Source organism: Pezoporus wallicus, unplaced genomic scaffold (assembly GCF_028554395.1).
Source record: "Pezoporus wallicus isolate ANWC-B61680 ecotype Strahan unplaced genomic scaffold, APGP_CSIRO_Pwel_v1 contig_6401, whole genome shotgun sequence".
Taxonomy (NCBI): Eukaryota; Metazoa; Chordata; class Aves; order Psittaciformes; family Psittacidae; genus Pezoporus; species Pezoporus wallicus.
In genome coordinates, this window is record NW_026638608.1 from 2,241,852 (window position 1) to 2,374,207 (window position 132,356).

Below are 132,356 nucleotides of genomic sequence, written 5' to 3' on the forward strand. Positions count from 1 at the left end.
CATTCACTCAAAACTGCTTCCCTGGAGTGTGTAAAAGTCACAGCTCTACATCGTGAGGCCTTCTAACACAAAATGCTCTCCCCCTTATTTTTAGCCTATTTTTATTTATAATTTCTTATTTATAATTTTTATATTTAGCCTATTTTTCACCTGAGTGGGTATGAAGCTCTTATTGTCCATCTGTATCCCCTGCATGATTTCCTGTATCTATCAGGACTTAGGTGCACAGGTGACAGAACAGTTAGAACAGCCCACAGAACTAATAAGATAGGAGGAAATCCTTTGTGTTGTTATTCCAAGCGCATCATCCATCTCTTAAGGCTCCAACCAACCAAATCAAAGCTGTTTAACAGCTTATTTACCAGAATTTCCTGTCCCTACAGGAAAGAAAGCATCAGCCAGGAGGAATCTGTTATCTGAAAGGTATTTTCACAGTATCTATCAGGGATGAAAATGGCCAGACCAGTAGGACTGGGGAGGTAAAGTCCTCTGTTGGAAATTTACTCTCTCACCACTATTGTCTTTTCTGTAATCTAAAACCACAATTGGAAGGGCCAAGTTAATCCAGATCTCAAAGACCCTGCACTGAGACACCATAGAGAATGGTGTGGTGATAAGAAACTTTGAGTTTGACTGAGACCCTCCTCATTCCTTCTCCATTGACTCTGGACACCCTCACAGGACTGCTGCTTTCAGTTGCTGTTTACCTGGGGCTGCCCTGGGACAGGTTCAGAGGAAGACTCCATCTGTCCTGCCCAAGCCATGAGTTTTGAAGGAATAGCCTGACGAAACCAGGAAGTTGGCACTGCTTTGAAATACTACTTTTCCTTCTCACAGCCGCTAAGACTGGGAGAGGGCAACATCGGAAGAAGCACGCTCTACAAGACAGATTAAATCAACTTCATTCCAAGGTTCCTGAACCTCCCAAGTTCACCATGCCCAGGTTCTTCGGTCCTTTTCCAGAAGTCATGAATAAGCAGGTTTGTCAGTAGAAGCAATCTGACTGTTCGGTGTGGGAGGCTGCCCTTACACCATACTCACCAGGCACAAATCCTCTGGGCCACCTGCAGGCTATGCTGCCCTCACTGGAGCACAGCATGTGAAATACCCTTCTCAGGCTGCAGGAGCCGATTACAGTTTGCTCTGAGAATTTGCCCAGAGAGACAAGATTTGTCAAACAGGAAGTAGCTTTTATTTGCTTTGGGTAAACCCAACTCTGCTTTCAGTGGAGTGGTAGAAAAATCCATTATAAGGCACCCTAAGCTCCTTTATCCAAACCTCAGGAGCTTGTCCTAGTAGGAACAGCTCTGAGGAAAAGGGAAGAGCATAATTTGTTCATGCAACTAATTTAATGGTAAAAACCTGTCCTTGTGCTGTTGTCTGATGTGTACTTTTCTTCATAGGGGGAGAGAGCTTCAACTTCAAGCCCTTATCTAAAATACTGGTGGACTGGTCTAAAAACAGTGAGCCAGAAAAGGTAGGCAAGGATTGAATCATGTGGAGGATAAGGCTGGCTTAAAGCAGACAAGATAGGTAGAAAGGATCTGCATTTCCTTCCTGGTGATGGGGGAAGACAACACTGCTCAGGCACTGCAACACTATCTTCCTACAGTTTCAGCCAGTAACAAGATTACCGTCTTTTGTCTTTTAGGAACAATGTTTCTCCCCCCTTAAAACCCCATCTTCCTTGCAAATTCACCATAGGCTGAGAGACTAAAGCAGAACACTAGTTTGAATACTGAGTTTGTTGTTTTCCCACAGCATGGCTAATTCACATCCTATAGCGCTCAGCCTTGGAGGTACCTATAGCTTTCTCCAGGCTAGTAAGGAGATCATTAAGCTGAGAAACACAAACTTTCAGGATAGGTCTTTGCTAGCTACCTGCAATGCAGGTAGCCTCTTCTGATAGCTGCTAACTCTCTGGATTGCATCTTCCCACAAATAGTGTCCAGGGAGTGACAGGGGAAGGTGTCACTCAGCATTAAGAGTGATGCAGATCTGGCTCTTGGAACTTTAGGCTTTCTGTAGCATTTCTCAGCTGAGTAAACTCAGTGTTGTCTTGGAGAACGTGCTAAAGGGAGAAGTGCTCTAAAAGAAGTAAATTTTAATATTGCTGGATCAGCTTAGCAGAAAACCCCTCACTCCTTCATCTCAGCCTCATATACTTGTTGTATATATGCTCATTAACATATAGTCATAAACCATACACAGGAAATTTACTGTAATGTTCATTTACTGTAAGTCATTGCCCTAGTGACTTAAAAGTATATAGCATAATTAGTGGAGGGTCAGGGTAATGTTACTGTTTTATTAGTGATGCTGAAGAGACCCTGACTCCCTCCTACAGGCTCAGCTGCTGAACTGGAGGCAGGGAGAGCTGAGGGAGGTTTAGTTACCTGTCACATTGGCAATGCCAAGTCCTCACTGAAAGTTTTCTTGTTTTAGACCTCCTGGAAACGCTCCCACACCTCAGTCTTCTGGCTCCACTGGCACTCAACCTGCGGCCCCTGTTTCTAACACATCTACATCATGGAAGTTTCAAGGTGATACAGAAGAGGACACAGACAGCGAGTAACCTGGCCCCAGTTCCTCTGCTAAGGAGGCATAAATGTTTCTTCTTATGTGGAAAAGACCTACGTGAATAAACATTCTGTGCAAGTGCTCTGGCTGTGTGTGGAGACTCCGCTATGCCTTGGCAATGGTTCTGCAAAAACTTTGCTTAGCAGACAGCTGTACTATGCTAAATATGGAGTGATTTCTGTGAGCTTTCTTCACCACCAAACAGTGGATACCCATCTCATTGGAAAGTGAGATCTCCATTGAACGAGAGCAGGATGCAAGTAACGCTTCTGAACTTACCTTGCTTGGCTTCTAAATGAAGCCATCTCTCCTCTGACCCATAATAACCAGATCTTGAAATGCATTATGTATCTTACTTCCCTCTACCTTCTGCAGAAACTGGGTGTCTCCGTATCACTCAGATTCTGTGCTTTATTTCCTCCTGCCTGGCATGGATTTGAACCAACAGCAAAGCAAAAAAGAACTCTGCATGACATGTTTGGTTGTGCTTGCTTTGCTACTTGACCTTTCAGCAGCTGACTCTGGCATCCTTATTTCCAATTGCTTGTTATGGTTCTTGTCAAAATATTAATACAGGATATGTTATGTGGAGAGTAGGACTGAGGCATTTGGAAGACCCCAACAATTATTCTCCTTCATAGCCAGGAGGGAATTGGTAGATTTATGCAGAAGGTCAGGTCACAAAGTGTTACAGTCTGAGCAAGATTCTGTCTTTTACCCCATAAATGGTTTAATATGGTTTAAATTACCACCCTAAGGAGTAACAAAAAGTGGTTACTCAGTAGTGAGGGATCTCCTGTTAGGAGTGTGGAAAATTACATCTATTAATAGCTTGAGATTACCTCCTGAGGGAGACCTATTGTACAGATTTAGCTGTATTTTGCCTTTAATTCATCAGCTGTTAGTAATTACATCCTACATTTTGCAATGGAAAAAATGAATCTGAACTGGCTGTTGAGACTATACTTCAATCATAGGAGGGAGAGGAAATTACAATGCAAATAGTATCAATCTTGTAAACAATTTTAATTCACTACTTAAATATTCATTAATTAAATAACATTTTAAAGAAGTGCATTCTGGAAGACACAGCCACACTGAAAGCAGTGCTGGTCAAATTAGCTTAAAGTAACTCCTCTGGCATCTCCCCAGTATGCGAGTTTTTAACAGTTCAGGTAGTAAGCAGTTGAGCTTGTCAACTGCCAGTGGAGAGAAATGCTGACTCCCCTCCTTCCCAAAGATGTCAGCTATAGTCTGTGCTTTTAAATAGTATCTTACAAGAGCAATATTCTCGTTCAGCTTCTACTTTGAACTTTTTTATTTTAATGACAACTGCAGCTCCTTTACCTCCTTTTCTTTGCATGCTCTACAGTTTTCCACTAGTGGTACTGGATCCTTCAGCAGAGCCTGTGGTTTTCCACATCGCCTGCCTGTGCTATAGCCTCAAGTTACCAGGTCAAAATCCCTGTCCCTTGTTCTTCCCTGGGGACAGTTATAAAAAAGGAAGTTTGTTATCAGATACAATAGTGTGATTATCCTGTCCCAGTGATTGAAAAGGCACTGTTTACCATAACAAAAGTAACCTCAAAACCAGAAGTTTTTTCATTATCATCCTCTTTTCCTGGTAAGTGCAGACAGCTTCAATGGAGAAAGCTGGTCAGATTGACATGTGCGGGGCTTGCTGCCCTCTCCTGGTGCTATCAAGGGCCGTATGTTGGATCTCAGCTGCCTCTTACATTGAGGTTTTCCCCTTTTAAGACGATGAGTCCTGCAGGAGAGGAGGGAAAAAGCTGCTTTATAGGCGGAATTGATTCTTTTAAACAGCATTGTTTTGATGAGGATTAGCTGGATCAATTCAACCAGGCAGAGCTTTTGAATTGTCAGTTGCAAAGGCAAGAGTATTGATCACGTTCTCCGAATCTGCAGATGATCCCCTTAAGGTTTCTGATAGAGATAAATGGATTGGAACTCAAAGCTGCTGGGTCTTCTGGCTACTCTTGCTCTATTTTCTGATAACGTTAGCACTTTCTGTTTAAGATCATGAGAAACAGTATCAAGGCCCATCAGCACATCTCAGTCTCAGCATTTGATGGGAAGCCACCTTCTTACCCTGTAAGGTGACTGACCAGGGCAGGTACTCACCTTGTAGGAATAATTTTACTCCTGATGGCTCCTGAAGCTCAGCTTGTTGGGTCAGGCGCAACAATCAAAGGCAGCAGCTCTCCACAGCGGGCATTCAGTTTTAAGGACGCAAAGTGATCTAACCTTGTGGGGCCAATGTTAAGGATTGCAATTGGCAGCTGCTTATCCCGGGCAGCAAGAGCAAACCTGTAACCAGAGTATACCTGCAGGAATACCAGAAGACAAAATTTCCAGCATCTTAGGCAGCAGAACTGCTACAGAAAGGAGTAAGGAAAGTAAAACCAGTTGCTGTTGGCAGTGGGAAAAGGTGCTGTATGTACATGCCGTATTAGGCAGTTGTTCAGGCAGGAAGTCATCCAGGAGTGCACAGAAAAGAAAAGCTCTTAACCTCTGTCAGTGCAGGATTTGCAGTTTCACAGAAACTGAAACTTCACAGTACATTAATGGGAAATGTCCTTGTCTTTCAGTAAATCTCTGCAGCAGTTTTTATTAGTTATCACTGGCACTTAAACGCTTCTACTTTGATGGTTCTCACATGGCTCAGCTTAGGTAGGACAAGAATGAACCTAAGGCATTTCAATCATTCCTGTACAAAGGATTATACGCTTAAGAAGTGCAAGTTCAAGGAATTTGTTTCCAGTATCCTGAAGCCAAGAGAATCAACAATCAGGCAGCCTTGGTTTTACCTTGTTCTGGGAGGTGTTAAGAGTATTTTTTTTAATGTAGTAGAACTTGTTCCTGGAAAGAAAACGCTCTTAGACAAACTCTATTCCAAAAGCTTCCACAGGTTAAACAACAGGGGTTTCTAAACTACCTTACCTTATAGATAAGAGGCTAATGGAAAAAACACATTGTGATACAAAGGACAATCCTGGCAATCCTAAGAAGAAAGCAGAGATATTTCTGCTCTCTTATTGAGCATTTAATTAGGAATTAGAGGACCCAAAATCTGGTATTTCACACAGTGTGCCATGAGGCCCAGAATGCTGCCAAAAGCTAAAAAAACTAAGCACAAAGATATGAGGTGGTGATCTCTGCAGGACTGAACTGTATCAGGCATCTTGGCTTTAGGGACAACTGTGGACCTACAATTTCCTGACGGAGGAGGCACAAGAGAGAGATCTGAATGGAGTTATTTCTAGCAGCATGAAGCAGACTGGCAACAGAGTGACAGGGAAGCCCAAACAGGCCAACTGTGAAGCCAGATCCCAACCAAAGTAAATGTAAAATACAAAGAAGCTCTGGAGAGGCTGTTTGGATCCACAAGCACTAGTCCTAAATTGTGGGAGCAAGGATTGTTGCAGGCAGAGTACCACAGAAACAGGAAATGCAGTGTGTGAGGAAAACCTACTTACCTGCATAGAGGATCCTGCCACCAGCATGGAGTCTGATTCTGCCAGGCGCTGATGCACGAAATTCACTTTCTCTGGGCAAACTGTGTCTCCAAAGAATGTTACGTCGGGCTTCAGGATTCCACCACATTTACAGCAGGCTGGGACTTGGAAATTACACACTTGCTCATCCGTCAGGAAGACATCTCCATCTGGAGCCACACCGAATGCTTCAGCTTTCCAGGTAGGATTCAGAGCCTCAAATTGCTCCTGAAGCTCAGAGCGCAACATCTGGTCTCCACAGGCCAGACAGAAAACCCTGAAATTCAGAGGAAAGTCTTAACAGAGAGTTCCACGTGAGCTGAAGAGCTGGAGTCTGCTATTTTTTCCTTAGAAGGCCTGGAAGGTCTATTGTCATCATCCACATTTATTTACCAAATAGTACAGGTCAAGCAGCTGTCTTTCTACCTCCCATTGTTGCTCTGTAGGAATGCTCTAAAGGAAGCACTTTGAACCCTACTGACACACTCTCTCCCAGTTCAGGACCTGCTTTTGCATCTGGAAACTGTGTGATCACTGCCAGGCTGTGGTGGCCCTTCTCCAGTCCACTCATCCTGTGCGTTTCTAGCACTATCATGCTGCATAGCCCTGGATAATCCTTTTGTCCTCTTCACTAAGAGGACGTTTGTTGTAGCAAGGAAAGGGGAGTTTCTGGCTGATTCAGGCTTCAGGGGAAATGACACAAACAATGCTCTAACAAGACAGAGTAGTGGTCATGTTTCTTAAATAGTGTGCTGAGAACAGCACTGTTCTGTGATCTTTTCCTCCACCCCAGCCAAACACCACCTTTGAGCATCTCATGTTCAGGAACATAGCATTGACGTTGTGCCTCCTTTCTCAGCAGCTAACACAGTCACCCTGAACAAGCGACCGGAGGATCAACCATCATCTACCACCAGACATTACCTGTGTGTGCAGCCGTGCAGCTCTGTCAGGCGCTGGCTCCCGGCCTTGGTGTGAAGGGCATCCACGTTCTGGGTCACCAGCCAGTGCAGCTTCCCCAGCTTCTCCCAGTCTCTTAGGACCAAGTGTGCTATGTTTGGCTGGTAGGAGGAGAACTGGGGCCAGCCCACAAAGTTCCTTGCCCAGTACCGCTGCCGGGCACTGGCACTCCGGATGAACTCAGCATGTTGCATGGGCCGTCTGTCTGTCCTGGCGTAGAGCCCAATGCCTTCAGAGCGGTAATCTGGGATCCCTGATTCAGTTGAGATCCCAGCTCCAGTTATTACAAACAGCCTCTTGGAGTTAGAAACAAAGTGCTGCAGCTTCTCTACTTCTATAGGATCTGGGGGAAGGCAGGTTGGCACGAAAGCCAAGTTTGGAGAGGTTCTGGATGCAGAATGGGGTCTGAAATTATGGAAGCTGATCGTTCTGTGTATTCCAGGCAACTTCCTAGCAGAGAACATATTCACCTAAAAGTCAAGAACAGAACACATGGCAGGTAAAAGAAAGCAAAGCGCATGTCCTTAATTCCATTTTCATGGGATTTTCTGGAAAACTATGCTAAGTATTCTTTGCTTTTTTCTTTTTTTGGTAAAAAACCACAACTTATTTTGGAAATGTTAAATAATTAAAGGCCTAACCTCTGAGGACAGTGTTTGCATGTCCCTTTGACTGAGGGCAACACTGAGGACTACTCAAGGTACAAGGACAAAGTCAGCACCCCTGACTCGCAGGATTCCCAGTCTTGCATCCTGGTGTGAAGAAGAGCTGCCTAAGAGGACTTGTGAAGAGCCCAGAGAGCCCTGAGCATGCAAAGTCTTTCCTAGGTATGTGCAACAGGGCAGAGAAGAAATGGCAGGAAGGCCAAGCACCCAACCCCAGAGGCACTCCCTGGCTGGTTCCTCCCCAGAAGACCCTTGCTCTGCCTTCTTTAACATTCTGCTTGTTCCAGTTCAGTCCTTTGCATGTGTTGTGGGAAGGAAAACAAAAACCAACCTTGAAATACTGCTTTTCAGGACAAAGACCTTGACTGGAGTTACTCCTGGTGCAGAACAGTCCTTGAAGTGGAGCTGCGGGTGATTAAGACACTGTCTAAATGCCTCTGGTACCTCCTGCTTTGTGGGTGCCACCTCCTCAGAGTCAGTGGAAGGTGAGGGAGCTTTGCTTCTCCAGCAGAAACCAGGGACTTTGCTGAGAAAGGAGCATCGCCCAAATGTGCCTGGCAGGTAGGAAAGGAGGGATATCCTGCTTTAAGGGAGGACTGGTGTGCCCTATTGGGGACAGGCAGGATGGCTTTGCTGACAAGTAGCCTGGAATTGTGTGCAAGATCTGTTGTGACAGGAGTGGACTGGTTTGGAGCTTGATTTTGTCTGGTTTTTCTAGCAGTCTGCAGTTTTCCTTTCTCCCTTTCACTCTTTTAAAACTATTTTTCTGGGCTTCTCCATGGTTTTGCATACAAAGTACAAAATGTCTGGAAAGAAACAGTACTGAGAATTGACTGCCTGGTATTTTTCCCTCCCACCATCTCCCTTAGCTGGGGGGCTTGTATGATATCTGGAAGATGGAGGAAGGAGTTTAATTATCAGAGCTATTTAGATGCCTGATAGTCTGGTGCTTAAAGCTAGCGTGGTCATGTGGGACAACTGAGTGCAGATTAATGCCACTCCTGCCCTCCTCATCACAGATTACAGGGAGGACACCTAAGGGACTGGATCTCACTGGGAGCCCTCAGCCAGCTTTAGGTCCCCTTCAGGTGTCACAGGCAGTGGTTTGAAGGAGGGCTCTGTGCAGCTTGTCAGCTCTCAAAGCACGTGGGCAGTTCCATAGGTGCTGCCTACAGGAAAGCTAAGGAAGTGTGGGCTCGATGATCAGGTAGTGAGGTGGATCAAGAACTGGTTGGAAGGAAGAAGACAGAGAGTTGTGGTCAATGGGGCAGAATCTAGCCGGAGGTCTGTGACTAGTGGAGTCTCTCAGGAGTCGGTGCTGGGACCAGTGCTGTTTAATATTTTCATCAACGACCTGGATGACAGAACTGAATGTACCCTCAGCAAGTTCACTGGTGATACTAAACTGGGAGGAGTGGCTGACACACCAGAGGGCTGTGTTGCCATTCAGCGAGACCTGGACAGGCTGGAGAGTTGGGCGGAGAGGAACTTGATGAAATTCAACAAGGGCAAGTGTAGAGTCTTGCATCTGGGGAAGAACAACCCCATGTACCAGTACAGGTTGGGGGATGACCTGCTGGACAGTAGTGAAGGGGAAAGGGACCTGGGGATCCTGGTGGATAGGAGGATGACCATGAGCCAACAATGTGCCCTTGAGGCCAAGAAGGCCAATGGCATCCTAGGGTGCATTAGAAAGAGTGTGGTTAGTAGGTCAAGAGAGGTTCTCCTCCCCCTCTACTCTGCCTTGGTGAGGCCGCATCTGGAATATTGTGTCCAGTTCTGGGCCCCACAGTCCAAGAAGGACAGGGAATTGCTTGAAAGAGTCCAGCGCAGAGCTACAAAGATGATTAAGGGAATGGAACATCTCTCTTATGAGGAGAGGCTGAGGGAGCTGGGACTCTTTAGCTTGGAGAAGAGGAGACTGAGGGGTGACCTCATCAATGTTTACACATATGTAAAGGGTGAGTGTCAGGATGATGGAGCTAGGTGTTTTTCAGTGATGTCCAGTGATAGGACAAGGGGCAATGGGTGTAAACTGGAGCATAGGAGGTTCCACGTGAACATCAGGAAAAATTTCTTTACTGTGAGAGTGACAGATCACTGGAACAGGTTGCCCAGGGGGGTTGTGGAGTCTCCTACGTTGGAGATACTCAAGGCCCGCCTGGATAAGTTCCTGTGTGATATACTCTAGGTTACCCTGCTCTTGCAGGAGGGTTGGACTAGATGATCTTTTGAGGTCCCTTCCAACCCTTAGGATTCTGTGATTCTGTGAAACCTGCAGTGCCTGTGAAGTCTGGGGCAGCTCTGGGAAGTTGGAGGGATTCAAGTGGTGAATTTACTTGTCTAAAAGGCTGCATCAAAGTACATGTGATGAAGTGTGCGTCAGTGCCTGGATGGTTTTTAGACTCCTGCTGTGTCTAAATGGCTTTGCCTCAAGTCCCCAGTTCCCCTCAGTACCAGTTCTGTCAATAAATGGAGCAATATTTAAATACATTTAAAGTCTGGGTGTTCAGCTGTATCATGACACTAAATTGATGCTAGTGGCAAAGAGCAGGTTTGCCTCTGTTACTCTCCTGTTCTCAAATCTTTGTGTCATCATCAGTTGAATTACAGGGAAGATCTGACTTCCTCCATAGTCTGAATTACTTTTTCAATCTAAGCAGTGGATTCCGTTCACAATTATTTTTGCCTTGTTTTGTTGTTTAGCAAGAGTTGTGGTAGGCTCTGAAGAGGTTTAATTTTCCATCTGAGTTAATTAGAAGGGACAAAGTCCCCCCCAAATCCTTTAATTTGTTTTGAGAATACCTTCTGTCATGATGCTCTCGAGGCTGTCAAGGCAGTTTGACAGTATTTCAATTGCTTCAGCTGTTGAAAACTCTCAATTCCTGTCCCTTTCCATCAAAAGATCTCTCAGAAAGAAATGTTGTGAAGGGAATGAAATGGAGACAAAACATGGGTCTGCCCAGAAGAGGAAAATAACAGATGAATTTGAGAGCTGCTGTAAAGTGAGGAAGCAGGGCAGCACAGGAGAGGAAACACAGAGTGCTTCCTGTGAAATGCAAAGCGGCTTTTACAATGAAACTGCTCAGATTATAAAACAACAACTGCTCTCTATAACAAGAAAAACTCTTCCAACGCACCTATCGAGATCTGAGGCTGGCATCCAAGGGGCTCCACAGGCAGAGATCAGACAAGTGCCGGGCAAGAGATAAACATGTTCCTAGCAATGGTACCAGGCCAGAAGTCCATAAGGAACCCCACCTCATCCCAGTCTCTTGTATTGTAATAATGACGGGGGGTGGCCCTGACCCGTGCACGTGTAATGGAATGAATGGAGTGATAGGCGAATAATACCCCAAATCTTACCTTCCCTGACGCCGCCGCGGACACAAAGCGCCGCTCTGCCGGAAGCAGAGAGTTCTGGGAAATGTAGTTCACGAAGAAGTTAAGCCCCAAGCCCAAAGACTACAATTCCCATGCTTCAAATAAGGAAAAAAACCCGAGTTCCTGACACCCCATCGCCAAGCTGAAAGGAAGCCAAGAGCTTTACAGCTGCCACCAAGGAGACAGAGGGATGAGACTGGATTTGATTTGTTACAAATGCGAATGATAGCTTTGATAAAATGCACTGTAGATTTTTGTCCTTGTAAAAAATGCATTTCCTTTTCACTGACACTTTCAGGTCTAAAATGTGGCTAAACAAATAATGGGAGAAAAATCCACCGAGGACAGTTAAGGGCATCTCTCCCTGTGCAGGAATTCCCTGAGATGTCAGTTGTTGGAGGCAATATGAGTTACTGGGCTGGTACATTTGGCCTGTCCTGGTGCCCTCCTGTTGTACTTGGCCTCATGAGAGATGGACCTGTCTGGCAGTTCAATGGTCATCTTAAGCACATTTAGGAGGACAGGAAAAACATTTGGGAGACAGATGTGGAAAAGGCCCATGACAACAAGGATGGACAAGTATTAAAATCTGGTCTTGCAGTTAGTGTGGCCAGACAAAACCGGAGAGGTCAGCGTGGGGCAAGTGACCCCTGCCCAGCTTTCAGAGGAGGCATGGGTGAAAAACGGCAGGGCAGTTGTTCCTCTGGCCTGGCTGGACCTCTCCCAGGGCACAGTCAGGCACCCTGAGCCACTTTGGGATTCAACTCTTTGCCCCCAAAGGGCTTGTGCTGGCTGTGCAGTTCACGATCTCCTTCCCAGGCTCAGTCTATCACCCATCACTGCTCTGCTAGAGGTGGGCAGCTACTGGCTGGGTGAGACAACCCCATGAAACCTGACAGTGGGTGGAAGGGGAACTGGAAGTGTGGGGTGGAGGTAGCACCTCTCCACAGGAATGAGCTGCTGGATCAGTGCAACCCATCTTTGCAGAACCATACCAATTGCTCCTGCCCCTCTGTGCCTCTTTAGCGGGTGGTGGTGGGATTTCTTCCAGTGTTTTCCAGCTGACCCAGTTCCTTCCTAAGTGCACAGGGGTGGCTGCTTGGGATGGCTTCACTTTGTCCTTGTGCGCGTGTTCCACATGGTGCTGTGTACGCACTGGTGGTCCAGGCCAGCACTGACACCACACAGACGGTTTTTAACAGCAGGCCTTCAATAATTGCACTATAAACTGCACAAATTGCTTGGCAAGAAGGGATTTGGGGTCCTTTTCTTCCCAAAGGAATGTTATTCTTCTGAAGATCTGAACAGGAGGAAGTCCAGACTACGGCATGGTGGCATCTGGGTCCTGGATCCTCACCTGCCTCACACACTATGTGCCCTTGCTGATAACCCGACTACTTTTCCAACCCTCTCCCCCCAAATGGCTTGTGCCAGTTGGTTCAAAACGTTGCACGGATATTGAATCCATTTTTCTTTCCTTTTACAGTTAAAGCCCGGAGGACCTGCAGCCTGTGACCCGCAATGTGTAATCCCGCATCCTGCTTGCCCAGTGTCAGCCCCGCGGCACGACCCTCCCCCGGCAGTCCCGTGAGTGTCCGTAACCGTCAGGCTGCCGGTGTCTGCTTTAGGGGTTTAAACGTGCTTCCAAACCGTAGGGCGGTGACATCGACAGCGCCGGAACCCCGGGTCCCACCTCCACGGGGCTGGGGGGGTGGAGCGGTGTGATTTGGCCACTCCCGGCGGGCAGGGCGCCTTCCCCAGCGCTCATTACCATGGTGCCCTCCCGGCAGCCCCTGCGTGCCCCGTGCCGCGGCCATCGGGACCCCCCGGTGGAACCCCCGCCGCCACCGGCACCGGGAGCGCGCTCTGAGGGTGGGGGACGAGCGTTAGCGCGGGGCGCGCGGGGCCGCGGCGGCGCGCTCTGACCACGGCGGCGGGGCGGCGGCGGCGGGGCCCGGGAGGGCGGAGCTGTCCGGTAGCTTTGCGCAGTGGCAGTATCGTAGCCTGTGAGGTTAATCCGAGGCGCGATTATTGCTAGTTGAAAACTTTTCCCAATACCCCGCCATGACGACTTGAAATATAGTCGGCACTGGCAATTTTTGAGGGCCTCTCCGGAGGCTGCTTACACGTGGTTAATGACAGATGCAGCGAAAACGTGGGTAGTGGTGGGATTCCCACGGAACGGTCAGGGCTGGCCAGGGAATACCGGGAGAATGGCTCAGACTGGACAGCAGATGGCGGGTGACGGCTTGGGGCGGGCAGGGCATGCCCAGGGGAACGGTTTGGGCAGGGGATACCCGGGAAACAATTCGGGCCGAGCCGGGAATGCCGGAGGGAGGGCTCGGCATGGGCAGGGGATGCCTGGCAAACGGTTCGGGCAGGGCAGGGATGCCCGGGGGAACGGCTCGGGCAGGGCCGGTGCTGTCCAGGGAAAGGGCTTGGGCAGGGCCGGTGCTGTCCAGGGGAAGGGCTTGGGCAGGGCCGGTGATGCCCAGGGGAACGGCTTGGGCAGCGGATGCCTAGGGCCGCGGTGCGGGGTACCCCGTGGTCGCGCTGCAGCGAGGATCCCCCGCACCGCGGGAAGATGCCCCTGTGACGTACACGTACTTTGCATATCCTTCCCATCAGGCTTCGCGCCCGCCCCTCCATGCACAACGGGGACCGGAGAAAACGGGGCTCTCCGCTACCGGCGGTACGGGAGTCAGCCGTGGGTGGGGACAGTCCCGGGGAGTGTCCTGGGGACGCGCGGAGCGGGCGCGGGCGGACGGCGGAGCTCGCCCCGAGCTCGGAGGCGGCCCCTGAGCGAGGCCCCTCGGCGGCGGGAGTAGGGGTTCAGCTTTGCGCAGTGGCAGTATCGTAGCCAATGAGGTTAATCCGAGGCGCGATTATTGCTAATTGAAAACTTTTCCCAATACCCCGCCATGACGACTTGAAATATAGTCGGCATTGGCAATTTTTGACAGTCTCTACGGAGACTGAACCTTGTTGTAAAAAACAGATAGAAAGCGATAAAAGGAGTAGAGGCATCGCCCAGTATGGGGTCTTATAAGTCTTCGGTAGCTTATTGGGACAGGAAGAGCCGAAGGCTTTTTGTTCTCTTTCGCCTTTCTAGGCCTTTACTCCTTCCAAATCGCGGTTTAATAAATGAAGGGAGCGTTTGCATAAAAACCTGGGTTCTGGCCTTTTTCTTCCCAAGCTACTGAAGGAGCAATCGGGCTGTGGACATGGGACTGGGGTGCTTGCAGAAGGGTTGCTCGTGCTGAGGAGGATGCTTTCTTTTGGAAGGTAGCTTGGGCAGCAATGGGAGGTATTTCCCAAGCAAGTAAATCAGTGGGAGTGAAAGTCTGAGTAGTGCTTGACTGGCTCCAGAAGTGCTCCAAAACCTGTTGAGGATCAGCTTTCAGTGCACAGTACCACAAGCTCCATTTTGTGGGGATTTGTTAATGTGTATCACTTGCTGGAAAAAAATAGAGGCTCCTTATTAAAGAAATCCCAGACCTCTGAAACAAGCAGCTGTGGGTTTGGTGTGAAACCCTATTACATACATAAACCCCATCCGTTTCTAATTTGCAGCTGTTGTCTTTTTAATACCTAAGCAGACCCTGTGAAAGGAGGCTAATGACCAGCTCCCTGGGCTGAAGCTCCGCTGGAGCTGGAAGCAGCTGCCCTCAGTCACTGTAGGAGTTAGATCGAGCTGGTGCTGCTCTGAAGCAGTTTGAATGTATGTGCTATTCAGATGCTGCTGCCCTGCTGCTGGTAAGACCCATAGCCAGGCAGCTGTTTTACACTGGAACTGGGCAGAGTAGAAAATGTAGAAATGAACGTTAATGTTCCTTCTTTATCACGTTTATTTGTCATGTTCAGCTGTGCTGGGGTAGTACACACAACAGTGGCCCAGAGGTGACAGTGAAGCCTCATGGACTGCATTTCATAGGTCACAGACTGGTTTGGATTGGAAGGGAGTTTAAAGCTCATCCACTTCCAGCCTCATGCCACGGGCAGGGACACCTTCCACTAGAGCAGCTTGCTCCAAGCCCCTGTGTCCAACCTGGCCTTGAACACTGCCAGGGATGGGGCAGCCACAGCTTCTCTGGGCACCCTGTGCAAGCACCTCAGCACCCTCACAGGGAACAACTTCCTGTGATGTTAGGATCTTCCTGTGATGAGATTAATGTCTAATTTAAATCTCTCCTCTTCCAGTTAAAAGCCATTCCTCTCATCCTAGCCCTACTTACTCCTGTAGAATCTATCCCCCCATTTGTACTTCATTGCTATCAGTGCTGATAGTGAAGTGCAGCCTCTGGAGGCACCGTGACTACACAGCCTTGTACACCCCATGAGAGGGTCAGAGAGAACAGAACAGTCCCTTAAAATAATACTTTAAACTTTGCTCAGGGACTAGCACAGGGGGTGTTGGGTGAGATCCTTGGCCTTGATGGTGAAAGCCTTTGCTTATAATGGTCTTGTACTTCGAGCTAGGTAAGGCTGTCATTTTCTGAGAAGTCCTGGATTTAGAGTAAAACTTGGAATGAATTTCCCAGAGGACTGTTGATTATTCACAACTTGGCTGGGGCTAGGGAGGGGATATTTCCATGCCCCCCTAGTGATAGTTCTCATTATAGCACATGTTAACACAGGAAATAACGATGTCTGTTGGAGTGTGCTAGCTGGGGAACTGGGTGTGTTTGTGCCTAGAGAGTGAAAATTGAAGCATCAGAGGTTGCAAGCAGCTGACCTCATGTTCTCTGCCTTTATGGGAACGCGATCCCGTAATCTCAGCCCGGCAACAGGACATGTGCTTTTCAGCTCTGAGAGCATTCTCTGACTCAGTGGTCATTTTGTAAGGAAAACTGCTACGAGAGTCATGTTTCCTGCATTCTTGGCTGTTCCCACACTGATAGTTCGCAGCATATCTCTCATCAGATTAGGAATTGAACATTTGGGCTGAGCGACTGTTTTTCCTGCCATGTCAACTTGGCTGTGGCTTGATGGCAAACACTGGCTCTGGTGAGGGTGGAGCTGCTCTGTGGTTTGGGCAAAGCTGAGGCCTTTGCTGCCTTGGAGTGGGGTTTGGTAGTGGTTGGAAAGGGAAAGCCAGTGAGAAGTGGTGGTTCAAGATGCACTATCGCATGATGAATCCAGGAAGGCTGGTACGGTTTTTACACACAGCAAAGGAGAAGTACTTGGTGGCTTTCCTTTATGGTGGTGACAACTCACGGAAAATTCTTCAGGAAGGGTTTCACCTGCCCAAGCTTCCCTGTGGATTGCGTAAATCATGGGGGGTTTGGAAACATCGATCCGTTGGGGCGAAGGGCTCCTCCGGGACAGCCGCACGCCGGCTGACACGGGCACGACCACTTCGCTGCCCTCGGGGGAGCTTTCCTGGTGGAGGCTCCTGCTGCTCCAACTAAGACGATAGTGCTCCCGCCCGGGCACCGGCAGGCTCGGGGCAGAGTGGCTGCTGGCGGCAGCGCAGGCTTTGCCGCGGGGCCGGGGCGAGGGCAGGAGCCGCGGACAGGCCCGGGGGCGGCCCCGGCCTTTCCTCGGGCCCTCTCCCACCGCCGGGGCTGCGCTCCGGCCCTCGGCAGCGCTGCCGGCCCCGCCCGGGACCGCGGGACCGCGTCCCCCAGCCCGGGGCCGGGCTGTCGGGCCCCGCTGCGGCCGACAGGGGGCAGCGCCGGGCGGGCGCGACGCGGCGGGCGCGAGCTCGGGCCGCGGGAGCGCGCGGGGGCGGTCCGGCAAAGTTGCGAGGCGCTGAGGCGGCGGCAGCGGCACCGGGACCGGCGGCACCATGGACGACTTGGGTGAGCTCCGAGCCGTGCGTACCCCCCGCGGCGGGCAGCGTCCCGGGCAGACCCCGCGGCCCGCCCGGCCACGCTGCGCCCCTCAGCGCCGCCGTCCGCTCCGCGCCCTGGGGCTCGGGCCGGGCCTGCCGGCGCCCGGGGACGTGTCCGCTCCCCGCCGAGCGCGCAGGGCCTCCCGGGTCGCCGCGCCGCAGTCCGTCCCCAGGGCCCTCGCCCGGGCTGCCTCGGGGCCACCGCCCCAGCCTGCGGTCCGAGCCGTCGGTGTTTGTCCCGGCCGTGCCCCGCGCCCTTCGGTCCCGGACCGCGGGGGCAGCGTGGAGCGTGGCCGAGTTTCAGGGGACGCCTCCTGCCCTGCCGCTGCCGCAGCCTCTCCAGGCTGTGCCTGGGTGAGACCGGTAACGTCGCGTGGGTACGGAGCGATCCCAGGCAGCCCTCGGGGCGAGCAGCGCCCAGCCCCTGCCCAGCGAGCCGCCGGGCTCAGCGCACATCCTCCTGTCTGCTTCGCCCAGGTGTGCTGAAGCCTGCCAGAACCGTGTAGCGGGGAGGTGTCAGGCAGCTGGGCTCACTGGAAAGATCTAGAGAGTTTGAGTTCCTTTGGTACCGAGCCGGAAAGAGGGTGGATCTGCCAAAATCCCTTGTGCTCTGGGAGACATTAGGGTGGCTGAGTTCCGCTTATGAAACTGATTAAATCAGACACTGGGGAGGGGCCGTGATCCGTTACTTCCATCCTACCTTTAATAGAAACCAGGCGTTCTGTTAAGATATGCTCCAGGCAAATCGCAGTTTTCTCATTGGAACTGGAAGCTCATTGAGGCGCCGGCAAGTTGGTGGTCACACCTTCAGAAAACAGACTTTGAATTGGGCTAATGATAAAATGTACAGGGCAAGGAGTCCATCAGCTACATGGCTTTCTGCTGAGAGGTGCACCGTTCCGAGGGAGCCACACCTCACCCTTTGGCTGCCTGGGTGAAGTAGCTGGTGGTGCAAACAGGATGAACTTCTACTGCAGTTTCTTCTCGCAGTTGTTGTTTCTTTAAGCGGAGGCAGTTCTGTTTACTGCTTCTTATATCCCTGGTTGTCTCTGGGAGATTGGGTGGAAGTTTCTAGCCTGTTCAGGAATGTGTTCTTGTCAGAACAGGATTCCCCCAGCCTGTGTATTGACTTGCTGAGTGGCCCTTCAAGGTGAGCATACAGACAGCATTGTGTAGAGCCAGCTTAGCGTCTCATCTGTAACAACCATGGGAGCTGTGCTGTGCCCACTGTGATCGTTGCATTCCAACTTCCCAGTTGTTCAGTCAAGCAGCCACAGTTTCAACACATTTGTCCTTTCCTCTGTAGGAAGCTTAGAGTTGAGCTGCAAAGAAATTATGAAAAAGACCTAAGTTTGTGTCTGGTTTATTCTTCTGGGCAGTTGAATGTATTGGCAGCACTAAAAGTTGAGGTTGTGATCTGAGTTTTTGTCTCGGCAACTTGATTTCATCAAGTCTCAATTACACCAGGCCTTTCTCAATCTTTGTACAGTCTGTCAGACTTTCAGTCATGATCTGATTATCTCATAGAAAGCAAAAATAAAGGAGTGGGACTCTGACTCTCTCTAAGCTTTTCTTTGGTTTACAGAACCCATGGAGGCACACTGGCTATTTTCCCTCTACAAATCATTGTTAGCCCCCAAATTGCTCACTTATTTTTCTAAAGCCATTCACCATGGGATGCATACACAGGAGAACAATGCTGTGCTGATACAGCTCCCCTGAAACAAGTCAAACCGAAGTGAGAGTTTGTTTTTCTTTCCTCATTATCTATGGGTGGATTATCCGAGTTGTGGATTAACTGTGCCATGGATACAGACGTCTGCGCTAGCTGTGTCCAGAGTCAGGCTGGTCGGGCAGGACTTGTTGGTTCAGGCACAATGCCATGTGGACATAGCTGCACTGCTTCTAGGGCCAGTTTTGCCCCCAAAGTGGTTTAGTGTTGAGCCTGAGCTAATAGGCCTTGCAGGTTAAGAGCTGATGTCAAGTAGAATCAGGTTGGATGTTTCCCCATGGTGCTTCTGAATCTGTGTGGTGCAGAAATGGCTAGTGATTGATGGATCTTGCTGGGCATGAGGGGACACCTCACATAGCCTGTTGGTGTGTCCGTCCTCCCTCTGTTTATCGACAGTCTCCTCCTCTTCGATGCAGTTGGTCAGTGTGTACTTGTGCACTCTGAACTGGAGGTCCAGAATTATCTCAATTTCATGCTGCTTGTGCTGGAGAGGGTATGAAATACATGTGCAAATGGATTTGTGTTGCTTTGGGGATTCCTTTGGAGTTGAAAAATGCCCCTTTGTTCCTTCTCTTTCCCCTCAGTGTTGAAGAAGTGGTGTTACACCACACAGGAAACTGTTGGAGAGCTCTGCAGGCGGTGCTTGTGCACCCCATTGAGCTGGGGGAGCCTCCGTGGCACAGGACACGCAGTGCTGGGTCCATGTATAAACCAGAATAGCACGTTGTGGAAAGGGGGAGGAGATGGTGGGTTGAGCAGCTGACCAGGCTTGTCCAGATTGTCTTCCTCCAACCTCTAAAGAAGCATGTTGTGCGGATGTGCTGGAGTTTGACAGGAAGCTTTGCTCAGTGAGCTTGCTGGTCTGCACTGTTGTAAATTGGCACAGAGGGTAAAACTGTGCTCTAAGGACTGAAAATCCTAACTCGGGGTGTTCCCCCTTTCAGTGTGTTGTTACGTGCTGTGATTCCAGGACACGAGTGACCAACAGCACCTATTTGCTTCAGACAATTTGAGATACTGAGTTAAATGTTGACTTATTCTTGATTCTGTGGTGCTACCTAAGTAGTAAGTGTGACCAGACCCATTAGGACCTGCTGGTTGAGGAGGAAGAAACCCAATTCATGTAGTGTGTCATGTATTTTGTGGTAAGGGGAATAGGAGAAAGGAAACTGTACATTTGCTTTAGTTGGATACTCTTTGGTTTTGACTTTGGATGTGTTTTTACAGCATTTTTCTGAAAGGGATTGTTTGCAAACCCACCAAACAGAAATGCTGTTGCTTTTAGAAGCTTTCTTTTGATGGCTTTGAAATTCTCACTTCTCTACTGCTTGTTTTTTTAATATATAAAATTAATTTATTTAAAAGGCTTCAGATTTTTTTTTTTTCAACAGGATTTTGCAATCAAACACAAACACTGAGCTTGGAAAAGATGCTTTACAAAGAAGTTATTTCTGTTTAATGAGAATGTATTTATGGCAGTGTTTTGGCTGTGTGTGTAAACTAGACTGTGAGCTGCTGATTTTAGATGTGCTTGCTCACTTCTAGAAGGACTTTGCTAACCAAACCTACTGCAGCAATGTGGCTTCAATAGTCTGGGTGCAAAGGTTCAGTAGCACAAGAGGTTTTACTTTAGAAGTTGTTTCCCTCTGGTTTAGGAACTATAACCCACCCTCTCTTCAGGGTTTAATCCTCTCAAGGTTTAAAGGAAGCAGTCTTGCATTGATTTTTCATGGCACTGTGGAGGGGGTGCACGTGTTTCCATCTGTCATCTCTCCTAACATTTGGAAGACTGCTGCGCTCTGCAGGGCTATGCTGTCTGTCCTTGTGAGGAGGATGCTTGCCTGTTTCTGACTTGGTTCCTTCACTTTGGCAGTCCTGTGCAGTGGGTTTTGGTCTTGTTTGTCTGAAAGTTTAGTGTGAAATTGCTCATGGTCACCTATACCCAGGAAATGGTACTGGGGAAAACACTGGTAAAGTAATGTGGTCCCTTGGCTTTCTCCTCGCTCAGGTTTCTGAGTCATTCCTGCTGCTGGGCGAGAGGACTGCAAACAGAACTAATACTCTGCACAATGGGGTTCTGACTTGTTTCAGCTTCTTTGCTGTTGTGACCCCTCATAAAACAGGGACTTCATTGTCCAGAGGAGCTCAGACAGGGAGTCCTCTGCCTGGAGCAGTGTGTGATGCAGAGAGAGGCTGCTTTTCTTGTTGCTCTATTGCCATGGAAAGGCTGGACTCTGTGCTGTCTTTAGCTCCTTTGTCCCTCGCTGGGAGAGGTCAACTTATCCCAAGTGTTCAGCTGCACTCCTCATTAAAATTGATCCTCCGACATCATCTCTACCACTAGAGAAAGAAATAGGTAACCTCTCATACATCATCTTTAACTCTGTCTCTCTACCTGTTCTTTCCCAGGGAATCATGATACTTCAGTTTCTCCAGACTCTATTTTCCCTCATCTCTTTCCCCTTGAAGTGGATTTATTATATGGAACAGGTTGTGAAACTGCAGGAATGACGGATAAAATTCTGACCTCTGGCAGCAGAACAAGCAGTAACAGTGCACTTCTGGTTAGATCAGAGTTGTTCTGCTGATCTACTGCTAACACAGATGTATATAAATTCCTTAGATCTGTGCAGCTAGAGTGGAGAGAAAGCCCATCCATGGTCACAAACCAAATCTGTTTGAATCAGACTAATGTGTTAGTTGTGGTATGCAGGATCTGCTGCAGCTTCAGAGATAGCCAGAACAGATTCCGAATTCAGCTGTGCCGTGCTAGTGGAAAATCAGTGTGAGTGAATAGGATCTCTGCTCCCAGTTTCCTGCTCTGCTCAGGCTGTGCCTCACGCCCTTTGTGTACTGATCTTGTGTGTCCCTTTTTTTGTCTGAGGCGGAAGCTGTTAATGAAGATGCTGTTCTACTCCAGCTGCTTAAAGTGAGATACTGTCTGCGGGAAGCTTCTCTGGGCTACGATAACAAGATAGGGTTTGGGGAATGAGTTTCTTGCTCACTTCAGCCTGTCCTAACTAACTTAGGTTTAATAACAAGCCCTGGAAGTACAGGTTGTTATGAGTGCTGAGCTATAATATTTTAAAATACTTCAGAGGGAGCTGAGGAGACCTTTGGGTCCTGTTCTTGTTTCAGCGTTTGTAAAATCTCGCCTCGCATCTCGTCCAGTTTCAGATGGCAGCCAAAAATGGTGATTCCCAGCTTCCCCCATTTCTTGTGTGCTTGCTGCTTATTTGGTGACTGTCAGGCTCCAGAGTGAATTGGTTCAAATTTCAGACCTTTTGGAAAACCAACCCTTTCTCCCAGACTGAACAAATGGTTTGCCCTTGGATCAGTAAGCTGAACTGTCTCGCCTTGTGGCAACAAAACTAGATCCAGTGCGAGGAGTGGCACAATTCCCTTCCAGTTTAGGCTGAAGTTAAATGGATTGGGGAGAAAGTGGAAGTTGTGTTTTCAAATTGGTTTAACTTGATTTTATCCATAGCCTCAAAAACTTGCCCCAACTGTTGGCATATTGTTTCTCCATCTGCAAAGTAGGGATAATGGCTCCTTACCTGTGAAGTGTGGTTAATGTTTGGTGAGATCTGTGTGTTTCTGAGATGCTTCCAGCTGAATATATCAGAATAGCAACTCTTCCAAGCTTTTCTGGTCTCCATTGCTGGAAAAGCTTACAATGGCAAGTTTGAATTAGATTGAAAAGTTTTTATTCCCTTCTCAGCCCTGTTTAATATTCCTTCTCTGCCTTTCTGATTGCTCATCCTTTCTTCATCCTCTGCTATGACAGGCTGTGAGTAGGGAGAAAAGATTTCCTTTCCCTTCCAAGTTCCCCACAATAGTTCTACTCTAGTCTTTCCCTTTACCACAGAGCGTCATGGAGTCATTCAAAGAATGTAGTGTGCTAAAGATATACCATAAAAACAGGAGGTGGGTGATGACTTTCTCATATCACTCAGCTATTTTTCCCATTTGTGCTTATTCTCATTGCAAATGGCCCCAGAGCAGCAGAAACCAGCTGCCTGCGATGGTCTCCCTTGATTGACTGGTGTTAAAATCCACACTTTGGTATCTGTTTTTCAATCCTGATGAAGCAAAGTGGAAACGGCAACTGGGGTGCTGTGGAGCAAGTGTTGGTGTTTCAGTTACAGGAGCTTGAGTCCCTGAGGTTATGTGTTTGTGCTGTTTAGGAGTCTGGTAAGCTCTTGCTGCTCAAATCAATGCAGCTTTTTCTTTTAGCAGACAGTAATTATTCTGCATTTACATGGGAAATTTATTGAAGCAGTTTGAGCCAACTATAGGCTGAGGATCCAAGAGAACTTATGGCAAGCCACAGGGGGAGGCAGCCTGCATTGTTATTGCTTGGCTCCTTTTTCCCTGTGCTGGACTGTCTGTACATGGTGAACAAGATTAGTTCAAGTTCTTTAAATGATGATGAGGTAGGCATGCCACTTCTCACAGTGTTCTTGTTATGTGCAAACTTGGTCTAGGTGGCTTTGCTGGAGCTAGAGTACGTAGAGTACTCTGCTGAGCTAGAGTACGTCTGGCTGGCAGCACACAGTGGAGTGTAGCTTGAGTTCTTGAGTTTTTCACTCTTTATTGCATGTGTCTAAACCTCTAACATTTTGCAAGTGATGTGAAGAACATAAAAAAACTAAATGGCACTCCAGGGAATAAACTTTCTGAATGACACTTTGCGTGAGGAATTGTGCTTTAAATGGGTCAGCTATAAATCAAACTCTGTGGGGTCTCCAGGAATAAACCAGTCCGATGTTTTTGTCACAAAATGGAGCTGGCAGACAGAATTAATCTGTCTGTCTAGACGCTTGATAACGTCTTGCTTTATTTCTATCACTGAAGAGCAAGGTGAGCACAGAATTTCACTTTGTGCTGGTGGGAAGGTTGTGGTCATTCAATGACTGGGATTTTCTAAAAGCAGAAGAGGGACAATTAAAGCCAGAAGTAGAAAAGGTCATTGGCAAGAGGGCTGTAAATGATTTGCCATGGATTAGGGGCATAATACTCCCATGTTCTGTCCTCCTTCATGGTTCTAAACAAGCTCAAGGTTTCTCTTTGAAGAGGTTCCTTTGGGGCTGGAGACACTAATTTCAGCTGGGTCAGACAGAAGAGCCTAAGGTTAACTCCATGTCACTTGAGCTTACTGGTGCCTCATGAGTAAGGTGATGGCCTGGCTGCTCTCCCTGCTGCTCATCTTGTTTGACCATCAGTTGTGTTTGCTGCTCCCAGTTCCTCACCACCAGCTGCATTGGGACTCTGGGTTTTGGTTGCTGCTGGCAAATTACCCCTTTTGGGCAGAGGTGGCCCACAGGAGTAAGATGCCTACAAGCCGTGTTTCTGGTTTGCAGCTCTCCCTCTTGTTCATTATGGTTTACGAGGGAGACTGTCCTTGGGCTGTGTAGGCCTGGTGAGGCCGCATGATACACAGCTGGAACTATTCTGCCTGGCTGCAAGCAGCTCCAGCAGTTAGACTGGATCCCTGCTGGGGGAGGGAATGAAATGCCATTTCACCAACGTCATGAAATCTCTTATCAGTGGCCAACTCAGTGTTGTGGGTGGGTGAGCAGCGTTGGCCAGAAGAAGCTGCCTTTTATTTCTGCCGTGAAATGTGAGGAGCTCAGCGCTGTCAGTCAGGCTGGGAGCTGTGGAGTTCGGGATGAATGTGTCAGTCAGGTTCTTAGAACCCTAAGCTTGTAGTTTTCGATCTCTCCTGCTGGTGCTTAATCTGAGATTTGCTACTTGACTGTCTTGAGCAGTTCCCTTGGGCAGTGCCTCACAAGCACAGCTGCTCTGGCACGCTGCTCCCTACTTCTTAATTCCTTAAATCCTGTGCCTCCAGCACCTTCTGCCTTGGGATCATGCTTAAAAGCCTTGGCCATGTGAGCTAGGGATAAAATCTGTTTGGTTGTCATTCATTTTTCTGTAGGAGTTGGTTAAGATTTGGTTGTTGTTTGATTCAGTTGTTGGGTGCTACTTTACCATCAAATGCGAGGGAGAAAACTACCTGAAGCAGGTCACACGGTACACCCCTTATGGTGGTGTGAAATTCGGAGGCCTTCAAGGCTGGCTGGATCTGATGGAGTCCCCTGGTGACACTGCTTAGGTCTAAAAAACACTGTACATGGAATGGAATGGCCAGCGCCGTGTGAGGTGTTCAGCGCCGCTTCCTCTCCTCTGGAGCAGTATCCCTCTGGTGTGATCCTGCCTTTGCAGTCGGGAGGCTGTTGGGGAGGAGGATTGAAGGGAAGGGGCTGGGGGTGGTGCAGGGAGGAAGCTTTATGTAATTCTTGGCTGGCTTGTGAGTAATTGTTTTAATGCAATGGAATGCAGTGTATTCAGTGCTTGCTTGGCAGAAACTGCGATTATTTTCTATTTGGGGGGAGTTGGAGTTAGTCTGTTTTCCAGCTGCTTTAAGCAGTCAGGCTTGGGGTTGTGGCAGAGATAGGGATGGAATATCGTTCTCAGCAAGGGGGCAGTTACACTGCTGTGTGTGTGTGGGAAGTTGTCTTTGTACATTCAGTGTGTAAGTGGAAAGCCTGGTCCCTCTGTGTCGCTGTGGGTTGGGAATGCTGGCATGGTTCTGAAGGGGATCAGACGCATTTTGAAGCACCCAGCAGTGCTAGGGCAGTAGTGATGTGAGTAGGTACGTGTCCATCGAGGTACCTGACAGGGAAATGAATCAATTTTCTGCCCTGCTTCAGTGTGTAGCAGGGAGGAACGTGATGAGTTGAGACAAAGAAGTCAACTTAATTTTCAGCACAGCAGAAATGTAGGGGCTGGGAATCTTGACTAGTGCAAAATGCTGTCTCCAGTTATCTCAGATGATTGTTGGCTTTTACTGCAGGACTTGGTGGAGGAGCAACCATGCTGAAAAACCTTTCTGAGAAAGCAATTTGAAGGATTTATTTCATGTACCTATGAAGGGGAAGTTTATTCTCATGCTGCTTCTATTTCAGTGTTGCTGGCATTTCCATTTTTGGTCAGTGCTGGAGGTTGGTTTCTCTTACTCATCTTTACCTCTCAGAAACCTACTTTCTCTTTGGTCTTTGGTTTTTAATTGCAGTTTTCCCTTGTCATGAGCTCTCTTGTGAGTAAAACAGCCTTTGGTTGATAGAATTTTCCCTTGCTTTGTAAGAAAACAACAACTTCTGTGCAGGGCGCTGGGATGAAGAAGCTGTCAAGCGTTTAATTGCTTTAGTAATACTGCTCTTGGTAAAAAGAAATCCTCACTGTTCCTCTTGCTGGTGATGAAATAAGCAGGAGACTTGTGACTAATACTTCTGTGCCGATGCCAGATGATAGGTGGAATGATAGGTCATGTACCTTCTCACAGTAGGAAGAGATTAAACTTCCATGTTCTCCAGCTCTTACTGGCTACGATCTATCCCAGTTCTAAAAATGTTAGTTTTCTGGCTGACTTTAACAATTTCCTTTCTTTCAGTGGGCCTCTATCATGACATTGTGAAACTCTTGAACCACATTCTTCTGCCAGTGCTTAACAGACAAAACAGCAAAGCAGAGCTCTAGAGCTGAAGAGCCACCAGCGATCTCCATCAAATTACCACCCACATCTTCTCCCTAAGTAGACTGGGGACCAGTTCCCTCATTCATTTCTGAAACATTGTGCTCTCTTTGTTCCCAGAAGCTGCTTTTAAAGTAAAAAGCTGCTGCTTTAATCAGATTTTTGACCATGTGCTACTTGCCCCCTTGTACTCTGTTGTCTATAAGAGACATTGCCCACTATCTGTAATTACTTGGGTTATCCTTTAGTAGAACGCTCATCAGATTGAAAGCTTTCTTGTAAAGCTTTCTGCCCGTTATAGTTAGAAGTAGCACTAAGACCCACAGGACTGAAAAATGTTGACTGTTTCGTTGTCATTTCCTCTGTCCTGCCCTGTGAGTTTACATTGTGCTTTTGGCAGCGCCTTGAATAAAGTCAGTTGCTGGTGATGACTTACACTTTTTGGCTTGTAAAGAGTTTGGTGTTGCTTCCAAGTCTGCTCCCACTCTCTGGTGCAGAGGACCCTTGCAGAAATGAAGACTTAAAAATTCACCATTTCCAGAGCACTTTCTTAGTAATTAGGTTTGTAGCAGGCAGTTAAACCATGTACCACGTTGGACAAAAGCTGCTCTTTAAGGAGAGGAAGACAACTTGCCTCAGAGTGGTTGGCAGGTCAAACCAGAGGGTCTTTTTTTAACTTGTCTTTATTTATATCTCAACCTATGCTAATATATGTACACTAACCTTTCATTTGGCATCCCTGGTATCTGGGTGAGATTTGCTGGGACTTCATTTCTTCTTACAGGCACAGGCTTTTAAAACTTGAGATACCTTGGGTTTTAAGGCTGGATTTGCATTTGTTGAATATTCTTTGCATTTATTCTCTTGGGAGATGTGCTTCTTACTTACTGAATGGGAAGTTGCTGGAATTAATGAAAAAATATTCTCTTGAAGGACTAAAATGTCTCAAGTCTGCATTCTGATTTCCTATTTAAAAGCCTTCAGTATAGAAATGGCTCAGGTAGACTGTACAAGATATGGTTTTGATTGCACTGTCCATATGATTGTAGCGTCTCTACTGTCCCTGTTCTTTATGGCTGGAATCCTCCTTTTGCTGGTAGCTGGAGCATTCTACATCTCATGGGCAGGATTTGTGCTTCTAATGCTTTTAATGAATTCAGAATTTATACTAATATTTCTGTCCTTCATTTCATCATCTTTATGTGTGTCTCGGATTCTGTAACTGGCACTTTGCCTGGATGGGTCTGTATTCAGATCTGTTTATGCTGCTTGGATAGGATTTCCACTATTTAAAAGATGCCATTTCCTCCCCCCCCACCCGCCAAGTTTCATGTCTGTTCTTGCATAACCATGTGAATCCTCCCTTCCCTTTATTGGTTATAGGGTCCACATGCTTTCCTGTTTCTGTTACTTTTAAAAAGGCAGATAATTAATTTAGAATGTGCAGGCTCTGACAGTATTTTGTCTCTGCCTGTGTCCAAACCCATTTTTACATCCGTAGATGGGTAGGATCATAGTCATCTTTAGCAATCTTACTACTGACTATGGTTATCTATGGGGCAAAGGTGAGATGCTGGGCTGTCAGAGGTGGGGTTCTGCTGGCAGCTGAGTCAATACAGTGGCTTGCTGCTGCTGAAAGAAGGGGTGGCTTTACTTTCACTTATCCTTACCCCCTTTCCTTCTCCCTCGACTGGCTGTTTGGACATACCCACTCCTTCTTCCTGCTTGCTGTGCTCTTTTCTAACCCAAAAGAAAGCGGGCAAGTGTTTTGGCTGGGTGTATATTCTCTTGAACTGGTTCATAGAGGGGTCTTGTGAGAGCCAGAGCCAGCACAAGTAAAGTGGCAGCAGCACGTGTCTGGAAGAGGGAGTAAAACCTCTCCATTTTTGGCAGTGGTGAACTGTTAACTCCGCTTTCTGCATCTTGTGAAACTGTATCCTTCACGGTGCACACTGTCCAGTGGAGCTCATGTGCTCTTTTCCTGTGTGAATCCTGATGTAATGTCTTCCTTCCCTAGATGAGTTAGAATCAGCAGTTACCAAATTCTCTCCCAGAGGTGAGTGCTCTAAAGCTGTTGTAAGGTGTGCTTTTAGGTGGTCAAACTTACACACTTGTCATTTCCACCTGAGGGCTCTGGAGCACAAGCAAGCGTTGCTGTTGCCCAGAGATTTGGAAACCACTGCTATGTGTTCATGCTGTGTTCTGATTTGCCACTGCTTATGGCACTAAGCTACTGCTTAGAAGCTGCTCAAAAGAATTATCCAGTACTGGGTTAGTGTGTGTTGTAAGCTCAGTGCTGCTTCTGACAATTTTCAGTTCAAGTCAGACCCAACTGCCTATGGTTACGCAAATCTCAACTAAATACAGTCCACCCAGGGCTTAAAAAATGCCCTTTCTACCCTTATTAATGTGAGCATGTAAAGAGTTGCTTTGTAGTAGCTGGGTGCCACACACCTCTGCACTTGGCAGTTTGTCTTCAAGTCCCGTAGCCCAGGGACTGGCCCACAGATGATGGCAGTGGTTTTCCTCTGCTCTCCTCGGAGTCATTGCCATTCCTTGCCTCTCTGTTTTCCAGAAAAGCATGAGGACAGATTGCCCTGTTCAGGTTTCTAGCAAGCATACCTGAAGGAACAGAGCTACTCTGCAGGAGGAGACCTATGACTTTCTTCCCCAGCAGCTCTGTGTGCTGCTAGGGAAGAAGAAGAATAGGTAAAGGGAGTCCTCCCTTTCGTTGTACAAGCAGGCAAACAGACTTCTGGCGAGGTATTAATTATATGGTATAGACCTGATGTACTTGGAGGAAGCAGCACAGGTTTGGAGTGTCATGTGCTGTAGCAAAATTCTAAGGTATGATAAACTTGCCAGCATTGTGATGCTCTTACTGCTGTTTCCATGAGTGTTTGCCTGACTGATCAGCCAGTGGACTAGACTCTCAAACTCTGAGCTTCTGTTTATTCTCTTTAGCAGAGTTGTGGTTTAAAATCTATAGCATCTTACTTCCTGCTGTTTCTGTAGCCATCCTTGGGCTCTCTGCTCTGTTTAATGGAGTTCTCCTTTGTACTAGATTTGTTAGATGTTTGTGAAATGGCATGCTCTGTGTTTTGACCTAGTGAGTAGCTACATGGTGATGTAGCAGGAAGGGTCTGGTTCCTCAGATAGCTGGCTTGGCTGAGCCCCTCTTCCTGTAGGAATAAAGGGAGTTGGTATTTTGACCAGAGGCCTTGGCCCTGGGAAATTGTCCCTGAGGAGTCAGTTCAGTGGCTGCTTGTTTGGTTTCCATGAACATTTTTTGTTGTTGTTTTGGCAGTTTCCAGAAACTTTGAGGGAAGCAGCAGCAAATAAAAATCCTTACAAGATGCGTGAGGAGGGTTAACTTGCTACTTCGTGCATGTAAGGATAAAGAGAGGGTAAAATAATATGGATAAATAGGGGACTGAAAAGGTTAGTGCACTGGCAACTGATTTTTATATATCTGTAATTTTTTTCCATCTAGGATGCTGACTGAAATCAGCCCAGGGCAGTACTGAGATGGAGTAAACTGCTTAGTTGCTTGTTTAAAACATTGACACTCACTCCAAGCTGTGCCTTCCACCAAACTCATCCAGGATCCATTTCTCTCTGGGTCTTGTTCCTGCGTTGCTGTGTTTGAACAGAGCTAATGTCCTTTACTTTTGGCTGAGCCAACTCACCTCTCCCTCCCAGAGACACTTGGGTCAATATTGGCCATTTGCTAATAGCTTTGTCTGGGACTTCCTGGAAACGCCTGAAGATCCATTTGCTGTCAGGCAGAGATCAGGAATAGGTCTTGCACAAAAGGAGCTGTCACTTGACTGAGAGGACCATGGGAGGCGATACTTGCATCCTTGGAGACCAAAGCTGTTTCCAATTTGGCTGTTGACACACAGGGAGAGAATGGAGACTCTCTAATTTGTGCAGACTGTTGTTCCTCGTAATGTTTCACAGGACTAACTATAACTGCCTGTAGGAACACCAGACCGCTTCCAAAAGGAGCGGGTTCTGACTAAAGACTCGGCAGCAGGTGGAGTTCATTCATAGCAGGCTGCGGATCCAGACTGGGAAATTCCAGCTTCAGTATTTTTAGTACAGGCCTGAGAGTCAGGCTTGCTTTCTGTTCTGATAGAACGTGCCTTGCTGTGTTGTGCTGGGCTGCGTATCAGTTCTGCGTTTCTGAACGGTAGGTGGTTTATTTTTGTGCTGTCGAGGGGTGTGAATGTGAGTTTAGGGTAAGGATTCTGATTTGTGATCCTCATTGGAATTCAGGTGCAGTGGCTGTAGCCTTTACTACCTATAGTTGCTGCAGGCCACAGCCTGTTACATCAATATAAAATGGAATACGTGGAGGTTTTGGTTTAGGGTGTGGAGCTGTCGACTGCTATGACTGAAAAACGTGGCTGCAAATGGCTTCCCCTCTGTGGTTAGTGCTGTAACTTGTGGGTGGGACACTCATCTGAGGACAGCAGTACTGCAGTCACGGTGGTCTGAATCACTGGAGGTCAAGAGTTGGGAGTTTTGGCTGGTTGAGTCCCTATGAAGCATTTTACATATCACAAACTTCTCTTGTGCAATCTCCAATTTGTCTGTCCCGCAAACCAGTAAAACCAAACCCAGATCCTGGCTTTGTGCTCTTAAACATTGTACAAGCATTGAGCTTAGCTCAGCCCGCTGCTTTTGCATGCTCTGTGTCACAGGATGTGCTGGAGCTGTGATTTGCAAAGCCTTTACAAACTTCCTGACCCTCCTGGAGACTGTTCATAGAGCACTGGAAGAATGTTTTTGACCAAGCTGATCCATCTTTGGTAATTGTTTCCTGTTGTTCAGGACCTGGTCTGAGAGTGCTGAGAATCCTGATAGGAACCATGGAAGGGATTTTCTGTTTTGGGTTCACACAACTGGGTTGTCTGACTGTGAATCACAATAGGGGGCATTCGAGGCTTGTGTAGCTGGGGATCTGGCATGCTCAGAAGCCTTTGGTAGCTGAGAAGCTGAAAACATTTGTTTAGTAAGCTGGAACATGACCTCAGTTGAAGGCAGCAGGTCTTAGCACAGGGTGTTTTTTCCTGGCATGAGCTGTTTGCTCCTCAGGACTATAAACAGAGGGAAGTGAATATAAGATGTCACTTTTCACTTCAAGTGTGGAGAAAGCCATGCTATAAAAAAGAGGATGCTGTATATGACAGGAAATAACTCTTCCCTCCCCCTCCCCAGCTCTTTCTGGAAATGAGAACTACAGGAAGACACACCTTTGTGAGGGAGAAGGCTTTGAAACCAGAGATGCCACAGTGCTGCTACTAAGTTCAAGTACTCCTCTTGGAGGCCATATGTGAAGTGCACAACAGCCGACTTAACCTGGATTGTATGGCCTTGCCTTGCTCTGTGCTATCCTTAAATCTTCAATACCAGTAAGAACTTGTTCTTCCTGGTGTTTCTGTTGGCAGCTCCTGAAAGCGATAGCCACAGCAGTGGAGTGGACAGCTTGGGTTGATTTGAAAAACCTGAAAAGGCTGTGCTTGGTTTAGCAGCAAACAAAATAAAACCTATTCAAGCTATATTTTCTTTGGATGTGGGTCTGGTAACCTCACTGGTTGCAGTTTATTTAAACTTTATTTCTTCTTTTCTGGAGCAACAGGTACATCCTTCTGAAAGGAGATGGTCCTTAAATCACCAATCACTTCCAGTGTGAGGATGCTCAGCAAACCTATAGCACATTGAGGAATATTTCTTTCTGACCATGTAAGCAGTTACGTGCCTTGTGGGACTTCTGTTATCTCAGTCATCTTATGAACTGTTCTGAGGGAGCAGAAAGAGGATGAAAGCTCTTCTGAGGAAGCTGGAGGAAGGCAGAATGACTGCGCTTGTCTTTGTTGTAGGTGGGAGTTCATGTCTCTGGGCCCATTTGAGCTGGGGTCTGGTTTAGTGTTCAAGAGTTAAGTGGAAAAATTCTAGTCCTCCAGGAAAATCATTTGTGGTTCTTTCACACAGCTTGGACTGTAGGGCAGAGAGATTTGTGTTGTTTCATCCAGGAAACTGTGCTGACTCAGATCTTTAAGGCAGTTGCAGCGTGTCTCAGCCTGTGTGCTGTGTTGATGATCCCATGCCCTATGGGTCTGGTTAAGGTAAGGTTACCTTCCTGCCAACTCGGTGATGTGACCAGTTGAAGGATGTCTCAGCCTGTTGTATCAAAGATGACAAGATGTGGGTCTGAGATGCTCACTCAAGGAATGGTGCTGGGATCCCCAGGGACTGCTGGTGTCAAGCTGCAGACTGCTCAGCTGGTTTCCCACAGTGTCTCTGTGCCCTTGAAAGCCTTGCTGCTGGGTTACACAGGAGCTAGCTGACCCCTCATGGTGCTGGCACTCTGGCACCCGCACCATGCTGATGAACACACCGTTGCTGCGGTTACTGGGCAGGTCTGGGATTCAGTGAAATGCTTGTGTTAATTTGAAAGGAAGCGGTGTGGCCACTTCCAGGAGGGATCCTGTAGTGACCTTCATGGTTTTCCAGCACATGGACAAATAACCCTCTTGCCCCTCCAAGGGATCCAGTGGAAGGTCTGAGCTCACGTGGTGGCATCTGGTGGATTTTGTAGTATTCAGAATTAGCTAATCTTCAAAGTTTTATAGATGGGAGTAGTCTCTATCGAAAGCCTAACTCTTCATCTCAGTGGGACAAATGAGATAGCACCATCATGTGTGGTACATCATGTGTGCAGCCCTACTGATGGAACCATATCACAACTCCAGGGCTGCAAAGCCAAATACAGTGTCAGTGTAGGCTCAGGTGGAGGTGGCTCGTAGTGGTGAGGGATGTCTCCAGAATTCAGGAGCATTTCCGTTTGTGCTACCTGCTGCTTGCTCCTTTTCAGGCTGCAGGTTTTGTGGGCTGCATCTGAGATGTAGATTAGTTGTGGGATTTGGGCAGGAGGATGGCTGGTTTCTTTCAGGTGGCCTGGGCTGGATGGGGCTTTCACAGTTTGTGTCCTGGCCTGAGTTTTGGGGGTAAAAGTACAGTATTTCCTAAAGCAGAAGTTTGATTCACTCACTTCACTTAGACAAGGGCTACATTCTGGCACTGGTCTCTTTAAAACATTTTCTAAAAGCTGCTGAAGTCATAGAGTGGCTGGAGCTGTGCTTCCAAGAAATGTAATGAGTTTATCTAAAAACCCCATGCCAACAGCCCAGCCAACATCTGCTGGGTTAGTGAGCTGAATTGGTTCAGAAAGCATCTGATGGTCAGGGTGAGTTCCAGGGTCTGCATGCTGGGGAAAGGGGGATCCCTTGAGTCCTTCCCTTACGCTGGCAGCATGTGGTGGTGTCAGCTCTGCTGAAACTGCAGCCAGAACACTGAGAGGGTTTGCATTTCACCCCCCAGTGTGCAGTGAGCAGTTATTGATAAGCAGTTGCTGAAACTGCATTGAACAGGCTGTATTTGTGCACTCTTCTACAGCCCTGTGCCTGGGGTGGTACTGGGGCCTGTTAGTTGTGACTGCTTAGTTGGTGACAAGCTCTGGAATCAAGTCTCTGGTTTGGATCTCAGTGCCTGGGACAGGAAGCCACAATGATTGCTGCAGCTGATTGCACAGACCACATCTCACAGTGCAGTGTCTTGTCTTTGTTTAGGTATTTGCTGATAGTGGTCAGAGCTGGATGCAGGGCCGCTGCACTGAGGGAAGCTAACTGGTTTGGCTGGCTGTATTGGAGTTACGGCATAGACAGGATTCATGGTGGCTGCCATCACGTGATTTTGAAAGCAGTTCTGTCTGCCATGGGATGAATTCTTGTTTAGTTAGTCTCTGCAGCCTAGTGTAGCTAGGCATAACAACTATTAGATGGTTGCCTTTGCTGGTAAGCTTTTCTGAAGCACTCAACACAACTTTGTAAATCAGTGCCACAAATGCATAGTCTTGCTTGTTCTAAGGGGCAGTATTGGTTTCAAAGAACAGAGAAGCTTCAAGCGTTTCATGGATACTGTCTTTTGTTGAAGTTGTATGTGGAACCATAGCATGTATTGATACTAGTCTGGATATTTTTTACTGAGCAGTGACACGAGGCATGACTTGCACCAATACCTTGATAATGACAAAGCAGAAGGCTTCAAATGAACATCAGTCACTGGAATACATTAAACCAGTAACTACATGATTTTTGGACCATGTCATCTGAACTTCCTCTAGGCGGGTCTGTGAAGTAAAAATACCAGTGGCTGCTCTGTACTGGGCCTCCAGCAGTGGTTAGGTCTGGCAGATGACTTATCTTTTGTGCCTGGAGTTGTTCTGTATCTTAAACAACAACCTGTCCCTGCTTCACAAGAGAGCTGGGAGCTGTTGTGTGTCCTGCATTCAAACTACCAGATTGGTTACAGTTAGGAGAACTTTTAAATGTCTCCTTCTCAAATGGTTTGGAAAGCAAGTCAAGCTGTTTGATGTGCTTTCCATGTATGTGAACCTGAGAACTTCGGGATTTTAAGAGCATCTAACTGCACTTCAGGTTTTTAAGGTCTTACTTTGAATACACTCTTTGTATTTTATTGCTTTTGTAGTCTCTGGTCTTTTTGCATTGAAAAACATTGATGAGAATATAATGCCTTAAGAGCCTCGTGCTATGTTGTTTTCACCTGGAAGTCAGTGCTGCAGTCACCTGTTGGTTCATGGTTTTGCTGTTCCTGATAATGCTCTTCCATGTTGCTGAGAAAAGTCAAAGCAGCTGCTAAAACAGGGAATTCCTGTCATCAGTGTTGCTCTCTGGGGCTTCCCACCCCTTCCAGACTCCAGCTTAAGGGCAGTGAGAAGCCCTGTAGCAAGGCTCCAACAAGTCTTTTGGATGCAGCTCTGCTAGAGCATTGCAAATGTTTCTTTTGAACGGCTATTTAACAGGATAAATATACCCAAGCTCCCCATTCCTCTGCAGTTACTCACAGTGTAAAAATGCCTTGGCAGGGATTGGGTTACCGCTCCAAGCTGTCTCCCTATATGTGAGCTGGAGTTGTATTTACTCCTGGAGGTGGGGAGAAGACTTACTTGAGCCTAAGGAAGCTTTTAAAGTTTGGATTCATGGATTTTGCAGGGGCTGCTCAGATGAGTCTGCAGGCTCAGGGTTCGGTTCTGGAGACGCAGAACTTTTAGGGGACAGACAAAATCAAGGATTTGAATTCAGCATCTTGCAGGTATTGAGGGAAAAGGACTGGAGAATGATGTGTCATTCTGCAAGTCAGGGGTCTTGCCCTGAATGAGCCATGATTATCATGTAAAATCCATGTCCTCATTTAGACCTGCCCTTACGGCTATCTTGCTTTTTATTTCCCTTTGCTGATCCTCTGGGAATCTTCTGTTAGAGCCAGGAAAACCTGTAGCAGTTCTAGTTATTTGGGTAAACAGAGGTGTGGGGAACAACAGGGGAGGTGCACACTTGTTCTGTGCAGCTGCATCAGAGGGAATACTGTACTTTGTTCTCAGCCATCTCGCACTGATCACCTGTGATCGCACCCATGGTGCTGTGCCTGGGCTGTCACGTGTGGCAGTAGAGATGCTGGGGGAGATGGGACTGTGGTGGAAGGCATTTGACTCTGTGTGGTGGGTGGCTGGATGAAGAATCCTGTCTCCAGTGTCACTCCCTCTCCAGATGTCCCATGCAAGAAGCAGAGCTCCAGGCAATGTGCAGTTTGATGGATGTGCAGATGTGGCTTTGGGCTGTTGAAAAGAAAAGGCTGATATCTGAGGCATTTGAAGTACTGTGCCTCAGTTATGCTTCCATTTCCTCCCCAGCAATACATGAGATGTAGAAACAAATTTGACCCCCATCCTTTAGATCTACTTACTCTGTTGATAATGCTCTGATTTGCTGTGTCAGCATGGCTTAATAGCTCATCCTCAGTTCTTGGGAGAAATGAACTGCATATGGAAATCTGAGGTAGTTTTCTCTCTTTTGGCACTAACGCTGTCGTTGAGCTGACTGGATGTACTGTGTCTCTCTAGCCCTCACACAGGCTAGAGCTGTGCTGGACACTCAGTAGTAGAAGGCTTCTCCTTAACAGAGGAAAGCAAATGTAGATTTCTCTAAATTGCCTTAGTTAAAATCAAAAAATCCTAGACTGCTTGTGAATAGAATAGTGGAAAACTATTTACTGTGTGAGGAGATATGAGCATTAAAAAGCTGCTTGCTGCCAGTTGACAAATGTGTATTTGCTGATGCCTTGTCATGTAGGTTTTTCCAGAATTAGTTCATGATGTGCTCTGCCTCACTGTGCCACCTTAATCCAGGAGCATTTTGGGGATGCACAGAAGGCTCAGGAAGAGGGGAGTGAATAAGGTTTGGAAATGCATGGGAAGATACATGCAAATACCTTTCCTTTTTTAATAACTTCACTCTATTTAAGGGGGCTGAGTGTGGCTCAGATTTATAGACAAGGGGGTTGATGTGTGCATCAGTACAAAGGGGCCCTGTGTTATCCTTTGCTGTGCTGTACCTCGGAACTGTGTTGTGATCCCTGCTGCTCTTTATCAGCCAAACCTTGGATGTGGAAAGCTGAAGAATGTGCCCCTGAGGCTGCACAGGGGTGTTTCTGCTGGAGGACACTGCGTTTGCAGGACAGCGAGTGCTGACATGCAGCGGTGGCAAAGGAGCCTGCGTTGGAGCCCCTGGAATGTGTGAGCTGCTCCTCGGCCTGACAGAGGTGTGGGCTGGGGAGATAGCGCAGGAATGCGCAGTGTGTAACTTGACAGATGATTACTGTCTCCAGTGCAGCTTGAGCTGGTAAATGGGATTTACCCAGAGGTATTGTCCTGCTCTTTCATCTTACTTGGTAAAAGGCATTTTATTTTCTGAGCAGTTCAGTGCATTGGATATCAGCTGCAGAGGTCTTATCCCAAGCTGTCTAAACGACTAGCAGAGCTTTGGCAGATGCTGGGAACTACTTTGAAGCAATGTAGTTGCTATTAAGAGCCACTCATACATATCTAATGTATATGCAAAGCTGGGGAAGGTGGTGTTTGAAGACCAGAATCCCAAGGACCTTATAGTTAACAATGATTTTTGGCAAAAGGAAGGCAAGGGAGAGATGGGCAAACTAATGTACCTGGACCTCCAGATGTCTTGGAGTGCTTTATAGGAGTAAAGGTACCAAATGCGATATCATTCTTTAACTGTCCCTCCTCCACAGGAACATCTGTGTAGAAAAACCACCTGAATGCAAACACAAATGTCCTCCCATGACGGGGAGGATGTGGTTTTAGTGGCATGAATATGATTTCAACTGAGTGTGTGGGTTGGCCAGTGTAGGGAGGAGGACTCTGTCCTTCTGTTCCTCAGTCTCGTCTTTGCATGCAGTTTTATGCTGTGCTTGGCCAAATTGCCTGAGCCCATGGAGTACCCGGGCATGGGTATCGCATGTTGGGATGCACTGTGCTGCAGCCAACAGTGAGTTAGGGTTTTATCAGCTGTGTGACTGCACCAGCATCGTGATGACAAGCAGGAGCACCTGGGTTGGTGGCATTTTAGCAAGTATCCCTCACTCTTCCACACCCCCCTGAGCAGTGTGCTGTTAACAGAGGGGAAAATACACATTTCTATACACAGCCCGTGTCTGTGGGTGGGTTGAGCCCTACTGAGTCTTTGGAAACTGGATTCTACTCCATGCACATGTCTGTGGGTTGTCGATAGCTTCTTATAATGGTGAGAGTGGAAGGAAAAGTGATCCTGTGGAGGAGCAATGGCTTGGAGATCTAGTATAACCCTGTCTCTTTTACTTTATTGCCACAATATAGTTAAATCTATTCTCTAGAGATAAATGAATCTCTGATCTTTTAACCTGGGGAGACTCTGCCTCCTAGAGCTGAGTCTGTAGTATCTTAGGGAGTATTTGGGGCAGCAGTAGAACTTTGATGAGCTCAGTACATGTGCTTGTTTCCAGAGTGCTGAGTGATAGCTCCTGAGATGCTGCAGTTTGCTGGTGGAGGTGCAGCACATGTGGCACCGGCAGAAAACTCCTGTGTGCCTGAAACAGGGGCAGGTTCTCGGCTCCACAGGGATGAACAAGTGAGCTGAAGTTACTGCCAAGTTGGCCATTGCTCCTGGGTTTCATCTGTCTGCCATGGAAGGATGTGGTGGTGCCCTCTGATGGCTGGTGGTTGTAGGAGGATCCAGTCAACTGCTTCCTTTGGGTTGTGGGGGACTAACTGGTTGATTTACACCTCCTGCAGCACTGACCCTCAGAGTCGCCTTGGGGAGGAACGCTTCACTGCCCTATACATCGATTGAACCTTTAATATTTTGATGTATTTAATATTCTATTTAGGGAGCAGTCATTGTAGTGAGCTCAGTACTGCAATGTGAGGTGCAGCGCTGCACAAGGCACAGCATCTTTCATAGAATCATAGAATCCCAGCCTGGTTTGGGTTGGAAGGGATCTTAAAGCTCATCCAGTTCCAGCCCCCTGCCATGGGCAGGGACACCTTCCACTAGGGCAGGTTGCTCCAAGCCCCATCCACCCTGCCCAGGGTTGGGGCATCTTCGTTACAGTTCATCCGGTTACAGCTGTCTGGTCCCTTTTGGAAAGAAAGATAGAGAGCAATACATCTTTTTTCCATTAATAAATCCTCTTTCCTTTCCCCTATCTCTTATTTCACTTTTTCTTCTAATAACATTAAAAAGTTGCACAAATCCTAAATGAATGCACAGTGCTTTGGGACCTCTTGGGATGAGGCGCTGTGTGGAAAACAAAATGTTAATGGCTTTGGTTGGGTTTTGGTCTCTGGATGCAGAACTCCTTAGGGTTGACCTCTGAGGGAGTGATTTTGCAGCCTGTGCCTGTGGGTTGCAGTTGCTTCTGTCTCCAGGGCAAACCCCATGAGGTGGGGTGGGCTGAGCGGGCTCGGTGCCACCACAGCTCTCAGCCTGCCCTCCCCAGGGAAGTTCTGCTGCCCCTGTTGGACCGTTTGAATGGGCACAACTTCCCAGGCCAGCAAAACTTCAGGGAACTGTGCCTGCTGATGGGATTGGAGAACAGTGGCTGGAAGCAGCAACGGGCATGGGCATGGACATCAGTGGGAAAGACTGTCCCTCTGGCATGGCTGTGAGCAGGTGGGGTGTGGAAGGGTGGACCCTGGGTTTGCAGAACCTGGGGGCCAGCAAGCTCAAGGAGAGGTTCTTTGCCACCCATCGAGCGGCGTGTGAGCTCCTGTCCTGCTCCTGGCCGTCCTTGCTCCTCGTGTCCCACCGGGTGGGTTGGTGCCTTCGCGCAGCTGCTTCAGTCTCAGTTGTACAGCTGAAGTGCAGTTAGAGCAACCCAGTGGTTCCTTTTCTCCTCCCTCCACTTCCCATTCCTCATCTCTGCCTTGTTTGCTCAAGTCAGGAAGGGGGAGGGTATGGGGGAAGTTAATCATTAAACAGTGATGTCTTCTCCTTAACTCCTTCATGACCTGGGGGCAGGCTGTTCCTGGTATTTCCAGGCTGCTGCTTGTCTGCAGAGGAGTAAAAGCGAACCATTAAAAGTAGCTGAGCTCCTCTCTTCTGTGCCGTTCCTAAAGGTGTTGGTTTCCTGTCTGATGGTTCATTCAGCCCAGCACCGAGCCGAGGGGATGGAGGGTGGAGGGTGGCAAAGTGGTTTGGGTCCTCTTTGTAGGACTGGAGGAGTCAGCACCCTCATGAGATTTTCACTTCCTGGTGGAGTTTGCTTTGCCTTTGTCATTGGTGGGGAGAAGCAAAAACCACACCTTCTGGGACAGCACTTCTCTTGGAGGTTCTGTGCGTGAAACCTCCAGTCACAGGACCTGCCTGGTCGAAGGAATTGCAGCTCTGCAGCAGTTTCCTTGAGGTATGTGCCTTTCACTCTGGAATCCACCAGCTGTTCTTTTGCTTAAAAAGATAAAGTTCATTTTTCCCCAGCTGCAGAAAACTTGTACCCCTCCGGACAATCTGCTTCTGGGGTATTTTGGCCCCTCTAGGAAGATGCCTGTGGCTTAAATGATTTGGAGCATCTTTTTGACTAAATGAAAGGTGTATAGAGTTAATTTAATACAGTGTTTGATTTGCTAATGGCTGTATTCTGTTCTCTGAGGGCAGGAACTCTTTTTGGTGTGTGTGATGCTTTGGTTTGTGGAAGAGGGTGAATATAGAAGCAGCACCTTCCTCATCTTGCAGTGACACTGTCCTCCATCTGACCCTTTAATATATTTTCTTCAAGGGTTGCTAAGTGCATTGGCTGGTGCGGTCTGCTCTGCTCAGGAAGTGGCTTTGAGTTGGCAGGTGCCCTCTTGGAGATGATGGGCAGCCATTAGGGCAAGCATTAGGTGCTGGTCTGGTGCCATCTGATAACTTGAGCTCCTTGAGACCCTGGAGGAGGATGCTCTGTGATGGCTACGCTCTGGCTGAGCCCTCACACCCTAGATCTGAGTGTGGGTGCTGTGTGCAGGAGGGGAAACACAAATCCTGCTAACTGAGCCTACCTGGAGACAACTGGGAAGGCAGGGAGATCCAGGGGGTTTCCGAGAGCCTCCTCTCCTAATTCTCGTGAAGTTGGGTTACTGTTGTCTGGCTGACTTCCACATCTCCAAAGGGACCTGGCAGCTGTGTCCTGATGCTCTTATAATGAAGAGCACTGATGTCCTGTGTGAACCAGCTCCTCTCTAACAGCCTTGAAGAGGCGTGCAGCAGAGCTTGCTGCCCCAGCAGAAAGCCGGGCACCCGGCCAGCCAGGCTCTCGTTAGAAAGTGAGTGCAGGCTGGAGATTCCCCACCAGGGACTGCAGTGGGCTCTGCAGTGTGGGCTCACAGGACAGGAGGTCCAAGTCAGGGTATGCCTGTGAGTCACCATAGAGAAGTGCAGGGTTGGGAATGGGCAGAGGCCAGTCTGAAGGGAGCAGTCTGGAAAGGTGGGAATGCCTTTTCATGCCCTCCCTCTGAGGGGGGGAGCATTTTTCCCACTTTAAAATCCCTGAGCAGTGCTGTGGCGTGGGTCCCTCTGCCTGGCATGAGTGACAGTGTTTGTAGCTGGTGGAAGTTTTCCTTCTCTTCAGGAATTTGTGAGCAGTCTCCACCCAGCAAGTTGAGAGTTGTTGCCAGGAGAAGCAATGGCGTTTACCTGGCAGCCTCTGGAAGCGCGTTAACTGTTTGTGTGATGTATCCAGAGGGATTTTTGTTAGGAAAACCGAAACACGTGCTCCTGCTGCACTGATGGACTAATTGGAAGGTTCATGCTTCTTCCACTACCTTAGACTCTGGAGAAAACCCCTCCCGAGATCTTGTTTCCTGCAGAAAGCAGTGCCTGCGGCCATGGTAAATGACTCTGATGATGTGGGGCCTGTAATTAGTCTGTGTCAATATCCTGTTGTGAGTAGATCTCTGTGCAGGTTTCTCCAAGGCTGCTGTGCTGCAGGGGCAGGGAAGGTGCAGGTCCCTGTTGTTGGGCAGTTTCACAGTTAAGACAAAACTCCGAGGCTGACACAGGTTTTCTGGCTGCTTTGTTCCCCCTTGGTGTTTTTGTTGTACTGGACGTTGGGTTAATTCATTCAGTCCTGGGCTGAAGGAGTGTTTTCCAGGGCATTTAGCAGATCACCCTAGGTAAAAAGTCTTCCCAAAGACTTTCTGATACAGATATCCTGAATGGGAAGAAAGGAAAACCTCTAGTCCAGGATTTTACCTTATTGTTTTCCCCCTGCAGATGCCTTACTGGCAGACCTGGAATCCACCACCTCCCATATCTCCAAACGGCCAGTGTTTCTAACGGAGGAAACACCTTACTCCTATCCAACTGGAAACCACACGTACCAGGAGATTGCTGTGCCACCTCCCGTGCCTCCGCCACCTTCCAATGAGGCCCTGAATGGCACTGTGATTGACCCCTTAGACCAGTGGCAACCCAACGTGTCCAGATACGTCCACCAGCAAGTAAGTGAATGTGTGTGCATGGGGAGGGTGCCTGCTTGTTTTGTTGGTGCAGTATTTCTCAAGGAAGTAGACGAGGGGAGAGAGTAGCAAGAAGTGAGGATGAGTTTGGCTATGAGCAGGGTGGGAAGATGGGGGGAGGTGTGAAGTTTTAATAGACATAACTATTGAACCCCCTCATCATTGTTCCAGCAAGATGGTGTGATGAGATTAGAGTTAGTCATCTGTCTTGTAGCCTGTGGGAAACAGACTGGGGCTTTCCAGCAGAGATCTGCGGCTCATAGGCAAATCTGCAGCAAGTGGAGAGCAGTTGTTCCTGGCGTAACTCATCTGGTAGAGGCTGGCTTGGCTATAGAGCAGATGTTTTTGTCTGCTCCTGGGCTTTGTTCTGCCATGTCCATGCGTGGGATTGCAGTGTACTAGTGTATGTATTTGCTTTGCATTCTCTGTTTCCAATGCAAATCTCGTTTCCACAGCCTCAGTCCCAGTCTCCTATATACAGCTGTAGTGCCAAAAGCTCCAGTGCCTCTGTTCCTAGAGATGGAGTGAGCTCTCCTTCTCCCCGTGCCAGTGAAGAGGAGCACGTCTACAGGTATCTAGTCCTGTTAAGAGATAAGCCTGATTTGAGCCTGCTGTGGCTTGAGTTGCCTTCTATAAGTGGAAACAAGCAGTACTCCCTGTGTATGTTATGTTGCCTTGTGTGGATTTTGATTATCTCTTTTGTAAGAGGCTCTGTAACTTTCAGACTCACTCTAAACGTTGACCTGGCTCTTTGGTTTCCTCAGCTGCAGAAGAGGTTAAGGGTCTGTCAGACAGAACAGGATCTGGATTGTGTTGTGAAGGATACGCTCCAGAGACAACTGGCAAATCCAACCCCCTGTTAAGCAGCACAAAAGTTCTTTAGGGGAAGGGTGGCCTTGGGGTCAGTTATCCCAGGGAACTTGATTATGTATGGCCTGGCAGGATGTGCAGTGACTTGAATTTTCAAGTAAATTTAAACTTCTTAAACTTTCATCTTAACTAGTGATAGCTAGCTAGCTAGGCAGATAGATAGATAGATAACTATTGCAAATAATTGCAAATGTGGCTGCTCTTACAGTGAGGGGCTGGAGGAGTGCTATATGGTAGGACAGACCTTTCTGCTGACATGGGGATGAGTGAGGAAGAGGCTGTCAGAATTTCATCTCTGATGGCTCTCTACAGTGCACTCTGTCCTGGGTACCTTTTCACACTGTGGAGACTGGTGTTTCTTTGGTGTCGTGGTCTACATGCCTAGCTCTTTCTGCTGGACAAGAAGTTGCTTTCAACCAAAACTAATTCTGGGTAGAGGCAAGAGCTGCCCAATGGAGACAGTAATTGCTATTTTTTCAGATGCCTGCGTGCAATTAGTACAAACTGGAGGTAATTACAGCCTGAAAGTCCTGTACGAGGGTCAGGCATGGCTTGGTTCTGGTGTGCATTATAGCACTGGATGAAGTGTGCCCTCCTCAGACCGCAGCAGAAAGATAGTAGCTGCCCTTACGGAATTCCATAATTGTCACTTGTGTCACAGGTGTCAAAGTCCTAATGCCTGTTACTTACCAACACCCTTACCTGGAAGTGTGCGCAAGATGTTGCCGTTTTGGATTTGGGAAGTACCTTTTTGATAAAATAAGAACCTCTAGAGCATTAAAAGTTATTTCTTCCTTGGTAAGTCTAGGAGAATATAACTTCTCTGCCCTTGATGATGGCAAGGCTGTTATTACAGTGTAATTACTATAAAAACCACTGCATCAGTGCTAAATTTTGCTTTGAAACAGTTTGCAGTTATGTGTGGTAAATGGAATTGCCCATATAGGATAAGCAGTAATTACAGCCAGTGTTTTATACACACTTGTGCACAGGTAAACTTCTTTCAAGGCTTGTATGTTTAACAGAGTAGAAAATAGCTACAAATTACTGTCTTAAAAATTGATCAGAGTTCCACAAATTAAAGGCTTGAGGACTTGAATAGAGACCTTGAATGCTGCAGGAGGCTACCACATAACCTGCTACTTTTGACTTTGTTGATAGCTTGAGGTTTGTTCTTTGCATCTTTCTGCAGTCTCTGCTAGCCCTGCATTCCCTTGCTTCAGGGAGGAGGGTTTTGCTGCCTGGTGTGATGTCAGCAGAAACAAGTCATTTTCCTGTATGCAAGCTAATGGTTCTGCTGCTGTTGTGCGTGTCCTGGATCTGCAGATGGTTAGCTCTTTGGTGCAGCACACAGTCCTAAAATCTGAGGCCCTGTCCATCAATGCTGTTTCTTTGTAACTGACAACTGAAGATGTGGCTGTGTTGTAGTAATTTCACAAAGCACACATCTTGTTTCCTCCAGAGCTAAAGGCATCAGCTTGAAAAGAATACAGTACCTGCGTAAACTTTGTGAACCTGATATAAGTTTCCTTCCATCCTTCTGCTGTATCTTGACATGGAAGTTTTACATTTCCCGTTTGTCTTTAGTTTCCCGAACAAGCAGAAGTCTGCAGAGCCATCTCCCACAATGAACAGCTCCTCTCTGGGCAGCAACCTCTCAGAACTGGACAGACTCCTTCTGGAACTGAATGCTGTTCAACATAATCCCACCAGTGGCTTCCCAGCAGGTAGGGAGTAGCAAGACATTTGGTATGAAGGGATAGTTTGATTCTCAAAATGGTAGCCTGTTTTTTGCTTTCCAACATCTCACTCCAGCTCCTGATCAAAGATTCATTTAGTATGGGTGGGATCTCTTGAGGTCTGTGGTGCAACACCCTGCTCAAAGCAAGGCAAGCTTCAAAATTGGCTCTTAACTGAAGTTTCCGAGTTAGATTAGGTTGCTCAGGCTCTTGTGCTGTTAAGTTCTGACTTGTGCTGTTAAGTTCTGACTCAATGGTGAATGTTCACAAGATACCTGGGCAGTTTGCTGCTCTTGCCTGTGATAAAAATGTATGCATGGCCTCAGGAGTCTGAATGGTTCTTTCCTGCTCACCTTTCTCAGATGAAGCCAACAGAAGCCCATCGCTGCCCAGTGTCACTGGCCCTCACTATGTTGTCCCAGAGAGCAGCAGCTCTGTGGGAGAGAAGGCTGCACCCCCAACAAAAGAAAAGCCAAAGCGAAATGGTGCACGTGGGATTGAAGATGTGCGTCCCAGTGTGGAGAGCCTGCTGGATGAGCTGGAGAGCTCTGTGCCAAGTCCAGTGTGAGTAGTGCTTTGGTGTTTGCTGGCTTGGGTGGGGTGGAGCAGGTTCTTGTGGAATAGTGACTGTGGACTTAGGGGCAGATGCTGCAGGAGAGTGATGGACAGAAAATGGGCTTTGTCTAAAAGGGGTCAGAAACCAAGCAGGTGTATGAGGATGCAGGTGCTTTTTTATCTACTCCTGGATGAAAGAATACATAAGTCATGTTCCAAGAGGTGGGTTGTCCAAACTCAGATTTATAGCTGATCACAAATATCCACCATGTGACAAAATGAATGTTTGGTCATCATCCATTTCTTAATGGATGGGGGGTGTGTGCGCACTCACGTTAGACTTGGCAGAGGCAGGGTCTGTGTGTGCTGTGGAAGCTGGGTCTGGGGGAGGGCTGGCCATGGTGGGCAGTGCTGAGGACACTCCTCATGCTGTGGCACTTTCAGTCTAGGAGTGCTCTCCCAGGCTTAAACACATTCATTTTTTGTTTCCCTCCCCTTGTCAGCCCGGCAATCACTGTGAGCCAGGGCGAGGTGAGCAGCCCCCAGCGGGTCACCAGTCAGCAGCAGACCCGTATATCTGCTTCTTCAGCTACACGAGAACTGGATGAGCTGATGGCATCTCTCTCTGACTTTAAGGTACGCTATCATGACAACTTCAGACTTCATCTTGTTCCTCCCCACCCTCGGACTCCCTTTGTTTGTTAGCCACATTTGCTGACCTTGTTTGGTCTCCGGAATGCCTTCTTTCCCTCCCAAACTTGCTCTGGGAAATTTCCTGTCATGGTATTTGTGTGCTCTGAGTGCTTCTGTAGGTGCTCTCAACTCATAAATTTTCATCATTGGCAGGGTAAGGCAGCTCTGGATTCTGTTTCTCTTTGGCTCTGCAGTTTGTCTGTTTGCCAAAGATAATGAGCTTAGTTACTGCTCAGTACAGGGTGAATTATTTTGCTGTGCTACAACTTAACAAGAGGTAGGGGAGCATGGAACATCAATCTGCTTACTGACAGCGACCAGGCTCTTCTGTTCTCTGGGCTGACCCTCCTCTTCAGAGGGTATTTTTGCCCTGATGCACTTTTCCTAAGGAGGATCTTCCAGGCATGTGGAGCAGGCACTGAAGCCTTTGCAGCAGACAGCTGGAGGCTTCAAAAGTTTCCATCTTAGAACAGTATCTCTTACTCACCTCAAAATGGGATTAAAGTCTGGGCTCCTTGTGGGGGCAGAGAATGGCAAGTGTTGTTCAGAATCTTTCTTGGAAGCCAAACTACTGTGTTGGAAAAGAACTGCTACAGCAGTCACAAGTAGCACGTAAAAACCCCATAATAGGATAAGCTCAGGAGTAACCTGCCCATGATCATCTTGTTACATGATACTTGGATATCTACTTAGCATGTGTACTTGGATAACCTGTTCTGTATTCAATAGGTATGTTACTATTCTTGTACTCAGTGGTTAACTGTGGAGCTTACTTTCATGATACTTCATTTACCCATAATAATAGCAAAATGAGAAATACTTCCTTTTCTTACTTTCTACTTTCAGTTGCTTTGCTTATAGCCTTACTGAATTATCCACTTGAATTTGTTCGGATAGGTGGAGAAATCAAGCATCTAATGTCTCTTCACTGTTATTGTCGGGTTTGCTTTTTGTACGTACACATGCAACTGCTTTCTAATCCTAAGAAAGTGCCTAACTCTGTTTTTCACTTACATGGACAATCCTGCTGATGCTTCATGTTTCTTGTCTGTGCTGAGCTCCACCTCCTCCTGCCATCACTTTAGGTGGGGCAGCCAGATCTGATGTTTCTGAGGAGACGTAGACAGGAAATTCAGTGGCAGCTTTGCTGGTTTCCTCTGTGCCACCGTTCCTGTGAGCTTTTTTGATGTGTGCTGTGGGTTTCATGGACATCGTTACAATACCCTGAGTTTTGACCTAGTGCTTGAGTTCAGAACCCAGCAGTAATTGTGCATGCTCTGTGAGCCTTTGCTGGGCTTGAGTCCAGTGTGCCATTTCTGGCCCGTGTACTTCATTTTGTGAGACCCTAGGAGTTACTGTTTTCTCTAGACTTACTGTAGTGTGTATTTAGTCAACTGCAAATATTGACACCTTCGTGTTGCCTTTTTTCCTCCATACCAGGCCCTAGGGTAGAGCGCAGGATAGCTACAAGAGTCTGGTCAGTCTGGTTGAAAAGCTGCACAGTTGTGAAACTGGAGCAAATTCCCACCCGTGCTGCTGGCATACCCTGCCTTGCTCCTTCTGCATCCTCTGGGAGCCTGAGCACCGTGGCCTTGTGCCCCAGCTGCTTTTATCAGGGCTTAGCAAATAGGCTTGGGGTGAGGCTGTTGCCACCAACCTTTGCTCCGAGGTAAGCTCTTGGCAACTAAGAATGACCTTGCCCAGCACAGGATTTCCTTGCTAGATACAAGGATGGGACGTTTTTAACTGTGGGTGTTCAAATGCTTTTCAGTCTTGAGAAAAGGCTTCAGAGTATTTGCGCACCTCCTGTAATACCTACATGACAGAGACTAGCTGCTTTCTGTGATACTGCCCACCTTCCTGCCTTAGTGTCTGGCTAAGCTCTGAAAACAAACTGAATTGCAACAAGATTTTAAGATTTGGGCTTTATAAACACAGCCTTAGAATTTCTGTGAGATATTGAGCTTGTCTGTGCCTACACATTCTTCCCGAAGCACAAAGTATGTGGTTTCTGTGATTATTTTCCTTGTGTTAATACTGTCATTGACTGTTTCTAACAGTTACTTCCCTTTTTCCTGACCTCCATGTTGCTTCATTTTCCCTTCAGTCCCTCTTTGTTTGTTTTTACCTCCTCTTTTTGTGCCAGGCAGTGGTTTTAGCTTGTCTGTAAAAATGTGCTTCTAGTCGGTACTAGGATGTAAGGGAGAGAAGTGGAGTCTTTGCAGAGGTGAAGGGTGAAAGGCTCCTGTTTGAGTACCAGGCCTGTGTGTGGCTGCAAGAAGCAGGACAGAAAAACTCAGTACGACGTGTAATCAGCTGGAGTTAGTACAACTAGAAGTTGCACTAGATTGGGATTGGAGGAGTGGAGGCACTGCTGTTTAATTTCCCTCATACCCAGAGTAAAAGGTACCATTACAGACCGATACATTACCCTTTTATCATCTTTTGCTTGCTTTAATGAGTTGCTCATTCTTTTTGCTTCCAGAATCCATTTGATTTTGGTTATCTAGCTCATCAGTCAGTGGGCATTGAGATTACTTAATGCTCTTGTTTCTTTGACCCCTGCCATTTCTGTGTAATACAATGCCTGCTTACTGCATAGCTGGATGCTTGTATTTAACTGTTCTATTACTGTTAGGCTCTTATTTTGGAGCTAATACATTTTTAATATGCTGGAAATGCTGAGTGAAACATTAGCTGTGCCTTGAAAATGACTGACTTCATTTTAGGAAGTCTGGAAACCTAAATGTGAACCACAGCAGAAACCCAGGTTACTTTTACAGGCGCATCCAGCTTGGACAAAATACAGAGGGAAGGCAATACTGGGAAATCCCTTCATGTTAACTACTGAATGTACTTATTAGGCCTTTTCCTCTCTGCTGTGAGTGTGGGTCTTGCTGTGCTACTCAAACAGAGGAGCAATCTGTAAGGAACTGTGGTCTCCTATTCATAGAATCATAGAATAGGTTGGGTTGGAAAGGACCTTAAGATCATCCAGTTCCAACCTCCCTGCTGTGGGCAGGGATGCCTCACACTAGACCATGTCACCCAAGGCTCTGTCCAACCTGGCCTTGAACATTGCAAGAAATGGAGCATTTATCACATCTCTGGGCAACCTGTGCCAGTTCCTCACCACCCTCACAGTAAAGAACTTCTTCCTTACAGCTGTCCTGTTGCTCATTCCTTTCTGAGCACGGTCTCCTTATGGCACTACTGTTGTGTGTGTGTGTGCCAGCTCCTGACCCTATAGGATGGTAGCAGCTGAAAGTGTCTCTTAGATCTACTGGCAGATTTTGTTCATGTTCTGGTTAATTTTATCCTTTTATTCATGATAAGCATCTCAGAAAGGTAAGTAGAGCGGAGGTTCCTTACATGGGCTTAGGAAGTTCTGTGCCCTGCTACCTTATAAACATCCAGCTTCTTGAGGCTTCTTTGGAAAAAATAACTAAGAATTAGAACAGGTCTCGATAGCTCTTGGGTTTGGAAATCCTTTGTAGATACATTTTTAAAACTAGGAGGGCTCAGCACAGGTCTTAGGTGTACAGCCCTAATGGCTGTGTGAACTTGTCCAAGTCACTCATTTCCCTTCTAAAGAAAAAGGAGTAATGCCAGTTTGTCTCCTAGGGTTTAGCCAGGAATCACTGAAAATGGGGAGAGGAGGACCCATGATCCCAGGTCTTTTCAAAAGACCCTGTAAGTCAAGGAAAACCAAAAACTGTATTGGTTGCTTTGATTAGAGTGTATTTTAGATCAAAATTAATACTGATTTTATTACAGTATAAATGTGAAGTCTTTGGCCTAAGGGGAAGAGGCTAATCTAGCCACCTAAGCAATGCTTACAGGGCATGGAGTGACTGACAGACTCGTGTACATTCAGTATGTGTCTCTACAAGGTGAGATTAGTGATGTGAATAGAACAAAGCCCATGTTATCTGTTCCTGCTGTGAATGCCCTGAAGCTTTGTTTTCATTGCCATGAACTCATCATACTGGAGCATTTTATTAGTGTATCAAGAAGAAAATGTCATGCTTTGTTCTGTTCATTGATAGCTTTTTCTCAGCTTTGAAATGTAAAATTTACATGCCAACTATGTGTAAAGTTAACGTGACCTTTACTCACAGTCTGGACAGTCCTAGGCTTGTAGCTGGCTTCCCTGTGGCTGCTGCATGACTCCATCAAGCTGAAGGTGAACACATGAGCTGTCACTTAGGAAGGGCAAAGGAAAAGGATCTCCATGGCTGTAGAATTTCATCTCCTGTAATCTCATGTTAAGATCAGCACAATGTCATACCTGTTCTGCTCCTTGATAACTCATTTTCCTTCCTTACTGTTGGAAGCAAGGCTTTGGATCAATAGGGCTCTTTGATTTGGAGGTCACAGTTGTTATAATGCTCAATTCTTTGCTTTTTTTCCGTCTCCTTACCTCTGTCTTTTATTTTTTCTCTCCTTATTCCTTCTGTCTCCTTTTTGCAGACCAGTTCTACTATGTCTCTGATTTCTGAACCCTCTCTAGAACCAGTTCCCAGTTCAGCCAGTGCAGACTCCAGCAACACTCCTCGCAGTTTAACAGCGCTATCCCATTCCAAACACCCTTGTGCAAGTCACAGTGGGGACTCAGAAGTGCCAGCATCTGCCCCCTTGGCAGTCCCCTGCCCTGAGGAAGGCAGTAGCGCTGTAGTTCTGCCTGCTTCAGGGCATCCTGCCACTCTTCCACGTATGACCTGTTTGCCACAAACAGCCCCTGTGCCCCCACCACGGATCTCCTCTGGTTATGCTACCTGTGGGGAGCAAATGACCTCTGCAAGGCTGAGCAGGAAGCCTGACTCTTCTAGAAATGCTTCCCAGGTCGTGCCAGCTTCCAGTTTGGAGCTTCTGTGTAGATCTGCTAATGTGGAGGCACAAGGCCTGGAGCACACTTTGGCGAAAGAGACTGGGAAGAAGGAGCAGAGAACTGACCCCAGAATCTCAAGTGTTCTGATTTCAAATGCTTTAAATGGTCAGGGAAAGGGGCAGATGCCTAAAGAGCTGGATCAGCAGGGAGCGTTCAGGGACAATTCAACCCTTCCTTCCCAGGGCAAGAGTACAGAAACAGCTTTAGATGAGTTGTGGGCCCTGGGGCTGTCTGCCCATGTGCCAGAGGTACAGGCAAAGAATGACAGCACTTTGAATCCTGTGTATGAACCTTCTGTTGTTGCCCTGGACCGGTGGGATGTGTTCCCAGACACTAAAAAACAGTTGGGCTTTGCAGTGGAGAAAGGACAGGAGCTAAAGGCTGAAGTACTGCACGAAACCAAGGTAGATGGCTGTCCTGATAAGGTCAAGAGGAGGCAGAGCAGAGACAGAACTCCTAAGAAGGCAAGTGCTGCTAATACGAACAAAGCCGGAGGAGACCAGGAAAATGAGCAGTTCAGAAGCTCTGCAGTCACTCCGGAATCTCCTGAACACATTTGGAAAGCTGAACTGGATTTGCCATGCGCCTCCAAACCGCCCATTGAGAGGATTTCTGCATCAGGCCAGGCAGGCACTGAATGAATGTAGGAGTAGGATGAGTCCTAGCTAGGACTGTTGTGACAGCACACTAACATTCTGTGTGTGATGTGAGTGTGTCTGGGCTCACCCACACTAACAGCATGCAGCTCTGAGAGTGTTACTGACAGCTGCATGTCAGAGGTTTGAAATCCTCTGCTTTATCTTGTGGTCTCTTCTGCATGTCAGTCAGCAGCACAGAACACGGCAATTTGCAGGGACTTCCCTGTGAAATGGACTTTTATTCCCTAGCTGGGGTACGGCTCAGGCCACAGAGGCCTCTGATAAGGTAAAAGGGCTGTTTCATGCCACATGTTCCTGACTTGGGGTGGCAGCTCTTCCACTCACCTTTTTGGGTCTCATTCCTGGAGCTGTGTTCTTTCCAGTGCAGGAAGTACCCTTTGTGCACCAGACAGGCTCTGACCAAGAGTCTTATGCCTGTAAAGGGCAAACACAATGAGGCTGCTCAGTGTCCTTGTGACGCTGAGGCTTCTTTAATGCTCAGTGGCGTGGTCATGCTGCACCTCCTATCTTGGCTTCCTGCTGTTTAATCTTTCCCTTCCTTTTCTAGATAGTTATTTTTGGCTGCCGTGATTATCCTTACAGGGTTTTTCCTTGCACTGACTCACTGTTCTGGGCTGTGCCAAGAGGAAATTTGGCACTATGGAATAAATGTCATCACTCTCCTGCTCACAATTGTCACTAATGGCTTGAGTTTATGTTTTTGCATCTTGGGGCTTGCTCCGACATTGCTCTTCTCTGCTGATATTATTACCTTTGTCATTTAGATTAAATCTTTAATCAAGAGGACAAAAGAGACAGCGAATGTGCATCCAATGTATCGAGACCCCTCTCCAAGGCGTAAACTAGGCCCTGCCATATTGCACAAGACTGAGTCCCAGGACCGCTTGATTGAAGAGCTGCAGGACAGACTGGGCGTCACTAAGCAGGAGCAGGAAGAACGGGAAGGCCAGGATGACTGGCTGACAGAGGGGGTCACTGCCAGAGCCCAGGGGGAAGAGCAGAATGGTGGACAGCAAGTAGAGAAGGTAGAAAGCAGGGGCATGCTCTGGGGAGTTCCAGCATGTCCCTCTGTCCAGAAAGCCTTGTGTGGAGGTGCAGGTGAAGTTTCTGTGTGTCCTAAGCAACATGACATGAAGGACTCTTTCTACTTGCCTTTGTCTGGCCTGCAAAGGGAAGTGGCGTGCAGGGCCTAGTTCTTGATGTTTAAGAATTGGAGTAGGATCTGAGGGTGCTGATATCTGTTTGGGCAGTATGCTACTATCACATGTCAAATGTCATGTGGGTATTAAAACCACATGTGGTTTTAAAACCACCCTGGGAAGCCTGTTACAGAGGTGTGCTTTGTTGTCCCCAGTACTGTACCTGTGCAGGAAGTTCTGGGTGTAAGATGATACTCTTCCTGGAGCTAAAAGGAAGCATGTTTTCTAGTTCCCTTCTCTTTCTTGCTGCTTTTTTTCCCTTAGATAAACATGCTGGTAACAACCGGCCTTCCTGTTGCAGGAAGTGCCTGTGGGTTCTTCTCTTTGGGTTTATTCACCTTTCTTCTTCCTCTGTGTCTTTTTAGGTGGTTTTTCCTGCAGAATTCCCATTCCCTCCAAGGAGGATGGTCTCTGTTCCTGCCTCTCCCCCACTCCAGTCTTCCAAAGAAGCTACAATCTCTGCTAATGCTGCTCCGTCTCGTGTCTCTGACTCTACACCTCTCCTCCCATTCCCACCTCAGCCTTCCCATGTGCCGTCCAACCCTGCTCCTAGTCCAGTCTCCTCCTTTTCCTTTAGCTTGGCTCCCCAGCCTCTCTTCCAGTGGGAAACTTCTGATGATGATTATCATGAGCTTTCTGTTGTGGGCACCCCTCCTTCTGAAGATCCTAGGCATTCCTGCTCTCCCCAGGCCTGGACCCCTAGCACCAAGACAGTTGTTTCTGTTGGCTGTCAGACTGAAGATGATGCTTTCTTCCCGCAGATTCAGGCAGGCTTCTCTCTTCTGGTTTATTTTGTTAGCAGTGTTTCCCAGTTCGGTTATTGCTCCCAAGTTGATAGCTCAGTAGATACAACATTCAGGAAAAAACTGGTACTGAACTGCTAGGTAGGAGAGAGGACTCATTGGCAATATCTAGCTCCATCTGTGCCTGTCTAGCACTGCAAAGTACATGTCTGTGTTATAACCTGCTGGGCATGTGTGGTTCCTGTCTGTCCTGAAGATCACTTTGTGCAGCAGGGACTCTGTTTTCCTCTGGGATGAAGGAGGGAGCTCCAAAACAGAGGCTGCAGTTCTCCCTGCCATGATCTCTCTTGGAGTGGCAGGAGTAAAAGATGGCAAAATCTCAATACTGGAAGGAGCAAATCAGCAGCTCCTCCTGTGTTTGCCTGTTTAGACGGGTGTCCACAGCACAAGCAGATTTTGGGGAGGAGATGATGTGATTAAGAGCTGTGTTCTGCATCTCCCTGGGGAAGGGCTGTATCTCCAGGGTGGTGGGAAGTCTTGCTGTAGATGAGCAGTGCAGTGGTGTGCAGTGTTATGTGTACAGGCAGCTCAAGCAATGAAGACCTCTGCGTCTTGACCTGTTGTACTTTCCAGGTGACTTCTGCTCCTCCCCTCATCCACAGTACCAATCTGCTGGCTGCTCATGCACCCCTGGGCCCACCCACCCCCGAGAAGGCAGGACCTCCTTTCTATTTCCTTAGCATGGTGTGTGCTCTTCTGGTCCATGAGTGTGCTGCCAGTGCTGCTGGGATCTGCCCCTGGAGCTCCCAGTGCCGTTAATGTCGATGGTATCTGGTAGTGCATGGTTTGCTGCTCATAGAGCCCCTGGCTGAACTGAAGTGATAGTAGATCTCATGGGTGAAGGGTAGGAATTTGAAGGGCCTTTGCATGATGGATTTACGTGGATGCTGTGCTGAGTGTCCCCTGTAAACAGCAGGCACTGTGTGCAGGAGGTGGAAACAAACCTCTTAGGTAGGGACTAATCTATGAGCTGTCAAAAAGGTTGGATCGCCAGGCCAGGTGGCAATTACAGTGTGCATGGGTGGTTGTACCTGCACTGAGGTTAGCTGTGGCTTGCAGGAGTGTGTGGTACCTGCAGGCAAGGATGAAACGCTTTGGTGCTGCATGTTGAACTCATCTTGCCTCTTTTCTCTCCATTTGTGTGTGGTGTGGGCACCTGCCCTCCCTGGTGGCCACAAGGCCCTGGTTAGAGTGAGAAGGGGATATGATTCAGCCCTCTTCCTCCTGCTGTGCTGTGCAGGAAGCCCTGGCTTTGTCCTGGGGCTCTGGCCTGCCTCTGCATACAAAGGCCTGTTGTCTCTGTCAGAAGTTCCCTTGCAGTGATGTGCTCTGGAGACATTCACTATAACTATTTGGTAGCAAATGACCACAGTGTGCCTGAGAGTTTGTTTTAGGTTCAGGATGTTGGAGTGTGATGGAGGCTGCAAGTTATGGAATGGCTGGGATAGGAGGGGAAAAGCTGTGTGTTAGGCTCCACTGGGAACTGTGCTGCATGCAAGGCAAGGCTGACGTGGAGTGTGTGTGTAAAACAGCTAAAGTTATGTATGGCATGAGGATTTTTATTCAAACAAGTAGAAAGCAGAGTTTGTCATTGAGTAAACTGACTACAAGTACAACCAGCAGCAGGATGGAGAATAGAGCTCCTCCTGTGGCTGGAAGGACGGGTTCTGCCAAGGCTCTGGGGCACTTCACGTCCCTGCTGCCCTGGCTGTGCTGGCAGGAGCCTGGTGGGTTGTTCACAAATGTAGGTTTTATGTGTTTTAATCTGTGCTCTTAGTAAGAGAAAATGTGTCCTCCAGACCACCACCTCGGGGAAGGACTTCTTTGGGTCTCTCTGATCCTGACAGTAGCTATTGCAGTGCAAAGTCAGCTGAAATAATCTGTGTTTCATTATTGCAGTTTGTCTGCAAAGGGGCTGTTCTCCAGAGAGAGCATGTACTTTGGTTATAAGTTATGAACCCAAGTAAAACGTTTCTCCCCCTCCTCTGGGAGGCCTTTCCAAGCCGTGTGTGTACTGTGGTGTGGTGTGAGTTTCAGAAACAGCCTCTGAGACGAGTCCCTTAATCCCCTTCCCCCCATTCCCATGCACTGCCAGCGGCCCCACAACAGACGTGGCAGTCCTTCCATTGCAGTCCTGTCTGCTGGGCTTTGCTGCGGATGCACTGCCCTCTCTGTAGGTAAACAGCAGGCAACTTGAAGGGAGTTATTCCCTTCCTGCTTCCACTTGCTTAGCTCAGGCGTGGGATGAGAGCCACCTGATGGGGGCCAAGGAGACTTGGCAAAAAGGTCTGCAGAGGTGGTGCAGAGGGAGGGAGGGGAAGAGAGAAGATTACGCTAGCTGAAAGGGAGGTGAAGGAAGAGGGATCTCCATCAAAAAGGAGAGAGTGACAACTGAGAGTGAGCAACAGCATAGGAACAGAGGGAGGCTGAGGGGAAGGGGCCCTCTGGATGGTGTCTCTGCTTTGTCAGCTGTCCAGGAGCTGATGAGGTAAAGGGAGGTTTTTGGCAGAGGCTTAGAGAGCACTGTGCTGACTGCCTGGATGTGCTGGTGACTTCTGCTGTATGTGCAGTGAAGGAAAATCAAATTCTCAGTTACACATCCCAGGGTCTCTGCATATGTCTCTGCATGGGCAGAATACAGATAAGTACTTGATCCTGGCTCTCACTGGCTTCTGAGAGAGTGTAGCTGTCTCCTAGCAATCTCCTGCTCCTCTCTGCAGAGGACCCAGCCACGGGCAGCAGCAGCAGGCATTTATCTTGTAAGCACAGCAGCACTCACCTTATGGTCTTTGTTTTCCCTTCCCTGCAGTTCATGGCGCAGGGGAAAGCCGGGAGCAGCTCCCCTCCATCCACAGCCTCCAAGCCTGGCAGTCAGCTGGACACCATGCTGGGAAGCCTGCAGTCTGATCTGAACAAACTGGGTGTAGCTACAGTTGCCAAAGGTGTCTGTGGAGCCTGCAAGAAGCCTATTGCTGGGCAGGTGAGTTGAAGGTGCTGTCTCATTGCTGGATCTTGGGCTGCAGCTGGGAGTAATGGGGAGGGCTGTTTCGTGAGGCTGAAGAGACTGGAGATGCTGGAGAAACTGAAGTACTCTATTTATCCACTGGCTAGGTACGCTGTAAGCTCCTCCAGTGACCTCTACCCTGCCCTTGAGGGACTGCCCTCTCCTGAGATGATAGGTAATTCAGTTTTCATGCTACCCCAGTCCAGGGCTCACTTGAGTAGTAGAACTTGTCATTCTTGCTGATCTCCAGCTGGTATCTTGTCGTGTGGTCTAAGGGAGAGTGAGATGGAGTTGTCCTTCATAATTTGTCTTCCCAACAGGTTGTTACAGCCATGGGGAAAACCTGGCACCCTGAGCACTTTGTCTGCACCCACTGCCAGGAGGAGATTGGGTCACGAAACTTCTTTGAGCGGGATGGTCAGCCCTACTGTGAGAAGGACTATCACAACCTCTTCTCCCCTCGCTGCTACTACTGCAATGGGCCGATCCTTGATGTGAGTTCCTTGAGGAGATTAAGGGTGCTGGCAAGGTGCTGCAGGCCTGGGTGGTAAAAACTCCACTCCACCAATGTGTCCTGGGTTCAAGATTTTGTTTGGGGACTTACTTTTTCCCTTTACCCTGGCTCTGAAAGGGAACAACTTGTCTCAGTCCAGTTCTTACACCAGTGAGAGGAGTTAATCCCTCTTACCTTCACTGAAGTTCCTTCAGAACCCCACATCATTCTAGTAATGATTTTGTCTCTTGGTAGCCTGTAGTAACAGGCACCAGTGCTATAAGAGCTGGATGGGGCCCTGTATAAGGGAGGAAGCAGAGCCTAAGATCCTTTTAGGGTAAAAAAAGTGTGCAGTGGGGAAAGCCTGAATGAGCCAGAGGCAGGGGAGAACTGACTCAGCTCTCTAAAGGACAGTCTGTTTTAATGCATACTCTTGTCAGCACCACCATTCTTCCCCCCCCCCTTCCCCCCAAGCCCCTCCTTACTCACCTCCAAGCTGAAGCCATCATTTACACAACTTACACTTTATGTCTTCTTCTGAACAGAAAGTGGTGACGGCTTTGGACAGGACATGGCACCCGGAACACTTTTTCTGTGCCCAGTGTGGAGCTTTCTTTGGACCTGAAGGTATTGCTGGTTTATGTAAGGGGAAAACAATGTCCTCCTTGAACTCAGACAAGTGTGTAAAGCAGAGCTGCTATTAGGGGACAGCCTGAGAGATGACAGGGGAACTACTGAAGATGGAAGTCCCAGGGGCTATAGCTGTTTATGGGGAAAAGATGCTCCCAGTAATCTTTTCTCCCTGGGGGAGGAAGAGTATGCATGTGCCTGTGTGCACATGGGACAGGAAGGGCAGCAGAATGAGGAACTCGCTGTGTGTGTTAGCCGGGGGAGGATGATCCTACCCACACCGGCTACCCCTCAGAGCTTGGCTGGCCATAGGTAGAGGTGAGGAACTGATGCACTGTGCCTCTTTTCTTCTTTGGCAGGATTTCATGAGAAGGATGGCAAAGCCTATTGCCGCAAGGACTACTTTGATATGTTTGCTCCCAAGTGTGGAGGCTGTGCCCGGGCTATCCTGGAAAACTACATCTCTGCCTTGAACACCCTGTGGCACCCTGAATGCTTTGTCTGTCGGGTAAGAAACACAAGGTCTTTTGCTGCTGCTGTATGACCCTTCTCATTTCCACCCTGCAGGCATCTGGTCCCTTACCAGGAAGAGGCGACTGGGGTAGTGAAGGACAGACAGCCCCACAAGATAAAAACATGTCAGCAACCAAACACCTTCTTGTTCCTCTGCCTGTTTATGTTAAACTTTCTTACTGTTTTGCTCTTTCTGTCCCCAGCTGGAATTACGGGCTTCTGCAGCAGCTCACAGATAAACAGAGACATTTTCTGTGACCTTTAAATAATTATAAGCTAAGCTTCTCTCTAAGCACTTGCCTCAGCAATCAGATTCTGAGGATCTTCCTCCCATGCTCCATCTGACAATGTAAACTAATGAGACTGACCTTGCTCAGACAAACATGCAAGTCCGTGAAATAGTGGCAGGCTCCATACAACAGGCATAATAAACAGGAATACTGCAGATTAAATGTTTGGCACTCTTTCAGAGAGCACTGCAAATATTAACTCTTACAGGCCCCAAGAGATGGGCAAAATCAACCAGTGTTTCCTAGGGTAGGAAAGAAGGGCAGAGACCAGAACAAGCAGCCAGAACCATGAGCTGCTGAGACCTGGTGTGATGCTCAAAGCAGACTGTCACCATGCTGCTGGGACTGTCTGTGACCCCTGTGGTGGTGTGCAGAGGGTGGAGGCAGAAAACTGCAGTCCTGACTGTGGGGCTGGGGAGGGCTGTGCCTTTTTGTGCAGAGATTGAGATTTCTGTCAAGCAGTTTTGCTTTTCTTTCCCCTGCTGCCACACAGCCTCTACTAGTGGGGCCAGCACCGATATCTTCCAGGACATGAGATGTGATTCTCTTCCTGATTTTGCTAAAGCAGAACAGACTTTTCAACTGTCCTAACTGAGGGAGGAAGCTGCTTATTGAACTAATTGTCAGCATTAGAAAAGTCTGGGGCTTGCTGCAGGCAAACTGCATTCATCCCAGTACTGTGAATGTTCAGCTATCCATGGCTCTGCAGGCTGTTTGCTGGACTCCTGTGTTGTACACATTAGGACCTGGCTCTGTGTGATACTCTGTCCTCTCCTTGGGGAAGAGGATAGTGGTGGGGCTCAGCAAAACCAGGATTCTGGAAATGTGGCTTCTCCTCTGGGCCTTGCTGCTGGTACATTTGGTAAATCTGGCAGCATCCTCAACTGTTACCCACTCCCTGCTGCCTCAGTTTCTCACTTGTACAAGGAGTGGAGTCTCCCCAGCCCTGTGGGGATGATGGATGCTCCTGTTGCAAGTTTTGAAGTGTAGCATCCTCAGCTGCCTGGCACTGGGTGAGGAGCTCTGGGCACTAATAAGCACATAGCTGGTGTATCCTCTTCTCATCTGCTCAATATCATTAGCACCGTAGAACTAAGTTTCTCCCAGTAGCAGTGTGTGTGTACCTGGTGGAGATGTTTCAGGTTTGATGATCCTGCAGTGTTCCTGTCTAATGACAGCCATTCCAGAGACATCATTTGTAAAGATTAACTCTGCCTCATTTTCTCAGCTGGAACCAGTCCCACATTCATCAGAATTCTGCTCCATTAAAGTCTCTGTTGGTCCCTGCTTCTCCTGCCATTATGGGGAAGCTGGAGTGGGATTAAAAAATAAAACAGAAAAATCCCAGTGTAACAAAACCCAGCAGGGAAAGGTGCTGCAGTGTTTCCCATCTCAGGGGAAGGAGTGTTCTCCTTTCTCCTGCCTGGACACGCCTGGTAGCTCATCTGTAGCATTTTCCTTGCAGAAGTGAAACGAGCTAGGGGAAGGTGCGTGGTGAATGCCCTTGCTTGTGGCTGTAACTGCCTGTCAGCCTTTCCTTGGAAAATCTTGATGGACAGGGTTTGGCTCTTTGGATAACGGGACAATGCTGAAAGGCAGCAGTTCACCTTGGCCACAGTACAGCTAGGCTGTGCCACGGAGCAGAGGAGGCTTGAGGAGCTGCCTGCATCCCCAGTTACACAATCTTTCCCCTTGTGCTTTATCCTCCTGCAGGAATGTTTCACACCATTCATCAATGGCAGCTTCTTCGAGCATGACGGGCAGCCCTACTGCGAGGTGCATTACCACGAGCGCCGCGGCTCGCTCTGCTCCGGTTGCCAGAAGCCTATCACAGGACGCTGCATCACTGCTATGGGCAAGAAATTTCACCCCGAACACTTTGTCTGTGCCTTCTGCCTCAAGCAGCTCAACAAAGGAACCTTCAAAGAACAGAACGACAAGCCCTACTGCCAGAACTGCTTTCTCAAGCTCTTCTGTTAGAGGCATCATAGACGGGCGCTAAGCATCTTTCTGCCACCCCCTTGGCAGTTCTATCTCTCTGAACATTACTGTGATTTAGAAACCTGACCAGGCAGGGGAGGAGGGTGGGGTGGGGGTGGGTGGGAGTGCTTTCTGCTGCTATGAGAGGCAGTAGATCCAGAGATGAGACGGACCATTAAACTGGAAATGCCCTTGCTGTGTCTCAGTAGAGAGAGGCCGAGATCCCTCATTATGGTGTGAGTCTGCGTGTGTGACTGACAGCTGAGCTTAGCTCAAGGGCTCCAACAGGGAGATTTTACCCAGCCCCCTCCTGGCAGAAGGAGTCTTTGCCAGTACATTTCAGCCTGTGTCAGCTTCCTGAGCAAATGGTGACGCTTGCAGACAGCACAGCCCTCTGCTTTGACACCTTTCTCAGGCTTTAGTCTGCGTGCATGCAGGCTGAGCAATAGCACAGCGAGGGCACCCTGTGATCTCAGTGACACCCTCAGATCTCTGCTCACTAGAGCCAAGGGGGGTGTGTGACTTACTGAGATCAGAGCATCAGCACAGGCAGCCAAGACCCTGCAAGGGTCTCTCCAGTTCCATTACACTGTAAGGAGATGATACCACTTATTTCTTTTTTAAAGAGGAATCAAGGTGTTACTGTGTGGGGTGTTTGTTTTGTTTTCTTTCCCCCCCCTAGTTTGTTATTCCCTGCCTTTTCTCAACACACTGGAGCAGGAGGTGGAGTAAGCCCCAGCCATCCCTTAGCACTGATGTGCGCTCCTGTGGGTGACATCCTATGCCAGACACCTCTGTCAGCACCCAGGCTTGCTCAGGGCATCTGCTCCCATTGCCTGCTGCTTCCAGGAGGAAGCATCATCATCCCTGCTTTAAAAGCAGGAGCAGACAGGTTAGAGCACAGCCTTTTTCACCCATCCCTGTCACGAGTGTGTGACGTGTGTGTGTTTATCTGGCCTGAAACTCTCCCCTATCAGGGCCTGAAACCATCACAAGAGCAGGGAGAAGTGGAGGGTTTAAGAAGCCAGGAAAAAAAAGATCCAGACTTTATATCCTTTCTTCTTCCTCTCTTTTGCTAATGAGACTTGTCAGCCCCATGGTATTTTCCTTTCCTGTGCTCTTGTTAAACATGTTCTACTGAGAGATGCTAGAGCAATAACCTTTTATACTGACTGTTACTGGTATAACACGTCCCTTGGGTCAGGTGTGTGTGACACACTTGGGGTTTTACTATCCAACCAAATACTGTATCCTGTCTTTGATAAGAATTGTAGATTTCTACACTGATTTTGAATTCATATCTAATTTACTTTTAATCCTCTTATATGGAAATTGATTTTGAAGTGATTTTAAGAAAGCAACTTTTATATCAAGCTGTGCTGGTCTAGGCAGTGTGCCAGTTGTGCTGGTTACTGCATCTGTAACCTCAATGCTTTGTTAAGCCTAACTAACATTCAGTAGTTTCTTTTTATTGCGGGTTGGGAGGGGCTGGAATCTTATGGGGAAGGGAATGTGACTTGTATGGGTTTTTTTCTCCTAGCACAGGCAGGTGAACTGTGAATAGCTCCCACCCCCAGTCACCTGAAAGTGTGTGTTTTGGGGTTCATTGCAACCTGTAAACTGCTGTATTTGAATCGCCTGCCATTCTTCCAAAGCCCAGCTTCCATTAGAGTGAGTCTTAATACGATGCTGCAGGGGGGAAGAGCTCAGACCTTTGCCCTTGGTTTCTCCCCTTCAGCCCCTGGAAACCAGAGCAGGGCTGACTGGGAAAGGGCTTCCTTTTGTGCCTAAGGAGAAGACATTGGGAGAGACAGACTCTCTTCCTGACTAGCTGTGTAACTTCGGGCCAGTCACTAAACCTTACCGTGCCTCTGTTTCCCCACCTGTAAAATGGGGGCAGTTTAGCCTGGATTTGTGAGGTGGTTGTGAGGCTTAGTTCACGTTTGCTGAAGCACTTTTAGGTCTCTGGCTGGAGGGGGCTATGAAAAGTGAAGTATTAGGTTGAAATACCCGATGGTGTTCTGTGGTACCAGCTTGGTGGGTGCATTTAGGGGTCTGGGGGGAACTGTGTCAGAAACCAGCCCAACCTTAGGCTAGAAGCTGCAGGTCACTGCCCTGTGTAACCTTCCACAGTGCTTCACTGTCCAGCTCAGGTCACTGAAACTGGTTTTGACGTTTCCCCACACAAATGAACCTCAGTCTGTGCTTTGAGACTGAGGGAAGCTGCGGAACCCTTAGTGCCAATGCTGCATCAGCTGGGGAGGGTTTGCAGGGCAAGAAACCTGACACATTTGTCTTTCCATTTCTGAAGTGGGTTTGACTTCCAATGTTTCTAAGTTGCATGAGTTTATCTCACCGAAAAGGTCAACTGCCTTCAGCCCTGCTGAGAGGACAGAGCTGGTGTCGGGGGGGGGGGGGGGGGCAGAGAGGGGCGAGAAGATGTTTCTGGCACTACCACTTGTGTGAGACCTGCAAACTGTGTAACCGTGTGCCTCAGTTTCCCTGTCCGGGGAGTCTTTAACCTACCTCACTGCCAGTTGAGGCTTGTGTTAAGGGATGCATCTGGCATGCGTGGAAAGCCCTGGGTGCCACGGGGGGTGCCGGTGGTGCACAGTGCCAAACGGGAGGCTCATCTGTTGTGAGTGCTTAACAGTGTTGAACACTCACCTCCAGAGCAAGGTGTTGAGCCTGTCCTGGATTTACCTGGTTTCTGACGTGCTGCGATGCTACACGGGTGCTACTTTGCCAAATATAATGAATTCTGGTGGCTGTTGCCACCGCTGTGGGTGTCCAGAATGGCCTGACATTTGATTTTGGGATGCAGTTTTAGGGCAGCGTAGCCATGGCACTGCACCAGCAGCCAGGGAGGAGGGCATGTTGCAGCCCCCGCACCAAGTGCAGCCCCTGGGGCCGGTCCTTCACAGCACGTCGGGGCCGGGCTGGGGGTGCTCCGCTGGGTCTGTGGTTATTTGATGTCTTTTCTCCCCTGTAAACATCTAACTTTGCTTTTTTTTTTTTTTCCATTTAAAATTCTTGCAGTTATACTAATAAAATTGGTACCATTATTCTCACCTGTGTGCTGTGGTGGTTTCTAACTTGTAGGAAGCCGGGAACAAAGCGGGTCGTCTTAAGGGATGCTGTAGTGCGGTGTAGATGCGCTCCTCCAGCCCCCAGGGGGCGCACTGCGCCGAGCCGCGCGGCCTCCTGCACGGCGAGCGGCGGCCCGCCCTGATTGACAGGCGGAGGGCAGCCAATGGGCTGAGCGGAGGCTGCTCCGCGGCTCGCTGCGATTGGCCACAAGCCGCGGTATAAAAGGAGGTGGGCCCGCCTTGCGGCCTTTCTTTCCCGGAGCCCTCGTGGAGGTGGGTGCGCGGCGTGGCGGCTCCCGTGGGCCCGGGCCGGGCCGGGAGCGTAGCCGGGTGGTATCCGGGGTGTAGCCGGGCCCTACCGGGAGCGGCTCCAGAGCGCACCCTTGGTCCTGGGCGGGGGTCGGGTGTTGGGGGAAGCGCGGAGCCCTGGGGTGGAGGCGGCGGGAAGGAAGGGTGCGGACGCGCCTGAGCCGCGCTTCTCCTTGGCAGGTCTCAGCTCGTCTTTAAACCCACTGGGCGATCCTTGGAGCACCGCCGCGATGCCCAGGGAAGACAGGGCTACCTGGAAATCCAACTACTTTATGAAAATCATCGTGAGTGTCGGCGCGGCCCTGGCGCTGTGCGGGCTGAGGGACTGCCCGGGGGTTATCCTGAATAAAAGGGGGGGTGCCTTAGTTTGGTTGTTTGGAAAGCGTTTACGTGGTAATAGGAGGTGCTTAGGACTGCCCAGGTCAGACTGGTTTGAGACTGCTGTGAGAATTGGCCCTGACAGTTGCAGAGATAACTTGTTTAGGGATCTGATTAGATAGCTGAGAGAAAGGTGCAGCCTTGTGCCCCCAGCGTCAGTGGGAGCCCAGCACTCTCAAACTTGACAGATTCTGGTTTTACATTTTAACGTGTTGAGGTTTTGATGCTGCTCTGTGCACTGGTCCAGATTGTATAGTGACAGTGTTTCTCTTGCTATAGCAACTCCTGGATGATTACCCAAAATGTTTCATTGTGGGAGCAGACAATGTGGGATCCAAGCAGATGCAGCAAATCCGCATGTCACTGCGTGGGAAGGCTGTGGTGCTGATGGGGAAGAACACGATGATGCGCAAAGCTATTCGTGGTCATCTGGAGAATAACCCTGCCTTGGAAAAGTGGGTAACAGTGTGCTTCTGGATCCCCTGTCTGGGAGGAGAGGGTGTTGTCTGAGAAGCAGAACTGAAGGCTGTCATCTTTCCTTCAGGCTGCTGCCTCACATCCGGGGGAACGTGGGCTTTGTCTTCACCAAGGAGGATCTGACTGAGATCCGGGACATGCTGCTGGCTAACAAGGTAGGGGAGATCAGCCCTCACTGCGCCTCTGGGCTGGCAGATAGGGAATTAAAATAGAACTGAGTCTTTGGGGGATGCCTGCTTGACAGAAGCCCTCAGGGCTTGGGAACTAGGCTCCTGCAGCCTTAGCCAAACTGTTAAAGTTCAGCTGCCTCCTGTGTGCGTGCCTGGGTGCTGTCCATCCTAGAGGAACTTCAGGAAGGAGTAGATGCCATTGCACCACATCTGAGAGGTGAGCATATTTCCAGCTTCTCATTTCCCCTTTTTCCAGGTGCCAGCTGCTGCCCGTGCTGGTGCTATTGCTCCTTGTGATGTGACTGTGCCGGCCCAGAACACTGGTCTTGGACCTGAGAAGACCTCCTTTTTCCAGGCCTTGGGCATCACCACGAAGATTTCCAGAGGAACCATTGAAATTCTGGTTAGTGAGCAGTGCACTGCTGTTGTTGAAGCTCTGCCTTGGCTCGAGGGCCCCAGTTGTGGCAGCTGAGGGGGGTCAAAGATCAAAGCTCCCATTAGGGCTGAAAATAGTGTATCAGTATCTGCTGTGCGTTGGCAGCATGAAGGAGGATGTAGTGCAGGGGGGATTTAAGTTCTCTCTCTGGACTAGATGACCTTTGAAGGTCTCTTCCAACCCAAACTATTCTGTGATCTTGGCTGTGTAGGTAGGCTCTGCTGGAGGAGCACGATGCAGGCAGGGCACTGCCTTTCTCCCAGCTGAGATGTACCTCCTTGTATGTCTCGGGCTTTCTCATCTTGTGGAGCTGAACTCTGAGCCTGCTTTTGTTGTGCTCATTTGTTCCTTCACTTTCATCTCGTGCTGTTGGAAATGTACATCCTGTTGCATTGATGTGCCTGAATTTCTTTGCACACACTCACTCTTTTTCCCTTTATTTTCTCAGAGCGATGTGCAGCTCATCAAGACTGGAGACAAAGTGGGTGCCAGCGAAGCCACCCTGCTGAACATGCTGAACATCTCCCCCTTCTCTTTCGGGTTGGTGATCCAGCAGGTCTTTGACAATGGCAGCATTTACAATCCTGAAGTGCTGGACATCACCGAGGATACCTTGCACAAGCGCTTCCTGGAGGTGGGTGCCACAACCCAGATCTGCTGTATTCTGCTGCTCTGCCTCACTGCTCTGGCAGTCAAGTGTCACGTCTGGTGTGCTGTGCAAGCTTCTGCAGAGCTGGGAGCGATCCCTGCTGCCCTGCAAAAACAGTCCATCAGGGAGTACCTTCTGTAGGCTTTTTCAGCTGAAACTTCTTCAGAAAAGCCATTTAAATCTTGATGCTTGTCTAATGTCACTGGAGCTTTGTTACTTGTGTGCCTTGCACGCTATCTGTCATTATGATGGCAGTGTAGAAATGTGTTTTTTAGTCCAGGTTGCTTCTCGGAGCATGGAAACATGAGTCTCTCCTCACAGGGTGTTCGTAATGTTGCCAGCGTCTGCCTGCAAATTGGGTACCCGACCATTGCTTCTGTGCCCCACTCCATTGTCAATGGGTACAAGCGGGTCCTGGCTGTGGCGGTGGAGACGGACTACACCTTCCCTCTGGCTGAAAAGGTAACGGCTTCAGGAGGTGTTAAAGGCAGCCAGGCACTTGGAAACACTTCACCTGGCCTGGTTTGAAAGGACACAGACCTGCCTGTGCGCAAGGGACCTGTCCTAAAAAGGGGCGCGTGCTTCCATATGTTGCATATAGACGGTGGGAAGCTGGATTCCGTGGCGTTCCTTCCTCCCTGAGGCTGATAGGCTGGAGTGCAGCTGAGATATCCGATTCCTTATACCTGGCAGTGATAAGTGCATCCGTTTCACTGCTGGCCAGCTTGCACTCATTGCCTTTATGATTACAAAGGTTCAATCACTCAGAATGTTTGTTTCCTTTGAAGTTTACCTTTCCCCTCTCTTTTGCAGGTGAAGGCCTTCCTGGCTGACCCCTCTGCCTTCGTGGCAGCCGTCCCTGTGGTAGCTGAGGCAGCTGCCCCCGCTGCTGCTGCTGCTGCTCCGGCCAAAGAGGCGGTGAAGGAGGAGTCGGAGGAGTCCGACGAGGACATGGGCTTTGGGCTGTTTGACTGACAGCCGCGCCGCCCGCCCGCCCGCGTCACACGTGGTCCACCCCCAGAAATAAAGAGCTGTTTTACACCTTCCCGTGTGCCGCCGCCCTGCTCTCTCCTCACCGGGGGCTTGGGGGAGGCGTCACCCGGGTGCGGGCCTCAGCAGGGGGTGCGTGCGGGGCCATGGAGGCGCCGCTCCCCGGGGCTCGGTGCCGCTGTGCGGAGGGGCCGGGCCGGGCAGCGCCATCGCCATGGAGACGGCCCCGCCCCGGCCGGCTTTGCGCGGCCTGCACCGGAAGCCGCGACAGCTTCCGGGGTCGCAGGCGGCGCCATGGCGGCCGACACGCAGGTGAGTTCGGGACGGGCCCGCGGTGGCCGGTGACGGCAGAGGGGAGGGGGTGAGGTGAGATCTCATCTCCGCCCGGTGCCGCCGCCGCTCCCGCTCCGCAGCGCTCCCTCGGGCCGTCTGTGGGGCCCGGCGCGGCGCCCGCGGCACAGGGGGGATGTGGCAGCCGGCCCGGGCGCGGGGAGGCCGCGCTGGCCGCTGGAGCCACGCTCACGGAGCCCGCACCGGCGGCGGGGCGGGGGGAGCGCGGGCCGGGGCGGCCGCGGCCCGAAGGGAAGCAGGGGATGGCGGCTGAAGGGCCTCGGCCGCTCCTCGAGTGAGTCCCCGGTAGACCCCCGGCACCCGCTGCCTCGTGTGCGGTTGCCGGTCCCGCGCTCCGCCCCCCGCCAGCTCCCGGTGCCCCTGCGGGTGCCGGCAGCGCCGTCCCGACCGCCGGAGGCCGAGCACTGTCCCCGGTCGGAGCCGCGGAGCGGGGCCTGCTGGGCAGTGGCTGCTCCGGAGGGTCCTGGGCTGCCCGGCAGCGGCCCGGCGGGCTCTCGCCTGCAGCTCCCTCCGTGCGTTAGGTTGGGACGTTCCCGAGGTACCGAGGTTCTCGGGATCAGGTCAGTACTGGTACAAACGCGGTGTTTACTCTCTGTTTGTTTGCGCCCTCCCTTTGTAACACGTGTACATCCACGTCCTAATAAAAACTTAATGGGGTGAAGCCTGTCCCAGCGCCCCTTCCACAGAGAATGGGGAGTTGCAGTTTGTGCCGTTCATGTAGGTCACTGAGGTGGTTAGGAAGTCCCATAGTGTTCTGCGTAACGCATATGTTTGATACCCAGACTGGTTGGGATAATTTTAACGTGTGTTTCATGTCTGCACATCTCCCTGCCTGCGACAAAGCAGCGCGAGTGAGTAATGGAGCTGGGGTTGAGTTTGCATCTGCTGACCTGACAGAAATGAAAGGCTTGAAGGAAGATGAGCTCCTTGATGGTGCCATGTCCTGTCAGTTCTGGTGGTGAGGACGCTGGGCATTCTGCACCACCCCCTGCAGAGGTGCAGCCCTGCTTCCTGCCGGTTCTCAAGGAGAGCTGGGGCTGTGCAGCGGTCGCAGAGGCAGGGAGGTGTGGGCAGCCTAAGTCCCGGTTTGCTGCACAGCGTTACCTCTCCTGTGTGTCAGCGGAAAGGCTTCACTGGAAGCAGGAAGCAGCTCTGGAGGAAGGTGGAGGCAATCTCCATTTCCCAGTTGCCAGGTTTCCTGTGCTTGGAACTCGACTCATGGCAAAGCTGGTGAAGTTTTGCCTCACGAGGGAAGGAACAGCTTTGGTGGGTTTCTGAAGGCGTGCTCCTCTGCTGCCCTTCCTGAACATGCTGATTACTCACATAGAAAGTTGCTCAGTTTAAGAGCTGAATTTTAAAAGCCTTTGCTGGAGAGCTGTGTTTTGGGTTATGGAAATGCAGGAAGGTGGCGGGTGCAGGCCTTGGCTGAGCACTGTTCAGCCCACACTGTTCTTATCCTGTATACCCTGCAAACCTTGGAATGTCAAGGAGTTGGTTTGAGGAGTTCATGGAGCCGTTTTGCTCAGGTAACCTTGGCCACTGCTGACAGTGCATGGAAGGGGTTGAGAGCGAGGCACAAGTTGTAATGTGGTGAGTTCAGTTTCCAGAATCCCTGTGATGAGGGTGTTAGATGAGAGCAGTTTGTTCCTTTGCTGGGCCTGAGCACACAATGTCCCAGCTGACAGCCCAAAACCACAGATCAGTTGTTCAGGATGGGCAGTTGGAAGTCCCCCATGGTGGGTGTGTGGGCCTTACTGCACTGAAAACCACCTTTGCATTCTTGAAGTGCTTTACAGGTCCTGTACTTTGGGCTATTGGTCTTACCTCTTGCTCTGTCTTACTTTCAGAGGGGTAAGTGTATCCTATGGAGCGTAAGTGCCATGACAGAGACACAGGTTAGCAAACAGGAAGCAGTGGTCCATTGCCTGAAGGGGAAGGTTTCCATCGTGCACGATGTACAGTGACCCTTTCCTCATCAGATCAGACCGTGGGTGCTCACATTTGGTCACTGGGAGGTCCCAGGTTCTGCGGGCCCTGGTGTTGTGCTCTGTGTGCTGCTGTTGAGGGCAGTCTGATGCTTTGTCCTCTGTGTGTGGTTTTAGATTTCTGACACACTGAAGCGGTTTGCAGTAAAGGTGACCACAGCCAGCGTGAAGGAGCGGAGGGAGATCCTCGGCGAGCTGGGCAAATGCATTTCTGGGAAAGGTAAAAGCTTTGGGGCACTGTTCTGGTTGCCAGGGTGGATAAGAACATTCAGGTGCTCTGTTTCCAAGCCTGTGTGGAATCATAGAATCGTAGAATGGTTTGGGTTGGAACGGACCTTAAGATCATCAAGTTCCAACCCCCCTGCCAGGCAGGGACACCTCACACTAAACCATGGCACCCAAGGCCTCGTCCAGCCTGGCCTTGAACACTGCCAGGGATGGAGCATTCACAACCTCCCTGGGCAACCCATTCCAGTGCCTCAGCACCCTAACAGGAAAGAATTTCCTCCTTATATCCAATCTAAACTTCCTCTGTTTCAGTTTGAACCCGTTACCCCTTGTCCTGTCACTACAGTAAACATGAGGGGTAGCTACTTGAGGAGGGGGCTGGTAGCATTTGGGGTCTGTGCTTTCTCACAGTGTTAGGTCTGAGCTTGGGGTTTGTGAGTAGCACAGGACTGCAGTTACTGGCACGTGTGCATTTTCCCGTTAGCAGTTGTAGCATCGTGTGTGTTAGTTTTTCATTACCCTATCAGTTACCTGTTTCTCTCCTGACTCATTTTTTAACGATTCGTGGAATATTTATGCACACACGTATGTGTAATGTGGAGTGAGAGTGCGGAAGATTTCGGATGTTCAGTATCATATGCGATATAGTCAGACATTCAGGTAACAGCTGAAGCACATTTGTAGAAATCTTCTTTCTTTTCTTTTCTGGGCTGCCTCTGGAATTTCGTGCTCCAGTTCTGCCATTGGTTTTTAAAATACACATGAAATACATTAAAAAGAGAGAAATTCTACTGTGATCCTCGCAAGCGGTTTCGTAGATGCGAGCAGTTCACTGGTTTCACTTGTGAAGTGAATCACGTTTGTGTTAAAGATAAGGAGCTTTATGAAGAATTAGATTAATGAAGAAATATCCATTCTGTTCCAGATCTTCCAGAGGGAGCAGTAAAAGGCCTTTGCAAACTCTTCTGCCTTACCCTGCATCGATACCGGTGAGTGTGTTGATGTGGAAAAGCTGTATTATTTAGTCTGTCAGTAGTAGTTAGACAGTATGGAGCATTTGAAAGTGTTAGCGTAGAGTGGCACATGGGTGTGTATGACACTGGAAGATGCCATCTAGTCATTGGGCTCTCAAGCTAGGTTTGACATTAAGAAGTTCTATGACACTTCCCTTGTGTTTCACCTTTGATTGTGAAATTAAAACTTCCACCCCGTGGTTCAGTGTGCAAGGATGAATGCCTGTGTCCTTGTGATGGAGGACTAAGGTGTCTTTTAGATGGACACTTTTAGATTGGATTAAATCATGGCCTGTTGTAGAGGAGCTGTTCAGAACCTGTGTTTTGTACTGCAGCCTTGCCAGAGGGCCTTGGCATGACTTCTGTCAGTTGAGGAAGGAAGGGAATGGAGCTTTCTGCCAGAAACTTCTCCACTTGGAACAGCAAAGATGAAATAACTGTTAGCTGGACTGCTGAAACGAGAAGGCAGAACCTTATATGTGATGCAGAGGTCGTAACACGTGCGATGCTGGCAGGATTTGTCATGGTCACTGAGGTCTGTTTCTCATTCTAGCGATGCAGCGTCCCGCAGAGCCCTGCAGCTGGCGCTTCAGCAGCTCGCAGAGTCCCAGCCAGAGGCAACAGCAAAAAACCTGCTGCAGTCACTTCAGTCTTCAGGGATCGGTGGCAAGGCTGGAGTGCCCAGGTGCTGCACCAGTTGCTCTGTGTGGAGGCAGTTCTGAGTTGCTGGTAGTTGTTCTTGTGTTCGCAATGATTCTGCCGCTGCTGCTTGCATTTGGAGACAAAGCTGTTAATGACAAAGCTGTTAATGACCATTCAGCTGTTTCCCTCTTCTGTGTCTTCTGAAAGCAGAAGGAGTGTTGTGGTTATTACTGCCGGTGGATTGGGCCTGAGTTGTGCCTTTGCCTTTGTTAACCTTCCAGTCTGGAATGATACGGAACAAACTCTTATACCAAGAAATTATCCAAAATGATTAGGAAGGGGGATTTCCTCACCCAGCTGGTGGAATTCAAGACCCTGTTGTGGACAGGGAGATAATGAAATTTGAAGCAGAGCTTAAAAATACACAGCTCTTCTATTGTGATATCTTCTGGAAACACTCATGGTTCCAAAAGGTGAATTGGGGTTGGTTGGCTGATACAGGCCACAGAGCAGTGTCCTGCAGTGCCACCGTGGCCGAATACAAGTGCAGCTTTTAGAAAAGGACCTGGTCTTGGTTTAAAGGCTTGCAGTGATCTGATATTTAGCCTCCAGTCGCAGTGGCTGGCCTTGTGTGGAACGACACTTTCTACATTCTTTCACTTTGGGGTAGAGATCAAAATGGGGTGAGGATCCTCAGCGAGCTGTGAGGTGGGATCTGTTACCTGGAGTGGAGGGAGGAGCGTGCCAGGAGGGAATGTAAGCTGAGAAATGATTTGGCAATGCAGGGCTGGGAAACTAACAGTAAAGATGAGCAGTGGCACAGAAATCTTGAGCCACTTTTTGGGCACTCTCAGTTGCCAAAGTGTGTTAACTCTCATTTCTGTAATGCTGCTGGGAAGATCCAGAAGTATTTCTTCTGCTAAGGATTTGCATTCCCAGCAGGCAAGATTCAGCTTCTTTTGTGCCATTTGGAAGTTCTGAAACACGTAAGCTAAGACTTTAACTGTTTTTTTTTTGTGACAGAATTGCCTTGCTTGTAAGTTGGTATTCTGACTTGGGCAAAGATGCGTCTGTTATGGTCTAGTAGGTGTAAGATACATACTGGGAGCTGTAGATTTACCTCCTTCTCCTGTCTGTACAACAGTAAGAGCAGTGGATCTGCAGCTCTTCTGGCGCTCTCCTGGACATGCCTGCTTGTACGCACGGTCTTTCCAACACCTGACAAGAGACAGGGAGAAACATGGAAAAAACTGGTAGGTTCTTTTTGGTTTGCAGAAATATCCCTTTGGAGATAGGGGCTGAAATGTTTTTAATGCCTTAAGTTGCTGTGACATTGCAGGTAATTTTGAACTTAACTGATGATATCCTGTTACAGTCCAGGTTTATGTGGCAGTCCTTATTGCTTTCTGATGTATTTGATCTCTCCTGTTCTGCTGAAGAAAGCAGGAGCTGTACAAAGCATGAGAGTGGGGCAGTGTTAGCCTGTGCAGAGTTGCTCTGGTGTATAGCAGTGTGTTGTGGTTTAAACCCAGTCAGCCACACAGTTTCTACTCCCCCCCCCCCAACTCTTTCTTTCCTTTCCCCGCTCTCCTGGAGGGATGGGGAGGAGAGTTGAAAGAATGTAACTCCCAGGGGTTGTGATAAGAACAGCCCAATAACTAAGGTAGAACACAAACCACTGCTGCTACCACCAATAATGATAATGGTAAGGGAAATAACAAGGGAAGAGAATACAACGCCTCACCACCCACCAAAACGAGCCCGACCGAGCAGAGAGTGCCCTTCTGGCTATCTCCCAGTTACATCCTGGGCATGATGTGCTGTGGTATGGAATACTTCCTTGGCTAGTTTGGGTCAGGTCTCCTGTCCCTGCTTCCTCCTGCCCTCCCCTCCTCCCTGGCAGAGCATGAGACTCACAGAGCCCTTGGTCAAAGTAAACATCGGTGTTATCAGCACTGTTCCCAGGCTGCAAGTCAAAACACAGCACTGCACCAGCTACTAAGAAGGAGAAAAATGACTGCTACTGCTGAACCCAGGACATGGTGTTTCTACACTAGGCCTGCTACTGGTGCCTCCAAGGTGCAGTCTGCAGCGTGGCATGAATTCCATGTGCCTCTCTTGAAGTCTTGTGCCTGTGATACTCTGTCATATAGTGTCAAGTAGCTTTTTGCGTTCTTTTCACCTACTTCAACAACCTGAACCTGTGACCATGCTCAAGCACCATGGAATATAGTTGGAGCACATGTTAAGAAGAGTTGTAATCTGATCTAGATTACTGTTTTCAGACATGGAGTTGCCCAAACTGTTATGCATGGTTCTGCAAAGTGGCACATGTGAGATGGAAGCAGAGGCAGCTTGTTGGAAGAACTTGCACAAACTAAGCAGATTCAGCTAATCACTGGCGTTTGACTCATCTGGTTTGATTTGAGCTTGCTGAAAAGCACGTGCATGAAGGTTTTCTTGGCTGTTTCTGTTGGCAGGTGGAGGTCCAATGTTTGCTCCTTTTGGAAGTCCTAGGAGGTTCTCATAAGCAGGCAGTGGCTGGGGCTGTGAAGAAATTGAACAGGCTGTGGAAAGAGGTGATGAATACCTTATGTGGCCGTGTTCACCAGCTGTTGTATGTTCTGCTGTGCTAACGTGCCTTGCTCTTGTTTCTCTTCAGAACCAGGGTCTGGTGGATCAGTACCTATCTGTCATTTTTGGTCTTGAACCAAACCAGAGTTACGCTGCAATGCTGGGACTTGCGGTGCAGTTTTGCACAGCCCATAAAGAGACTGATATCATTAAACGATACAAGGTAAGTCTGTTGCATTGCTTTTTGGAGGTCCATAAGTAGCATCACTACTGACCAGGGAGAAGGGGGCTGAACAGATGTCCCAGTGAGGTCGGTGCTTTGCGTCTGCCCCTGGTTTCATTACCTGTCAATTCAGTAGCCATGCACTTCTGACTAAAACAGCTGGAATAGACTTACAGAGGTGCCAGATGCACAGCTGTGTGCTATGGCCTGTGCTGTAGCTTTCTGCCCTCTCCACTGTTACAGGAATGAAGGCAGCATTTAGCTCTAGCACACTTTGTGTGTTGAGCTGAAGCGTAGAGCAGAGCACACTGATCTCTGTTTGGCTGTCTTATGTAAGGATGGAAGCAAAGCTTCTGCTTAGTGAGCATGAGTGCCTTCCAGAGGAGGATGAGGTGGGGTGTCGGGCCTGGCTTCCTGGCAGCGTGCAGGGAGCTGGGTATAGGCTGCAATGTGGCTATAATTTGGTGTTTCTTCTTGTTCAGAGTGCTCTTCTGGATTTCTACTTGAAGACCATCCTTATGAGCAAGACAAAGCCTCAGAAGCACGTGCTGGTGAGACACAGTTACAGAGCTGCTTGTGCTTTTGCCCTGTGTGCAGTGTCTGCTGCCGTGCTGAGTGCTTTGCTCCCCTTGCAGGAGAGCTGTTCCCCGCTTCTTCGGTACATGTCTCACGCTGAATTCAAGGACTTAGTTTTGCCAACTCTGCAGAAATCCCTGCTACGGAGCCCTGAGAACGTAATTGAAAGTGAGTCTGTCATCGGTCTGCATTGCTCTGCTTCCTTAGCAGTCTGGAGTTGCTGGGGGAGTGTGTTTTTCTGGACTATGCTTTTGGTCCTGTGAGGCAGCAGGATTGTCTGGTGTCTAAGGGTTAGATGTGGAGAAACAACATTTGTGGTGTGATCCCAAGTGTCTGGGTATGTGGTAGCTACTGTTTGCATGGAGGACAGAATTTCACAGCTGAGTGCTAAGAATAATCCTGAATTAATCTGCTTGTTGGGCATCAATTTATGTTGTTTTATTTCCTGCTCCTTCCTGACCTTGTCTGCTCTTGCTGTGAGCTGTGGGGAAGGATGTACCAAAATGCTAAAAACCAGTTAACAAAATGTAATATGCTGTTATCTCTTTTATCTTCAGCAATCTCTTGCTTGCTTGTATCTGTGAACCTGGATCTCAGCCAGTATGCTCTAGACATTGTGAAAGGACTGGCCAGTAAGTACTCTAAATTCTGGAGGGGATGATGAACTTAGAATAAAGCTTTCTTCAGCTTCCTGGCTGTACCTGTAACAGCTTGATTACTGATGAAGAGACTATTTTATGTGGGAGGGAGGATGATGCTGATGGTGCTGTAACTTGGAACTGGAATAGTTCACGTGACAGTTCCAGAAGCTGAGTCAAGCCACATGTAAAGAGATGCCTTTGTCTTGCAAGTTTGCTGTAAGGAGCTCTTAGCTTGTGCGTTATTTCCCAGGTCACCTGAAATCCAACAGTGTGCAGCTGATGGATGAAGCAGTTGTAGCATTAAAGAACTTGGCTCGACAGTGCAGTGATCCCTCGGCTGTGGAGTCGCTGGGCAGACACCTTTTTGCCATCTTAGGGGGTAAGGATCCATCTTGTAGGATAAGCAGTGGAGATGATCAAAGATTTGCTGCCTTTGGGGAGTTTTGTGTGTGGCATTTTCTCTTCTCTTTGGCTGCCTGTAGAGTGGGGTGGCTCAGCCTGGATCAGGGATGACTGGGCAGGATTTTGTGCTTTTGGGAAGGTTCTTGGTGCAGCACGTAGCTATTGTCTGTAAGTCAGCTGTCGCCGTTTGCTTTTGTTGGCAGGCTCAGAAGGGAAGCTGACAGTTGTTGCTCAGAAGATGAGTGTCCTTTCAGGTGAGGATCCTAGAAGAAAGCTACTTCTCTAGAGGAAGAAACTCAGCAGAATGCTGAGTGGAAAGAAACTGAACTTAAGCCTTTAGGATTCCCTGCCTGTCATTCCAAATTGGCTGTAATTGATACCATAGAGAGTGCTGGGTACCGCGTGCTGGTTCTTGACTTACTGTTCAAAGGAAATAATTGACTGGTAGGTTGACGTGGTTTATATGAGGAAGATGACTGTGTCCTGAGTAAAAATGAAGGCAGAGGTCCTGCAGTGTTGGACTGTGGTGGATGTGACACGTAGATGTAGTGACAAGAAAGAGCTGTTTGTGCAAGGATTGAAATGTGAAGGACTTTCTTGATTTGTTTTAGATTTTGCAGCAAGTGCTGGTAGTTTGGGAGTTAATGAGAGAATTTTGTCCTCTCAGGGATTGGCAGCCTCAGTCACCATGTGGTTTCTGGATCCTCTAGCCAAGCTCTGAGTGGAACCGTCACTGAGCTTTTCATCCCTTTCCTGCAACAAGAAGGTGAGAGCTTTTGCCTTTGTTCTGAGTTTGCTAAGCTGCTTTCATCTTGAGTAGGACTTTCAACAGGCCTGGTTTTCAGGATAAATCTGATTCTGGCCTTTTGTGTTGTAAAATCCATGTCCTGCTCTGATGAGCGATGCCATGGAGGCAGAGCTGTGTCTGTTAGAAGGACATGCATTCATTCCCTGCCTCCTCCTGATGTCATTACCTGCTTTCTGTTGTATGTCCATGTGATCTATCCAGTTGCTGTACTGACATGAGCTCTGTGTTACTTCCTAGTCCATGAAGGCACGTTGGTTCATGCAGTCTCTGTCCTGGCTCTTTGGTGTGTTCGGTTCACCACAGAAGTTCCTAAGAAGCTGGTAGAATGGCTAAAGAAAGCCTTCAGCCTTAAAACCTCTACTTCAGCTGTGAGGCATGCCTACCTGCAGTGCATGCTAGCCTCTTTAAAAGGTAAAACTGTGCAGCTATTAATAACTCTTGACTGTGTGATTGAGAGAAGGGTGATCAACTTTTGTACTTCCTTATGTAAGTAGATAGCTGTGTGGATTAAGAAAGGTTTTGTAAGGCAATATCTGTTCACTGACCTTCATATTTCTCCTTAAAGTCTGGTTTGCCTTCAAGTTTATAATGTTTTCTCTCTGTGTATAACTAGCATCACTGCCCATTGTGCTATCTTTCGTATACCCCCAAAGTCATCTTTGATTCCATTATTTTTAATAGTGCAATAGTACTATTTTAATTTTACAACAGTACAGCCCTATGATAGCACAGGGTTCTCTGTGCTATCATAGGGCTGAGAAAACCGCTCTGAAAGCTACTTGGGTGTCGCAGGATGGCAGAGCTTTCAGAGACATCAGTATCACAGAATCACAGAATGGTTTGGGTTGGAAAGGACCTTAAAGCTCATCCAGTTCTAACCCCCTGCCACAGAGAAATATGGCAAACTGGACGTTGCTCGTGCTTGCTGTGGGCAAGGGGGAATTACTTGTGTGTGATTTGTGCAGCTCTTCAGGGGATTAAGGCTAAAGATACTAACATTTGCTCACCACTGGAACAGTGACTGCCATTGCTTTGATGCACCCAATGAAGCATCCAACTGGAGCATAAAATCCCTAGAGATTCCAACTCTCACAAGCTTATAGTTGAAACAATGCCTGTAGATATTCAGTGTAGAAAATCATGAGGTCTTTCTTGTCCTCTTTTAACACTGTGTGTGCGATGTTGCTTCTGGAAGTACCAGGAACACCTAGCTCAGTTTCTGTGGAAGCGAGGGTCACCAACCAGTGGGATTCCTGACTTGTGAATGCTTGAAGTGGAAAAGATGGTTGTGGCTTGCCAGGAATTTACTTCCCCTCTTTTAGGGAAACAATCCTTGAAGTCAGACTTCTATGATTTGAACCAGTTCCTTTAATGTAACTGAATTAGGGTTTTGTTTTGCATCCCATGAACAGGAACTCATATTGAGATAGGACTGTTCTGTCTGTGAGGTCTGTGAGGAAAGGACTAAAGTGGTTATCATCTAGATTTCTATAGTTCGTGTTTAATGATGGTTGTGCCTAGCAGCTCACAGCTGGGAAGACTCGGAGTGATCCCAGGTTGTGTCTGATTCCTGTCCTTGTCTCATGACAACAGAACTGTTGATACCCTTGTGGTGTGAAGGACCGTGTTGTTTTGTAACTTGTCTCTCTGTCTCCTCAGGTGACACACTATTACAGGGAATGGACTTGCTGCCAATGCTCATCCAGACAGTGGAAAAAGCAGCATCTCAAAGTACTCAGGTTCCCATGGTAACTGAAGGAGTTGCTGCAGCTTTGTTGATCTGCAGGATATCTGTAATTGAGGGACAAACTGGTAAGGTCACAAAGCATCTGGTGGAGTCCAATGCAGACAGGTTTTAAGGGTTACCACTTTTTCCTTGACAATATGCGTGAGACAGTATTCCTTAACCTGTGTATTATTTCTGTGTAGAGAATCATTGACTTTTTATAAACCAGGGAAGGATTTATTCCCATCTCTGCTATGTCAGTGAAGAATTTTTGCTCTTCTGTGGCTTTGTGAATTGCAGCTTCCATTCACCTAAGGCAGTATTCCTCTCTATTCTGACAGAAAGCATTCACTCAGACCTTACGTGCTAAGGCTTGATTGATGCATTTAAGGTATTACTTGCTTGTTATTTGGCTGGTATTTTAACAGACTGTCTTTGGAAAGCATGAGGACTGGAGTTACTGTCCTCCATTAGAGGATATTGCAAGAACTCTCTGAGTTCATGCATCTGCCAGGTTACAAAATCCAGGTGTGTTCTGTCTACCAGAAGCAGCACACCGCTTTCCTCCTTTCCTTAGATTTAGGAAGGCTTGCCCTATGAAAGATTAAGGTGAAACTGACTTTTCATTTTGCAGGTGTTCAGTCAAAGAAACACCTTTTTGTCAGCAGGTGCTTTTTGGGCATGTTTATGGCTTTGGATTAGAGAGATGTGGAACAATTGACCATTTAGCTGCTTGTAAAGCTAGAAGCAACCTGAGTGATTTCAGGAGACAGAATTCTGCTGTATTCTATGTATGCTGGTGAGTTCTGACTTGTTTTGAAGCATCCTTGATTGACAGACATGTGTTCTTTTCCTGTCAGAGTCTAAGCTGAGCGGTTTCTGGCAGCTGGTTCTGGATGAGAAAAAACAAATCTTTACATCTGAGAAGTTCTTGCAGTCTGCATCAGAGGAAGGTAAGTTATCAGTTAGTGTGTATCCAGTTGCTCTTTATTATTTAGTACTTATGAGAGCTGATACTGCCATTAGGCCTGTTCAGTGATCCTTGGAAGATCTAGTTTCAGATTAAAAGGAAGACTGTACTCTTTCAGGAGTACATCTAGACCAGTCTAAGCTTGACAATGAATTAATTTACTTCTCAATGAACCTGAGTTATACAAATTAAAGGGCCTAGTTAACAGTTGAAGCTCAGAAGATGCTATGAGGTAAAATACCAAGGCTACTATTCAAAGGGCCTTACGCCATGTGTATGACTTCAGTACACATTTTATTGTCACTGAAGGCATTTCAGCAGGGCTTGGGAGTTAACACTGCAGTGTTGGTGCAGTGAGTGTGGTATTTATCGTTTGGTTTGCTCTGTTGACTTAGACAAAAATAGGTCGCACACGGTGGTCGGGAAACTTCTGCTGGTATCCAGCGAACAGCATTTCATAGAATCATAGAATCATAGAATAGCTAGGGTTGGAAAGGACCTTAAGATCATCCAGTTCCAACCCCCCTGCCATGGGCAGGGACACCTCACACTAAACCATCTCACCCAAGGCCTTGTCCAACCTGGTCTTGAACACTGCCAGGGATGGAGCATTCACAGCCTCCCTGGGCAACCCATTCCAGTGCCTCACCACCCTGACAGGAAAGAATTTCCTCCTTAGATCCAATCTAAACTTCCCCTGTTTCAGTTTTAACCCGTTACCCCTTGTCCTATCACTACAGTCCCTAATGAAGAGTCCCTCTCCAGCATCCCTATAGGCCCCCTTCAGATACTGGAAGGCTGCTATGAGGTCTCCACGCAGCCTTCTCTTCTCCAGGCTGAACAGCCCCAGTGTTCTCAGCCTGTCTTCATACAGGAGGTGCTCCAGCCCCCTGATCATCCTCGTGGTCTCCTCTGGACTTGTTCCAATAGTTCCATGTCATTTTTATGTTGAGGACACCAGAACTGCACACAGTATTTCTGTGAAACCATGGTTCTGTTTCCAGGTCTGAGTTGGATTTGTCTCCAGCTTCATTGAGATTACGTAGAGGCTCACTTTGAGTACCTATTTTAATGTGTCCCGCTTGCTGTTTGTTTGTTTTCAGGTAAAAGAATGTGTTTCCTTATGAAGCCTCGTGCTATTCTCAGTATTTGTCTTTCCCCACAGCAATGTGTACAGTGCTGCAGCTGACAGAGCGCCTTCTCTTGGATCATGCACAGCGGCTGCCTGAAAGTAAAGTTCAGTACGTAGAGCTGTGCTTGCTGCCACTGGTCTGTGTCTGCTCCCTGAACGTTAATGTGGGCAGTGGAGAGGGTGGGCTTGGGCACAGAACGCTGAACCCTTTATGCTCTTCTGCCCAGTTGGTTTGCAGAGCTGCCTCCCTCCCTAAAGCTGTTTAGTTCTGTTTGCAGGCAGTATCACCGTGCCCTTGTTGCCGTTCTGCTGAGTCGGAACTGGAACGTTCGAAGACAGGCCCATCAAACAGTTAAGAAGCTCTTGTCCTCTCTGGGAGGGTACAAACTGGCCTATGGGCTCTTGGAGGAGCTGAAAGTGGTTCTCAGTTCTCATAAGGTGCGTAGTTAAGAAGCCTAGTTTCTGCCTAGTTGTTTGTGTGCTGCCAGTCACCTCCCTACCCTAGACTTGCTGTTGGTATTGACATAGAGTATGATACAAAGATGATTTGGTTTCAGATGGTCTCCTAGAATGCCACTGGGTATTAGATCATTGCATATTACTGTGTCCGTGTCTGTGGTGTGCCTAATCTTCCCTATATACACAGTAGACATATTATTTCAGATTATTTTGGGAATATGCTCTAGTTTTGCATGTCCTTCTATTATTTTGATGCTGGAGGACCAAGTGCTTCATTCCTTTCCTGGTATCCTAGGTCTTTGGCTTCTAGCTCAAGGTGCCTATTTAAAACAAAAGTAATATAGATGCTTTAGTAGCAACTATTATAAAAATGAAAACAAAAAGGAAAGTGTGCTGTGTTACTGGGCATGATGCTAAGCCAGCACCATGTCTAGTTGTGGAATAGATTAAGGTATGTGAATTAGGTGCCAAGGCTGGGACTTGAAAGTCGTTTTCCTATGTCATAGATACAGCCTGAATGATGTATTTTTGAAAAGCTGCTGGGTAAAAGGAGGCTGCAGAAGCTGGGTGTACTGTTCCCAGCCAGCTGGTTCAACCTTCTCAAAGTCCTCTTTGCCAAAAATGACAATTTTGGTTTCATTTTGCCCAATCTAGTATAGCCCTCCATTCCTAGTCTTTCTGTCGCTGTCATCTCTGCTTCAGTTCCACTGTTATCCGTTCTTCCTTTTTCCCTTGGAAAACTTCAGGTTGGTACTGACAGAGGGAGGAGATTGTTAGTATTCAGTATGGTGTTACTGTGGGGAAGTGTGCTCAGGAAGGCTTGATGTGGTGTGTTGATGACAAGTTGTCCACTCAGGTTCTGCCTCATGAGGTCCTGGTGACGGAGCTGGGAGAGCTGTCGGAGCTAGGAAAGACATACGTTCCTCCCCGTGTCTTTCATGAGGCACTCTGTGTCATCTCAAGTGTGGCAGGGCTTGATGTGGATTCCTTTGAGCCAGAAAAGCTGGCACTGGAGATGCTGCTGGTGAGCCATCATCCATCTGTAGGTAAGTGGAGGGATAAGACCACTTTCATGGCCAATGTTTGGGTTCTTTATCTTACCTTTTTAGTTTCATTATATTAGCATTCTGCTTCATATTTACTTGGTCATTTATTCTTCTTGCTAGTGGCAGTGCAGCCAGGCCTTTGGCCAACCCTCCTCATCAAGATGAAGATAGATCCAAAGGATTTCATTACCAAACACCTGAATGACATACTACCCAGGATCACTGCCTACACTTCGGAGAACCAGGTGATAAACTTCTACTTTCCTTGTGTTAGTTTTGGGAGAGGAGAGTTTTCTGCAGGAGTTAAGTACCAACTGGTCTGTGAGGAAGAAGATCTGTCTAAAATGTGGGGAAAAGGCAGATTCAAAAAGAACAACTGGTGCAAAGGAGCTGGGATTTAAGGGGGGGTAAGAATGTGTACCAGCAACTGAGTAGAACTTTAGAAAAGATACAGTCACCCACTGAATAAGGAATTAGGCATTACAGCATAACTGCTTCAACAGGGCATGTTTTTTTAGATAATTTCAAGGAATACCAATAATACTTCTTTTTCCCTTTTTCTTGATAGTCATCTATGAATGCAGTGGGATCTCTCGCTCTGCTTTCACCTGGTAGAGTGCTACCACAGCTCATCAGCACTATCTCAGCATCAGTGGAGAATCCAGCTCTCTGCCAGGTTACTCGAGAGGAATTTGCCATCATGAAGACACCAGAGGGAGAACTCTATGACAAATCTATAATACAGAGGTAAGACTTTGTGACTTCTTTTCTCTCTGCACCAGGGGTTGATTGCTGCTGGCATTTAGGCAGTGTGCAGGTGGGTTTGTCAGATGCTCTTTCTGTACAGGAGTTACCAGATTTGTGTGCCTGGATCTTAGTTCAGAGCAGTGCTGATTCTTTTCTCTACTTTCCCTTCTCAGTGCTCAGCAGGATAGTATGAAAAAGGCTAACATGAAGAGGGAGAACAAAGCTTATTCCTTCAAGGAACAAATCATTGAGCTGGAGCTGAAGGAGGTGAGCTAATGGGAAGAGGAAAGCCAAGTTGGTCACTACTACCTCATCTGTTTTGTTGCATGGCTTCTGTCATATGTGTATCTCACTTAACTTCTGTAAGGGTTGTTAAAGAGGTGCTTCCATCTTGTTGACAGCCATCAGTTCAGTTCAGCCTGGCCAGAGGCTGTATCTTTCTTCTCTACCTAGTCAAGGGGATGGTGTTTATAGCTCCTGGTTAATAAGGACCATTGCTCTCTGCTGCAGGAAATAAAGAAGAAGAAAGGAATAAAGGATGAGGTGCAACTGACCAGCAAGCAGAAGGAGCTGATGCATGCGCAGCTGGAAAGGGAGTCTCAGATAAGAAAACGGCTGAAGGAGGTTAAGTTTTGATGGTCTTTTTTGCCAGCTACCCTGGCCCAAGTCATTTTGATAAAAAGAGTAGAGAATATTCAGCAATGAGCTGTTTGTTTCTGTCATTAGAAATTGGATCTGACGGCTTGATTTTATTTCTTTATTGTTAATGGTAACTTTTGAATTTTTTATGGTAACTTTTGAATTATTCCTTTTACAGCTTGATAATGAGCTGGAAACAGCTCTCGGGCTCCTGGGCACTGTTATAAAGAGAAAGCCTCCAGGTCTAACTCAGTACATCCCTGCTCTCATCAGTTCCTTCTTGCCACTTTTTCGATCACCTTTGGCTGCTCCAAGGATTAAGGAACCTTTTCTTTCCTTAGCTTCCTGTGTTATGCCAGCTCAACTGAAAACTTTTGGTTAGTATTTGCAATTACTGTTTAAGGGCAGGGTGCGTTATTTTTATGGCAGGGCAGTGAAAATCCTTGCTCTTACGAGCTGTGGTTCATGACCATTTGCCACAGAAAACCAAGGGGGAAATCCACTCTGGAACAGTGCTTAGGGAGATGACTGCAAAGTCCCAGAGATCTTGTTGCTGGATAAGACTGGGTCCAAAGAGAAAGAGTTGTCTGGTCATTCTAATCACCTCTAAGTAGCAGTTGGTTGCAATGGTACTGTCTCCCTGTGCAGAGTTTGGAGGATGTGAGTGTAATTCACACATGCAACTTGTAAGGAAAGCTGTCCCCTGTAAGCCTCGGGGCTGTGCTTCCTTGCTTGCCTCTTGCAGCCGGGGCTGTTGCCCACATCTGTGCTGTAATTCTTGGGTCTGTGTTCTTGGGGATTTTTCTCTCTCAAGAAGTCTCTGGGTTTAGTCCTGTCATGGATTCTTTACTCTTTCATACCAGGTACTTTAGTGAGCCATGTGACCTTGCGCCTGATGAAACCAGAGTGTGAATTAGATGAATCCTGGTGTCAAGAAGAGCTGCCTACTGCTCTGAACAGAGTTGTTAACTTGCTGCATGCCCACACCATTCCTGGCCGAACAGGCAAGGGAGAGCCAGGTAAAAAGTATTGTAGATCCCTCTGACACCCCCCCATAACACTGAGCTGTTTCAGGTTTTATGGTTTATGAAGTATTTTATACATGAGACTTCATTTTTTCCTTTTTCAAATTGGATAAATCTTCATAGATATGAAAACCCTTAAGTTTGGGTTTTTTTTGTGGGGGTAGTAGTGCAAATGATGTTACAAGTATAGGAAGTGTAGAGATAAAATAACAGGATGGTTTTTTAAAGTGGTCCATTCAGAAATAATAATGAAATCAAGGTTCGTCTTTGCCAAGGACAGTTCCTACCTTTCAACACCACTTAGGCTAAGTGATTCAGTGAGACTTAAGTGGAAAGACAAAATAATTGCTTGTTATCTGTGATCTCAGCAGTGAAGTGCCCGTGGCCTCTGCTTGTTTGCTGTGCAGTGCTGCAGTTCATGAATATTTTATCGTGGCATGGTTGTAGAAGAAGCAGTTCTTTCTCACTCTGACATGAAGGCAGGCACTGATATTTTTGCAGTGCAAAAATATGATTTGGGTGAAAATGCACCTTTTTTTGTTTGCTTCTGGTTTTGCTGGGTTAGTTTTACTCTAGATCCCTTCCAGAATTTACTTCATGATGGGGTGTGCAAGTACTTGTACTGCTAAACTGAAGATAATAGTACAGAAGTGGGAGGGCAGGTGTGCTGCCTTTGGAGGCTAGGATGGATAGTTTAGGCTGCCTTAAAGCATCTGGTGTACTGCAGTGATAGAGGTGGTTCATCCAGGCTTTGGAGTTGGTCATGATGGAGCTCCATCAAGAGCTCCTGCCATGGATGGTTTGTATTTTTTTAAGGGATATGTAGGATTCTGTTTGGTCCCTTACCCCAGCAGTTCAGTTTTCCTCTTACTGTTCTGTTGCTAATCCGTTCTGCAGTTGTGTGACTGGCACATGTAATCTGCATGGCTGAGTAGTGGCAATTGACCATGTTGAGCACCACTTCAGTGCTGAACATCTCCGTGGTAATTCTGCACTATGCAGTTCATTTCCATAGTAAGTGCAGGTTCATTAACATTGGAATCCATTTTCAGGCTTATTTCCAGAAAGCAGTGGCAGGCTTTTCAATCCTTCAGTATTTCCTACAGTGCTTAAATGAATACCTGGTGGTTTTTTCGCTTCTGCAAGAGAAAGGAAATAGGTTCCATTGCACTTTGTTGGACAAGTTATGTTATACTCCCAAATGATTTTTCCTCATTTTCAAAGTTCTTTGGAGTGTAGTCTTGCAATATGATTTAGTAGAGGTTAGTTTCTTAAGTTACCATGAGACCCAAGAGGAACCATAACTCTTTGTAATGTGGATGATAAATCATTCATTGCTGAAACGCCAAGACACGTTTTATAATCTCTTTTGTATTGGTCAGTACTGGCTACTGTGTTAATAGAACATTTATCTTCCAAGATCGAGCTTGCTTCCTCCTCCTGCACATAGAGGAGCAGTTGCTTGAGCTTAAAAATAGCTTGCTGATAATTACAAAAACCAGGCAAAAATAAAAGCATCAGAGCAAACAGATCCTGAGCAAATGGCAAAATCCCACATCGCAAACGGAGGTGTTTGACCGAAGCTATTCCTGTTGAGCAGTTAGGAGCTCACAGTGCTTTTGGTACTTAATATTTCTCTCTTGAACTACTTTTGCAATGTCCGTGCCCTACATAAGCTGACTAATACTGCAGTATTGTATCTGCAGTGCTCTTCCTTTGCATCTTAGAAACGTTATATCTGGCATTCTCTGGCAGCACAGAAGGTAAACGCTTTCCCTAGATGTCTAATACTTGAAATTTAACTGGACTGACTGGAGAGGCCTGGAAGGAGCATTTCTGTCCCCTAGCCCTGTGAGAAGGGAGGAGCAAAATCTTTACCAGTAGGAATCCAAAAGCTTTAACTTTTCTCAAGGGGGAGAAGAGGGAGCTGAGACTTGCACCAGAATTAGAGGAATCTCGTTCTCAAGAATGCAGCTGAAGACTGGAATGACAGGTTAGCTAGGTTGGTAGGAAGTGTTCAACAGGAACGTGGCTGGCAAACAGGTCCCTGCTTTGGGGCAAATGAACTTCAAAAGGGAATGAGTGAAACTGCATCAGATCCGTGTGTGGATCCTCAAGTATTTCCAGGGTAGACAAACTCAGGTTTGCCTGTCTGCAGTCCACTGAGTTGCTTCAGTTTCATTTACAGTGTGTATTTTCACACTGTTGAAGCATTGGAATTAATTTGGACTCCTAATGCTGACTTAGTTAAAGCCAGCTCGTTGGTTTTGCAAGCAACAATATTGGGTAGAATAACAGAATCATTTAGGTTGGAAGAGACCCTCAGCATCATGAGGTGCAGTTGTTAATCTGACACTGAAACGCCAGGTAGCACTGTTGGAGCTGTACTGTTGCTGCTAAGTGAAATGCCAGAGTGGTAGAGGCTGAACAGGTTGTGTGCACTGCTTTGAACAGGTTAAGTCCACATACATGTGTATTGAAAGTGTCCCTTAGACTGGGTATGTCTAGAAGTGAATGTCATGTTTGTACATGAGGCTGAAGCTGGCCCCATCCATTATGAGCTACCAAAGTGTACACGTTATACCAGGCAGTATTAGAAACAAAGATGTGAGATCAGCTCTGCTCACAGGGTTGTATTTCCTTTTCCCAGGTGCTGCCCCGTTGTCAGCTCCAGCATTTTCCTTAGTCTTTCCTCTCCTAAAGACGGTTATAACTGAGACACCCCACGACAGCGAAGACCAGGAGGAGTTCCTGGTCAGTATTCTGCAGATCCTTACGGTCCATGCTCAGCTGAGATCGACAGCAAATGGCCAGGCTTTGCTGGTGGATGAGGTGAGCAAGAGCTGTGGGGATCAGATGTCCTCCTTCAGCAGTTGTTCAGATGAGGCATGGGGTAAACCAGATGATGTAAACTGGACAAAGTAATTCTACAGGTTAGAGTTAACGATGGAAGATTGTTTTCTCTCCCAGGTTTTAGTTACCTGTCCTGCCTTAGGTTTTAATTGTGATGTTTATAAGGAGCGTCATACACAGAAAAGGCACTTTGGAGTCACAAGACATAAGGCTTTTTCTTTCTCCCTCCACCCTTTCAGAATGGCCCAGAGCTGCTGCCCCGGAGGGACATGCTGGTTCTGCTGACCCGGGTGATAGGAACAGGTTCTCCACGATTACAGGTGAGTCCTCTGCTTCATAACTGTGGCTAGGATTCTGCCTAAGTTTCATCAGCATCTAAGTGAGGGAAATGCACCCACCTGGTTTAAGTCTCTCAGGCTGGTGCTTGATACACTACCAGTTTTCTGCTGTGTTTATGCTGTTCTTGGAAGAAAATGTCTACGTCTTTTTTTTCCTGGGGGCTTTATTGCACCAAACATACCCATCAGCCTTCCACAGGTGAGATTTTTATTCTTTCTTTATGGCTTTACTCTGTCAGAGAAGTTCAGGAGCTGCTTCTCTGAGTGTTCTAAGGGCTGAGATGGCAGAAGGGTCAATAATAGCAAAAAGGCAAAGGATGAGTTCAGCTGGACTGAACTCATCAGTTCTTGCTTTTTGCCACTTTGTTCTTTGAGAATTTCTTCTCTTGTGATAGCACTCAATCTCCCCCATGCTTGCTTTGACAGAAGAAGTCAGTGGTGGACTCTCTAATACTTCCTCATGGCATTTTAGGTTTTGGCTTCTAATGCACTGACCGCCCTGTGTGCAAGCAGCAGCGGGGAGGATGGCTGTGCCTATGCAGAACAGGAGGAGATCGATGTGCTGCTTCAGGCCCTGCAGTCTCCATGCATGAATGTTCGAGATGCAGCTCTCAGGGTAGGTGGGAATCATTCAGGGTCACAAGTGAATGTTCTCTAATGCTGTTAAAGAGAGGCTTCAGTTCTGGCAGTGTGTCTGCAGGAGGAGGCAGTAGCTACTCAACAATAATGTTCTAAGTAATGCTCTGTGCTAGATTTATTTTGGGTCTACCCACACCTTTCTTTTGTTAAAACAGGTGTGATTACAACACCTTCTATTTAGAGTTGCATAGAGCTTAGTCTCAAAGAGAGAAGCTGTCAAAAAAAATCTTAACGTCTGTATTGGGCCCAGTGTTTCTGGAAAGCTTCAGGCTTAGTCACTTCTTGAGAGCATACAGAAAGAAAAACCCAAGGGTGCCTGGTTTTCTTTGTCATTAAACAAATTTCAGCTTAGCTTACCTGAGCTGGCTTCTCTGTACTTAGAAGGAGAAAAGACTGTAGTCAACAGAGCACAACCTAGTGCCTACTTGCCTCTCTGCAACTGCCTGTGGAGCGCTGTTCTTGGGTTTCACCGTCTCACCTGGAAGTCCTTGATCAGCACAGGCCGTGTAGTGCACGAGAAGACATGAATTTCGACACTGAGAGCTTGACTTGACTAAAGTTTTAAGCGTTTTAAAGCATCTGTTTCTAAAATCAGATCCTTACACTGATTCTGCTGTGAACTCATTCAGGGACTGATGGAGCTGCAAATGGTTCTACCAACCCCAGACAGCGATGAAAAGAATGGACTGAATCTGTTGCGTCGCCTTTGGGTGGTGAAATTTGACGTGGAAGATGAGATTCAGAAGTTGGCAGAGAGGTAAGAGCTCTTCCTGGCTGGCTGGATTGTGACAGGACCTCTCCTCTGCTCCCCTCCTGGAGCTCCAGTGGCAGGGGTTTTGCCTCCCATAAGTAGAGAGGGGGGCTTTAGGTCACCTCAATACCTACATGTAGCTGTGGCTTTTCTAACTGAAGGGTGATCTGTGTCCTCTTTGTGTGTGCTGCAGGTTGTGGGAGTCCATGGGTCTGGAGCTGCAGCCTGATCTCTGTTCTCTGCTGATCAAAGATGTCATCTACCATGAGGAAGCAGTGCGACAAGCAGGTGCTGAAGCTCTTTCCAGAGCTGTGGCTCAGTATCGAAAGCAAGCAGCAGAGGTCATGAATAAACTTACAGAGATTTACCAGGAGAAGCTCTATGTAAGTACTCTTGTCCTAAGGGATTGACAGGCACAAGCCTGTGCTTTTCATTAATCACTTTTCCTTTTGTCTGTCTTGAGGATGTGCATGAAGCCTACTGTTGCTGTGTTAGAGCTTATCACAGACTTTATTATCTTGAGCCTCAAGCTGTCAGCTAGTAGTGGCAGCATTGTACAGATGGAAGATGTGCCTTAGATGACACAGGAATACTGTGGCACAGCAGGGTCAGTCCAAGTCATTCTGGGCCTAAACTGCTAGTTTTTTTACTATGCTCTTCTGCTAGTGGTATCGTATCTCTGTGCAGTGTTACAAAAGGGCATTGCAGGTATGGTCACAGTATTCTCTGCGTGCCTGTCCTTGGAAAAGGCATTCTGATGACATTTTTTCTCTTTCCAGAGGCCACCTCCAGTTTTGGATGCTCTGGGACGAGTGATATCTGAATCACCGCCTGACCAGTGGGAAGCAAGGTACAGTCATCTTCAGATTGATCTCATCACTTCCTGGGCATCCAGATGAGGTGTTCTAGGTTTTTATTTAGAAGATCAGGCAGTGGAGACATAAGGGAGCGTTAAAAGAGCAAAGTCCATGCACTTGTATGGACTTGCTGGTTTCATGTGTCCTTCAGGTAGAGAATATTTGTGCCCCTGAGGCAGGCTGGGCAAGCAAAAGTAAAATGCTCTCAGTTCCCACAAAATGTTGGGCACCATCTTCCTTATGTCCTGATAAGAACAGAGTCTTTCCCTCTTAGACTGCCTTATTTTTATCTTGCCTTACTGTATTCCCACCCCTGTATGGGCAATTGATTGTTTCGAGAGCAGCAATGCAAGCCTTAATGAACTGGACAAATTCCAATTGGGATAATTATTTTTCTGTCTACTTGTAAGTCCTATACAGGCTCAGGTGGAGATGATCTTGTTCACTACCTGTCTTAAGCTAATCTGCTCTTTTGTGCTGATGTATCTTGTGAAGCTGCTGTATTTCAGCAGTAGATGAAGTGGTCTTGATCGCTTGAAGTGATCCTTGAGTCTTTGTTGACCCAAGTGTCTGTAATGCTCAATCAGGATAGAAGCCATTACATAGCTGAAGGAACCTGCAGCATGAGGTTATGTGCTGAAATGAATGTAGGTTGGACACTGAAGCTCTTCAGTTTCAGAGAATCATAGAATGGTTTGGAAGGGACCTTAAAGCTCATCCAGTTCCAACCCCCTGCCACGGGCAGAGGCACCTTCCACTAGAGCAGCTTGCTCCAAGCGGTTTTATCCTGGTTCTCTCTCCATCTCTGTAATGTGCTGATGATAGCGAATGTGACTGTGACCTTGGGCAAATCCTGTGAGAAGTGAGGAAACTTACGAGCTCACCATCTTTACAGGTGTGGCATAGCTTTGGCCCTCAACAAGCTCTCGCAGCATCTGGACAGTTCTCAAGTGAAGCCCCTCTTCCAGTTTTTTGTACCGGATGCTCTGAATGATCGCAGTCCTGAAGTCAGGAAGTGCATGTTGGATGCAGCTCTTTCAACGCTCAACACTCATGGCAAAGTAAGTCTGAATATTCCTCTCTCTAGCAGTGGAAAAAGATGGAATGAAAAGGTAGATACTGGGTTCAGAGATTCATTTTATTAAGTGGTATGTTTTGTCTTTTTCATTCCTTTGAGGTTTCTGTTACTTGTGACAGCCGAAAACTTTCATGTGGTAGGAATTGTGTGTTCAGATTTGTTCTGTTAGTGACTGGTGTTGACTAAGTGTAGTTCTTCCCTGTTATTGCTATAAAAAAGGAATAGCCCTGAATCATTTGGAGTTAAAATGTTGTAAAACTGGAGTGACAAAAGTAAAGTCGGACCACAGATCTTTTAATCCTGGAAGGTGAGAATTCATGCAATGCCAGATGAGAAAGCTTGTCAATGGTTGGCTTAATTAAACTGAAATAGAACTGGAGTCATTCAGACAATTGAGGACCATCCATATTCTCACTGCTAGCTGTTCTCCAGCAGTGCTAGGTGGGGAAGGTGTGCAAAGGTGTAACTCACTCAGCTTCAGTTTTCCTCATATATGCCAGTCACCAGTTCTGGACAGCTCTCTGTGTTCCTGATAGGCCCAAGACATTTGGAGTATTTTCATATTATTCCTTCCTTCTGTTTCTCAGAAAAGCAGTGAAGTTTGGTTTATGGTTCTGTTCTCCCTTTGCAACTGGAGCAAGCAAAGGAGAGGTGCTGGGGTTTAGGCTAGCAGTCTGGCCTGGGTGCTTGCCTTTGCTCCTGGTAGACATCACACCAGCAGCGTTGGGGGATCTGATTTTTAAGAGCTAACTTCTCTCTGGCAGGAAATACTGGTTGCCTGTTGGGATGGCACGAGGTTTTATGTGATGTGACACATTAAATGAACTATAATACAGTGTGTTCGGTTTGTTGGCTCAGAGAAGACAAACAAGTCCACTGAGCATGGCAGATCCCATCCTGAGTGGACTCTAGTGGCACGTTCTGTGGTTTTGTTTTTCAGGACAATGTTAACTCTCTCTTGCCAGTGTTTGAAGAATTCCTGAAAAATGCTCCTAATGATGCCAGTTATGATGCTGTCAGGCAAAGCGTGGTCATTCTGATGGGGTCACTGGCAAAACATCTGGACAAGAGTGACCCTAAAGTGAAACCAATTGTTGGCAAACTGATAGCAGCCTTGTCCACACCATCTCAGCAGGTAGGTGCTGCCTTGGAGGAACCCCCAGTTTCCATGCAGAGGCAGGTTAACTTCCATGATACTTCCAGGGATGTCAGAGAGATGAAAACCAGCTTTGGTGACAGAAAGCTGTCACTGTGGGTGCAGGCTAGGAGGAAGTTATGCTGGTGATGCCTGTTTTGTGATCTGATAGCTGGTGGGATTGCTTTACAGGTTCAAGAGTCAGTGGCAAGCTGTTTACCACCGCTGGTGCCTGCGATTAAGGAGGATGCAGGAGGAATGATACAGAAGCTAATGCAGCTGCTTTTAGAGTCTGATAAGTATGCTGAGCGCAAAGGTGCAGCTTATGGGCTGGCAGGCCTGGTGAAAGGCCTTGGCATCCTCTCTCTCAAGCAGCAGGAGATGATGACCACGCTGACTGATGCTATCCAGGACAAGAAGAACTTCCGTCGGCGTGAGGGTAAGGGTAAAAGCTTTTTCCTCCAAATATTTCATATTCCTTTTGTACATGCTGCCGTTGTGGTCAGATCAAATGATGCCTGAACCCCTGTGCTTGGGTCATCTACATGTATTTTACTAATGTTTGCAGAGAAAGGAATGGGAAGTGTCTGTCATGAGGCCACTGGTTGTGTAGAGTGTCCTAAAAACTGCTCTTACTTGCATTGTGGTGGAGGAAAGGTTTCTGGTCCTAGACAATATGCATGGTGCTTTACCCTCCTGTTTTCAAAGGCAGGTGTTGCTGGGCAGGCTCCCGCTTTCTGTGGGACAGTACATGTTAAATGAAGTCGTGTTTTCCTCTGACTGTTTTTTTGGGGTTTTTAGGGGCTCTGTTTGCCTTCGAGATGCTCTGCAGCATGCTTGGAAAGCTCTTTGAGCCCTATGTGGTTCATGTGTTACCTCACTTGCTGCTTTGTTTTGGAGATGGGAACCAGTACGTGCGAGAGGTAAGATGCCTTAAATTTCTGGGGACATAGAGTGTAAAGAGAAAACTAAAATGGAGTAGATATGAATGCTGTTTGTAACAAGGCAAATTGAAATCCCTTGAGATACCACTAATAACAATTGGATCTTAATAACTGAAAGCATCCTATTTCATTGGGTGTTAATTGGGAACAACTTGGCTAGCCAAGTTGTACCAAGGCACTATTGTACATGAAGGCTTTGTTCTCGTTGAGTCTCTGAGGAAGGAAAAAATGTGTTGTGACACAGCTTGTGAATATTCTCTTCTCCTTGGAGGCTGCAGATGACTGTGCCAAAGCTGTGATGAGCAACTTGAGTACTCATGGAGTGAAGCTGGTTTTGCCTTCACTTCTTGCAGCACTGGAAGAGGAATCCTGGAGAACTAAAGCTGGTATGGACCCATATCTGACTGACATGACTGAGAGTAACCCACAGTTCCCTTTGCTGTCATTCCCCTTGTTTATTCCTTCATTCTTGCAGGTAGCTCTGATAGTTTATTGTCTCGTAAGAGACTGTGGAATTGTCAGCTTTTGAGATGACTTCCCTGACACATTTGAGTAACTTTTTCTCCCCAGCAGATTCAAGGGTCTCTCTTTACCCTCTATCCCTTTAGAAGTACTGCAGAAGCTGAAAGTTGTGTCCCTGTCCTGTTCTCTTCCCCACCCTCCCTTCTTTTCCCTGGTATATCTCTCTACAGGTACTCCAGAAGCTGGAAGTTCCCCCCTGGCTCTTTCTTTTTCCTAGTTAAAAAAACCCAAACAACCAAACTTCTTAGTGTCTTTAAGTGGCACAGAGTGGTTTAATGCATTTCAGGCATGAGTCATCCTCTACCTAGTACATTTGAGTTTGAGTAAATGTGATCATCTTCTCATATCTCTTCTTAATGCTGTGTTTTGTGTTTTGTCTTTTCTTTTGCTTTCCTTTTGCATACTCCCTGCCCAGGGTCAGTGGAACTGCTGGGGGCTATGGCATACTGTGCTCCCAAACAGCTCTCTTCCTGCTTACCCAACATTGTGCCAAAACTGACTGAAGTGCTCACAGATTCCCATGTGAAGGTGCAGAATGCAGGTCAGCAGGCTCTCAGGCAGATTGGGTCTGTCATCAGGAATCCAGAGATCCTGGGTAAGAACTGTCTGCACCTCTAATACCCAGACTTGACCGTGGTTTATTATAGTAAGGTTTACATTCACCATGGTTAGGATTAAATGCAAACTTCTACAGAAATTAAACTACCCCTAGAAACGTAGAACCCGGACACTTAAAGTGTAACATGGAAACTTAACAGCAGTTCTCTGCTTCAAGGCCTTTAAAATCCGTTCTGTCACCTAATGTTAATAGGGTTTCTCCTGTCCCTAGGCTGCTCGTTGCTTTCGGAGGATCTAAAACATCCAGTGACAGAACACCAGCTCACCCTGACATGTGTTTTTGTTCTGTGTACAAATAAAGTCTTTTCTCTCCTGTTTGAAAATGTCCAGCAATCACTCCAGTCCTGTTGGATGCTCTCACTGACCCCTCCAGGAAGACCCAGAAGTGTCTGCAGACTTTACTGGATACCAAGTTTGTCCATTTCATTGATGCTCCGTCCTTAGCACTGATCATGCCAATTGTGCAGAGAGCTTTCCAAGATCGTTCCACAGACACCAGGAAGATGGCTGCCCAGATCATCGGGAACATGTACTCCCTGACCGATCAGAAGGTGCGGTGCTAGGAGCGCTCTCTGACTCGGGCTGTATTTGCTGTGTAGGAGATAATAGAGCAAGCTCTAGAGAGAATTTATTTGTTCTGGGATTTTGTGGTTAAAACAGACAATATTAGAATCCATGCAGCTCCTTTAATTAAATGTATGTAAATGAACAGATAATGGCTATAAAAATGGTGATAAATCTCAGTTGCTTCAGGCTGGTGGCTCTGTACTTAGGTCACCCTGTTATTACCAGATTTATCCCTGTGAAAAGGTCTTGTGATTTTTACCCTATAAGAAATGCCTTAACAAACAAACAAGCAAAACCAGTACCAGTGAAACACAGATCAGCTGCTTACAAATGGATCCAAGGTTTGTTTGAAGAGTATTGGTAGAACCTCACTGGAGGTTAAGGAGCTGTGTTTAATTTTGCTGCTGATAATCTCTACCTTTAAACCTTGTGTAAATGTTAAGAGTGTTGGATTTGCCTTAGATGCAAAGTGCGGGGTTGTGAGTGAGTTTGAGTGAGCATCAGAAATGTTTGGAGTGATCTCCACAGAGCTGGTGTTGCTTTTGGACTTCCAGAACAATTCAGTGTGCTGATTGTGAAAGCAACTGATGAAACTCTCAGGATGCTAAGGAAAATTGCTAATAATAAGGGTGTGAATGCCCTTTACATCAAGGTGACTTACATGCCTATCTTGGTTTGAATCTGGTTCTTACTCTCTGGGGCCTTTGTTTCAGGATCTGGCTCCTTACCTCCCCAGTGTGACCCCTGGACTGAAGGCATCTCTCTTGGATCCTGTACCTGAAGTAAGTCCTTTGTACAAATAGCATTTTCCGTCAGTGTGTTAGGTAGACTTTATCCTGATCTTCTGTAGGTCTGTGATCAGTCTGACACATTTGTCTCAGCAACTTTGACTGGATGTTTTGCCCATCTCTGTTTCTCTCTTCTGTTAGGTGCGTACAGTGTCTGCAAAGGCCCTGGGAGCCATGGTGAAGGGTATGGGAGAATCGTGCTTTGAGGATTTGTTGCCGTGGCTGATGGAGACCCTGACGTATGAGCAGAGCTCAGTGGATCGATCTGGTGCTGCTCAAGGTGGGGGCAGCTGTGTCTGAATACTGAGCTCAGCCTTTCTCTCTTTAGCCTCTCGTTGCTTGTGTATATCAGCTCTGTTCCCTGCTGGTTTTCCTCAGGTCTGGCTGAAGTTATGGCTGGTTTGGGGGTAGAAAAGCTGGAGAAACTTATGCCAGAGATTGTAGCTACTGCCAGTAAAGTGGATATTGCTCCACATGTACGAGATGGTTATATCATGATGTTCAACTACCTGCCAATTACCTTTGGAGACAAGTTCACTCCCTATGTTGGTCCCATCATTCCTTGTATCCTTAAGGTATGTAGCAGAGGCCTATAGAGTTTTATTTATTAGAGGATAAAAGGACCCTTTGGAGTGTCTTAAGTATCATTTCCAGTAATTGCAGAGCTGGGATATAAGAAAATGATATAAAAGAATTTAAATTATAAATTATTATTTCTTCTTCCAAGTTATTTGCTTGCTGTCTTTGCAGTCACTGTTAATTTCTTGAAATCACCTTTGTGCATTCACAGCTCTGTAGTTCATTTACTTGTCATGGCCGAGAGAGGAGACATCATTTGTTTCTCTTCTCTTGGCTGTGTGCATTGTGCTGGAGCCCCCAGCTGTCACAGCCACTTCTCTCTCTGCTCAGGCACTGGCGGATGAGAATGAGTTTGTGCGGGACACTGCCCTGCGTGCTGGGCAGAGAATCATTAGTATGTATGCTGAGACTGCCATTGCACTTCTCCTGCCTCAGCTCGAGGATGGCCTGTTCGATGACTTGTGGAGGATAAGGTAAGGGAAAACCATCGTATCCACAGGCATTTCTCTTCTTGAAAAGCTGGTGTGATTTAGACTCTCTGTTGCTCCTCAAGGAAGTGCAGAGACCTCCTGGGAAGCAAAGGCATGTGTGTGCTTTTGCTTGTTGGTTTGGATATGATGCCTCAGAGCACTGAGCCTGCAAGGCCCTGCCAGCATGGATCAGGTTTTCTCATACCTACTACATGATTCATTCTGGTAGTGATTCTGAAGGACACTTCCAAGGCATCGATGTGGCAGTGTTTAGCCCTTGTACATTGTTTTCCATTTCTCAGAACGCTGAGTAAGTTATTGTTCTCTGGTGTAGGGGAATGTGCAGTGGAGTGCTCACAACTAATGACAGTTGCTCAAAAACTAATTGTAACTAAAAGACTTCTGTCAGCTGAGTGCTGCTGAGTGCTCTTACCCAAGGTGAGTATCTTTAGAGTGGGGACAGTGGCAATGCTTTCTCTGGACATTGAATAGGCTGGACTCTAAACAGGAACATTTTTCATTGCTTTGATATGGGAATGATGTCAGCCCCTTCCTTCCCTTTCTCTTCAGTGTGCTGCTTCTCAGTCATGCAGGCAGACTGATCTTGTCTATCAGCCTGTGCAGCATTTCAGTGCTGACCCAGCTCCTAGTCTTGCACTTTGCTCATGTCTGTATTTGATTTTCTGTCATATTTAGACAGGTACCATCTAAATACCCTGTTTGTAACGCTTGACTTGCTCCCTCTTTGTAACATTTGACTTGCTTCTCTTGCCAGGTTCAGCTCAGTTCAGCTCCTTGGAGATCTTTTATTCCATATCTCAGGAGTCACTGGAAAAATGACCACGGAAACTGCCTCAGAGGATGACAACTTCGGAACGGCCCAATCAAACAAGGTAAAACTGCTCTTAATCTGCTGTGCTTTTTATTACAATGATTTTTCTTTTCTCTTTTAATCAGCATGGAAAGCCTGCTGCAGGATGTGTTGATTAATCATGGACTAGAACGTTGTGCTATTTCTTTTCAGGCTATTATTAATGCCCTGGGTGTGGAGAGGAGGAACAGGGTGCTGGCAGGGCTGTACATGGGCCGCTCTGACACGCAGCTGGTGGTGCGTCAGGCCTCCTTACACGTCTGGAAGATTGTAGTCTCCAACACTCCTCGCACGCTGCGGGAGATTTTGCCAACCCTCTTTGGGCTCCTGCTGAAGTTCTTGGCCAGCACTTGCGCAGATAAGCGAACGGTGAGGAATGGAGTGGATGAAATGGAGTTTAGTAACCCTGCTGCTGCAGGAGACCGTGAACTGACTCCTGAAGAGCACAGGAGCCTTTTAACCACCTTTAAATCACTTCAGAGCTGTCATGAATTGAACTGTTCTGAGCATGAGTATGTCTGAGTTCTGTCTTTGCTGAAGGCAACCATGATGACAGTAAAACTGTGGTCATTTCATAATAGTAATGTTTTCATTCCTGCTACTCTGTCTGTACTTTGGACAGTAGTTTATAGTGAAAAGTTAACATTTGCTCACAGTTTGCCTTTTTAAGTTTTATAAAACAGGAAAATAGTTAATTAATACGCTTTTGGATACAGGTTGCAGCACGGACATTAGGAGACCTTGTCCGAAAGCTAGGAGAGAAGATCCTGCCTGAAATCATTCCTATCCTGGAGGATGGGCTGAGGTCAGACAAGAGTGATGAGAGGCAAGGAGTCTGCATTGGGTTGAGTGAGATAATGAAATCTACCAGCAGGGATGCGGTAAGTTGTATGTGGAAGGTGCAATCTCCACTTTCCTAAGTATTTATGTTCTCATACAGGTGTGCAATTGAAACAGATTTGCACAGCAGGTGCTGGATTTGTTTTATGGACTGAAATCAACTAACATATAGCTAACGTGAGTTGCTGTTCAGGCAAATGGATGCATTTGTATCTGTCAATAGACTTGGAACATTACACTTTTATGAGATACAGTAATAGGAATCATCAGTAGATAGCCTTGGAGCACTGCAGCTATTTGTGTTGATTAATCCTGCTTGTCTTCCAATATATTTCAAGCAAACGGCAATTTAGTTTCAGTTGTGCAAATTCTGCCTTCTCGGCCGCTTTACTGAGATGCGTGTCTGTGCTTTACACATTCTATAACTGTATCTCTGCATCTTTAGGTACTGCTTTTCTCCGAGTCCCTCGTTCCTACAGTGAGAAAAGCACTGTGTGACCCTCTGGAAGAAGTCCGAGAGGCTGCAGCTAAAACATTTGAACAGTTGCACTCAACAATTGGGCACCAGGCTCTTGAAGACATCCTGCCGTTTTTGCTGAAGCAGCTGGTGAGCATTGCTCAGCATCAGACAACAACTTGATAATGATGTTGTGGGACAGGTTTTGAATAGTTACCTTAAAGGAGAAGCAGGATTATAGGGGCAGACCTGGGAATGGCAGATCTGCTTTGCCTCTTCCTTGCAGTTGCCGTAGCCATTGGTAGGGGAAGGTCTTTCAGCTAAAGCATAGGCCTAAGAATTGCTGGTATGGATTTGGCATCATTGCCTGTTTCAGTTGCTTGGCCACTGTGCCTGAAATCTTTATGATGTGACAGAAGAGCTTGGTTTGTGGTTTTGCTAGATAATAGGAGCATTTTGTGTGTTGGTTATGTGATCACATGGTAAACTGTCACTTGAAATGGGGTTTAGCTTGGTGTGTCCCAAATCATCTCTCAGGTTTCTTTCTCTTTCCCCCTAGGATAATGAAGAGACATCTGACTTCGCTGTGGACGGTCTTAAACAAGTTATGGCTGTCAAGAGTCGAGTGGTGCTGCCTTATTTGGTGCCGAAGGTACAATTGGAAGCAAATTCTAAACTTCAGAACTGTGCTTTTTCCTCTGCTTGCTGCCAGTTTTCTTTAGACTCGATCTGCCCGAAGGAAGAGCGTAGCTTGAAATGTTCCTGTGATTTTATGCTGTAAACATTTCATTGGGGTTGGGCTGCCTAAGTTTTTCATGCAGTAAATGAAGAGAGATTCCTTCTGAAGAACCTCTCTGCCTGTCTCATCTGCTTTTGTTCATTTAGCTGACGACTCCCCCTGTGAACACCCGCGTGCTGGCTTTCCTCTCGTCAGTGGCAGGGGATGCTCTGACACGGCACCTGAGTGTCATCCTGCCTGCTATGATGTCTGCGCTCAAGGAGAAGCTGGGGACCAGTGAAGAGCAATTGGCAAGTAGCGTGGCTCAGCTCTTTGATACGACAGGTTGTCTGGCGGTAGTGCTTTGGGTTGACTTCCCAACACAGAATCTGTGTTCTCTAGATTCACAGATTGCATGTTTTAATTCAGCCCATTAGCTTCCTCAGGATGAGTCTTTTTGCCTGGTAGCATATTGTGAATTGAAAAACGTATGCTTTCCAAATCTATTTGTATCCATAGAAAAGTCTCCTTGGCCTGCAACAGGATACAATTCTCAGTCTACTTATTGTTGGAGAACTGCCAGAGTGTCTCGTTAACTTTCTGTTTATTCTCGGTATAGAAGACTGAGAGATTAAAGGGCTGAAGGGAGGAAATCTCTTTTGTGCTGCACTGCTCTCTGAAACATCTCATATTTGGACTCCAGAGGACATCCTGGAGTTGTGATTGTGGATAGGCATGTACATAAGTTGGTGTCTGCTGTAGATGCCCATTAGATCAGCTTCTAGCCCCAAGTCTGCCTGGAGATCTCTAACATAGCCACAGATGTGTTTGTTATTAGTACTGTGACACAGAGCATTAAACTACCCAAATCAAAGAAGTGTTCTCTGCCAAGGCCCACAGTCTGAGGGGTGAGTAAGATGGGGCAGGCTGAGCTACTCTGCTTCCTGTAAATGAGCCCTTCTGCAGCTGGAGAGTGTCCTGTGCAGCAGTCGGTTCAGCAGAGTTGGTTACGTTGTGAGGGTTGGTTATAAACCTTTCTCTGCTACAGGACTCATTCGAGCCTTTTATGGTGATGTTACCAGCTCTTTAATGAGAAACAATTAGCAAGTGGGATGTGTTGTAATATTTCTCTGGAAAGATAATGCTGTGGATAATGTGGGGAAACCTGGGGCTAAATCTGGCTTTGTTCTATTTGAGAGTTAATGTAAAATTAATTTGGGCTCTTTAGGAGATGGCAAACTGCCAGTCTGTAATCCTGTCTGTGGAAGATGATGCTGGACAAAGAATTATAACTGAAGATCTGCTAGAAGCTACCCGCAGCCCTGAGCTGGGAATGAGACAGGCAGCAGCTGTCATGCTGAATATCTACTGCTCCAAGACAAAAGCAGACTATACTGGTCATCTCAAGAGCTTGGTTTCAGGCTTGATACGGCTGTTTAATGACACCAACCATGTAGTTCTGAATGAAAGCTGGGATGCGCTCAATTCCATCACCAAGGTGAGAGGCAGCTTAAGAAGATCGCAGTGGTAATGCCTGGCAAGGAGAAAATGGGGATAGCTGGTAAAACGCTGCATAAATTGGACCTTCTGTTTGGATTATAAACTGCATTTACATTTGCAAATGTTGTATGATGGGCTTAGCTTCAGCTTTGTGAGCAAGGAGGCAGGGAATGGGTGTCTTCTCTTGTCACACTATGCACAGGGAAAAGCTGGTTGCCGTGTTGTCTCATCTGTGTCTTACCCCTCTCTCCTGAAGAAATTAGATGCTGGGAACCAGCTTGCTCTCATTGAAGACCTGCATAAGGATATCCGGATTGTAGGGAATGAGGCCAAAGGCGAGCATGTGCCAGGATTCTGTATTCCTAAGAAGGTAAAGGATGAGAGTGAGCATGGATTTGTGTCAGCCACCATCTCCTACCTTTTGAGGGAGCTCACTGATGTGACTTTACAGCTAGTAGAAGCAGTGACTATTTGGGCATTCCAGAGCTGTATGTTGGGGAGGTTTTTTGTAGGGTACTGCTGCTCTTGAGTTACCCTGCAGAAGACTCCTCTTGTAACAAGATCTTTGGCAGTTCCGGTCTGCATGTAAGTCGTGGTCGCTGGCTGCGACTTGTGGGGGAGGAATGCTGGGCTTCTGTGCCAAGCTTCTCTGGTTTAAAAATTCCCTGAGCTGCCACCACTTTCCTCATAGCAACTGGTTTAGTAAGGCGTAGACGCATGAAATCAAACCAAATAAAAGTAGCTCTGTAAGTGTGGAAGCAGGCAGCTGAAGGTCAACAGGAAATGGAGAGAAACTCTTGGAGCTTGTGCATCTGGTGTATAACAGGAGCAGAAATAAGATACGTATCTTTTTGCAACTTGGCTTCTAAGCTTCCTTATCCGATTTTCATGACAGGGAGTGACTTCCATACTCCTGGTGCTGCGGGAAGGTGTTTTAACTGGTAATCCAGATCAGAAGGAGGAGGCAGCAAAGGCCTTAGGGCTGGTTATTAAACTGACTTCTGCTGAAGCTCTTAAGCCATCTGTGGTGAGCATTACTGGGCCACTTATTCGGATCTTGGGAGATCGGTTCAGCTGGAATGTCAAGGTGGCTCTACTTGAAACATTAGGCCTTCTTTTAGCTAAGGTAAGGTTCAAAGTAATTGACTGTGGTTTGTGAACATTTTCCATGGTAGCCTTCAGCAATACCTGTTGCTGTTCATGTAAACACAGCTAGGATGTGCTGGTGTGGATTTGGTGTTTAGGAATGGCACTCTAACTGGATTATGTTCTTCCAGCAGCTTCTGGCCTACCAGAAAAAGCTCCCAGTGCTGAATCACTGGGCTGCTTAGGAATATTGCTAAATGCTGATCCCATTTTCGAGTGATTAAAAACTGCCATGTAATAAATCTCTCCTGTGCCCACCATTCTTACGAATTAAGTGCAAAGACAATCCCGTTACTTATCTTTGAAACTTTCATTCAGTGCTCTGATTGAAAAAGGCTGATCACAACAGTGTCAAATTTTTCAGCAGCCTTACCGTTGTATTTCAGTATGCAGAAAATTACATTGGAAAAGATGGGTTCTGTGGTGGTGTTTCATGGTTCTCCCGTTTTACTGCGGTGTTGGATCTGTAGGAGGACTCTTTGTGGTAACTACTAGAAGAGGTTGCGCTGTTTTCAGGGTTTGATTTCTAGCCACTGATCCAAACCTGACCGTGCAACTTTCCCTTCCCTCTCTCTATAGGTTGAGATTGCCCTGAAACCGTTTTTGCCCCAGTTGCAAACAACCTTCACCAAAGCTCTACAAGACTCGAACCGTGCTGTTCGCCTTAAAGCTGCCGACGCTCTTGGTAAACTCATTGTCATCCATGTAAAAGTGGATCCCCTCTTTACAGAGCTACTGAATGGAATTCGTTCCAGTGATGACTCTGCCATCAGGTAAGCAGTAGGTGGTCTCTCAGCCCTTCCTGCCGAGGATGAGCCCTTCCTTATTAAGGATGGGAGAAAAGGCTGGGATGAATGAGCAACCCCCCCCAATCCCAAGAGTAAGATTTACTTACTAGTGAAAGCAGGTGACTTCTAATCAAGGGTTGTAGAACAGAGAATGTGGGTGATAGGGACTTCTGGGTCAGAAGCTCAGCTATGAGAGTGCACAAGGGAAACATCGCTTGGTTTCTGCCCACTTCTCTCCCGCACACCCCCAGCAACCTGTTCGAATACAAGACTGCATCAGTTGTCAGTCTGGCCTGAAGTAACGCTGCTGTTTTGGTATCCTGAGTGCACAGATTCCTCAGAAAATAACTTCTTGATTTGAGAATTGTAATGTTTGAATAATCAGAAAATACTTACACTGTAACAGACACAAGTACACAAGCATGGGAATATTCTATAGCGTGGAGTTGTTGGAAGTGCACAGGGAGGTTTCTGCCTCCTGAACTGTAAGGTGTACTGGTGTAATTTGTAGAATCATGGCCTGGTTGAGGTTGGAAGGGACCTTAAAGCTCCTCCAGCTCCAACCCCTGCCACGGGCAGGGACACCTTCCACTAGAGCAGCTTGCTCCAAGCCCCTGTGTCCAACCTGGCCTTGAACACTGCCAGGGATGGGGCAGCCACAGCTTCTCTGGGCACCCTGTGCCAGCGCCTCAGCACCCTCACAGGGAAGAGCTTCTGCCTAAGAGCTCATCTCAGTCTCCCCTCTGGCAGGTTAAAGCCATTCCCCTTGGCCTGTCCCTACAGGCCCTTGTCAAGAGCCCCTCTCCAGGTTTCCTGCAGCCCCTTCAGGCACTGGAGCTGCTCTCAGGTCTCCCCTTCAGGAGCCTTCTCTTCTCCAGGCTGACCCAGCCCAGCTCTCTCAGCCTGGCTCCAGAGCAGAGCTGCTCCAGCCCTCGCAGCATCTCCATGGCCTTCTCTGGACTTGTTCCAACAAGTCCATGTCCCCCTTATGTAGGGGACACACACGCTACTGATGTGTAAGAAACTGCTACAGGTATCCAGAGCTCAGTTTCTCCTTTGTGGAAGGGGAGAGGCAGTGTCTGACTGTATGTTGTGATCACTTCTAGGGACACAATGCTGCAAGCGCTGCGGTTTGTAACGCGAGGAGCTGGTGCAAAAGTAGATGCTGCCATTAGGAAGAATATCAGCATGGTGCTTCTAGGGATGCTGGGACATGATGAGGTACTGCTTCAGCCAGCTGCAAAGGATCCCTGCTCTAGACAGTCTTATTCCTAATATAAAATCAGAACTTTCTAACAGAATTATGTTCTAACTGCTGAGGGAAATAACTAATGACAGAGCAGAAAGAAGCTTGTGTAAAGAAGCATGTGGTTGGGTGTCACTAAACTGAACGTGGTCTGCAAAATTGATCTTGTTGGAGCCTTATAGTGTGCTGAGTGTCGGGTGCAAGAATTAGAGATCCCTAGTCAGTGACTGGTAACTTGGAAAATCCATGAGTTTAACGTTTCCTTAGCAACTGTGGATGTGAGTTTGACCTGCAGCTCCTCACTGACGTGTTTGAGGCAGCTCTGGAGTCAGGATTTGCCTTTTATCTTGGAGAAGGCTTGCGATACGTCCCCTGTGTGTGATACCTCTGTGTGTGTGTAGGCTCCCAGGTACAGTTCATCGTGTACCATGAGCAGTTTTTCACGTAATGGCAGAGTTTTCTCCAACGAGCAGGAAGCTCTCCAAGTTTAATGTAGGGTCTTCTGTGTATAGCAGATAGCAACAGGATCATCTGTGAGATTAAAATTACCTAGTAATTTCTGCCTTGTATCTTAACCTGCGCAACAAAGACATGCAACTGTTGACATGCCAGAAATAAGAATTGAAAGATTCCCACTGGCTTGTAAGTTTTGGGCTGGAGAGGAGTAAGCAGTGATGGGATGGTCACGTAAGCCAAAACAACAAAAGCCTGGAGGTTTTAAATCAGAAGTAGTATGAGTCTGTCATAGAGGGAAGCCCATTTAGAGATGCTTCCTGAGTAAGGTTTCCCTTCTAGACACTGAGTCTTAATGTAACTCTTGTGAACACGTCTTTTAAAACATTCACTTTCATCTTTCTGCCTCTCCCATTTAATGAATCAGAATTTATTGTGAGGTCTGTAAATCTTCAGTCTCTGCTGGTCCTTTGACTGGCTTTTGGCTTTAAGTTCCATTATGTACAAAACCCCTCGTGAAATCCACGGGTCACAGGAGTGAAATGCTTGTTTCCTCCATCTGTTTTTATTTTGTGTCACCTTCTGTCACTTGCTCCTCTTGCCGCTGTCTCTGATGTGTATTGAGCTCAGCTGGGTGTCCTCTTCTCCTCCTTCCCTTGTCAGGATGCCACCCGCATGGCCTCAGCTGGCTGCTTGGCAGAACTGTGTGCATTCCTGTCGGAAGAGGAGCTCAGTATTGTCCTCCACCAGCACTTACTGGGTAGGTGAAGCTGCTTAGAGGGACTGGAACTGGTCTGGAAGCAAGGGAAGATACCTTCTCGACGCTGGTTCAGGGAGACTTTGTTTAGGTTCTTCCTCTTTATCCTAAACCTGAATCTCTAGATTTTCTTGTGCTTTTCTGTGCTCATGGCTGTTGATTTGTGAACACTGTTGAGCACAGGGTAGTGGCTCTAACTTGGGATTACCAATACTTCTATCTTCTGGGTTTGTTTCCAGAGAAGTTGATGAAAGCTGATCACGGCTGAATCATTGCTAGTGCTGACACAGAGCGGATGGGGTTGGTGGGATGTTGGGGCAGGGTGAATGGGAGGGCCATTCCATCTCTTTTGATGACACTGTGACCTTAGATTGGCGTATGCTAATTGCAGACCACATCTGATGGCTTCACATGCTTTTGGAGAATTAACTAAGAGCCTCTAAGTTAGAAAACCCCATAATTTTTATAGAAGCTCATGGTGGTTGGTATTCCTCTGGGATTACTGTTCCTGCAGGATTAAAAAGGGTCTGTGAGCTGGTTTCAAATTACTGATGACTTCTACAGTTTTATTAGTCAAAGCATGTGTAATTTCAGTGCCAAACTCCTTCATGCACAAAGCGGTGACTGAGAGCATCAGAAGTAACAGGGTTGAACAATACAGTCGCTTGTCTCCCTGTCTGCGCATAAGGTGTTCTTGTCTGGTTGTGTTTCCGCACTGTTTGGCTTTTGGGGGCAAGCAGAAGCAAAGCATTGCATTAGAGGCTGTTTATGGTTTCATTTTATGGAAGTGAATTGACAAGCTGACAAAAGCTGTCTTAGGCAAAGGGGAAGGGATGTCAGGAGCCTTGCTATAATGCTGTTCTTTTGCAGCAGATGTCTCTGGCATTGACTGGATGGTGAGGCACGGCCGAAGCCTGGCTCTCTCCGTGGCTGTAAATGTTGCTCCTGGCAGGCTGTGTTCCCCCAAGTACTACAACAGTGTTCAGGAGATGATCCTCAGCAATGCCACTGCTGACAGGGTAAGTGCTACAGGGGAGTGGGCCAGTTCTGTTGCAAGCACTTGTTAGGAGCAGTTTTGAAAGGAGTGCAGGTTCTGTGTGTTACCAAATGGAGTGAAAATCCCCAGTCTGAAGAGTCTCCCTTGGCGAGATGCAGGTTTTATAGTGGAAATTAAATGACTTCTGATCTCTGTGGAGTTGAAAATTAAATGATCTTCAACTGCAGAGCAGCTTTCATTGGGAGTAAATTAAGCTTCTGTTTCCCTGTTGAAGCTCTCATTCACAGGCCAGGTTTACAAGGAGCATGAATTTCATTTTAGGAGGAGGATTTTAAATCTAGGATTGAATGAGTAATTTGGTGTGGGGGGCTTGGGGGCTCTGTGGGACCTGTCACCTTATTCCATGTGGCTCATAGTCACATGATGATATTTTCACATTACCCCATAACATTAACCCCACTGCTTTGCATGCTGCAATTTTTATGAGAGATGGGTTTAGCCTTCCACAAAGTTTACCAGACCCTGAGCCTAGCTAAAGGCTGCTGAGCCCTGCTGTAGTAATACCGGGTTTTGCCTTTATGTTGAAGATTCCCATTGCAGTCAGTGGCATCAGAGGGATGGGCTTTCTTATGAAATACCACATGGAAGGAGAAGGGAACCTGCCTCCAAAACTTTCCAATCTCTTTATTAAGGTAAGAATTTTTATGGTAACTCCCTGGCATTGTTTCGTGTGGTCTGAATCTTTGAGCTAACTCATGGGTGGATTTCTCTATCCAATTTCTGGATGGAAACCCAGCATGAAAACCAAAAGCTTGGTTGCTTTATTTTGGGAAGCTCCAAATCCCCTGATCCCAAAAGTCCAGGTATTCCGTTTTGTGGCAGAGTACAGACAGAATCCCTTTATTAGCCTGCTCTGCTGTTGTGAATACAGTACTGCTGTCCCTGCTGTCCTTGCTGTACTGTGGAAATGTGGTAAACTTCAAGATTGATTCTCATGAACTCACTTTTAACTTTGCAGTAACAAATAGCTGGTAGAGAAGCACAGAGGAGTGAGGGAAGGTGTTGGGTTTTTATGGTTACTAAAAGTCAAAGAGCCTTGGTCAGAAATGCATCAAATACCAGCTCTCACCTGGTTTTGCTTCAGTACTTTTTGGCATCCATTACTGTGTGAGGGAGTAGCTCAGGACTGAGATAAGAGAGTACTGAAGTTAACACCTTTTTCCATTAATACCTATTTAAATATTCTACCTCAAAATTCCTTTCTTGGTTGTTCTGTTTTTTTGGTGTGTCCCCTCATCTCTCATGGTAGACAGGATGTGAGTTTTCAACATCAGAACTTCAGGATGTTTTTAACATCTTAGAAAGGATAGAGGAAGATAACGGAATGACAGGTAGTGCTGGAGCAGGAGAACTGCTTTGTATTTTGTCTGTCTAGATGTGTTACATTCCTTCTCAATCCACTCAACCACTATCAGACATACAGGTTGACATGATGCAGACTTTTGGTTTGAAATTCTACATTTATATATTAATTTGTATCATAGCACTGTATTAAAATACAAAACACAAGTATCACAACTGTCACAATACCTTTATCACAGTATTAACAATGCATCTGACATTCAGATGTGGGCTTTCATGCTTTAAGTATGTTGAGAATAAAGAAAATACAAAGCTCCAATATATTTATTTATTTTAATATGAAATCCACTGTTGAAATGCACTTTATACTCCAACCAGAGACTGACTTGGCTGTTACTGCCCTTAGTGGTCATTGTCATTTCCTGAGACAGTTGAGAACTGTGTGACCGTGTTGTCAGCCACACTTTGAGAAGTTTTCTTTTGAAAAGGTGTCTTGTTTTCAAGGTTTGGTCTTCTCTACACAGTTTAGTCAAACTTGTGGGTAACATGTTTGTGTACCTGTGAGTTGAAAACCATTTGCTTTTCTTGGTAGTTTAAACTACTTAGGGAAAAAAAAAAGATAATCTACTGCTTTAAATACCTCTCCTTGATATATCTGAATTTAAGTCCATCTCTGTCTCCCTCAGTGTCTTCAGAACTCATCCAGTGACATAAAGTTAGTTGCAGAAAAGATGATTTGGTGGGCAAATAAAGACCATCTTCCCTCACTGGATCCTCAGACAATTAAACCAATTCTCAAAGCGCTCCTGGACAACACAAAGGACAAAAACACCAGTGTAAGAGCCTACAGTGACCAAGCTATTGTCAACCTTCTGAAGATGAGAGCGGGTGAAGAAGTGCTTGAGGTACGAGACAGAAGGAAATGTAATCATTGGGTTAAGGCTGCGTCGTGTTGCTCTGCATGTGGTTGTGTTGTGTTCAGAATGTGCTGCCAGCCTTTTATGAAGTAGGTGGAGTGGGACATTCCCATTTGCACTTAAGCCTTCATCAATATTCTAATGCTCAGCAATGAGAAATAAGCAATACCGGTACTGTACAACCTTACAGTTGTAAGTATTAACAAAATACTTATTACAGTATTAATACTACAGTGTAGTATTAATAAAATCAATGTATTTAACATACCTCCCCTCCTTGCTTTCAAATGGCCTTAAGCCTTTACTGTGCTGTAGCTGCCTTTGCTAAGACTGCTAGCTTTTATCAGTTGTATAATCTTACTGCAGTACTATGGGTGCTGGAGTGTATTTTAGGGTGGACTGCTTTGTACATCCACTGCCAGACCTCTTTTCTTAGTGGCTTTTGGATAGTCCTCATGTCTGGAATTGCAAAACCAGATGAAGGACTTGGGTATGTGTGAAAGATTTTAGATAAATACGTGTGTCAGGCACTTATATTTACTCTTATTTTGCACAGTATGTCCTAAGGAATTGGTAATTGGTGTTGTCTTCCTTCCACAGTCAGTTTCCAAGATTCTAGATGCTGCCAGCTTGGAGCTTCTCAATGAAAGCTGCAGGAGATCCCTGAAGAAGCTGGCTGGCCAGGCCGACTCTGATGAACAGATAGATGACACTATACTGACGTGATAAAGCTCTGTAAGACAAGAAAACACTGAACCAACCGCTGCATCAGCATTTCAACTCAAACACCTATTTAAAATGTTTTCATTTTTGAAAATGTTAATTCTGATGGGGTTTCATGAAAAGGACTCCCAGAGAGTATTTTAGTATTGAATACACCAAAATAGCCTTAATTAGACCCACATTAGTTGAAAATTGAAAATTTGGTCCCCTTTTTGAAACAGATAATGCACAAGAAATACTAACCAGTACTCGTAAATCCTGGCCAATTGTGAGATGTGGCTAGAGCACATCAGGCTTCAACTCTGGTGACGCCTATTTTCTTCCCAGGGTCTGTGCAAAAACTCCAGTACTGGAAGTATTGTTGGTTTTTCCACAGACCCTGTGAAGCAGGAATAGAACTCAGTGACAATGAAAGCGTCGTGTTTTTGTGTACTGCTACCTTGCTGCTTGTGACGGTTCTGAAGACTCAAAATCCCTGTAAAACAGAGTATTTAAAATAGCCTTAGAAACTACAGATGCGAAAGGGGGATTAAATGCAGTCTGTTTGAAGAAGGAACATTTAATAAAGGCTCTGACTTTGATCCTTTTGGTGTAAACTGTTCTTTTTACAAATTCATTTGTCAACAACCTTATACTGTGATTTACTTTTTGGCCCTGCTTTTTCTAGAGCATAGTTTGTAGAGTGGGTTGTGCTGTAATCTATAAAAACCTTCCGCAGAACTGAGGCAAGCTAGGGTTTAAAAGCAAGGCACAACTGACATTTACTGAAATTTTAAGTAATTACTCCTATTAGTTTCCAAAGTATTTTTGACTACAGACAGCTTTATGGTTATTCAACTTGTGAAAAGTCCTTGATTTTTATGCCTTCAAGGGCTTCATAAGATACTTGGCACTTCCAACACTGAAAGATTTTTTTCTGGTCAGTAGGCTGTACTGCTGCAGGAAAGCAGTATTTTATTTTACCTGGCCATACACGTCTTTTAAAATAATTGTTTTAATTTACTAATACCTTTTCTGTCATTCGATGGAAATAGTGAAAATCTTGCTGCAGAATACAAGTTTTTAGAAAGAAAAATGTGCTTTATGTTCTATGTAAAGTAATAGTTAAGTAAGCCTTGCCTATTTTATGAAACTACACAGCAACTGGTTGCACCTGAGAAGCCAGAGCAGTAGGATTTGTTGTTTCAAGTGGGTGGGTGATGTGTTTGTTGGGGGAAATCTTCCTGGCATGTTACTCTGGCTGGCTCAAACCATGATGCAGGGAGAAAACAATACTACACATCATAACATTTGAAAGCATAAAATGTAACCACATGGTAACACACATTCTGTTAGAAGCAGTTTACTCAAATGTGGCAGTAGCAGCAAACAGAACATTTTATCTTTACCGTACTCATGCTCAGTGTGTTACAATCTCAAGTTGGTATTTGGGAGCACTGTGCTTTGAACAGGTCAAAAGTACAAGAACATGTCAGATCGTTCTTCACTTTATGGCAGCTCTCAGGCCCGTGGTATAGGCTCCTGGCAACAGATTTGCTGTAGGGAGTCAGTCGAATACTGTTGGAAGAGACTTGGGAAAACCAGCTATTTTACCCCTAATCTAAGACAGACTCAGCTTTAACTGAACTGATTTCCATATAATCGGTTTTTACAGCACTGTATGATGGAGATTCCATAACCTTTCCAGGCCATTTCATTACACCAACTTTTCAGACTGTCAGAGTTTACCTTGTGTCTAAAAATCTTCCTTGCTGCTACTTGAGTCCCCTAGTGCTTGTCCTATTCCCACAGACGCTGAAACCAGCTCATTTTTGCAACAACTGCATTGCATCATCACTTCAGTGTTCTTAACCTTGGATGAAACAAGTTTAGATTTTTAAGTCTTTTCTCATTGATTTTTCACATTTTTGTTTACCATGTTTGTTCCATTTTTCACATTTTTGTTTACCATGTTTGTTCCATTCCGATTCATTTTTGCCTTGTGGTGTCCACTGCTGGACCAGGTCTTCTAGGGGCGAATATTACCTTGCAAGCCATGTGTAACACCCTTGTCTATCCCAACACTGTGGGATAGACACAGTGGTGTTGGTGTGTTTTGTGATTAGCTATGAAGCCAAGCTACAAAGTTGCTCTTCAGCTATTTACTTCCAATCTTGTACTTATGCAGGTGACTGCAGTATCTCCCAGTTGGTCTTACCAAAATTGTATTCTGCTTATTTCATAACATTTCTCTGCATCCTAAAGTGGGCTTTAATTCTGATTTTTGCCTTCCAAAATACTTGCAGATCTTAAACCACCTTAAAACTATGTATTTTGCACTGACTTGGTAATAATCAGAAGTGAGGACTCAAACACTCTTAAGGATCTGGCAGTCTCAGAGCACTGGAATTAGTTTCACCTATAATGAATAAGGTATTTTTTGGGATAACAGGAACAGCTCTTAAACCATTCAGTGCAAAAACTTTTATGCACTGAAACATGTACACAAAGTACATGTTTGTACATTTTATACCATTAAAAAATTACTACATAGGTGGCAAAAAGCTCCATAGTTGTATTGGAATCACTTCATTTCACACAGGAAGGAAGACAAAAATTGCAAGTTCAGGTTAAGAATGGCTGTTTGAGCCCCCATCATGGGGTGCTTTTCTTACCTGTTTTATCTCAGATTCTGATGCTCTGCATAAATATGTGAAAGAAAATGACAGTTAAATAGAGGCCAGTTTATTAGCTTGTTAATTTTAGCCAATAAGATCTTTTGCTATTATGCGTATTTTGATGATTTGTATTTTCACCTTCTATAGTAGCAAGTGGAAAAACTCAATTATCTTTCCCAAGAGCAGCTGAGTTTCTGCACTCAGTTTGTTTCTGAGAGGGAGGAGTAAAAGGTAGGAGCTCAATTGCACTTATTGAGAATATGCTAATCTTTCAATTACAGTGAAACACTGAATTTGGATTTGATAGCTACTTTTTGCTAAACTATTTATACATTACAATACAATACATCAGGGAGAAAATACCCATAATTTTCACCAGAACGTGAGATCTGATAAATGGATTGTGCCAACTTGGAGACTAAAGAATTAATTTTTTTCTCATTTCAAATATCTTAAAAATACCAGTTGTCAGTTAAAAGATAATTTTTCCCCACAACTGACTGTAATAACATGTTTGAACTGTCAAGCAACTGCCTCTGAGTGACAGCTGAACTGTGTATATTTCAAGATCAAAAAATAATTTATAAGAGATGTTTAAACCTACAAGGTTCTAAAAATTTCAATGGAAAAGAGAAAAATGTGAAAGCATAAAATAGTAATTTTTTTTAGGTAAATCAGCAATAAAATAATAAATAAAATAATAATAAAAAGTTACTGTCCATTTTATTAGGTAACATCATGGTGGCTCATACTTCTCACATGATGAGGTTTCATGAGCTTAAAAATAAACATAATAGGAGTCATTGTCATTGGTGGTTTAAGCTGGTGGTTTGTATGGCAGGTTTAAGGGATCTCCCTGCAGCTACACTGCATCCTTAGTCACCCTGATGCTTGGGGCCCACTGGGTTACATGATGGGCAGCCCAAGTGCTTTACTGGGCTGGGTGATAATGAATTGGTGTAGCACTGGGCTGGGTTTGGGCTAGCTGCAAACCCTTTTCTAGCTGAGTTTCTGTGAGCCCAAGGCTGTTAAATACACACTTATGTCTGTAACACTCCAGCCTTTTTTCCTGCTCCTCAGCTACATCATGCACTTGAGGGTAATGCAGAATGAACTCCAGGATGTGGTGTTCAAAACGTGTGAGCTGCAGAGTGCATGTAAGATGGAGGTCATCTAAGTGGATTTCAGGATGTGTGGGACTTGACAGGGGTGAGCTCTGGAGGCCAGAATACTTTGAGAATAAGGGAGGGTTTATAATTAAAACCACTGATATTAGCCATATTGCTGATGAGAAGTATTCAGAAGATGTATTTAGAAAATTTCATCTTCAACCGAGACATGCTATTTTAGCCATACTGGGTTGTCTCCATATGAATTCCATGCAAACTGGACAAATATAACGGTGGAATCGTACCACAATATCCTATGCAAAAGAAATAGGAAATTAGAATGGGTCAGAGACAACTGCCTTAAAATATATTCTTATTCCTCTTAACCAAACCCTATTGTATAAATCCAGTCTACAGCTTTTATGTTAAGTGAAAAAGAATATTGCTAAAAACTGCTCACAGTTGTGGCTGGAAAGCATTTCTGGTTTCCAGCTAGTCCAACCCCTGTGCTCAAAGCCCAGTCAAGTAAAGCAGGCTGCTTGGGGCACTGGCTAGGCTGGTGGGACTCTTTCACTTCTCTTGGATCATCTTTTCCGGTGTATGAACACCCACCCTGTCACTGACATGGTTTGCAGTGGTGATGTTCCCGTTTTCAATCTTTTACTTAGGCTTGGGTCCTGTCAAAAAGATCTTCAAAGTAGGTGCATGTTAACGAAATACTTGTGTCAATAAATTGTAAACTTACATTGAAATTTAAAACAACTTAGCTCATCTAAATCATGTCAATATTTTGGCTTGAGTCTATGCTAAACTAAGATTACTTTTAAGACAGATGCCTTTTAAGACATGCTGCCTTTTGTTATTGTGTTTTTATGTATTTATCACCAAGCCTTAATAACCAGGAAAGGAAAAAGCAACTGACATATTCGACATCAAAACCCTGCCTTGTTTGATCTCAGGTGTTTGAATACCAGTAAGAACAAACATTTTTGTATAAAGTCATCAAAAAGAAAACCAGCACTTTTATTGTGCTGTGTCCACCTGGAGGCGGAGATCATCGCGTTAAGGGATGAGAGTCTTGCAGTTAAGAGTTCTGTTTGAAACTGTGAACTTGGGCTGCGTTTGGTGCAGGCACAGCTGCTGTGTGTGAGTTAAGTAAGGCCTTTCTGAGCCACACACGCACACTTCTGGATTAAAACCTCTAGGAATCCAGGCTGCCCCGCACTGCCAGGCCTCCATGACACAGCCCCGGGCACTTCATATGGGCTTCCTCACTTGCAGGGTGGGCTCTTATGGTGACTGTCCTTGTAGCTGTGCGACTTCACGCTTAGGTGCACAGGCACCTTGCTCAAGAAACCAAACACGTTTGCAGGCGACGCCGTCTGCCCCTGCACCTGCCGAGCAGCGGGGCTGGCGCTGCCTGAAGGCGCCGGGGCTCCCTCACGGCTTTGGTGCTATGCCTGAAGGCCTCATGCGAACGCCTGCGGGAGCGGAGCAGGACACGGCGCTGTGTGCCCGAGGGCGGAGGGGAAGCAGGGCACGGGCCGCGGTGCGGCGGAGGGAGAAAGAAAGAGAGAGTGCGGCGGCTTCGGCACGGCCCTTCCCTCACAGCTCCATCATGGCCGCCCGTTTTGAGGGCGCCCGCTAATCTCTTGCTAGGCTGAGGAGGGAATTCCCTTCCCCTGTGACAGGCTGTCCAAGGCATCGATGGGAAGGGCTGGCTGCTCCTCAGCCCTAGGAACCATTGTTTCCAGTGTGGCAACTACTACGTTTTGATACTCTTTTATTATCTTAATTATTCCTCATGGCTCTTTCTGTGCTTCAACGTGAAGTCTCAGTTCTGCAGTTTGTCAGGGATATTTATTTTTAATAAATCCTTCTAGGGCAGTAGCTTTGTGTATTTCTAGTTCTAGTATAGCATACAAATACCTAAACCAGTTATGGGTAAGGGGCAGTTATATAGATTTTTGGCAATTCACCCGTGCAGCAGTTTCAGAAACTTCTGCAGGGATAGTCTGTGAACTCAGCCTAGATGCATAAGATTTGGGACTGGGAAGATTCCTTCCTTCAGTCTGGTTCAGTGTTGCTAACGCTCCAACATCTTAGAGCTTAATTTCCATAAACTGGAGGAGATGGCATCCACCCTCTTCTTATAATAGAGGTGTGGTCCATAAAGCGGCAGGTCCCAGCATGCAGTGAGGCACGGCTCTGGGGTGAAAGTGTAACGTTGCATGATCTTGGCAGTTGTCACCCCCAGAAGATTTAGCTGTACGTAAAAATACTTTATTCTATGCTAAACTCTGTCTGCATGAAGGAATCTAAAAAGGGAGAAGGGACCACAGCTTAAAACTATGCGCTTTTGGGAGCCTATGGATTGTTAAAGCCAAATGCTGCATTCTGAGTAGAGCAGTAACTGCTGCTTGCTGATGAGTTTCAAAACTGTTCAGGCAAGATAAACAGGATGGTGAAAACTCTGAGGAGGACTTCTCATCTTAAACAATTAAATGACATTTCTTAGCTGAGTTTTCTTGAGCAAAGTCCCTACAGCATTTCCAGTGAGAGGAAAGAAGTGAGGACTGTCGGCTTGCCTGTGGTTCTCTGTTGTTGTAATTAAATCTCACCATGATGTTTGAGTATTGATTTTTCTTTTTTGGTTTTGCATTTGCTAACCCCAACAGGAAGGCTTTGTCCCTGCTTCCACAAAGCAGTTTACTTGCTTTGTTTATTGATGTTTATTCTCTGCAATAGGAAGTGGACTGATACTGGATAAGAAGATTCTGTCTCATCTGCTTTCCCTTGTATGTAAATATGTCAGGAGGGTAGTAGGTTTGTGTGCTTTTAGAACAGGTCATCTTGAAAAGCTGCTGGTGATCTAGGTTGTGCCAAATCATAGATTTAAAAATAAATACAGATGATCTGTGCTTTCAGTGTGCTGCTTTAATTCACTCTGCCATTCAGTAAGATAGAGGTTTTAGAAACTGGTGTGGCACAGAAATTTGCTCTTAATTTTGATTGTGCAAAGTCAATAGGCCTTTTGTTTTGTTTCAGCCTGCTGTCTTCAACAAGTAAAGAGGCCCTGCTAGCCTTCTCTTTTCAGATCTTCAAATAACTCTGTGTAGGAGGTGGAGGGTCACGAAGAGTGTGGTTTCTCTGCGCGTGAACAGTGTGGATCAGAGGCAGTGTTTGTTTAGTGAGATCCTTGTCATTGGGAGCATGTAGAACTTCCTGGGTTGAGGAGGTTTCTTTTCTCCAGATGCCTGAGTGCTGAGAGCAGGGTAGACCAGAGAGCATCTGCAGCAATGGACACTGACAAAGCAGTGGTCATGTGCAGCCCATGCAGCTCTGCAGTGTAGCCGGAGGCTGGTTGACGTTTTAAGAAGGTGGTGTGGTCTGACAGGTCTGTGGGTTCCAGCATCTATGTTTTTACTAAGCTGGAGGCCAGTCCTGTTATCCTGCTCGATCAAGAAACATAGTACTAGCTGAAACCTTTTTTCATTTAAATTATTTTGCCTTAGCTGGCTGTGTTTTGCAGAGGTTTAGCTCTTGCTAAATAGCCAGTGCTTCATTAAAGTTCAGGAACAGCTCTGCTGCTGTTTTTCAGCTAGAGGTATTAAGTGTGTGCAGGCTATAACTTGGTATTTTTTAGTAGATACTAAAATACTCAATGAGAAATGGGCATGGCCTCCCCAGATGTCTGGTTGTTTGAACTCTTTGCAAATGAGACCTGTCTTACTGGAATCATGCAGATGTTTTGAGTTGTTTGTTTTTTCTTTCCTGGTAGCTATCTTCAGATGCCAGCAGCTGGGAACTAGACTTTGCATGGGTCTTCTGTTAAGAAAAGCTTGCAGGCTGTATGTCATCAAAATAATTAAACAGCTTTTACCTGAAAAGATTTAATAGATAATCACTCTGGTGAAGTTGAATTTTGTTTTCATGCCATAGCAGCCTTCTTTTTTTGGAGGAGGGAGGGAAAGGAGAGGAAGGGGCATTAACAGTAGAGATGTTACACAGAGATAACAACTTTGAGACATTCTGATACCCAGATTCCTCTTGGTTGGGTGGGCAGGAATGAGTTCTTCATGCTTCTTCTCTGAAGCACTGTGAAAAATGCTTCCCTGCAACAGGGTGTGATTGGGGTGCAAACAGTCATTTCAGGAAAACCTGGATGAAGTGCTACTCAAAGCACTTAGAGAACTATTTCACTTTTTCAAAAGGTACTACTTCAGAAAGGTATTTGTCCTTCCCATTAGATGTGGAACAAGCCTGTGTTGGATGGCAATGCAGAACAATGGTTCTCAACTCCTCTGTTTGGTTTAGGCTTCTGTTAAACTGTGGCCGTGATAACATAAGCTTTCTAGTATGAAACTCTAGTCTGGTTGTCAAAAGTAGTCCAAATTCCACTGCTGTTCAGCACAGCATGATGAATGGGAGGTAGGCAGTGATGTTAAGCATGATGTGAAATTCAGTAGAGTAGTTTAGAGCTATGTTCTGAGTGCTTGTTAATTAGCAGGGCATACTTGGGTTTGGATCTTCCTTAGCAAACTCAAGCCTGATGATTGTAAACTTGCTTTCAGTTATCATTCTTTTACAACCTCTTAGAAGTGACCACAATTCAAAAGCTACTGTTTGAGTTTGCTGAGGGGTGGAGGAAAGTAGGGACACAGCTCTGTCAGTACTACTACAAGAAGCATACCAAGCCTTGGAGTGACTGCAGTGTGCTTGATCAAACCCTTCAGGGGGAGTACTGAGATGAATAGTCAAGGTGGATGGTACTAGATTCTCTGCTGAGAAAATAGCCTATTTAGAGTTAAAGTGCAATGGATGGGTAAAATACTGTTGTGCTTTCTGACGCCCAAGATGGCTGTATTCAAAGATCTTGCTGTCTTTGTTTGTTGTAGGTGTGGGCAAGAGCAGTTTGCTGTTGCGTTTTGCAGATAATACATTCTCAGGTGAGTGTTTTGTTTACTTCAGTTAAGTGAGATGGTCAAGGTCTGCTCCAGTGCTGCTGGCCGGCAACAAGTTGTTCTGCATTTACTCACTGGTAGCTAGACTAGGAATACATGATGTTTCTAACTTCGTTTCAGTGGTGTAAGCCTATACAAGCCATCCTGTCTGATCTTCTGATCTTCACTTGCAACTGCAAGTCCTATGGGATTTAAATACTGATAACGGTTCCAGAAATAGCTTAGTTTTTCTAACTTATGCTGTATTCTGTGCAGACTTCCTATTGGACACTGGGGATTTAGATTGATTGAATATTGTGGCTAAACAACTTATATTTGTGACATAACTAACTGGGAGGAAACCCTATTCAAAATCGGTGATTGTAGAAGCATTTAAAGAAAAATTTGTCTCAGTTTTCACAAGTAAAATACTTCCATGGTTGCTGTTCATTTCTGGAGATACTTGGGTGCTTACTCTTGACCACCAATGCAATAGAAGAATCATTTTATTTTTTTAACAGAGTTTTTAACTTTAAGCATGACTTGGGAGAAGTTGCAGCTATTAACTGCAGATAAAAATACACAGATCAGCATGACCTGATAGAGCATTTTCAATGATAAGCAGATAAGGGGGAACCCTGTTCTGCTGTCTAGTGTGAGCACTACTGCCAAATAATGTTCAGAAGTGTGCTTTGGGACATCGAAAATAAACAAGAGTTAGGCTCTCACTTAGTCATGCTTTTCCTTCAGGCAGCTACATAACCACAATTGGAGTGGATTTTAAAATCCGCACAGTTGAGATCAATGGAGAGAAGGTGAAGCTACAGATCTGGGACACAGCTGGACAAGAGCGCTTCCGGACTATCACATCAACGTGAGTATAACTGCGCTTTGTGATATGTAGCTTTATGCATGGATCCTGCAGTTTAGAGCTACAGTTTAGATATTTAATGTTGCAGTTGATTAGTTAGTGACAGCTTTGTGGTATGTACAGTGGAACTTCTCTCAGCTGTTTTAGAACCAGTAGTGGTGGTGATGGTGTGTCTAGGTTTGAAACTGGGATTTCAGATTTCCTCATTCTTCTGTGCATTTCCATGATGGCTTTGTCTTATTCCTCTGCTGTTACTTTCAAAATGGTAGAACTGGAGTTATTTCACTGTTCTGTATATAGTAGAAAATTTGTTTCTGAAGCCTGTCCAAGAAGGTCATCCTCTGATTGAACATATTGCACAAGTACAGAGTGCAAACCCTCTGTCAGTGTTGTATAACTAATGAATAGCTTTGAGGTTGAAGACTAGGATTTCCAATATTTAGTTTTCTCTTAGGACAGATGAATAGTCTTTTAGGACTCTTTGTGTGGACTTCTGTTGAAGTAGATGCCCACATGAAGTTAACCTTTTCCTTGGTTCGAGTTCAGTTTCATTCGCATTGTCCTTTTGAACAGCATGTGCACAGCTTTTCCTGTTCCTGGAGAAACCACACCCAGAGCTGCAGCCCTGGGAACTGAGAATAAAGCATGTTTGTAAACTGATTGCATTAAAGGTGGGACTGCTCACCGTGGCACTAGGGAAAGAGGAAGAAATGCGCTTGGAAATGGAACTTTTGTTTCCTTTATTAACAAAAATAATAATTCTTGAAAGACCTGGGTGTTTCACTTGGTCTTTCATGACTGACTTTTCTTTTGGCTCTTATTTGAGAGGAGGATTGTTTTCAGCTGATGCTTTGGTTAATTTAGGCATAAAAATCATGAGATTGGCTGCATCTGTGTTTCATCTGACCAGCTAGAACCGGCAAAATTGAACCTGGTGTGTGCACCGCCCCTTTCCTCTGCTCTTTTATACGGATATTACTGGATTGCTTCCATTGTTTCTTAAGTGTTTGGCTTGAAAAACCTTGGTTGCCTCTTGTAGGGTTCCTGTGTGTGACATCACTTCTTGTTTCGGTGCTGCAGGCAGTGTGGGGCAGGAAGTGGTGAGGGGGAGGCAGCAGTGCAGTGCTGTGGCCCCCATCAGCTGTGTGCATGGGCTAGTCACAGAGTGCCCCAATTACTGCTGAGTCAGCACATGGCCTTCCTGTTTTCAGATTCCCTGACGCTACTCGGAGCTGCGTTAATGAGCGTTGGTTTGTGGGGCTGATGCCAGCTGGTTTAGAAAGCCATGGTATCCAGCACTGAACAGGGAATACCCGGAAAGGAGGTGAATGGGAATAGCTGCAGATTAGAATTTGTGTATGGTTTTGTTTAATTCTTTGATTAACATTTGAAATAGGCGAGCTGAACTGGTTTGAGGGTGTTTGTGCCATGGCCCATTTGAACTCTGCTACTACTTTCTTTTGCATAGCTTTTTAACAAATGGAGGGGTATTTTACTCTTGGGGAAGTGGAGGCCCCAATTTTCCTGCTGTAACTCTGGTGAAGTGGTTACAGAATCTTCTGTGGTCAGGAAAGAAAGATTTGAACTTTGTTCAGCTTTAAGCAAAGAAGTTCCTGTGTCGGAGTGCATTTGAAGCACTGAGGAAAATACTTTGGGAATGCTGGTTGTGCTGTTTTGAGGGCTCCTCTTGCTGCTACCTCAGCTAGCTGTGACTGTCTAGCATTCACTGATACTTTTCAGGAGGTGCTCTGGACCCAAACATATCAACCAGGAGATAAAAACAATCTGAATTTTAGAAATGACTCTACCTTTTCTTCATTGGCAAAGTAACACTGTAACTGATTTGCTTATCCCAAACTGAGTGACAAATCAAGTTACTGTGCTAGTACTTACAAAAGGGCTTGGCTACCAAATCATGGGTGGAGTATGAGTGTGCTGTCAACAGTGTGGTATTCTTTGTCTAGTCCTTGACTAGATTGAGGTTTAGGTTGAGGTAAAGGATATAAAAAGGTGTTCCTACAGTATTACTGTAGGCCAGGAAGTGCCTTTACAGTTAAAGGTAGATTTCAGATTGATGTTGAGCCAAGCCTGGCAAGCAAACCTGAAATTAGAGCCCATCTGGTAATAATAGTAATAGGTTGGAAGTACTGCTGTATAGACCTAGAACTGCAAAATGGGAGAGGTGGTAGGAGTTAATAGTGGAAAATTGGGAAACGTTCAGGTTGTTCTGTTTTGCTTTTACTTGTCTGCAGCTGCAGAAGCTGAAAACCTTAATAAAACAGAAATCAGGTTGATCTGAAGTATTCTATACAAGTTCAAGAAAACTGAACTAGATCAGAATTTTGGATTGGGAAATGTAAAAGCAGCTGGTTTTTACTGTCTTTTAGATGTGGAAATACGGGGATAGCTGGTGCCTAGTGGGAAGAGAGGCCAAGTTGCGTGACTTTGGTTGTCATGAAATGTCAACCAAACTCTGAATTTCATGTAAATTCACTAGAGATGTGCCATGGCAGGGTTCTGCTGTATTAGCAGGAACACTTCAGATGCATGAGCAACCAGTTCCTGTACTTGATTTGCTCTTGTAGGACTGCTTTGTCCTGATTCAGGACTGTGGTTTTATGATACAGGGGTTATGTAATAGCTGTCAGATGCTGGCACAGGCTGAATAGTGATAACAGAGGGGCCTTCTGCCATGTGTTTGTATGCAATGGCATGTCCAAGAGAAGGATAAACTTTTTGCAGTGATAGAATTGCTGTGTCTTTTGCAGCAGGTATGAGGGTCCAAAAGCATAAACAACTGGCCTGTGACAATAGATGTGCTTCCAGAAACCTGGAAGAAAGAGGATGAGTATGAAAGCATATTAGAAGTCTGTAGGATCGGTTAGAATTCTAGATGAATGAAACCCAAAGAACCATTTATACCACAAACCAGTTAAATACTGGCGAAGATGCTGGATTAAAGGAGTGACTTATCTTTCACATTGGCCAGTTATTTTTATTTTTCCATAAAAGAAATGCATGGGCCCTACTGAACTGATGCAGTCAGTAATGCTCTGGCTCAATAATGCTCTGACTTACCTACTGTTGTGCTTCATGAAACTGGTTATTATAACTCCAGATGCTAATCTGGGGAAGTATTTACTAGAGGATACCTGAGAACTTTCTTATTGGTATCTCATAGTAGGAAGTACCACAGTGAGTGGCAGAATGTTCCCTTCTGCTTGCAGAGGTAGTCTGCAGAGATGTGAAGAACACAGATGGCTGAAGGACACCAAGAGTTTGGTTAGCTGGTTCTGGAGATTTTTTGTATCGAGTCTGCAGTATTAGTGGGTAATGTCTCAAAGGCAGTAAGCTTATATCATTAAGCTTCTTTACATATAACTCTATAGGTAGAACAAACAACTCGGGTATTTACTTCAATTTACATGTTAGCATTCTTAAGCCTTTTCCACACCAAAGCTAAATGTAAACCCTTTAGATCTAGGTAATTTTTCAAACCAAATGGAGGATAGTTGCCTATTACCAAGCATCCAAGGGCATATACAGGTCAGGCTTGGTTGTCTTCCACCTCAGTGGGATACTGTCATGTTCACTCTAAGCAAGCTTTTGAAGGGGTTTTTCTGAGGGGGGGGGAATGGGTTGGGAGGTTGGGACCGAGAGCTTAATTTCTCTTTTGCTTTCATTTTTGTGGTCTCCATCTTCCCTAAAATGAAGATAAGGCATGCTTTCCCTAGTGTCAAAGCCTCAACTACCTCTTGGTTGCCAAAAGCACAAAATTTACACCTACTCCTCCCTGAATGCCAAAAGCCCCATCTGTTCTCTACTCGCCAAAGCCTACAACTTGTTATAAAAGCAATTCTGCACTGCATCATTCTGAAATTGGAAGTAGGGGGTAGGATAGATAAGACTTTGTTTTCTAATACTGTCCTGCACTTGAGGTTGGAGAATCTTTGGTGTACTTGTTAAGCCTAAAATGTTTTCTAGGACACAAGGCTGTATCTAACAAGTGATTGAAAATAGCATGAGTAGCTTCTTAAGAAAAATGTGTATTTTGGGGCTTAAGAGTCAAAGAATAAAAAGTAGTCATGGTCTTATCTCTTTTGCTGCTAAAAGGTAATGTCAGCCAATGGAGAAAATGACATTTTAGTATAGATGAAGGGTTGGCAACCTTTCTAGACCGATGTGCCAGACAATTTTCCTTTCCAAAAATAGAAGCAGTGTTTGCTGATAGGAACTCAGCAGGAGTCAGGGGTTGCTGTCTTGCACAAAGGAGGATATTTCTCCTGAGGTGGTTGGCACTATTAGTGCTTTGTGGCAGGAGCTCCCAGCTCCTGCAGAGTTTTGAATGCCATAGTGGTCCGTGCTGCATGGTCCAGCCCACAGTCCTCATCCCTAGAAGCAAGCAACGACTGTGCTGACGACATGTCAGGAGTGGGATCTGTATGTACACGGTGAATGTTATTCTACTCCCCGACATCATATGCTTTGCTTAGAAGAAAATCTAGGTGCGTGGGCAAGGTAGGAGCAGCAGGATGCTCCGTTGGGTCCTCTGGTTTGGATGACTGGGATACCAGGCATGGTTTTATGGTGCGCACAGCAGAACGAAGCAGCTCTGCGTAGGTGTAGCTGTACCACTGCCTTTCTCTAAAGGCTGAGTGTTGTCTTTGCAAATGTAATGCTCAGTGTTAGGGAGGAAGTAGCAGGTCAGCCTGAGGGTTGGTGAATTGAAAGACTATTAGGTGATATGGGAGAGTTTGAAGGTAATTGGTTTGCTGTTCAGATGTAGAAAAATCAAGTGTGTTGGTAGGGTTGGAGAGCTTTCCCTTTCTGGTACTATTGCACAGAGCAGTATTTCATCCAAAATGGTGTGCAGTGAGTGTTAGTGGCAGGAGAAAATGGGTTATTTTGGCACCGTGTGGATTCAGGCTATGGAATATTTTTTGCTTTAAGTGATCTAAGTTACGAAATAAAGTTGAGCTTTTAACAAAGCACAAATCCAGTGCTGTAACAAGTTTTAAAGCTCTTAAAGGACCTGATTGTGAATGAACTAGTGGAAGGTGTCCCTGCCTGTGGCAGGGGTTAGAATTAGATGATCTTAAGGTCCTTTCCAATCCAAACCAGTCTGTGATTCTATGACAAGGATATCTCTGATGGGCTGGGAATAAGTAATTCTTATCTGAGTTCGTTCCTGCCAAGGGAAGTGAATGTACAGCATAAATTACTGGTAGAACATGCATGGAAGAATTATTTGGCTGTCATCTGAAAGTGCCCAGATGAGCAGTAGGAGCAGGCTCTCCTATTTCCATAGAGTATGTATAATATGATAGAGGAGTATTTGATACCCAGTGATTGTCACTGCAAAGTGATGATGTGAGAAGAAAGGGGTGAGAGAGATGAGTGCACTGTGCGTGGTTTATGTCTCTCTGTGGAAGTTTGTCTTGATGGTTGATACAGACAAGTGGCTTCTGCTAGAGAAGGGATGATGACGGGAGGGTGAGGAAGAGAGAGGGACTGGCTCAAGCGTGTTGGTAGCAGAAGCAAGCTGAAGACTTGAGATCTGAAAGGCAGTATGTTTGGATTAGATTAGAAGGCTTTGAAGCTCAAAGGTGTCCTTGCTGAGTTGGAATAATTTATCAAAGAGGACCAGAGTAGTCACAGTGGACATCTCCAAAGTGCAGGGGAAGGAAGAGTGCTGCAAGAGGAGCTTGTGGGAAGAGATCAAGATCTAGAAAGGCTGTCAAAATTTAAAGGAAAACCCTTGATTTTGGTATGCTGAGTTCTGGAACTTGTTTTCTTAAAAATCTTAATGATTTGAGGGCATGAAAAGGAAAGAATAAAGCTATGCTAAATATAAAAACTAGGTGCTGGTGAAGACCTCACTGTCAATGGTTTAAATTACTTTTTTATTTTGGTCAAAGCTGCCTAATTTGCAATGGGGAGAATACCTGTGAATGTGGCTGGAAACTGAGAAGGTGGAATTTGCTGGTTTTATATAGCATTCTTGTGGTGCAGATCCTGTCTGCTTTTAGTTGGTTCATGCAGGTGATAATGTTGGAACTTAAATTCAGGTTATTTTTCTTGTGTGTCAGAACTGTTCATCATCATTTAAACGTGCTGGTTGCCCAAGACTAATGGGAATAAACCAAAATGAAGCTTATTTTTAATGGCTAAAGGTAGCAGAGCGCATTGGATGCACATATGGAGTTGATCTGTTGAGTAGGAAGGTGCGATCAGAGCACAGTCGCTCAATATGAGAGAATTTTTTTGTGAGCTCAGGAGAACTGTGACTGAGGGTTGGGTATATTTGGAGATCTGCTGAAACCTTAGTCTGTAAATGATCTTTCACAGACAACAGAATGACTGCAAAACCTTGATGTGGCCTGTACAATGTGAAGGTTCACATCGCAGCCAGTTCCAAGGATGTACTGGGGGCACCCCACTACCTTTTCCTCATGTAGCTGAAAGACAGTATTAATCTTTGAAGGTCTTGACAAGCTGAACAAGGAAGTAAACAGCAAACTGTGGACTTCAGAACCTACTTGTATAGACTACATGATCAGAGAACTCTGTAGTTTAGAGGAATAGTGTATTGTAAAAGAATTAAATGACTCCCAGTGGAAAGAAGATGGGAGCCCTAGATTGCAGTAACTTGGGGATTTGTTGTGAATCTTGTAGAAGCTAAATGAAAGAGAAAGAGCTGAGGTGATACATAGCTTGAGTTAACTTTTGTTGTCTTCTTGGGCTCCACAGGTATTACAGAGGAACACATGGGGTCATTGTTGTCTATGATGTAACAAGTGCAGAATCTTTCGTGAATGTAAAACGGTGGTTGCATGAAATCAATCAGAACTGTGATGATGTCTGCCGGATACTAGGTGAGCTTCTAACCAGAGTTACAGTATCTTCTGTAGTGGGCTGATCTGCTGAAGTACCAAACTGACTTTTTTCCTTTTCCTTTCTTTTTTTAGTGGGGAATAAGAATGATGATCCAGAGCGAAAAGTGGTAGAAACAGAAGATGCCTATAAATTTGCTGGGCAGATGGAGATCCAATTGTTTGAGACCAGCGCCAAAGAAAATATTAATGTGGAAGAGGTAATATAATGTGTAGAAGAATATAGATAAGACTACATGGGGATATTGGTTTGGAGAAAAGTAAGAATTACATTCTTCCTTTTGAGGAAGAAAGAAAATGCTTTGTACAAGTTGCAAGTGAGTAGGTAACATGAAAAAGAGACTTCCAGCTGTGTTTGGAAGAGTCTGGGGAGTGAAATGAGGGAGCCCGCATTGCATTTTCACTAGCTTTACAATGCTAACATATTAGATGTGGACTCAAGAAAGACTTGCCACTAGGGAGAATGCTGCTAGGAAGTGGGACTGCCCAGTCTTCACTTCTGGCCTCAGTTGCCAAATTGACCTGTTTTTATTTACTCATTTAGGAAAGGAGATAGTGGTGTTTCTGATTTAGCTTGGGAGCGGGTACTGGAATTCCACTTGGCCCATAGTTCTTGGGCTTGCCTGAGTTCCTGGCTGATCTGAACTTGCTTGTTTTCTCTTGCAGATGTTTAACTGCATTACAGAGCTAGTCCTGCGGGCAAAGAAAGAAAACCTAGCAAAGCAGCAGCAGCAGCAACAGAATGATGTGGTGAAGCTAACGAAGAACAGTAAAAGGAAGAAGCGGTGCTGCTAATGCCCTTTCCCTGCTGCAGAGACTGCTCTCAGACAGATCAGCCCCTCCAGCTAGACTCGGGCAATTCCACTGGGGCAGGCTTTGGGAGGACTTTCTCAGTTTTGTGCCGTTATTTAAAGATTATTTTTCTCCATGTTTTCTATCAAGAGGCGCTGGCACCTTACCACTGCAGTGCCAAGAAGGTATCGGATGGAATCTTGCCCCCCTCTCCTCCCCTGCTCATTCCGGTGCGCCTTGTAGACAAGAAGGACGTTGCCTACCAAGTGGACTAATTAACCCAAGAGTTTGTATATAATGTATATTGCTTTAACCAGCCTCGCCTCCCTGTTGTCGCTTTGGCTTCCGCCTTCTTAATGTCAACCAATCATGGACTGCAGAGTGCATCTTTTTAGAGAAATAGTACAAAGTTCTTAATTCGAGTTGGCCCCGGGCTGGCAGCAACTGCTTCCTGGGCCCTCTGGCTTTCCTTTTTGTTGGGCTCCAGGGTGGCGACTGGTGCCCCTGGGGCCTGTGGCTTCACCTGGAGCTCCAGGCTTTTACCGGAGCTCAGGCTTTCTTTTTCTAGGTACCAGGGTTGCAGGTGTTGCTGCTGGAGCCTGGGGTTTCACTTCACCAGCCCCTGGGCTGGCAGCTGGTGCTGCTGCTGGGGCCTTGAATTTCAGTTTGCCATGATCCAGGTTTGTGGCTGGGTCCTTGGGTTTCACCTTCTTGTGCTGCAGCCCAGCTGTACCTGTGCTCTCCTTTAGTTTATATCAAGATACTGAAAACCAAACTGACCTGCAGGAGTGGGAGTTATTTGGATAAAACTTTTTTTGTTTTGTTTTTTATTTTTAAAGTAAAGTTTAACTCTTTTGACCTCTGCTTCTGGTTTGCCAGGGTGTAAGTGAGGGTCCATTTCTTTTGAGAACAACAAAAACCATGTGATTCTGCCAAAAACCCCCAAACTTCTCTTCATTGCCCTGTCCACAGATAGGCAATTTGGACTGGAATGTGAATTTTGGTGGCAAAGCTTTTGTTTTTTAGAGAGAAGAGGCATGAAAATAAATCCAGCTGTTCTGGATTTATTTCTGAACATGAAAGCTGCTGCAGGATCATTCCCAGGATTCTTCTGTCAGAAAGGAGGACTGCTGTTTAAATGTAAGGAAATAGAAAGCTTGCTTGCTTGGGTTATGTGGTGGTGGAGGATCACCCTTGGAAACAAACTGGTCTCCCTATGCTCAGCAGCGTTTTCCTGTCCCTTGTTGGCCTTTCTATGAAAACAAGGGCTCAGTTCATCAGCCTGAGTAGATGTAGTTCAAGGTGGAGAGTGTGTGTGCGTGTAACTAAAATATCAAATGTTGGGCTCGAAGTACATGCTCAGCACCTGAATAATTGCCTAAATAATAATAAAAGGTTGGTTTTTTTTTTCTGAAAATTACTAAAAGACATGGAAGGTATGACTTCCTTTAAGGCCTTTGAAGGTGGACGTGCTCAGTTTCTCAGTAAGTGGCCCTATGGAATCGCTGGCCTTGGTTTGGTAGGATGTGATTCAGTGGTGTCCATGAGTTTTGAATCAGCCCACTTCTCTCCCTTCCTCCCCCTTCCCCAGGAGAGGCTAAATTTTAAGTCACTTACTTTGCCTGCATTGTTTTAGATTTTATGGGTTGTGGCAAGAGCCCTGATCATACAATCACATCACAATCAATCACTTTAAAGACTTTTTAAAAATGCAAACAATGAATGTGTTACACGTGGGGGTTTTAATCAGTTCAGGTGCTGGGAATATGTATCCAGCTGCCTTCACCCATCTCTTTTCTTCACATATCTTTTGTTGGTAACCCAAGAATAAGAACGAGCTAGGATGTATTGCTTGTGTGAGCTCTAATAATGGTAAGACTTGGGCAGCTGTGGAAGGTGGTGGCTGCAGTTACACCAGTCCATCCTGTCTGCTCTCTGGCGTCAGATGTGGCGTGTGCCCAAGGGAGGAGCTGGGTCAGTCCTCAAGGCCTTCCTGTTGAGATGAAGCTGTCCTGTGATGGTTACCCCTTTCAGATTAAAGGGCCCAGCTGTATTACTTTGGGACTCGTGGTAGTGTGTGTGCAGATCTAGGAGGGAGTAACTTCATATAGGCAGAAATAAAGAAAATGTCTGAATTTACTGGAAATGATGCAATAAAATGAGGAAATGGTGCACCCAAGCCTGGAGTGTTCTTTTATATGGAAAGATTGGTCCTCTTTTGAGTCCAGGTCTGTGTGGTCACAATTTGAACTTTGCCAATCCAGGTGTCCAACTTCCTGGCTTAAAGTGGGATTTATTTGGTTTTCATCTTCCCTCGAGGTGGCTGTAGAGAAGCAGTTACCTCTGCTCTCCACTGAGGATTCACTTGGAAGGTGTGGGGACTGTGTCTCTAGTGGTGCCGATGTGAAGTTTCCTAACTGTTGAGCAGTGGAATGTCTAACTGGTTTGCTAGGATTATTTCTGTAATGAAAGTTTCTAATTATGCTTTTTAAATAATTTTAAAAAACTAAAAATAAAGGTTACAAGCTGCCAAATCTTTTTTGAGGCTCTGTTTCCTCTGCTGTCCAGCATCTGGAGGTGCAGGGTGGTAAGCCAGGGGTGACCTGTTTGGCTTGTGTGTAGAGGGATTTTACCTGGGAGGGTGGCTTTGGCAGATCCACAATTCATGCTTTCAGACGTTTAGTTGCTGTTCTGGTTTGAGATGTGAATGAAACGGTAAGCTGGAACTGGTAACCTTATTTTTGCGTGAGATGCTCATGATTTTGCTATAATTTTTTGTCTTTCTGTTCAAGATGTGTTGAGTGAACTTTGAAAGCTTCTGCAAGGCAGCAGGGGTCTGACCCCAGGTTTATTTGGTGGAGTCTGTCCTTGTTTCCCAGGGAATTAACGTGTTTCTGCGTAGGAACCCTGGAGCTGTTGCTGTGCTCATTGCCCTTTTAGCACTTGCTTACCCCTGCCCACCCCTCGATGTGCAAGCAGGCTCTTGAAGGCAAGTCCTTCCTCCTGGAGAAGCGTGATGGAGATGTGCTGTGGAAGGTGCCTTTTCTTCTGTTCGTGCTGTTCTGATATGACTGTGTCGAGGGGGATCCTGAGGAGGAGGTGTAGATGGTCTGAACTGCAGCTGGTGCAAGCTGAGGTGTTTCATTGTCCATCTCTGTTTCATGGCTAAACCCGTTAGAAGTCTGAATATCCCTTTGTATAAGGCCAGTAAATGGTACAAATGGCTGGAATGTGAAGATTTACAAGCTCTCCTTTCTATTTTGCTGTGTGGCAGGAGATGTAAATGTTTCAAATGCTTTTTTTCTCCAGAACTGTTCTCTTCTAAACACAAGCAAGTGCTTCTCGTGGCTGAATTTCCTGGGCTGCTGCTGAACTGAAGATGCTTTTGGGTGTTAAGATGACAGTTCAGAAAGTGAGCTTGTTCTGCAGCTAGGGAGGATAAGCAGTGACTCGAGAGCTGAGACGGTATCGTATAAATGATCAGTTTTATTCTGAAGAGAACTATTTACAAAAGAAGTAGAGCATTGTTTTTACTAAAAATATGCCTTTATAGATTTTTATAATATGTATCTTATAAAAACCATACATGTATTTACATTACTGCTACATACAAAAATTACAGCACTGTGATTTATGTACATATCTATAGATACATTCTTTCTGCTTGTCCCTGCTGTGTGCTTTTTCCCTCATTCGAAGGGAATCATTGCTGCAGCACCCAGACACTTCCTTTCTTGGCTTTTTGGTTAAAACAATCTTGCTTTTTATAGTTGAGTGGGGAGTAGAGAGTTTGCCTGGTGTAAAGGCATAGCTGGAATTCACCATTCTAAGTAGGACAAGTGTTTACAGCTATCAAGTCCTTGTGCATGCAGCACTGCCTGTAACCTCCCTTGTTGCTTCTCTGTGCAAGATTATTATGTTGCCATTAGTTGATCTGTTTTCATCTCAAGGGCAAGTTGCTGATCTAAGTTTGTATTAAGGTAAAGTGCTAGTGACTTGCCTTTCATTTACACTTACTTGTTTCTTCTGTACAGTTGCTTCCCTTGCAGGGTTTACTAAAGGAAAATGGATCCCTTTTCCCTTGGGCCATTGTCATAAACATTTGCCCAAGCAGTCAACGTCTTACTTCACTGTGGGAAAGTTCTTTCTAACCTTAATCTCAGCAGCATCTCTTCTCTGTGCAGTATTTGAACAGTGACCGTGCAGCACTACTGTTTTATTAAGAATTATCTGAAAAGCAAGGCTGAGTGTTGTATCCTGCTGATCCCACTTCTTTGGGATCCTGAGTACCTGCTGGATTGATGCGCTTCCTCCATCTCATTCAGTGGGGCTTACGTTTCCTTTATGCCACATGTGTCCTGGAAATATCAAGTATCACTCATGGCATGTCTTCTAACCCAGCGCTTGCAAGGATGATCCCATACTCCTGGCTGTGACAGGATGTAGATGAGTGTTTCAATGACAGCTCAAAGTGAAATAGTCAATACCTTGTTAAAACACAACATGACAAATGAGAACGTGAAGGACTGCACTAATGAAGGTTTTGAAGACAGAACAACAAAACCTAGCTGCTATGTTAAGGCAGTTTCTGTTCTGTTGAGTAGCAGCTCAGCACAAGGAGGTCTCCTTTGGTGTGTTGTCCAGTTCATTAAACCCGATTCTCTTGTATTTCTGGGTTTAGTAGTGCAACTAAGTCTTCAGTGTTAAGGGGCTGTTTTTAAGAAACCATACCCAACTGGCACCTTAGAACACGCTGACTTTCCTCTTGCAATCTCTTCCATCACTGTTATTAAATGAATAAAACTGCAATGGGATTAAGGTAGGTTCCTCCTTAAATGAAGAGATATGCTGTGCATTTCAATTGCCTACCCCTGCAACTGAATGAGTCACTTTCAGCAAACTTGTAGCAGAAGGCACCTTTCTTCATCTCATTACTGCATCTTCATGGGATAACATAAGGCCTTTGCCTTAGGATTGCATACATACGTAGTACATCCTCATGGGGGTAGAGTCCCACATGGCTGCTGGGCATGTGGCCTGAAGAGAGCTGCTGGGGCCTGGGAAATGGCAACTGACAGCAGAAAGAAGGTGGTCTCCCACAATAAGCAGGGCATCAAGCAGTGTATAAGACAACTGTTCACAGGCATCTCTGGCATCCAGGAACCCACACCTGACTTTGCAGGTATCAAAGCATTTATGTTAATGCACATGGGCATAGCTTGAGTCCTGACAGCAGCAGATGCTGAGTGTGTGCCTCGTGTCTCTGCCTTACTGAGCCTCACAACGTAGGTAAGATGGGAGGATGAGGACTTGCCATCCTGTGAGCACGCTTGGCACTGCGCTACACCCCTTTCCATCACTTGCACAAGGAGACACGAACAGATACTCAACAGTTGAGCATTGCTCAAGGAGAAGCTAAGATTCCTTTTCCTTCCCTGCTTGTGAGACTCCAGATTCCTTTTCCTGTATCGAGGAACAAGCTGTATTGGTGGTGCTTTCCTAAGTCTTTCCTGGAGCAGAATCTGCAATCCAGGTTTCATTGCTTTCAAGTAAAGGGGTTTTACCACTCGGCTTTTCACCATCATTTTCAGTCCCAAAAAGTACTCGGCTCCTTGCAACATGGAGCTACCTTAGTGCACGATGACTTCATACCAATGTGGTAGTTTCATGCTAAGAAGGAAATATGGGAATGCTCAAATCTTTGTAGGCAGAAAGGATATTTGTACTGAGGTATAATGGATGTTCTATCCCATAGAAAAGTTGAATAAAAGTAATAAGAAAAAAAAACCCCAAGCCACCTACCTCTTACCTGCTTCTTAGAAGAAGGTGTTTGATACCTAATTCTATCAGAAAGCTTGTTGCTGTAAGCGGTGAGCAGGGATAGCAGCTCCCTGTAGGATGGTGTTTCAGCACCTAAGTTGCTGAGCAGGGCAGAGCTGAATGTGTACTGAGCTCCATCTCCTATGGGACAGTGTAGGTGGCAGCCTCTTTAAAGCAATAGGGAAACAAACTGGGGCCTGTGGGTATAGTGAGCTGGGAGAGTGTGTGAGA

At 46.5% G+C, this 132,356-nt stretch overlaps 5 protein-coding genes and 2 non-coding genes across 10 annotated transcripts; 6 read left to right on the forward strand and 1 right to left on the reverse strand.

The window, feature by feature from the left end:
* Window positions 1-315: 315 nt before the first annotated feature.
* SIRT4 (sirtuin 4) lies at window positions 316-11,215 on the reverse strand. Of its 2 annotated transcripts, XM_057411344.1 has the most exons (5): window positions 10,861-11,192; window positions 7,020-7,525; window positions 6,078-6,372; window positions 4,723-4,925; window positions 316-4,348 (listed from the first exon to the last, which is right to left on the reverse strand). In XM_057411344.1, exons 2-4 carry the CDS (start codon window positions 7,517-7,519, stop codon window positions 4,761-4,763), a joined length of 960 nt encoding a protein of 319 aa, XP_057267327.1. In that variant the 5' UTR covers window positions 7,520-7,525; window positions 10,861-11,192; the 3' UTR covers window positions 316-4,348; window positions 4,723-4,760. The 2 variants fall into 2 exon arrangements, with proteins under 2 accessions (XP_057267327.1, XP_057267328.1); XM_057411345.1 differs by lacking the exon at window positions 316-4,348 and having other exon boundaries at window positions 4,735-4,908; window positions 10,861-11,215.
* A 1,866-nt stretch (window positions 11,216-13,081) lies between these two features.
* Window positions 13,082-13,222, forward strand: LOC130600309 (U4 spliceosomal RNA). The gene has a single exon (XR_008972430.1). It is a non-coding gene; the product is annotated as a U4 spliceosomal RNA (small nuclear RNA).
* A 716-nt stretch (window positions 13,223-13,938) lies between these two features.
* Window positions 13,939-14,079, forward strand: LOC130600308 (U4 spliceosomal RNA). Its single transcript, XR_008972429.1, has one exon. It is a non-coding gene; the product is annotated as a U4 spliceosomal RNA (small nuclear RNA).
* Window positions 14,080-16,805: 2,726 nt separating this feature from the next.
* Window positions 16,806-61,894, forward strand: PXN (paxillin). 3 transcript variants are annotated; one of them, XM_057411500.1, is made up of 11 exons: window positions 16,806-16,908; window positions 41,878-42,104; window positions 42,578-42,693; window positions 44,580-44,719; window positions 45,094-45,295; window positions 45,790-45,922; window positions 56,341-56,511; window positions 56,856-57,029; window positions 57,574-57,655; window positions 58,018-58,166; window positions 60,175-61,894. In XM_057411500.1, the coding sequence occupies exons 1-11, from the start codon at window positions 16,896-16,898 to the stop codon at window positions 60,439-60,441; spliced, it is 1,674 nt and encodes a 557-aa protein (XP_057267483.1). In that variant the 5' UTR covers window positions 16,806-16,895; the 3' UTR covers window positions 60,442-61,894. The 3 variants fall into 3 exon arrangements, with proteins under 3 accessions (XP_057267483.1, XP_057267481.1, XP_057267482.1); XM_057411498.1 differs by lacking the exons at window positions 56,341-56,511; window positions 56,856-57,029; window positions 57,574-57,655; window positions 58,018-58,166; window positions 60,175-61,894 and adding exons at window positions 50,453-51,496; window positions 52,294-52,554; window positions 53,094-54,969; XM_057411499.1 differs by lacking the exons at window positions 56,341-56,511; window positions 56,856-57,029; window positions 57,574-57,655; window positions 58,018-58,166; window positions 60,175-61,894 and adding exons at window positions 50,453-51,513; window positions 52,294-52,412.
* Window positions 61,895-63,778: 1,884 nt separating this feature from the next.
* RPLP0 (ribosomal protein lateral stalk subunit P0) lies at window positions 63,779-66,933 on the forward strand. Its single transcript, XM_057411502.1, has 8 exons — window positions 63,779-63,803; window positions 64,020-64,123; window positions 64,497-64,672; window positions 64,762-64,849; window positions 65,121-65,267; window positions 65,749-65,934; window positions 66,271-66,411; window positions 66,763-66,933. Exons 2-8 carry the CDS (start codon window positions 64,070-64,072, stop codon window positions 66,922-66,924), a joined length of 954 nt encoding a protein of 317 aa, XP_057267485.1. The 5' UTR covers window positions 63,779-63,803; window positions 64,020-64,069; the 3' UTR covers window positions 66,925-66,933.
* Window positions 66,934-67,150: 217 nt separating this feature from the next.
* GCN1 (GCN1 activator of EIF2AK4) lies at window positions 67,151-109,621 on the forward strand. Its single transcript, XM_057411505.1, has 58 exons — window positions 67,151-67,251; window positions 69,393-69,495; window positions 70,429-70,492; window positions 71,070-71,201; window positions 72,303-72,411; window positions 73,639-73,737; window positions 73,821-73,955; window positions 74,438-74,506; window positions 74,591-74,699; window positions 75,089-75,163; window positions 75,423-75,551; window positions 75,778-75,828; window positions 76,242-76,340; window positions 76,620-76,793; window positions 78,042-78,194; window positions 78,969-79,061; window positions 80,244-80,319; window positions 80,489-80,648; window positions 81,526-81,715; window positions 81,836-81,960; window positions 82,284-82,462; window positions 82,636-82,729; window positions 82,973-83,086; window positions 83,280-83,478; window positions 83,965-84,120; window positions 86,777-86,958; window positions 87,219-87,299; window positions 87,790-87,933; window positions 88,586-88,713; window positions 88,901-89,090; window positions 89,487-89,557; window positions 90,460-90,625; window positions 91,583-91,777; window positions 91,970-92,216; window positions 92,579-92,700; window positions 92,993-93,107; window positions 93,659-93,838; window positions 94,192-94,412; window positions 95,142-95,210; window positions 95,358-95,496; window positions 95,595-95,791; window positions 96,126-96,268; window positions 97,041-97,158; window positions 97,290-97,505; window positions 97,853-98,017; window positions 98,422-98,583; window positions 98,993-99,085; window positions 99,319-99,462; window positions 100,380-100,649; window positions 100,908-101,021; window positions 101,547-101,777; window positions 102,377-102,570; window positions 103,692-103,806; window positions 104,948-105,044; window positions 105,912-106,060; window positions 106,626-106,730; window positions 108,087-108,305; window positions 108,918-109,621. The coding sequence occupies exons 1-58, from the start codon at window positions 67,234-67,236 to the stop codon at window positions 109,041-109,043; spliced, it is 8,013 nt and encodes a 2,670-aa protein (XP_057267488.1). The 5' UTR covers window positions 67,151-67,233; the 3' UTR covers window positions 109,044-109,621.
* A 7,602-nt stretch (window positions 109,622-117,223) lies between these two features.
* RAB35 (RAB35, member RAS oncogene family) lies at window positions 117,224-128,844 on the forward strand. The gene is made up of 6 exons (XM_057411273.1): window positions 117,224-117,237; window positions 117,664-117,755; window positions 118,500-118,623; window positions 125,371-125,495; window positions 125,589-125,713; window positions 126,180-128,844. Exons 1-6 carry the CDS (start codon window positions 117,224-117,226, stop codon window positions 126,306-126,308), a joined length of 609 nt encoding a protein of 202 aa, XP_057267256.1. The 3' UTR covers window positions 126,309-128,844.
* The last annotated feature ends 3,512 nt before the right edge of the window (window positions 128,845-132,356 follow it).

Coding starts and splice junctions, on each gene's coding strand:
- GCN1 (XM_057411505.1), top strand. Junction 87,934..88,585: donor TTCGAGATGCAGCTCTCAGG/GTAGGTGGGAAT, acceptor GAACTCATTCAG/GGACTGATGGAGCTGCAAAT. Junction 97,506..97,852: donor CTTGCGCAGATAAGCGAACG/GTGAGGAATGGA, acceptor TTTTGGATACAG/GTTGCAGCACGGACATTAGG.
- RAB35 (XM_057411273.1), top strand. Junction 125,496..125,588: donor TGATGTCTGCCGGATACTAG/GTGAGCTTCTAA, acceptor TTCTTTTTTTAG/TGGGGAATAAGAATGATGAT. Junction 125,714..126,179: donor AAAATATTAATGTGGAAGAG/GTAATATAATGT, acceptor TTTCTCTTGCAG/ATGTTTAACTGCATTACAGA.
- SIRT4 (XM_057411344.1), bottom strand. CDS start 7,519: ATGTTCTCTGCTAGGAAGTTGCCTGGAATACACAGAACGATCAGCTTC. Junction 6,373..7,019: donor CTGCACGGCTGCACACACAG/GTAATGTCTGGT, acceptor TCTGAATTTCAG/GGTTTTCTGTCTGGCCTGTG. Junction 4,926..6,077: donor TGGCAGGATCCTCTATGCAG/GTAAGTAGGTTT, acceptor GTATTCCTGCAG/GTATACTCTGGTTACAGGTT.
- RPLP0 (XM_057411502.1), top strand. CDS start 64,070: ATGCCCAGGGAAGACAGGGCTACCTGGAAATCCAACTACTTTATGAAA. Junction 64,124..64,496: donor ACTACTTTATGAAAATCATC/GTGAGTGTCGGC, acceptor CTCTTGCTATAG/CAACTCCTGGATGATTACCC. Junction 66,412..66,762: donor CCTTCCCTCTGGCTGAAAAG/GTAACGGCTTCA, acceptor TCTCTTTTGCAG/GTGAAGGCCTTCCTGGCTGA.
- PXN (XM_057411498.1), top strand. Junction 45,296..45,789: donor AGCTCTGTGCCAAGTCCAGT/GTGAGTAGTGCT, acceptor TCCCCTTGTCAG/CCCGGCAATCACTGTGAGCC. Junction 51,497..52,293: donor GGATTTCTGCATCAGGCCAG/GCAGGCACTGAA, acceptor TTTGTCATTTAG/ATTAAATCTTTAATCAAGAG.